Here is a 142,973-nt window from a genome sequence, read left to right on the forward strand (position 1 = left end):
AAAAAAATGAAACTATTCAATGTAACTTCAAATTTGAAAGAATAAACCTTTTTTAAAAATAGTAGAATTTGAACAATTTGCCTACCCGGTTTGATTCCTTCGCCTCCGAGTTTCGCACCGGGAGCAAAGTTTTGAATGCGTGTTTTGGGAGATTTTTTTTGATGCCTGTTCTTGTTGGTGAGAGCAAACATAAACAAAATTCCAAGACTTAATAAATTCTAAATTTGCAAAATAAAAAAATTTAGTAGTTAAAAAAAATATGTTTTTCTGAATGATAGTTTTTTTATCTGTTGAAGTTTTGTTTTATTGATTTGGATTTTTGTTTATTTCTTTAAAGTTTTTTTTTATCCGTTGAATTAGTTTTTTTTGTGTTTTAAATTATTTGAAGTTCATTTTATTATTTTTTTAATGACAGTTTTAGAAAAAATAGGATAAAAAAAACTAAAAAACAACATAAACTTTGAAACATATTTGCAACAGCCTAAAATTTGTTTATTTTTTGTTATTTTAGCTTTAAACTTTAAGAGGTATTAGACTATGGCAAACAAACAAACAAACTCGCACTTTTTTGCGTCAGCTTGTTTGCGAGTTCGGCAAACTGTCAAACGCAAAAAAGTGCGAGTATCTGCAAACAAATGTTGGCGAACAAACAACGCAGACAAACTACAAAACTGTCAAAATGTGCGAGTTTGTTTGTTTGTTTACCGTAGTCCAAGGCTGTATATCATAGGTACTCGCGATCTTGCTTTGCATTAGTGTGAGTGCATGACTCCGTGCCACTAAAACCAAAACAATAACAAACGAACAATGGACCGTGCCAGGAAAACCAAAACATAAACAATGTCAGTGTCAGTGGAGTGAGAGAGTCAGAGATAACGATTTTGACAACCGCACTACTACACACTCAATCGCGAGTACCTTAGGTAGAAAGCCATGACCGTAGTCTAATATCTCCTTAAGGGTGCACAGCAACCAAGGAAGTTGTTGTCTTCTTATTCCAAATTTGTCAAACTTACGGATCCAATCCTGCAAGAATCTGATTGTAAAAATAGTCAACCTTTGTTGTGAATAACTTTGAAGGCAGCAATTTAGGGGATGAATAAAAAATCATATCGATAGTTCCCGTAGTTTTGAAGATACTAAAATGTCTATAACAAAAATCTGGGTGCAAAAGCTTTGGTTGATGTGTACCGTTAATTGAACAAAATTTAAAAATTAAAACGATTTTTTTTTCAAAAATCTATGCTAGTAAATGTTGGCCCCGGTCTAACCTAAAAAGGTTAGGTCGTTAGCTCAGTCCAGGAGTAGGGGTCGTCTCCCTGGGCCCTGTCTCGGTTGAGTCTCTGGTAGGCAGTTGGACCAACAATCCAAAGGTCGTCAGTTCGAATCCCGGGGTGGATGGAAGCTAAGGTGTAAAAAGAGGTTTGCAATTGCCTCAACAATCAAGCCTTCGGACACCTAGTTTCGAGTAGGAATCTCGTAATCGAGAACGCCAAGGCAATGCTGTAGAGCGAATAATTTGATTTTGATGCTATACAAAAATTTATAAAATAATTTAAAAAAATTAAAGCAGATTTTAAATTAAATTTTTATAATATTTGTTTTTTTTTTTCAAGTATAAATTGTTTGTTTATTATTTTTGAGTTTTATTTGAATTTTGTTATAGGTACTTGCAGGCCAAGGATTGATACCTAAGAGCATGCAATGCCACTGATCTTGTTGCGTGCTCTTCGGTTGACGTCTAGGTAAGGAACATCCTGGAAGGAGCGTAACTAACTACATCCGTAGTTCTGTTAGATCATCCGAATTATCTTGATCAGAACAGTATAGCTCTGGTTCCTTGCAAGTGTCCTATTTTCTTACCTCCACGTTGGCTTGGTTTTCATGATGACCCAGCTGGTGGCCTGTGGAAACGGATCGTAAACCTTTGACCACCGCGGGTCAGAGTCGAGACGGCTAAAAGAAAAGGGCGCGACAATGTGGGAAAGGGAAGTAATTTGTGATTGTAGACGGTATTGTTTTGATTCGCAGTATGTTGAGTCAACTGCTGTGGATGTACCTGAAACATCGCACAACGGGGTTTCTCTTCTCTTCATTCTCAGCTACCACCTATCTCCTATTTTTGTTTTGCTCTTCTGATTCCCAATTCTTCACTGATTCTTCTATTTAATATCCAACATTTGATTTTAATGTTAATCGGTCAAGGCCCGTTCTTACACTGAAAATTGCGAATTCGCAATTCGCAATTTTCAGTGTAAGAACGGGCCTTGACCGATTAACATTAAAATCAAATGTTGGATATTAAATAGAAGAATCAGTGAAGAATTGGGGGGGGAATTGCGAATTTTGTTAAAGTTCTTTTTTTTCTTATTGGTAAGAATTAATTTCAAATTTATTTCAGCTGATTACACTTAATTTTACATTAAAATGTGTAAGTTTATCGATATAGGAGGACAATACAAGAAAACATAAAGTTTATTTTTTTTATATTTTGTTATACGTTTGTTAAAAGTTTGTTTTTTTTACATATTTTTTACGGGTTTTCCGTGCATCATTCTTATTAGAAATACGTCTGTATTGTAGTAGGTTAAGACAAGTAATGAAAGTTTATTAATGTTTAAAATCGTGGCTTACTATACTGCCAACATCCCCCCTTAAGCTAGATTTTATGTACTCCCAAACTTCTTCTAGCTTCACTTAGCTTCGGGGCCGGAACCGCCTTTGTTAATACATCCGCCACCTGCTGCTCCGATGACACGTGTAACAGCTTAATGCACTTCATCTCAATCTGCTCACGTACGAAATGATGCCTAATGTCAATGTGCTTACTTCTTGGCGAGTATCCCATCTCCTTCTCGGCTAAACTGATAGCACTCTTGTTGTCACATCTTATCAGCATGGCCAGTTTCTGTCCCCAGAGCTCTCCAATGAAGCCTCTCCACCAGATTGATTCCTGCGTCGTTGCTGCTAAAGCCATGTACTCCGCTTCTGTAGTAGAAAGAGCAACCGTTGGCTGTCGTCGAGAACTCCACGTGATTGCCCCTCCATTCTTGATGAACACGTAACCACTCGTTGAACGCCTAGTATCGAGATCATTACCCCAATCTGCATCAGTGAACGCATCGAGCCGGTTTTCCGATTGCTTTGAGTAAACCAGTTTCAGGTCCTTTGTTCCCTTCAAGTAGCGTAATATCCTCTTCGCCGCCACCCAGTGTGCATCGCCAGGATTCTCACAGAAACTACTCACCACACTCAGCGCGTGACAAATGTCGGGTCGCGTACATTGCGCCAAGAACTGCAGGCTGCCTATCAATTCCCGGAATGGTACTTGCTTCATCCGCTCTCGATCTTCTTCTGTTCTTGGACTCATCTCTCGGCTAAGCTTCTGATTAAGATCCATCGGAGTCAGCACTGGGTTGCATTCCGTCATCTTGAACTTCTCTAATAATTCGTTGATGTACCGTTCTTGATCAACTGCTACCGTTCCGTTTCCTCTTGTAACACGAATTCCCAAAACCTGCTTGGCCATTCCGAGATCTTTCATTCGAAATTTCTTTGTGAGTGCACTCTTGACCGTGCTTACCATCTCGTCATCATTGGAAAATATTAGAAAATCATCCACATAAATAGTGACAATGACCATCTTGCCTTCCGTAATCCGGAAGTAAACACAAGTGTCGTACTTGGATCGCTGTAGTCCCATCCTCCGCAGTTCCTTGTCCAATTTCAGATTCCAAACACGACTCGCCTGTTTCAACCCGTAAAGTGCTTTCTTCAGCAGACACACTCTTTCCGTTCCGTCCTCGAATCCCTCGGGCTGCTGCATGAAGATTTGCTCCTCTCCTAGATCTCCTTGAAGAAACGCCGTGACCGCATCCATTTGATGGATTTCCAGACTCAACTCGGCCGCTTTGGACATCAGATACCGAATCGTTGCATATCGTACCACAGGGGAATACGTCTCGTTATAATCCACTCCTTCAACCTGAGAACATCCCTTGATGACGAGCCTAGCCTTGTACCGCTCGATGGATCCGTCCGACTTGACTTTGATTTTGTAAACCCACTTGTTTTTCAACGCCTTTCGTCCAGCTGGTAGCATTGTCATAGTCCAGGTCTTGTTCTCCATCAACGCTTGATACTCAGAGTCCATCGCTTCAATCCAAAACTCACGATCGGTTCGGTTCATGGCATCTCGAAACGTGCATGGTTCACCTGCGGGCTGTGGGATGATTAGCTGCAGAGATGGTTCGCCGTTCAAATTTGTATCAGGACACTTGCCTTTGATCTGGCGCTCCCAGTCACCAGACTTCGAATCATGTTGCGCTCCAACGGACTCTTTTGTTGGGTGTGACGGGAGCGCTGTGGCACGGCCATCCTGTTGACCTCGTGATCCATGCTGTTGAGAAACGGTTTTCTGAGGGTACATGCTGTACGTGACCTTAAAATCATTGTACTTGCCTGGTAACCGGCGCTCCCTCTCGCTGCGCCTCATCACACTTCCAGACAGTGATTGTTGTAATTGCGGAGGGAGCGCAGACGATGGTCCAGCAACAGGATCTACATCCGCGTCAACTGCATTTGCTTCAGCCAGTTCTTCAATCGCCGGCGTCACTCGATCCTCACCAGGTACTGCATCCGTATCAACCGCACGTGTCTCAACCGTTTCTTCAGCTGCATCCAACGCCGAGTCTCTAACCGTCTCGTCCAAATCCTCAGCAACCGTCTCGTAACCATCGATATCTGTGTCGCTATCACTATCTTCAATCTGCACGACATTTGCTGGTCGATCCTGCACCTGGTGCACGACTCCTTGGGTATAGAACTCCACACGATCTAGATCTGCAACTTCTCGTTCGTTTCCCTCAGTCGGTTGTTGCTTCTCACACAGAAAGATAACATCTCGGCTAATTAGAAACTTCCTTGTCGTCGGATTGTACAACCCATATCCTTTCGCGTTGGTTGCGTAACCGACAAACAGACATGCTTCAGACTTGGGGTCCCATTTTTGTCTCTTCACTTTCGGAACGTGCGCCATCGCTTTGGCGCCAAAAACTCTAAGGTGCGATAGATCAGGACGTTTTCCGGTGAACTGCTCTTCTGGTGTACACGTAAGCCCCTTGGCAGGTGAACGATTCATCAGATATACCGCCGTACCAACTGCTTCCGCCCAAAAACGTTTATCAAGTCCAGCATCAAACAGCAACGCTCGCGCTTTTTCAACAATCGTTCGATTCCTTCTTTCAGCCAATCCATTCTGCTCCGGGTTGTACGGTACTGTGGTTTCGTGAATAATACCACTGGAACGAAGAAAATCCTCGAAATCCCTGCCAACGTACTCCTTTCCGTTGTCACTTCTTAACCGCTTAATCTTTCTACCAGTTTGATTCTCTGCTTGTGCCTTGTAATCCTTGAATGCCTCCAGTACTTCTTTCTTCGATCGCAGGAAATACACAATCGTCCTTCTACTTGCGTCATCGATAAAAGTCAAGAAATACTTGTTACCGCCGATCGAATTACTCTCCATTGGCCCGCACAAATCCGTATGCACAAGCTCTAGCACCTCTTCAGCTCTCGTTCCAGCCCTCTTGAACGGTAACCGCTGATGTTTCCCTTTGATGCAAGGCACACACGGCGAAAGTTCACCGCAATTGATGCTCACCCCTGTAGACATTCTTGAGAGAATCTTCATGCTCTGCGAATTCATGTGACCAAGACGCCGATGCCACAACATCAGCTCATCCTCAGCAGTCGTCATACACGCAATCGCTCGGTTTACTTGCTTCAGCTGGTACAGTCCGTCCGACTCGACTCCAATCGCCACAACTTCTCCGTTCTCACAATTGATGACCTTGCAGATCTTGCTAGTGAACACCACTTCGTGTCCATTCTTACAAATCTGACTCACAGAGAGCAGATTGATTGCCAGGTCTGGGACACAAATCGTACCGCTCAATGTGATACCAGAACACCTGCCTGCCACATCCGCGTCTAGATTCAACGCTCCAGCAGCAACTACTGGCACTGCAGCTCCGTTGGCCACATTTATACTATCCTTGATCCGCTTACTGCCCACAAGTTCGTCCGGGTTTCGACACATGTGTTTTGTGGCTCCTGAATCAAAAATCCACGGCTCCGCCTGTCCAGGTGCCCACGCACCGACACTGCAAGCTGAATGAGCTGTCCTTTCCTTCCGATTCGATGTCAAGCTTTGATCAGGTACCGATGACTGACATTCCTTCGCCGGTCTTCTCTGGCACCTTCCTGCTCCATCGACGTACCCCGTCGTCTTCTTCCAGTCCGCATTCGAACCACCTGAACCGCAAACGCTTGAAGTAGCTATGCCGGAACAGGGCTTAGAACCACTTCCACTTGAAACTTTGGAAGTTGGTTCTTCCAGTTCCATCTTCCCAAAAATTCTTCATAAAACAATCTTCGTTTGAAAAAATAACTTTTTATCGATGGTCGCTATGGTGCCTGTCTGGGCCCATAACCTATTAGAAATACGTCTGTATTGTAGTAGGTTAAGACAAGTAATGAAAGTTTATTAATGTTTAAAATCGTGGCTTACTATACTGCCAACAATTCTATATGACGCGGCAGCAAACCGACAGAAAAGCAAAGTGAAATCCCGTTGAACAGAGGGCAATTTTGCTACCGCGGTGGGCAGGGTAGGCAAATGGCAAAAAACCATCGCGAAGCCCTCGTTTGATTTATTAGCTTCCAGTTACAGAATTCACTATAATGATGTATGAAGCAATTGTAGATTTTGTACAAACGAACAATTTTGTAGAACATTGTTTTGTTCCAAAGTGAATGCTGTTGACACTAGAGCGTAAACAATGTCTAAAAATGCCACCATCGGCGTCCCTCACTCGCGATGGTGAGGGGATTTTTGTTTACGCTCTAATGTCAACAGCATTCAGTTTAGAACAAAACAATGTTCTACAAAGTTGTTCATTAGTAAAATATCTACAAGTGCTCCATACATGATTATAGTAAATTCCTTAACTGGAAGAAAATAAATTTAAAAAGCTTTTTGGAGGCCCATCGGCAAATACCTTCCCTGGCGGTGGGCTTGTCGTAGGCAGAAACGCATCAAGCTCTGTCGTTGGGTTCAAATTTGATTTGCTTTGCTGTTTGCCCCGGCAGTGGAGACATCCTAATGTGTACACTTTGAGCCGTCTTCTAACTTTGAAATTTTATCTTTACAGATTGACGCTCTGGATCTGGACGGCTGCCCAATCGCAGACCTGGGCCTGGACTTTGTGCTGCCCGGCCATCCGAACATTGAGCTGCGCCGGGGTGGCCGCGACACGGCCGTCACCATACACAACCTGCACCAGTACATTGCGCTGGTGACGCACTGGTTCCTGGTCGAGGGCGTTTCGCGCCAGTTTGAGGCACTGCGGGAAGGTAAGTTTTGATTCGATTCGTGGAGTTGCGATCAAGTTGTACTAATTTGTGTGTTGTTTGTTTTTTAGGTTTCGACTCGGTCTTCCCGGTCAACCGGCTGCGCATGTTCTACCCGGAGGAGCTGGAGAACGTGTTCTGCGGGGCGGGTCTCGGCGCGGCCACCCACCAGCGCTGGGACGTCCGCATGCTGGCCGAGTGCTGCCGCACGGACCACGGCTTCACGCAGGACTCGCAGCCCATCCAGTACTTTTACGACATTCTGAACAACTACAATCGCGATGAGCAGCGCCTGTTTCTGCAGTTTGTGACCGGGAGTCCGCGGTTGCCGACGGGCGGGTTCAAGGCGCTCACGCCGCCGCTGACGATCGTGCGTAAAAAGATGGACGGCAACCAGAACCCGGACGACTACCTGCCGTCGGTGATGACCTGCGTCAACTATCTGAAGCTGCCGGAGTACTCGAGCCGGGAGGCGATGCGCCAGAAGCTGAAGGTGGCCGCCAGCGAGGGCAGCATGAGCTTCCATCTGTCCTAAGTTGCGAGAGAGAAAGAATTTCCACACACACCCACAAAATACTAGTCGCAGTTCACACCGTTTTCTTCAGCAGAACGCCACTCCGCGGGTCTTGTTTATTTTTATTGGTTTGAATCGAGCGGGTCGTGCGCAACTCTCAAATGGCCCCCCCACTTTTGTTTTACCAAATAAAACTAGTGAAGTGAAAAAGCGTCGTTTTCCGCGTGTAGAAAACATTTTTCTGTGTAAATAGCTCCTAGCTGAGAATTATTGAATTTGATCAAAAGGTTCAAGTTGCTCTACAAATATAAATATATTTTTTTTTGTTCTATTAGTTAACTGTAGTATGAAAGAGAAGAGAGAAGCTGAAATGAATAATAAATCAACTGGCGTGTGATAGTAACTCTTAGATTGAATTCAGCGCGTTAACACTGTGAAGTTGTGTCCCACCGGTCCTCCCTCCCTTCCCCTCACGCGGCAGAGAGCCTATTTTTTTGATTTAAGTTTTATTCGTTCTACTACTATCTTTGTTTTCTCTGCGTAAGTTTTTTTTATTTAATTAAAATCGCTTATTTCTTTCTGTTAACCAACCGTGTCTAGTTTTGTTTTGTTTAGAGAAAAAGAAACAGTTAATGATTTAGTAGGCAAAAAAAAAGTTCACGAAACTTTAGATAAACTAAGCGAGAAACGATGAAGATGACGACAAAAGCCGCTGTGCAATGTATAGAGCAAATCGCAAAAAAGAAATGGTAACAAATAAATACACTAGATTTAAACACAAACTTATACACTTACACACACACACGCCCCCTCTCCCATCTCTTGAACAACAAAAGTATCTAACGCTGATGATTATACAATTTAAAAAAACACACACACACACACTGCTAAGAAAGTAAAAAAAGAAAAAGTAGTGTGTGCTATTAACCAACCGTGTACAGCTTGACTAAAAAATAAAACAAACAAAAATATAAGTATAAATATTCCAAACTACAACACTCTAATCTCTACCACCCACAACCAGAACAACCAGCATCGGAGAGTGTGTGTGAGAGAGCGTGGAGCGTCTGGTTTTTACGTTTTCTTGTCCGGGGTTCAGTTTTGTTTTGTTCGATTGATTGAATGAACCAAGAATAGGAGCGGCGCGTAGCAAACAGAAGGAAAATGAGTATAACGATAGGCGAGCAAGTGTGTGTTTAACAGCAACAAAAACAAGTGGAATAAAGAAAACAAAATAACGATGAAATAAGTTTTTTGGTAGTGTTTTTGTGAGAGTGTACGTGCTCGCGTGAAAAAGGATTGCGTGAGAGAAGAAAGTAGAGTGTTAGAGCGAGAGGTATAATATTGGCTCTGGTTGAGAATTAATTTTGTGATTGTGAGATGTGTAATAGGTATAATATTGATAAACGATAACAATAAAAATATTCAACATAAACATTTTGAGACTATAGTTTTACTATCGGTTTTGAAAGAAAGCCCTTGAAAGCAGCCCGCTTCATTAAGCTCTTGATTGAGCCACTCCTAATCGGTTGCGCAAAAAAAAAAACTTTACTAAAGTGAAAAGGCATACCAAATTTAGCTTCGTTTGCTTCCCATATTGCGAATTATGGAAATTTTAGAATTTCGAAAAAATACATTATTTTGTTGATTTTTTTGAGTACCTATTTATATACTTTGAAACTTAGTCCAGCCTCGATTATCCCAAGGTTTGTATGAGACTTCGGATAATCTAATGATGAACAAAACATTTTTTTTCGTTTATTTTCACACTTAAAATTTGATTTTGGCAACCTCATTGTAGGTTAAATTTGAATAGTAGATTGTTGATTAAATAACGAAATGCATTTTTTCAATATTTAATCACCGCCATTTTCGCCGCCAGTGATAGCGTATAACTATAGTTTAGGGGTCATAACTCAACAATCAAAAATATAACAGCGATTTTTTTTTTTATTCGGTTATCCGAAGAGACATTTTTTGCAGGCATTTTTTATTATGCCCTTTTTAAATGTTAGTCTTGATTTAAAAAAAAAATATTGTTTTCAAAAAATTTCACGACTGTTTCATATTTTAAAATTGTAAATCGGACCATTAGTTGCTGAGATATCGACATTAAAAAATGGTGGGTTGTTTGGGTGAGATTTAGAAAACATCAAATTTTCCTGTTTTTAGATCTTTGCATGGCAATATCTCAGCAACTAAAGGTCGTATCAACAAAGTTCAAAAAAAGCAAAATATAGAGAATTTTCTCAGCTCTTCAAAAATATTTTTTTCAGGATTGGGCAAACATGGGCACTAATTTAAAAAAATGAAAAACTGCTACTATTTTAAAAAAGTTACCCAAAAATGGCTATAACTTGAAAACAGTGCACTTTATAAAAATTTCACTAAAATACTTTTTGATTGCAAATTTGATTTTACATCGAAAAATTAAGTTGAAATTTTTTTGCGACCAATAATTCGTTTTTTTTTTTTTAATCAGTATTTATTCAAACATGCATAAGCCGCGTGGTCTCGTTTGGTTGGTTGCACACACACACACACACACACACACACACACACACACACACACACACACACACACACACACACACAGTATTGATTCAAAAATGCATAACTCGGTCAAAAATTTTTTGCACAACCTGGAAATTTCTGAAAAGTTGGCATTAAATGTTCCCTAAAAATAAAAAAAAAATAAAAAAAATAGTGAAATTAAAAATCACCAAAAATTTTTTTTACCGTGTATCATTTTTTTTCAGTGTAGTCCTTAGCCATACCTACAACTTTGCCGAAGACACCAAATCGATAAAAAAATTCCTTCCAAAGCTACAGATTTTCATAAATCATATTTGTATGGACAGCTGCCAAATTTGTATGGAAAATTATATAGACAAACTAATGATGCAAAATGGCTTCTTTGGGCATACCGAAGGCACCAAAAAAGTTTCAGCCGGATTAAAAAATACAAAAAATCGAATGACCGAAATCTCAGAGAATTTCTCATGTTTTTAATAAAACTCGAAATGTTAAACAACAATTGTTGGCTCCCACAGCTATCTTTAAACACAGCGAGTTTTGTTAAATAGTTGCAAACAGCTGTTTGCAAAATAGTTCAAGCTGTCAAAATGCTTTTTCAAATGTTGCCCCAGAGATTATCGTTATTTTACCGACTCATATTTTGGCAATCCTGATAAATCTAATGAATTGAGAATTCTGTTAGACAATCCATGTCTTAGTTCGGATTTGTGGCTTTTCCAGGCCAACATCGACCTGCCTGCGTTTATCCTGGACTTACGGGCCAATCCTTGAATCATTTCTTAGAGGTGTTGCGATCCGGATAGAATTCGTTACAAACGTTGGGCAACCCTCATGTCAAGAATTCTTTTGGTGTTGGATATTTCGTTTCAACCGCGTCAGCGCGACGACCGTGTCAAAGCATTATCTGCTGACCATCGTATCGTCCAAATATCGTCTTCGTTTTTTTTTTTCACTTAAATTACATGCAAAATCTAATTTTGCCCTACACTAAAACTTAATTAAGGTTACTTACCTTAAGTCTCGGTAATCCTCCGAGACGACTCGACTGCGCCAGTTATGAGGGGGTCCCGGGAAGCGGGCCATGTTGGCTGCTTCCCGGCCCGTGGGGAGGTTCGGATGATTGACTTCAGCACTGCACACTGGTTGAAGGATGAAACTTGACTTATTCAGGGTTGTTACGGGAGAGTCGAAAAAAAAATCCGCGCCGTCCTAAAACCCAAAACCGCGCGAAATCCGCGCCATATAAAAAATATCGCGACCAACATTTAAGAAATTTTATTTTTAAAGAAAAACTAATTCAGAAAGTCTGGAGCAACATTTGCTCTTAGGCGTGTAATGAAAGCCTTTAAATGGGACGAAAGGCCGTAAGAGCTATGTCGAACCGCCCCTTTCAAATGTTGCTCAAGAAGTATTTGAAAAAAAAACAAACTCGTTTTATGTTTAAAGGCTCCAAAAGAATGAAAGCATAAATCCCTTAAGAAAACATCAAGAGACGATCAAGGCAAGGGTCATGAAAAAAATCTACAAAATAAAAAACACAATATTTAAAACCTTAAAAATTTAACTTCAAAAATATAAGCTCAAAAATAAATCAAAATCTAATTTGATAAAATTTTAAATTTCGAAAGTCTAAAAATTCAAAAACTAAGATTTTTTAAGCAGTTTGTATTCCAAAATCCTCGCTAAAATTTCACTCCGAATGAAATTTTATTTCCGATATTTAAAATAATTTCTTCTCATAATTTCAAAATCTCTAACATAAAATATGACTTCAAAAATTGTGGCAATCAAGAATTTAAGAATTAAAGAATTAATGAATTAAAGAATTTAAGAATTGAAGAATTTTAAATTATTTGAGATTTGAGAAATATTTTTTTTGTTTTCTAAATTGTTTTGAATTAAATATTTTTTAGTTTTCTTAATTTGATTTTTTAAATTTTGATTTTTTTAATCTTTAAATTTTTGATTTCCCAAATTCAGATTTCTAGTATGTTGAATTAAGAAATTTCAGATTACAATTTTAGAAAAAAAAAAATTAATATAAATTTTGATTTTTTTGGTTAAAAAAACCATTTTTTTTATTTTCCCCAAGAATGTTTAAATTTAGAAAAAAATATTTCTATGGATTAAATCCCATCTGAAATTCGAAAGTGGAGGCCAGCTTCTGTTACGTCCAGTCAAGCTCATATTTGGCGCCCACCAGAACAAGCTCCAATAATCGTTTTTGTTGCACATTCCAATGTCTATATCTTCGGGAAAAGTTTGTAATATTTGATTTACAAAATTAAAAATTGAATAAATCCAGTATAAAATTAAAAACAAATAAGGTTAAAAATTATTACTCAAAACTCAGAGCCGGAGATGTTAAGAAATGACAAGAAACATATAAAAAATAATTTCTACATAATCTTCATCTTCATTTTTCGATTTTTCGCACTAATAAAATACAAACAAACATTTTCAGAAGAAAATTCAATTAATAAATATGAAATTCTTGCACTCAAAGGAAAAAAACAAATTATCCTGATTATATTTTTACAATAACTTGAAAGTAATTCTATCTCGCTCAATTAATTTATTTATCAAAATTGCCATCCGCGCGAAATCCGCGCCTGAGCAAAATTAGCCAGCAAATCCGCGCCAGATCCGCGCGATCCGCGCCGTCCGTAACAACACTGCATTTATTATTGCTTACATACAGAGGGAAATTTGATGTCTTTTGTCACTCTAAAACACATGCTGGTTTTTTGCTATTGTTCTTTATTGAATTCTCTTCAAATGATGTCTTAGCACTATTTGGGTAATGACTACGTAGCAAACAATAAATACCCTCACATCAAGTTATAGATTGATTACAGGATACGAGAATGCATCGAATGTATTTGGCGATGGTGTCGCCCGCAGCTGTCCAAATTGTACGCGGTTCGAGATTTCACGTAGCGTTGTCCTTTACTTCTTCTGCTTGCTGCCACCATCCCCACCTTAATCTCTAAATCTAATAACCTAAAGCACACACTTATGCTATCTCTCCCTAAGATTCTTCTAATACCGTCCATTGTCAAACCGGCCGGAACCTACGGGGGCACCGTATCGGTCCTGCGGCCGCCCGCCACTTCCGCCCAAAAATCCGCTCGGTCGGACCGGATCCAAAAACGGAGCGGCACTCATTTGCGGGGCCTTTCGCTCGTTGTAGGTGCGATCGTACCGATCCTGACCGTTATCCATCCGCCAGGTATCGCCTCCACCGCTCAACGAGCTGCCCAAATTCAGCGACGGCCCTGTGCTGCTGTGCCACACTCCGCCACTTCCAATCGTTCCCCCGGCGCTGCTACGCTCCGGATAGCTGCTGTCCAGGTAGCGCGACTTGGCCAGTCCTCCACCGCCGTTTCGGTCACGATCACCCCCACGGTAATCGCCACTTCCCAAGCCACCGGAAGCTCCGCCAGCTGAGCGACTGTCCGAGTAGCGATCCGCGATCGTGGTCAGGGTGCGCTTGTTGTAATCGTCCATGACGCCACCGTTGCGCTTGAAACTGTCCCCGCGCCCTCCGACACCCGACGAGCGGTAATCGTCTACGGCGCTCGTGCGCGACTTGTAGTCATCACGGCTCGAGGATTTGTAGTCGTCCCGCTTGGAGGCGTAGTCGTCCCGTTTCGAGGAGCTGTACGGCTTGTCTACGGCGGAGTATGCGCCGCGGCTGAAAGGGGGGAGAAAGCCGTGTTAAGAAGTTGGTTTGAGAGAAGAGGGAAGCATGGTGATTATTGCACTCGATCGTAATATTTCGATTGTGATTTATCGATCCACGTTCGCGATTTCTCGATAGTAAGATTTCGATTTACCATCGATTAATTCTCGATTACTTTTTCAAAAGGAGCAGTTCTCTAGGATTTCGGTCATTCGATTTTTTTTGTATTTTTTAATCCGACTGAAACTTTTTTGGTGCCTTCGGTATGCCCAAAGAAGCCATTTTGCATCATTAGTTTGTCCATATAATTTTCCATACAAATTTGGCAGCTGTCCATACAAAAATGATGTATGAAAATTCAAAAATCTGTATCTTTTGAAGGAATTTTTTGATCGATTTGGTGTCTTCGGCAAAATTGTAGGTATGGATACGGACTACACTGGAAAAAAATGATACACGGTAAAAAAAATTTGGTGATTTTTTTATTTAACTTTTTATCACTAAAACTTGATTTACAAAAAAACACTATTTTTAATTTTTTTAATTTTTTGATATGTTTTAGAGGACATAAAATGCCAACTTTTCAGAAATTTCCAGGTTGTGCAAAAAATCATTGACCGAGTTATGAATTTTTTAATCAATACTGATTTTTTAAAAAAATCGAAATTTTGGTCGTAAAAATTTTTCAACTTCATTTTTTGATGTAAAATCAAATTTGCAATCAAAAAGTACTTTAGTGAAATTTTGATAAAGTGCACCGTTTTCAAGTAATAGCCATATTTAAGTGACTTTTTTGAAAATAGTCGCAGTTTTTCATTTTTTTAAATTAGTGCACATGTTTGCCCAGTTTTGAAAAAAATATTTTTGAAAAGCTGAGAAAATTCTCTATATTTTGCTTCTTCGGACTTTGTTGATACGACCTGTAGTTGCTGAGATATTGCAATGCAAAGGTCTAAAAACAGGAAAATTTATGTTTTCTAAGTCTCACCCAAACAACCCACCATTTTCTATCGTCAATATCTCAGCAACTAATGATCCGATTTTCAATGTTTAAAATATGAAACATTTGTGAAATTTTCCGATCTTTTCGAAAAAAAATATTTTCAAAATTTTCAAATCAAGACTAACATTTCAAAAAGGCCAAACATTCAATATTACGCCCTTTTAAAATGTTAGTCTTGATTTAAAAATTTTGAAAATATTTTTTTCGAAAAGATCGGAAAATTTCACAAATGTTTCATATTTTAACATTGAAAATCGGACCATTAGTTGCTGAGATATTGACGATAGAAAATGGTGGGTTGTTTGGGTGAGACTTAGAAAACATAAATTTTCCTGTTTTTAGACCTTTGCATTGCAATATCTCAGCAACTAAAGGTCGTATCAACAAAGTCCGAAGAAGCAAAATATAGAGAATTTTCTCAGCTTTTCAAAAATATTTTTTTCAAAACTGGGCAAACATGTGCACTAATTTAAAAAAATGAAAAACTGCGACTATTTTCAAAAAAGTCACTTAAATATGGCTATTACTTGAAAACGGTGCACTTTATCAAAATTTCACTAAAGTACTTTTTGATTGCAAATTTGATTTTACATCGAAAAATGAAGTTAAAAAATTTTTACGACCAAAATTTCGATTTTTTGAAAAAATCAGTATTGATTAAAAAATTCATAACTCGGTCAATGATTTTTTGCACAACCTGGAAATTTCTGAAAAGTTGGCATTTTATGTCCTCTAAAACATATCAAAAAATTAAAAAAATTAAAAATAGTGTTTTTTTGTAAATCAAGTTTTAGTGATAAAAAGTTAAATAAAAAAATCACCAATTTTTTTTACCGTGTATTTTTTTTTCCAGTGTAGTCCATATCCATACCTACAACTTTGCCGAAGACACCAAAGCGATCAAAAAATTCCTTCAAAAGATACAGATTTTTGAATTTTCATACATCATTTTTGTATGGACAGCTGCCAAATTTGTATGGAAAATTATATGGACAAACTAATGATGCAAAATGGCTTCTTTGGGCATACCGAAGGCACCAAAAAAGTTTCAGTCGGATTAAAAAATACAAAAATTAAAATTGAAGAAAAAAGACCGATTTCGTAGAGAATTGCTCAAAGGTCCTTTGTACATAGGAAACCCATGGCGCATTGGTGGTTTAGAAAAAGTAACCTAGAATTACGATCGAAATTTTACTATCGAGTAATCTCGAACGTTGATCGATAAATTACAATCGAAATTTGTAATACAGTCCAAACTCAATTATCCGAAGTTTTGATTAGGCGAAGTTCGATTATCCGAAGGTTTGTATGGTAATCGAATAATTGAAGCATGAACAAAAAAAAAATCGTATTTTTATTACCGTCATCAGGCCACCGCCACCGCCATTGTCACCCCTGATGACGGTACTATTAACATTAAATTCGAGTTCTGCGACCTCATTCCCAAATCCCGAAAATCTCTGGACGTAGTATATGTTTAAAGTAGCCATCAGCCATGCATGAAGCCATCAAAAGCTTCAACATTTCAAAAAAATAAATAAAAAAAGAAAAGCGCGATTGTACAGGCTCTAGCATAGCATAGCTTTAATACTATCCCTTAGATACCCGTAGATGCTACTTCGTTATTGATCAGGACCCCTTAAAAATTGCTCCGTGGACCACAGATGAAAAGTAGGAACCAATCATCACCACTTCGCAATTTTCAAAGGTCCCTCCTTTCATGCTGATCAATACCGACGCCGGCCACGACCAGTGGTAAGGCACGGGGAAGTGAATGGGAATTGTAGCCGATACTTGAGTGATGGAGACCGCTAAATCGGCTGCGTCTCCGACAAAGTATCACATGAGTTTTGAGTGGTTAGTAAGATGGGTATGAGGTCAGGATTCACTGTGGTAGGTGTTGCGACCATAAGCATTTTGTTTATCCACAGAGTAACCCAGAGTGACCAGTCAGAAGAAATGTCATTTCATTTTTTGGCTCCATAAGGTTTGCTGGTAGCAGGCGTGCGATGTACCTGCGATGTACCACCAAGTTGAACCAAAAATCTAGAGGCAGTGGGAACTCTGTCTTACTCTGTGGTTTATCGGTTGACATTTTAAAAATGTTAGGCAGCCGGCTGCGGAAAGATACATAATTGATTATTTCTCGGGTGAGTTTTCAAAAAGCCGTAAGAACCACCGTGACCTCCGACACTAATATTCATTTTTCTCCAATTTGTAACAATATTTCATTTATTTTTAATTTGGGGCACTTGAAAGACGTGTAGATGAACAATCTCAAGCATTTTTGAAATTGGTTTTTCGTAATTAGGTCGAATACCGATGCAAAAAAGGCTTTGTTTACCATTGGCTCTTACGTCTTTTTGAAAACTAATCCGAGATTTGAAAAGTTTTTTTTATCGAAAGCGTGCCAACCGAGCAGTAGTGCTATGGGCTGGACTTTTCAGTATATTTTTCTGTTTGTACGATAACGCGAGCAAATTTCAAAAATAGTAAATAAAAGACGCTTTACTCATCATAAAATGGATAGTTTGATGAGTTACTACTTAAACTGCCAGTTGGAATAAATTACTACGATCACCGAATTTGAACGAAAAGAAAGCAGGACACCGCGTAAAAAATTGTGATGAAATTAAACAATAACTTAAACGAACTAAACCGGCGTGCCTACCGATCAACGATGATAAAAGAAGAACTTTTGAAAAATAAAATATCAAATAAAAGGCTCCGAGAAACACGATGCAGACTAACCGCGAGGTCCCGCTACTCACAATCGATTCTTAACAGCGATGCAACGAAAGAAGAGATGGAAATGCAAAAACGAGCGTGTTTTTCGATAAACGATTCTAACAGAAAATACTTTTTTACCGTGAACATTTAACACATTATTTGAAAAATTTATGCACAATTTACCCGACGCCGTGCCTTCTGATCATTGATGATATAGGAAGGGCTTTAAAAATCGCAAAACAATTGATGTACTCTTAAAGCACACAAAAAACACCAATCACTGAAAAAAATGACGCCCGAAACACGAATGATCCTGTAAGGCGTGGCGCTGCTGCACCGTCCAAAATCGACTCAAAAGCGCGATTGTACATGTACTCTATTAAAAAAAAGACTAGAGATGGAGGGACTGTTTAAGATTTCGAAAAAAAAGTTTCTGCGTGGTTTTGGTCAGTATTTCTTTAAATTCCTTAAAATTCCTTAAAATTAAAATTTTGTTTTTTTTTTAAAATAGACTTAAAAAAATATATGCAACGGCCATTTTGAAATTAAAAAAAAAAAATTTAAAGTTTTCCGAAAACTAAAAAAAATCAGAAAATTAAAAATTTAACGTGCAGGTGGTTATGTTACACATGACCAACATGAAAAAGAACTTTGGTCTCATTCGATCCGTCTCATAAGTCACTATCTATATAAATCAAATATGTGCAATCGATTCCCCAGGAAATGACACTTTTGTGAAAAACTTTTGACGAATTTTTGTTCAGCTTCCTTTTGCGTGTCTGGTCAAATTCGCGATTCGTATTCTTTTTCGCCCACTTTACAGTGATCTAACAAGGTCTTAAATAGAAGCTAGAAATGGTTTGACACCCTGTTGATGTGCCAACCATGTCAAAATTTCTTGAAATAAGCAGCTTAACAGCTTTTCCTAAGACACCAACGCTTTTAAAAGTCACCAGTAGCAGTTAGGGCTTGGTTGACACCATGTATCTTTTTTCAGAAGCAAGTTAGGACCATACTTTCTTCGGGAAAGTTTCAGAGGACATTCAGAGTTATACTTCTACGGTATTAGTGTTTAAATTTAGTGAATAATGGAAACTATAAAAATTAAAATATAAAGAGGGTTTTCCCATACAAATTTGATTCGCTTTGCGGAAAGCCGAGTCAAAACTAATCGCTTCCAAATTTTGGGAGGTTGTTTGGGGGCTCAAATGGAACCGGAAAATTACTGTTCTGAAAAATCGATTTTGTCGAGCCACCCTAGTAGACAGTGCCCATAGGACAACATTCTTTGTCAAAAATTGAAATTGTAGACTTTTTTAAAACAAGCTTCGAATGCATATCGAGATTGACACATTACGATCGAATACGAGTAATCACCACGTGAAGGGAAGTAATACTCACGTGGACGAAGAAATGGACGGTGGCGGTGGTGCCTCGAAGCGACGTTCCGTGCCTGCGCTGCGCTTCCGGTCGTCGTCGTAGTGCGACGAGTGGTCGCCGGGCCGCTTCAGGTTCCGCTTCGCCTCCTCAATCCTGGCGGTGTTCGAGTGATGGTAATTCGAACGGTTATGGGGGAGAGAGAGAAAGAGCAAGAGTCCGAGAAGAATGGACAAACGATTAGTTTCGGTGGCAGAGGGTGACACAAGACGAGCGCGTTTTTCGCACTACTTTACGCGATATCCGGACCTTTCGGGCGAAACTGTTGAACGCGGTTTCTCAAGGTTATGCTTTTTAGAGCGAGCGCGAACGTGACAAAATATTTCCCTCCGTGATCTCAATTTCGGCAACTTTTGATGAGGTGTAGTGTTCTGTAGTGTTTCATTGGGTATCTTTCTATTTTTTGTAGTAAATTCATTCAAGCTGCTTCGGTGATGTCGCTGGTTGGCGGTTGGACTCACAATCCAAAGGTCTTCGGTTCGAATCCCGGGGTAGATGGGATTCCTAGGTGTGAAAAGAGGTGTGCTCTTCCGATTGGAATTGGCAAATATTTTTTCTTCATTCGAGCATTCGTTTTGCAGTCTCCTCTGAACACAAATTGTTGTCCAAGCAAGAATCTACGATGCACTGGATCTGTCTCGTTGAATCTGGTACGATACTGGTTGCACTGATGGTCTCTTACACTTACTGTCCTTAGGAGATCTACGCTGCAGGAGTGAGATGGTACTTGCTACTGTTGAGTCAAGGACTTTCATTGAAGTACTTCGTCTTAGGGCTCTATACAGGGTAGCAATCCAAAATTTCTTGAAACGCCTGAAGATGAAACACCCTTTTCCAACTCGGGAACGTGCTATTCAAGTATCTAAAGTTCTTCGTTGTGATGGTGTTATCCTTGTAGCACTTTTTTACTACAAACAGCGATTTTCTGAACTCTGGCTCACAGGGAGATATTTTGTCACGCTTTTTTTTTACGGACGCGAAACACAAGACAACCCACACGCACACACACACACACGACCTGCCCCCTTGTGTGTGTGGCCCCCCGCGTTTGTGAAAAATATATAGAGAAACAGAAACATGGATTAATCTTAAAAGAGAGCATAAATTTGCAACCGTACTTCCTTTGCTGACGCTTCAGCTCCAGCCGCTCGAGTTCGATCTTCTCGCGTTCCAGCTTCTGGCGTTCGCGTTCGATGCGCAGCAGTTCCGCCTTTTCCTTCTCGATGCGGGCCCGTTCGATGGCGAGCTTTTCGCGCTCCCGACGTAGCATTTGCTCTTCCTCGCGCTGACGCTGGCGAATCTCCCGGCGACGGCGGTCCTCTTCGCGCAGCTGGCGTTCCTTCTCCCGAAGCCGTTGACGGTCGCGCTCTTCGCGAATCTTCTGCAGCGACAGCACCTCCCGCTCGCGGTCCCGCCGGTCCTTGTTCTTCTGCGGTTGGTCCTTGCCGATGGAGGTGGAGCTGGTGCTGGCGGTCTTGGAGTCCTTGGCGTCGGCGTCCTTGTCCCTAACCTTGCTGTCATCTTTCTTCTTGTCGGTTGACCGCGACCGGTCGTCCCTCGGCGCGATCGACTTGGCGCGATGGTTGGATCTGCTGCGGTTCGGTGAAGATTCCCGCGCCTGGGAACGTCCTCGGGCGACGGACTTGGAGCGGTCGCTGCGGTGCTGGGATCTGCCACGCTCGTGCCGCCGGTCGCTGTCCCGTCGGTCGTGGCTCCTGTCCTTGCTGTCCTTCCGGTCGGATGGCTGCACCGATGTTGATGACGACGACGACGCCACCTTGGAGGAGGATGATTCCGATGGCTTGGAGTTGGAGTTGCTGGTGCTGTTGCTGCTGCTGCCGCCAGTACCGCTGCCACCCGCCGCCTTCGCCGGGCCCAGATCGGACTTTGCGCGCTCTACCGAAATCATCCGGCCGTGCAGCTCGGTCCGGTGCAGGTGCGTGATGCACTCGGTGGCGTCCTTTGCGGAGGCCATCGTCACGTAGCCGTAGCAGCGCGTGCCCGGCGTGCGCGTGTTCGTCACCACCTTCGCCCCAATCACTTTACCGTACTTGGAGAAGATCAGCTTGAGGTCGGTCGCCCGGGTCAGCGTCGACAGGCCGGACACCCACAGGTTCCGGGACACGGTCGACTTCTCACCGCCCGGGGACGACTTGGACTTGCTGGTGGCGTCACCAGACTGTTTCGATGCCGACGACGACGACGACGATGACTTTCCGGCGTCTGCAAACACACAAATTCCGCATCCGCAAACGAACGAGAAATAAGGACAAACATTAAGGTTATTTTCATGGCTAGGTGGCGAAAGGGGTGTTGTTGTTGCTGGTGTTGCTTCGCTGCCGTTGCCTCGTGTCGTCGCTTCCGGGTCTGCTGGTCGCCGCGGCATTGGAAAACCACAAAAAACAATGTCCCTCTTTTGCTCACTTGTGCTCACGAAATTCACCGCAGCCTGATTTCAGCAAAAAATCTTCTGCTTAACACAAAAATCGAACACTGCCGTAACTTATTGTAAGATCTTAGCCTAATTCTAACAATTTTAAAAGGGGGGAAAGAGTCCTGAAAACAGATTGTGAAGAGATGTCGTTACGGTTGGAAATTACCTTTTTCTTCCTTCAGAGTCGCCGGTTTCTCACTAAAAAGAAATTTTAAACTTAGAATTGTGTTTGCAGAGGAAATTTTACAGGATGGCCAGTCAAATCCCATTTTCAAATTCCCCACTTTTTCACGACATTTCCAGAACCTCATATAATAGGCATTTCTTACCAGAAAAAAAAAACTCTTCGGACAAAAATTCAATAACAAAAAACTGTTGACAGTTCTCATCACTCATCACTCATCAATTCCTAAAAACTTTACTTTAATAATAGAAGCATAATTTTGATTCAGAGTGAAAAATTATGAACCAGTCTTTGAAAAATTACCGATAACTTAAAAATATCTTTATTTTAAAAGCTTATTTCCAGAGTTTTTTTAACGTGAAGACTTCCATCATTGTCATGATTTTTCGTTCAAAGATATAAATTTTGCGTCGCTTTCAATATTTTGACAAAATTCCTTCAACAAGTTGTTTAGAATAGTGCCCTACACATGCTGATTCCTTTTGGTAACGATTATACCATTTCCTTTTAAAGTTATGGAAATCGTCATTAATCAATGATTGCCAACTAGGACGTCAATGACTGTGCCACAAAATTATATAAATTTTGAAGCACATTTGATTTAGATCAAAAATTCTTTCAGTGGCTTCAAGAAGGCAACAACCAATACATGCTGATTCCTTTTGGTGCTGAAATTCGCTTCACCTTAAAGGTTCACGTAAAGATTATTGCATTCGATCGTAATTTCTCGGCTCACGATTGAGATTTCTCGATCGTAATTTTTCGATGATAAGTCGTAATTTGTCGATGGTAGATTGAGATCATTCGATCGTAATTTCTCGACCTACCATCGACAAATTACGACTGACGATCGAGAAAATCTCGATACGTGTTTAAAAAATCAAGTATTAAAAAATTAAAAAAAATTTTTAAAAAATTCCAGAAATTTTAAAAACTGAAAAAAAAAACAAATTTTCTGAGAATTTAAAAAGTTAAAACAATTCAAAAAATTTGAAAATTTCAAAAGGGTAAAAAAATGAAAAATCTCAAAAATTTTAAAAAAAAAATTAAGAATTAAAAAAAAATCCTAAATTTTATTGTTTTTAGTCCATCCAAAAACTATTAAAAATTAAAAAAAAGTATCAATGGTAGCTGCAACAAAACCATAAGAGTGGTGTATGTTTGTATTTTTTTTAGTTCGATTTTTTTCTGTTTTTAAAAAAAAATGTTCTTGAGTTTATAGAGTTACTAACTTTATATTGAATTTTATTTAGATTTTCTTTGAAATTAAAAAAAATTATAGATTGTTTTAAATTTCAAGGTTAAAAAATATTGTTTGATGATTTTATTTATGTAATTCCTAAACAAATTAAATTTGTATTTTTTTTTAATTTGTATTTTTTTTAATTTTAAAATTCGCTTTAAAAATAAAAATTTTGATTTTTTTTTGATATTTAAAATTTTAAAAGTTTTTAAAAGTTCTTAAATTTTTGAGATTTTTGAAATTTCTGTTTTTCTAATTTTAGATATTTAAAAAAATCGATCGTCGGTCGTAATTTGTCGATGGTAGATTGAGAAATTACCATCGTAATATTACGATCGAGAAATCTCGATCGTGAGTCGAGAAATTACGATCGAATGCAATAATCACCACGTCAATAAGGCTTTCTAGGCCCAGTGAAAAAAAATATAATTTAATCCAAAAATGACGAACTTCTTGCCACAGTGTCCTGATGCAAAAAATGATCGAGCTCGAGCTGTCACAGCCCGGCGGAGTATGTTGGCTGACATATCGGGCGGCCAGTCAAAAAAACCAGCTAGAAGTCGCCTGACAAAAAACTTTTGCTAGAAAGAGATAGGAAACCTGATGCAAACAAACGTCCAGCTGTAATGTAAACATACTTTAAATGTGTTGGTAAATTTTTGACTAGAAAGCTTTATAAACTTTTTTTTTGATTTTTGCTTTTTTGGTGTTTTTGAAAACGCCTTGATTCAGGATTATTCAAATACAGTCCAGACTCGAATATTCGAAGGCCTTGACATTTTTCGATTTAATTGGCAGTCAACCATTCAAATTTGTCTAAAATGGGGTTGCAAAGCTCATATTTGATGTTAAAAGTTATTCGCATTCGCATGGAGATGGTGATCTTAGCGGGTTGCAGACTGGATTTCGTCATGTATATGTGATGATTGTCCAGCCCAGGTTGCTTAGAAATTGATTAAAAGGAATTAAAACCAATTCTACCAGAACAGGACAGACAGCACCATGAAAGCCTTCCATTGCCGGCCGCTCCCATCTCCACCATACACCGGGAGAGGAAAAAGGATGCGGAGCACGGGAAATGTTGATGCTTGACTTACTTAGAAAAAGGGCTCATATTTGATGTTAAAAGTTATAAATAAAAAAGGCGATTTTTTTCCTGATTTCATTATCCAAAGTTTTACACAACTTTAAAAAACTTTTTTTTCGCTGACTATGAAAAAAGTGATGACAAAAATTTAAAGATAAAAAAAAGGATAAAAAAAAAGAACGCTTTACACATGATTACAGTTGTTTTTACGGTTTTTACCAAGTATCATTTAAATTTTGTATTTTTTTTTTTATTTGCAATGTCGATTTATTGTTTTCAGTATTAAGGGTCCTGATTTTCAGTTCAAAAATTAGAAATCACTCACTTATCACCGAACGAATCTTTGCCGACCGGTGCGCGCAACTATTCGCGAGCGAACACGACAAGCTGGCGGCCAGCGGCTTGCTCAATCGCTTCGTTCAGTGAAACAAATACTTCGTGAATTTCTTTTCCTACTCCGTCCGTCAACCCGAGTCACACACGCATATGGTCAGAGAGGAGAGAGCCAAACAAAAACTGGCGCGGTGCTCAGTAACATTATTGATTTTAAGCAATTTCTTGAATGATCAAAGCAAAGCCGATCGCAAACTATGTTTTAGTCAGCTTTGAGAAACTTAACGAAATCGGTATTTCTGAATCATTCGCTGTACTACCCGATTGGAGTGAGAGCGAGAGCAAAGAGAGAGTGTTCAGTAGCGATTGGTGTGGAAGTGACAATAACGATAGGAATACATCAGAGCAGTTTTTCGTCGCTCGACGCGATTTGTGCTCGCGAGTGACTGAGTCTTTTTGGAGCAATCAGCACCCTTGGTCAGTATTTATTAAATGATTTAATTTTTAATGCTTTTTTTTATTTTTATTTTTTTTCAATGAAAATTCCAGTTTGATAACATTTTTACCACTTATTTTTAACGAATCTCTCTAGAAAAAAAATCTTTAAACATATTTGTAATAACTCAAATTGATTTTTTTTTTAATTTATTCAAGTCAATGCATTTTTTTCAATTTGTCCCGTCATTTCAAATATTTTAGTAAATTCATTAATTACTTTAATTTGTTTAATTTAATTATTTCAATTAAAGTCAAATAAACGTTTAAATTTTGTCCGATATTTAAGTTTTCCAATAACTGAAAATCAAAATTCATAAAAGTTTTTAAAAAAATGGATCAAATGTATGTCAAATCACGGAAAATTTATTAGGATTTTTATTGTCTCATGTCCTAAATATCCTTTTCATTCTCAAAGAAATGGTGAAAAGAACCTTAAATTTTAAGTTAAATGCAAAAGACAAGTGAAGTGAAATTAATTAGAAATTGCACAAAATATTTCAAAATATGTCAAGAGTTTAAAAATATTTTCAAGCAAGCATGCTCGGATTTCCCGACTTTTCAACAAACATTTACAAATTCCCGACTTTTCGCGGATTTTGGCGAATTCCCAACTTTCCTGATTTCCCGACTTGAGTGGCCACCCTTATTTTAGTAGTAATTACCTTGTTGAATCGCCCTTTTCGGCCGATTTGCCATCATCCGTGGACTTGGCATCCGACGTCTTCTCCGAGGCCTTTTCGCCAGCTGAAACAGACAAATCGTGCTGTTACTAAATTCTTTAAAATAGTAATAATGGTGATTACGATGCTGATCGTCAGAATGGACCAAAAACAAACAAAAAATCACCAAACGAATTTTCAACAAGCTGTGAAAGGTGTCATCACGTATAGATCTACGTGTGCGATAAGCGCAGATTCTCGAGACACTTACTGGCATCATGCAGCAGCTTTTCGTCCTCCTCGCCAATTTCCAGGTTGAGCGAGTCTTCATTCTCGGCTTCCTTCTCACCGGCGGCAGCGGCTGTTTTGTCTCCGCCATCGGTTGCTTCCGCCGGAGCCGTAACCGACTCCGCCGCAGGAGCCTGCGACTCCTTTGCTTCAGCGGCCTGAAAATCGAAACTCATTAATCTCCCTTCATTTCCCAAGAATCCGCTCTAACGCACCTTCTGCTGCGCAATCTCGTCGTCGTCCAGCTTTTCCTGCTTGATGACCAGCGAAATGTTCTGGATCAACGTTTCCGTTTGCCCGTTGGCAGTTCCGGAGGTCGTCGTCGTCGCAGCTTCTCCCTCACCCTCCTTCTGCGATTCGTCGGTGCACTCGTCCCGAACCTGCATGTCCGACAGACTGGGCTCGCTGGTCACCGAGCCGTTGCTCACCGACGTGGCCAAACCGGATTCCTCCTCCGCTTTGCCGGCCGCAGCAGCGGCCTTCTTCTTGGCCGGTGTCTTGCCCACCGAACCGATCTCGAACTCGAACGTTTCCGGATCCTTGTTTTCCTCCTTCAGAGCCTGTTTTCGAGAAAGAAACAACAACACAATCAATTTACCCACGACCTAGCGCTACGCCCTCTTCACAAGAAAAAAAAAGTGCAGAGAAAAATCAATATGGCGTCCATCAGCCATCTTTGGTTTACCTGCGTGAGCCGCTCGATGAGCACATTTTTCACCCCGTTTCCGTCCTTGCCACGCTTTTCCAGCTCCTGCTTCAGGTCGACGACGCGCAGCTCGCTCAGTTTGCGTTTTTCCACCGCGTCCGACATGATTTTCACGGGATTTTTAGCAAAGGTGATTGACGATTTTCTGCGGCTTCACTTTTTTTTTTCCTTTTTCTCAAAACTCGTGCGCGGAGCCGATGTGTGCGCGGTAGTGCGTCCGACTTCGACGAGATTTGCAGTGAAAATGAGAAGGGATGATGAAAAGTTGGGACAGTGTTACCACATGCTCGTCTGTATCAGAGGGTCCAAAAATCTGTCTTATCTGCACCAAGCATGGCGAATATCTGTACCATTATCTGTACGGTATATTTTTTGTAAATAACATTTTTTATTATGCATTTTGAACAATCTTATGACAACATTATGCAGCTCGGAAGGAACGCAAAACTGCATATAAAAAACACACAAGAAACGGCCAAGGAAAGACGTTTCTTCGCGTGACGTTCCTTCGCGCGATGTTTGTTTGCAAAAGTTCTAGTGAAAAAACTTAAATATTCAGAATTTGTTTATTTTATTGCAACTGAAAGTCATAAATGTATCAATAATTTTGTAATCGATATTATAATATTGAAAATTCCGAATTGCCTTTTGATGCCGAATCTCAAAAAGCAGAATCTTGAAATTAAAAGGAAGGATTTTGTATTTTGCTTGAAAAGAAGTTAACCAACACAGCAAAAAATCCGATGGTAAAATCGCATGCAAAAGCATGCACATCACCTTCGTCAAAATAAACACTTAATATTACACACTGCATGTACAATTTTTCTACTCACAAAAAAAAAGTTGCAGCCAACGGGATTCAAACCCAGCACCAACAGTAAGGGCTGGCGCCTTAGCCCGCTCGGCCATCAGACCGATGAAGAATTGAAAGGATAAACGCATATATGAGCTTGACATTTCGGTCAAGTAGGTTTTCCATACTGATGGGCTACATATTTCAGGGTGTAATATTACATAGAATTTCATAAAATAATTCAACATTTATTTTACACCCAGGCCTTTTACACGCAGCTAGATTACTACTTTATTTGCTGTGAATCTAATCTAATCTAATCTAATCTAATCTAACACAAACGCAGCCAGTCCGATGAAAGCATGCTGGAAAGTCTTGCGATTAGATTACGCCCCAAGCACTTTTCTTGTCATTATTAATAATTGCAGTACATCCGAGAACACCCGAAAATGAATTGCAAAAATTAAAGCGGCCAGCCCTACTGCGTTGTGTTTACCGCAGAGAAGATTCTGTGAACGGATCACATTTCACAGAATCTACAGGGGAGGAAGGATGCGTGGACATACCGTACCAAACGCTCCGAATCAGTTGTGGTTGGGTGTGTAAGTGTAAATTTGGCAAATAATGGGGTTCGTGGAAATGGAGAAATGGGGATTGGGAAAATGGAAGATGGAGAAGGGGTAGGAAAGATATTTCATTTAATCAATAGAATATAATTTATATTGGTATGGCATGGAAAAAAAACATTGCAAAAAATTATGGAAAGATCTCACCAAAACCTGGATATCTTCAATAAGCAGCTTCAATCTTCATTTTCCTGCAACCGGAATTGGACACAGCCTGACGTCACCTTCTCTGGGTTCTTGATAGTTTTCAGTCGACGAACCGAATCAAATAGAATCTGCTTCCATTTAGGGGCTGTATAAGTGAAGGAACAGGCTCCGCAGGTTGCAAATAGCTTCTGGCTTTGCCGGAAAGGCTGGAACCATCAGGAAATCTTCACCGTTCCGCCATACTAAAAGGTTCACGGAGAGCTTCACTTTTGCCTTCAGCCACAGAAAGATTCTCTTACAGAATAAAGTCAACCGAAGAACAAATCCGAAACCGTCGTGGAATTTTCTAAAAATTGGCCAAAAGATGCCAACGAGAAATAACTTGAAAAAAAAAACCCCGAAGAAAACATCAAATTTACGGCAGCGAAAAAAAATTACGTCCAAACACGCCCATGGCTACTTCGATCCTCTCTTTTGCTTCAAAAGAAGTTAACCAAAGAGAAAATCTATAAACACAAATACAAATATTAAAACTAAAAAAAATCTAAGATTTAAAAAATAAAAAGAAATATATATACAAAACAAAATTTAAAAATAAAAAATTCAAAGCTTTAAAATTCTAATAATTAAAAATTAATAAAATTAAAATAATATAATTTAATAAATCATATATTCAAAATCCTTCAAATTCAAAATAATAATCCAAAAAATTTCAAATTCTAAATAAAAATCTAGAATTTCAAATCATACCCAGATTTAAAATTTAAAAAATATCAAAGAATTTAAGAATTTAAGAATTTAAGAATTTAAGAATTTAAGAATTTAAGAATTTAAGAATTTAAGAATTTAAGAATTTAAGAATTTAAGAATTTAAGAATTTAAGAATTTAAGAATTTAAGAATTTAAGAATTTAAGAATTTAAGAATTTAAGAATTTAAGAATTTAAGAATTTAAGAATTTAAGAATTTAAGAATTTAAGAATTTAAGAATTTAAGAATTTAAGAATTTAAGAATTTAAGAATTTAAGAATTTAAGAATTTAAGAATTTAAGAATTTAAGAATTTAAGAATTTAAGAATTTAAGAATTTAAGAATTTAAGAATTTAAGAATTTAAGAATTTAAGAATTTAAGAATTTAAGAATTTAAGAATTTAAGAATTTAAGAATTTAAGAATTTAAGAATTTAAGAATTTAAGAATTTAAGAATTTAAGAATTTAAGAATTTAAGAATTTAAGAATTTAAGAATTTAAGAATTTAAGAATTTAAGAATTTAAGAATTTAAGAATTTAAGAATTTAAGAATTTAAGAATTTAAGAATTTAAGAATTTAAGAATTTAAGAATTTAAGAATTTAAGAATTTAAGAATTTAAGAATTTAAGAATTTAAGAATTTAAGAATTTAAGAATTTAAGAATTTAAGAATTTAAGAATTTAAGAATTTAAGAATTTAAGAATTTAAGAATTTAAGAATTTAAGAATTTAAGAATTTAAGAATTTAAGAATTTAAGAATTTAAGAATTTAAGAATTTAAGAATTTAAGAATTTAAGAATTTAAGAATTTAAGAATTTAAGAATTTAAGAATTTAAGAATTTAAGAATTTAAGAATTTAAGAATTTAAGAATTTAAGAATTTAAGAATTTAAGAATTTAAGAATTTAAGAATTTAAGAATTTAAGAATTTAAGAATTTAAGAATTTAAGAATTTAAGAATTTAAGAATTTAAGAATTTAAGAATTTAAGAATTTAAGAATTTAAGAATTTAAGAATTTAAGAATTTAAGAATTTAAGAATTTAAGAATTTAAGAATTTAAGAATTTAAGAATTTAAGAATTTAAGAATTTAAGAATTTAGGAATTTAGGAATTCAGGAATTTAAGAATTCAGGAATTCAAGAATTAAATAATTTAAGTTAGACTGTAATCCATATTCATACAGACTGCAGTCCTGATTGACCCAGTTGACGGTACAAAACATGATTTATCGAAAACTTTCAATAAAATATACTTTGACCAGATTCCACTTATTAAAAAGTTTAATGTGACATAATGGCGTTACCTTTCAAGAAAAAAAAATAATATTTTGAAAAACGAGGAATAATTTTTTTAATATTCAGGCAACTACAAGGCGGTTGTAAATATTTTTTATATTTAGGGCATGTAATGTATGGAATGCTAAAAAGATATTTTTTATTATCAAACTTTTTTTTGCAAAAAATGCTTTAAATGCAATAAGCAAGATTATGAATATAAAAAAATCATGTTGTTTTCATATAATTTAAAAATATACTCAAATTAATAAAAAAAATACAATAAACTTTATGACTCATTATTTTCTGTATGATTCAGTACAACTTTTATTAAATTTTTGAAGTAGGGGAACAGCATCTAATTCCAGCGTGCCTCTAATGTTGGCAGGTCAGAACTTTGACATTCAATTAAAGCTAATTAAAAGCGTTTTCAACTGAAATCGAGTGATAGATAGCTCAATAAGAAGTGAGCAAGCAAGTTTCTATCAAAAGTTTTGCAAAATTAGTTGTTTAAATAGTGAAAATCAGTAAATTGGATGGAGTTAGGAGCGAGTGCTTAACCTGCCAAACATACGAGAATTTCCCCTATTTAAGATTTTATTTTACCTGTGTTCTCCTTAATTTCAAAATCATTTTGGGGAAATGCTGGAAATTATGTTATAACTTTATTAGAACGAAATGCTATAAATTATTTTTATTAGGTCCTTGTCGGTACTGAAACCTGGTTAGCAATGAGTCTGCTATTGTAAATGCAGTTTTCTTAAACCTAAGAAAAACCTAAAACTACAGAGGATCTTGTGTGTAAATGTTAGTGGGAGGGAGCCAATTACCCGCGGCGTACTGGGGGTTAGTATTAAGAGAGACTCCTAGTTCAAAATATTCTAGCATAAATGGATCTAAGATCGTTCAAAAATATAAGCTTGATCCTAGGCTTGATCCATTTCTAAATGTTTCAAAAGTTAAACTAGATTTAATCAATGAAAAGTTCTTAAATGTTGAGATAATTGCAATAACTTAACTATTCAATAATATCATTTTGAGTAAGAATCTGTTTTATCTGAAAATCTGTACAAATCAGTACGGTGACCCAAATATCTGTCATCTGTACGTACAGATTCTGTACTCAGATCTTTGCTGAAAATCTGTACCATGACAGATAAATCTGTACATGTGGCAACGCTGAGTTGGGATGACGTTTCACACATTAGGAAAAATGTGATGTTTGTGACGTTCAAACACGACCATTCGAGAATGAGTGATTTCTGGGTTATTTTTACACATTGTGCGTATAACTCTACAAAACTCACAGTTTCTGTTTATTTTTTTCCAACGCTGATGTACGACCTCGGTCCCGACAGTCCCTTTTACCGAGTGATTTAACCTTTTCATGCCTGAATTTTCAAAAAAAAAAAAATAGTTAATGGTGGTCATACGAAAATTATAGGCTAGTTTTGGGAATTTTGATTTTTGGGTCATGATCCTTGCACTGAAACTTGGATTTGGCCCGCACTTTTCTCTCGCACATTTGACAACAAGAATTTGAAAAATTAGGCAACCAGTTGTTGTTTATTTACATTTCCAGTCGCATTTTCCACCAAACTGGACTTCCGCACTTCAAAATTGCGATTGACAGCTGTAAAAGCGAGTAACCTCGGCTCGCTTTGATCATTTTCAAGAAAATTTTTAATTTTCCAAGCCAGTTTGACAAGTCACAATAGTGCGATTGATAGCAATAAATTAGTGCGAAGTCCAAGTAAGTGAGAATTGCGCAATATGACCCAAAAATCAAAATTCCCAAAACTAGTTTAAACAGCTATCATTTCCAAAAAATACCTAGTTTTATTTCAACCTTCTTTTGACTTAATGTCAGGCTAAATTTTAGCAAACTCCCATCTGATTACTTGTCGTCATAGTGAAACTGTGCGATTTATTTATGGGGAAATTTTGCACACTTTGCACCAAATTCTCCCCTTGTGCAAATCATAACTGCACACCAAATATTTGCACACTTGAAATCCTACCCCTTCTCCCCCCCCCGCTCGCCTATAGTGGTGCGTGTCTCGACTGAGCTTTGTTGCTTTCGACCACTTTAGAACAGTTTCAAACTAGGGTGTGAATCTTAGATAGTTTTTTTCTGCTGTAGTTTGAGGTGTGCACTTTGTTGGAGAGATTTTTACAACTTGCACGATTGTTGCAAAATCTCTGAAATCCGCAATATCTTGGGAAATATATAGGTTTAAATCACTAAAACAAAAAAAAACTGAGTGGAAGCCAAACCACCATCCTGCTTTGAGTGTGCGAGTAATATTTTTGCTAGAAAGCCTTTTTAGTGTAAATTGATAATTTGTGTACACAAAACGATAAAGTTTGTGTTCTACGCACAATGTTGAATGTTATAATTGAATGAATTCTATAATTTTACAATTTAAATTTTTTTACAGTTTTTATTTAATTTTAGAGAGTTTTATTTGAAAAGGTTTTATAAATATAAGAAATCCCATAGCTTACAGGACCTCTAAAAAAAACTCTGGAATTTTACAATTGTATAATTTTAAAGTTTCAATATTTTACTATTATTTAATTATTTAAAATTTTCAATTTTCTTATTACTGCACACAAAAAAATATTACGGTAATGACAAAAGTAACTTACTCTTGAAATAAAAGGTGGTCAAAATTTGCTACATTAAAAGTTTTTTTCTTGTTTTGAAAATGAAAACTTTTACTGCTACAGTTTTTGAAAATCTCATTGCTCACTGATTTAAAAGTTTTCACTTTTAATTCGACTGTAAAATTTCTTTCATTTTGTCGTTCTCGTGTAACCGTGTTCGCCTAAGTTTAAAATGTAAACAAACGTTTTGGTGATTCCGGTGAGTGGAGGTCCACAACGACTATCAAAACCGAACGCGGCCGCTGCCAGGACTTGGACGCGGAAACCTTCGAAAGAGGATGGTGCGGGCTCGGGTGCGGGTGCGGAACAAGGTTGGGAGATTAGGGGAAAGTTGGTTTTCAAAAGGATAAGGCCATGGCTGCAGCTTCCTGCAGGACCTGCAGCTGTTTCACGACCAAAATGGGTAAGAATGAAGCTTGGGTGTTTGGTGGCGTTTGAGATTATTTTGTCTGTTTTTTGTAGGACGCCGTTTATGTGGTTGCCGAAGATCGGAGGTCGGGATGTGGATTTGCACCGGTTGTATTCGGTGGTGGTGGCCCGGGGTGGGTAGACGAGATTGACGTTGAAGCAGATTTACATCCGCTTTTTGAACAAGTACGAAAAAGTTAATTTTCACGGTGAGGAGAAGGATCCGACGGAAGAGGGAAACGACGAGTAGCGGCATAATCGGAGGTGGTCAGCGCGGATGTTGCACTCAGTGCCGGCGGTCTACGACCATCAGCAGCATTATGTGCCAGAAGTGATGACGGGACAGTGTGGGATGTCCCGAGGGTCCGCAGTCCATTTCTCGTTGCGGGACGAGTATTACCTAAACATCCGGAAGAACAGTTTGCACTAGCCGCAGGTCCTGGAGCTGTCGTACTCAGATTACTTCCAGAGGTTGGAGCGAGATCCGACGAACCTGATCAAAAACATTTACCTGGAATACCGAAGAAGTTACAGGTGAGTATTGAGAATGTGTTCAGTGTCTAGCCAATTTCATTTACTTTAAAACTCTTTCAGCAACTCCCGCCCGCAAACGCTCATCTCGCAACGGCGCAGCTTCGGCCGGATGAACTTTGACGGCGAGTTGGCAATATCTGTATCATTCTCGAAGGAGGACGAAGTGATCGTGAACTATCCGTTCATGCGCTTCACTTCCTAGCCGGAAAACGTCGACTTCCCTTCCCGAATCAACAACCAATGGCCAATTCCTCCAAGCCTGCCCTGATGATGGCCGGCAACGAGACCACCCTGTTATCTACAACGCTGTCGCGCTCCAAAATGAAGGCCGCGATGTTGCTGCCCAACGAAACGTCCATCCGTAACCTGCTCAGCAAGGGGCCTTCGGACGTGACCGGTGGCGTACCGTAAGAATCGGTTCAGCTTGGACGCGGAAGTTAGCCTACCATAAGCAGATGCGTTGAATACAAAAAAACGGAAGCAACCTCGGAAGCAACTGTTTTAATATTAAAATATTGAAATAAAATCCATCACATGTTTCGAAAATCATCACTGTAATGTTAAGTGTTATTTATTCTTGCCATAAAAAGTTTTTTCTTATATTAAAAGTAAAAAACTTTTACCTATACAACGATTTTGTTCCTGAAATGCATGGTAGTATCAACAACTTTTGAACTTTTAAATTAAAAAGTTTGAACTTTCTACGAATATTCACAAACGCGAGCTTTTAATCCAACGAACGATCTTTTTAAATTTAGAGTATTTTTTCTTTGTGTGTGGTTTTTTTAAGGTGCAATCGAGGGTGCAATAAATATTTTTTTAACTCTAAATTCTGGAAAATTTTAATTTGAGTATATTTTTGCATCTCAGAATTGCCAAATATATCCAGGTTTTTAAGCGAAGATGGCGTTACGAATGGTGCACGCCCGAAATGTCAAAATCACGCAGTGGTACCAACATTACAAAAAAAAGTGTGCCATGGCATGACAGCCACACTTTTTTTCTAATGTTGGTACCACTGCGCGATTTTGACATTTCGGGCGTGCACCATTCGTAACGCCATCTTCGCTTAAAAACCTGGATATATATATAATTTTAGCATTTTTAAAGTATGTATTTAAGAAATCAACCAGAGCTTTTGCACCAAGATTTTTGTCACAGACATTTTAGTATCTTCAAAACTACGGGAACTATGATTTTTTTATTCTTCCCCTCATGTATTGCTTATTGCGAGATAAAATCACGTTTCTCCATCGCTGTGAGTGACAGAAGATTATTGCCGCCTAACTACCGCAGTGTAAAAATCAGCAAGTTGAACTGAAATTCTGCGTTGATTTGGCTGTCAGCTTGGTTTGTTTTGAATATTTTCCAAAAAGTCAGCTGAAAACTCAAGGCAACCTTTGACAACAGCCAAAAATTTGTTCTGCGGTTGTCATGCGGCTGTCATGCGACCATTATCTTGCGGTCGTATCACCGCGCGTGAACTCTAATTATTAACGCCCGCAATAATACTGTCTTCTACTTTTTGATACAATCAGGTTGTTGCAGGGTTGGGTCCGTATGTTTGACAATTTTGGAACAAGAAGACAACAACTTCCGCACAGAACTCTAATTATAAACAGTAATAATTTTATAATTTTATAATTTTATAATTTTATAATTTTATAATTTTATAATTTTATAATTTTATAATTTTATAATTTTATAATTTTATAATTTTATAATTTTATAATTTTATAATTTTATAATTTTATAATTTTATAATTTTATAATTTTATAATTTTATAATTTTATAATTTTATAATTTTATAATTTTATAATTTTATAATTTTATAATTTTATAATTTTATAATTTTATAATTTTATAATTTTATAATTTTATAATTTTATAATTTTATAATTTTATAATTTTATAATTTTATAATTTTATAATTTTATAATTTTATAATTTTATAATTTTATAATTTTATAATTTTATAATTTTATAATTTTATAATTTTATAATTTTATAATTTTATAATTTTATAATTTTATAATTTTATAATTTTATAATTTTATAATTTTATAATTTTATAATTTTATAATTTTATAATTTTATAATTTTATAATTTTATAATTTTATAATTTTATAATTTTATAATTTTATAATTTTATAATTTTATAATTTTATAATTTTATAATTTTATAATTTTATAATTTTATAATTTTATAATTTTATAATTTTATAATTTTATAATTTTATAATTTTATAATTTTAAAATTTTAAATTTTTATAATTTTATAATTTTATAATTTTATAATTTTATAATTTTATAATTTTATAATTTTATAATTTTATAATTTTATAATTTTATAATTTTATAATTTTATAATTTTATAATTTTATAATTTTATAATTTTATAATTTTATAATTTTATAATTTTATAATTTTATAATTTTATAATTTTATAATTTTATAATTTTATAATTTTATAATTTTATAATTTTATAATTTTATAATTTTATAATTTTATAATTTTATAATTTTATAATTTTATAATTTTATAATTTTATAATTTTATAATTTTATAATTTTATAATTTTATAATTTTATAATTTTATAATTTTATAATTTTATAATTTTATAATTTTATAATTTTATAATTTTATAGTTTTATAATTTTATAATTTTATAATTTTATAATTTTATAATTTTATAATTTTATAATTTTATAATTTTATAATTTTATAATTTTATAATTTTATAATTTTATAATTTTATAATTTTATAATTTTATAATTTTATAATTTTATAATTTTATAATTTTATAATTTTATAATTTTATAATTTTATAATTTTATAATTTTATAATTTTATAATTTTATAATTTTATAATTTTATAATTTTATAATTTTATAATTTTATAATTTTATAATTTTATAATTTTATAATTTTATAATTTTATAATTTTATAATTTTATAATTTTATAATTTTATAATTTTATAATTTTATAATTTTATAATTTTATAATTTTATAATTTTATAATTTTATAATTTTATAATTTTATAATTTTATAATTTTATAATTTTATAATTTTATAATTTTATAATTTTATAATTTTATAATTTTATAATTTTATAATTTTATAATTTTATAATTTTATAATTTTATAATTTTATAATTTTATAATTTTATAATTTTATAATTTTATAATTTTATAATTTTATAATTTTATAATTTTATAATTTTAAATTTTTATAATTTTATAATTTTATAATTTTATAATTTTATAATTTTATAATTTTATAATTTTATAATTTTATAATTTTATAATTTTAAAATTTTAAATTTTTATAATTTTATAATTTTATAATTTTATAATTTTATAATTTTATAATTTTATAATTTTATAATTTTATAATTTTATAATTTTATAATTTTATAATTTTATAATTTTATAATTTTATAATTTTATAATTTTATAATTTTATAATTTTATAATTTTATAATTTTATAATTTTATAGTTTTATAATTTTATAATTTTATAATTTTATAATTTTATAATTTTATAATTTTATAATTTTATAATTTTATAATTTTATAATTTTATAATTTTATAATTTTATAATTTTATAATTTTATAGTTTTATAATTTTATAATTTTATAATTTTATAATTTTATAATTTTATAATTTTATAATTTTATAATTTTATAATTTTATAATTTTATAATTTTATAATTTTATAATTTTATAATTTTATAATTTTATAATTTTATAATTTTATAATTTTATAATTTTATAATTTTATAATTTTATAATTTTATAATTTTATAATTTTATAATTTTATAATTTTATAATTTTATAATTTTATAATTTTATAATTTTATAATTTTATAATTTTATAATTTTATAATTTTATAATTTTATAATTTTATAATTTTATAATTTTATAATTTTATAATTTTATAATTTTATAATTTTATAATTTTATAATTTAATAATTTAATAATTTAATAATTTAATAATTTAATAATTTTATAATTTTATAATTTAGTGAAGAAGATTTTTAAACCTCGTCAAAATTTTCCTTTCAGATAGTGGAATCTTCGGATAATCGAATCTTATTTTTTGTTGTTGTTTTTTATCCAGGTTTTTAAGCGAAGATGGCGTTCGAATGTTGAACGTCCGAAATGTCAAAATCGCGCAGTAGCACCAACATTAGAAAAAAAATGTGGCTGTCATGCCATGGAACACTTTTTTCGTAATGTTGGTACCACTGCGTGATTTTGACATTTCGGGCGTTCACCATTCGAACGCCATTTTCGTTTAAAAACCTGGATAAATGTTGTTATCTGACCTAAAATTTGACTCAAAAAAAAAAAATAGTTAAATTTAAATGTACTCAAGATTACCCAACTTTGCCTAACATTTCGTCATTCTTTTTTTCCGTCCTTCTGATGTGACGTTCGATTCAAATGAAAACTTTTTAACCCTCAACTGCCCGCGTGCGAGCCAAGAACGATTTTGACAGATCTGACGCCCGAAAGCACCAATGCAATGTTTGTGTACGTTGTTCACTTCGGCGTTGGACTTTTTCTCGTTGGAGCTAATCAGCAGAAAATTTCTGTTTGCGTTATCACTAAAGTAAATTTTAGTTTTGCTCAGGTACGGAAATCTAGTCGGTGGATAAATTAAGGTGTTCGGATTGTAACATTTTGATCGCGGTGACAAACAGAAGGTAAAAGTTTGAAAACGGATTTGAACCGGTGATTCATTATCACTTTGAAGCTTTTTTTTTTCGTTCTCCCTTTGTGTTTGTGCCTACTTGGATGTGTCTGATAAGTTTTTTTTCTAATGACGTGTAGGAGCTGAAACCTGTTTGCCTCGCTGGAAGTAAACAAGAACCGGCCCCCCACTCAGTCGATTCACGGGACTTGCGCTGCCAGCAGTGAGCATTCAAATTCGAAGCCGATAAGAGCATCTTCGCGCGGGATACGTGTCAGTTTTTGGACAGCATCATCATCAGCAGTTGCATCATCTGGAAGTGTGGAGATGGGAGCTGTCGGAAAGATGCGGGCGTTGATTCTGGTCGGCGGTTACGGGACCCGGTTGCGGCCACTGACGCTGAGCACGCCCAAGCCGCTGGTGGAGTTTGCAAATAAACCGATTTTGCTGCACCAGATTGAGGCGCTGGTTGAGGCAGGTGTTGGTCAGGTGATTTTGGCCGTGTCGTACCGGGCGGAACAGATGGAGGCCGAGCTGCGGCAGAAGGTTGAGCGACTCGGGGTCAAGTTGATCTTTTCGCACGAAACGGAACCGCTGGGGACGGCTGGTCCGCTTGCGTTGGCCAAAGAGATTCTGGCCGAGAGTACGGAACCGTTTTTCGTGCTGAATTCGGACGTGATTTGCGACTTTCCATTTAAGGAGCTGGAGCAGTTTCACCGGAAGCACGGTCGGGAGGGCACCATTGTGGTGACCAAAGTCGAGGAACCGTCCAAGTACGGTGTGGTGTTGTACCACGACGATGGCCGCATCAAGAGTTTTATCGAGAAACCTCAGGAGTTTGTAAGCAATAAGATCAACGCCGGAATGTACATCCTGAACCCGTCCGTGCTGTCCCGGATCCAGCTGAAGCCCACCTCGATCGAGAAGGAAGTGTTCCCCATCATGTCCGGCGAGCAGGAGCTGTACGCGTTCGAGCTGAACGGCTTCTGGATGGACATTGGCCAGCCGCGGGATTTCCTGACCGGAATGTGCCTGTACCTGAATTCGCTGCGACAGCGTCAACCAGAGCTGCTGTACGCGGGCCCCGCCGGCCACGTCGGCAACGTGCTGATCGATCCAACCGCGAAAATCGGCGCCGGCTGTCGGATAGGACCGAACGTAACCATCGGTCCGGACGTGGTCATCGAGGACGGGGTGTGCATCAAGCGGTGTACGATCCTGCGGGGCGCCGTCATCAAGTCGCACTCGTGGCTCGACAGCTGCATCATCGGGTGGCGCTGCATGGTTGGCCGCTGGGTGAGATTGGAGGGAACGACCGTACTCGGCGAGGACGTCATCGTGCAGGACGAGATCTACATCAACGGCGGCCAGGTGCTGCCCCACAAGAGTATAGCGCTGAGCGTGCCCGAGCCGCAGATCATCATGTAGGAAGGCCTTCACCTTTTTGATTTGGATTGCGCGCGCGGAAAAGGTCACGCTGATTGATGGCGATCATCGAGAGCGCGCTAATGAACCCCCCAAGAACCGCGTAATCCTTCTTATTGAAATTGGTAAGATATATGTGTAGACAAGTGTATTTTAGACAATGATGCAGATAGAGAGAGAAAGAGTAGGAGGTCAATCATTGCCACGAGAAATGCATTTTTAAAGAAGTAGTTCTTTTGAAGAGAATATTCAGATGTTTTTAATTGGATGATTTTATTATTTTCTAAAAATTTATTATATTGTTTGCATTCCAAACCTACGAATAAACAATGCCAATGAAGTCTGTTTCGAGTTTTAAATCGTACTGAATGGTATCACACGTCCTTTTATTACCCAATTGGATCCCTGAAGCCTCAATTCGATGCCTCTGTACTCTCTTGTACTAAGCTTGCTGGTTTTCCCATCTAGTTTAAAGAGCACAGAAGCAACGAATTGCTGAATTTCCCAAGATAATGACCCATTTATGACCAAAAAAGGGTTAAAATTGATTTTGAAAAATATATATAAATTTTTGAAGGAATTGAATTTTGACAAATTTACTTTGCGACCTTTCTCAACAGAAAGTATCTTACTCCCAGTCAACTCCATCCGAACTCTGAAACGGAATTCAATTCAAATTGTATACGACAGCTCGTTTCAATGTTATCTTGTAATTTTTTTTGTTTGCATCTTAAAAAAAATAAAAATTCAAATAATATAAAATTAAAAAAAAAGAGATCTTAAAATCAAAAATTTTAACCAAAAATTATAAAAATTTTAATTTCCTAAATTCTTCAAGTTCTATAATTTAGGACGAGGACTTTGACAAATCGAGTACGAACAGCGTTTAAATTTGTTAAATCACTTGATTTCCAAATTTTGTTTTTTTTTTAAATTGCTGAATTAATTTTTATTTTATTTTGAATAGTCTCGTTTTAAAATATCCCTGGGCCTTGTAAAGTCAAGGGGCATGATTTGATCCTAGTGCATTAGTTGAAATTTGGGTATACATTATTTTTTATAAGCACTATGGACACCACTTCATGCTACGAGAACTCGCTTTGTCGCAGCCCCAGGGCTTAAGCGTTGACCGATAAGCTGTCTTCGTGAACTAGGTAGTTCTCCGATAGTGAAAATATCACAATTGCACAAGACACCGCTGCTTCTGTGACTTTTTCACTATCACAATGTGGGATTTAGGTGGGACTTCAGGAAAGTACAATTGATTTGTTGCTTAGCACTAGCATTTAAAATAAATCTGTATCTTTTCTAAATCTATTTGATGATAAATTTAGTTGCAATTGTTAAGTTAGAGTAATGCTGTCAATAAACTTTGATAGATGTAGAATACTAGGCATTCTTTTATGTCAAATTGTCCATAGAGTCTCGATCAATCAATAATGTAATGATATCGGACAAAATTCGTTGATCTGTTGAACTAACGGTTTTCGGATTATGGTTGTATCGACCATTGTTGCGAATCGAGGAACTACGGATCTTTTGACGTAAATGGTCATTTCTTTTTCAAATCGCGATTTCTATCCTATTTGTATATCAGTTCATAAATTTTTATTGTTTTTGATAGAAGTAGTACTACAACAGTTAAAGGAACGTTTACTTTTGAACATTAAGTTTAGAGGTTTTTAGATTAAAGTTTAGATTTTCAATCCAAAGTAGTAAGCAAATGAATATTTGGACTTAAATGAATAATTGAACATTTTGGACTTATGAATAACACTCAACTGTGCATTTATTCTAGAGTCAGATCCATACAGCGTCAGTGTTTATTTGGTCGAAGTGTACTAATTCATTGGCAGATCTGATTCTAGTTGTAATGTACGACAAGACTACTGACGGACGTGACAGGACGAGGGCCCAGTTTAGAGGTTTCAACATCAACGATGTGCGGCTGGACCACCCTCCCAAAAAAAAAAAAAAAAAAAATAGTCTCGTTTTAAAATATGGGATGTTTCGAAATTTTTTAATTTTATATTTTCTAAATTTAAGAAATTTTAATGTTCAGGTTTACGAATTTTAGAATTTTTAACTATAATTTGGAAATTTCTAAATGATTAACTTTTTTTTTTCGAAAAATGTATTTTCGAATTTTTTATTCTCTGAATGTTCAAATTTTTAAATTCTTTGCTTTGAATATTGTACAACTTAAAAATAAATAGTTTTTGGAATTTTCAGAATTATTTGAAAATTTTAACATTCTATTTTTAAATTTGTATGTTTAAAATTTCTTGTTTTTTTGTAAAAAAAAATATTGATAATTATTATGGCTTTTCTATTTGTTTTTTTATTTTTTTAAAATATTAGGTACATATTTTGAATAAAAAACAGAATCACCATTTCGTGGTGATCGAGTTTTCTCGATAATAACATTTCAATCTACCATCGACGGTTCTCGATCTACCATCGACAAAATACAAAATTTAAAAACTTAAAAAAAATAAGGGATTTTAAAATATTAAAAATCAATTTGTATATTGAAATTTAAAAAAAAATTAAGGATTAAAATAATTTTTCCTAATTTGATGATTTTCAAAAAAAATTGAATAATTGATGTCTTATTCAAAAGAATAAAAAAAATGAGGCCGTTGCAAATCTGGAGCAACATTTGAAAAGGGCGCATAAGCATTTTGACAGGCAGAAATATTATGCTAATTTCGAGCCAACAGGTAACTTTTTAACAAAATCCGCAGTGTTAGCAGTTAGCCGGAAAGGCCAGCTATATTTTACATTTCGAATTTTGTGGAAAAGTTACTTGTTGGCACGGAATTTGCATAATATTTCTGCCTGTCAAGTTACTTATGCGCCCCTTTCTCGTGTTGATGAAAATAAAAGTTAAATCAACAGCAAACAATCTAAAATGCTTTTTTTTTGCGTTGACAATCATATTTAGCATGTTTGGGCTGGATTAAAAATATAGTTTGATTTTTTTCCAATGCAAAAAATAAAATTTTCATCAATACTTAGATATTTTGGAAACTAATGATTGAAACTGGACAGGTGTATAATGCATTTTAAAACACTTTTTCATTTTATATTGAAACCATGGCTTGTAAATTTAATTTTTGAGACTTAATAAATATCAAAATAACAAATATGTTTAAAAAACATAAAATTTCAACTTTTTTAAAAATGTAGTAATTTCAGCAAAGATTTAAAATATTTCCAAAAATTAATAAAATATATATAAAAAATCAAGAAAATCACAAAGTTAAATAAAATTCCAAAAATAAACAATTCAATAAATAAAGCAATTTTTTTAAATATAAATAAAATCTTATAAAAAGCAAAATCAAATCAAAAAATCAATATTTCAAAAATAAACAAATAAATAATTATAAATAAATTCATAAGTCTCACAAATCAACTTGTAGGTGTAGGAGTCGTCTCCCTGGGTCCTGCCTCGGTGGAGTCACTGGTAGGCAGTTGGACTCACAATCCAAACGGCGTCAGTTCGAATCCCGGGGTGGATGGAAGCTAAGGTGTAAACAGAGGTTTGCAATTGCCTCAACAATCGAGCCTTCGGACACCTAGTTTCGAGTAGGAATCTCGCAATCGAGAACGCCAAGGCAATGCTGTAGAGCGAATAATTTAGATTTAGATATTTAAAAAAAACTTAAAAATAATAATAAACAAAAAAAATATTTATTAAATTGAAAAAATAAACAATTCAAAAACTAGAATAATGCATTTAGCCATTTACAATAATTTCAAAATTTATAAATAAAAAAAATAAAAATTTAAAGATCTTATTTTTTTATTAATTTAGAAAATTATAAAAGTGTAAAAAATCTTATTTTTTTAAATTTGTCAAAATATTGTCTTTAGTTTTTATCACTTTCCAATGTTTCTTTCGATAAGGCGTGTGTTGCTCTAATCACAGAGATCTCTGTGCACTAATTTTGAATTTTGCAATTTGTTAATTTTATTTTTGTTCGATTTTTCAATTTCATTAATATAAAATAAAAAAAATAAACAATAATAGAAAAAAAATATCTTAGACTTTTATTTTTTTAGGTTTTAACATTTTAATTTTAAAATTTCCTTACTCTGATATACTAATACAGTGTTAACCAAAATTATTTAAACGTTGGTAATTATCAGTCACATTCAAAAATGCAAATCCAAATCATTTGGTTTTTTTCTCATCAAAATATATTGCAAACAAGCATCGCGCGAATTAACATCTAAAATGTTTCAAAATCGCCTGCAAGTAGGCAACCGCACAAATCAGATGCCTCAGTAGATTATGAGCATCCAGCGAAGCTTTCTTGTGAGCAATTCTCTACGAAATCGGTCTTTTTTCTTCAATTTTAATTTTTGTATTTTTTAATCCGACTGAAACTTTTTTGGTGCCTTCGGTATGCCCAAAGAAGCCATTTTGCATCATTAGTTTGTCCATATAATTTTCCATACAAATTTGGCAGATGTCCATACAAAAATGATGTATGAAAATTCAAAAATCTGTATCTTTTGAAGGAATTTTTTGATCGATTTGGTGTCTTGGGCAAAGTTGTAGGTATGGATATGGACTACACTGGAAAAAAATAATACACGGTAAAAAAAATTTGGTGATTTTTTTATTTAACTTTTTATCACTAAAACTTGATTTACAAAAAAACACTATTTTTAATTTTTTTTATTTTTTGATATGTTTTAGAGGACATAAAATGCCAACTTTTCAGAAATTTCCAGGTTGTGCAAAAAATCATTGACCGAGTTATGAATTTTTTAAACAATACTGATTTTTTAAAAAAATCGAAATTTTGGTCGTAAAAATTTTTCAACTTCATTTTTCGATGTAAAATCAAATTTGCAATCAAAAAGTACTTTAGTGAAATTTTGATAAAGTGCACCGTTTTCAAGTTATAGCCATATATAAGTGACTTTTTTGAAAATAGTCGCAGTTTTTCATTTTTTTAAATTAGTGCACATGTTTGCCCAGTTTTGAAAAAAATATTTTTGAAAAGCTGAGAAAATTCTCTATATTTTGCTTCTTCGGACTTTGTTGATACGACCCTTAGTTGCTGAGAAATTGCCATGCAAAGGTTTAAAAACAGGAAAATTGATGTTTTCTAAGTCTCACCCAAACAACCCACCATTTTCTATCGTCAATATCTCAGCAACTAATGGTCCGATTATCAATGTTAATATATGAAACATTTGTGAAATTTTTCGATCTTTTCGAAAAAAATATTTTCAAAATTTTCAAATCAAGACTAACATTTCAAAAGGACCAAACATTCAATATTACGCCCTTTTGATATGTTAGTCTTGATTTAAAATTTTTGAAAATATGTTTTTCGAAAAGATCGGAAAATTTCACGAATGTTTCATATTTTAACATTGTAAATCGGACCATTAGTTGCTGAGATATCGACATTAGAAAATGGTGGGTTGTTTGGGTGAGACTTAGAAAACATCAATTTTCCTGTTTTCAAACCTTTGCATTGCAATATCTCAGCAACTAAAGGTCGTTTCAACAAAGTCCGAAGAAGCAAAATATAGAGAATTTTCTCAGCTTTTCAAAAATATTTTTTTCAAAAGTGGGCAAACATGTGCACTAATTTTAAAAAATGAAAAACTGCGACTATTTTCAAAAAAGTCACTTATATATGGCTATAACTTGAAAACGGTGCACTTTATCAAAATTTCACTTAAGTACTTTTTGATTGCAAATTTGATTTTACATCGAAAAATGAAGTTGAAAAATTTTTACGACCAAAATTTCGATTTTTTGAAAAAATCAGTATTGATTAAAAAATTCATAACTCGGTCAATTATTTTTTGCACAACCTGGAAATTTCTGAAAAGTTGGCATTTTATGTCCTCTAAAACATATCAAAAAATAAAAAAAAATAAAAATAGTGTTTTTTTGTAAATCAAGTTTAAGCTATAAAAAGTTAAATAAAAAAATCACCAATTTTTTTTACCGTGTATTATTTTTTTCCAGTGTAGTCCATATCCATACCTACAACTTTGCCGAAGACACCAAATCGATCAAAAAAATCCTTCAAAAGATACAGATTTTTGAATTTTCATACATCATTTTTGTATGGACATCTGCCAAATTTGTATGGAAAATTATATGGACAAACTAATGATGCAAAATGGCTTCTTTGGGCATACCGAAGGCACCAAAAAAGTTTCAGTCGGATTAAAAAATACAAAAAAAATCGAATGACCGAAATCCTAGAGAACTGCTCTTGTAGCCTAGACAGGAACCTCGTGCTTCGCACTGTCTCAGTGAAAAGGCCTTTTTGTGACGGCTGTCATTGACAAATGAAAATTCGTTGTTTACTTGGCCAAACGCAGTTATCACGAACAGATTTCTAAAAGTGTATACCGGTATACCGAAATCGCGATTTTGAATTTGATTTGAATAAGTCGATAGTCGACAAGATGGCACAGAGACCTCCCCACAATTTCACCGTTCTTCTACTGCGGAAGAAGGTACACACGAAAAGGGTGCCGATAGCAAAAAGTATTGAGGAGTTTTGCCGGTAAGAATATATCGTGTTGCAAATTTAAAATAAAGCTCTTCCTTAATTTGTCTACAGCAATAATCCGGACAAAACTCCGCTGATTCTCGTCGATCTGATGCACATTGATCAGATTCAATTTGGAGATCGCAATGAAACCCGCTACCGGGACGTTTGCGGGCCCAATTTGGGCCAGGTGGAGTCTTTCGAATCCGTGTTCCGATTCCTACAAAGCCGGCAGTGCCGGTTGGTGTTTTTCGTAGACGGTCCCGACAACCGTGACTTGCACGAGGCACAGTTTAGCGCGTATTGGACTTGCCGCAAGGATGAGCGTTACGGGCGGGACATGGCGCTGATCGATGCACTGTTGGAACGGGATGGAGATTATAGAGAGGGTTTGAAAGGCTTTCGACACATTCCAACGGACCGGATCCTGTTCGATTCGATTGTTTCGACGGCCAAGCAGTATGGGGATGTTGTTCACGGTTTGGAGAATTCGCGTTTGATGGAAATGGCGCGATACGTCGTTGACCATCCGGAAACGCTGGCCGTGCTGGGCAAATCCAGTTCGGTTCTGTTGACGGCAGACTCTCGAGAGCTTAAACTGTGGTACTTGCCGGAGTTTAATGCCGAAACAATGATGGTGACCGAGCTGGACTCGGGTAAAGTCTGGGACGAGATGGGCCTGCAGTCCAAGGAGAAGCGTCTGCTCATGGTGGCCTTGCTTCCGGGGTCCTACGTTGGCAGCCATGCAGCGAGCGAAGATGTTCATAAAACACATGCAGTTGTCAAGAAACTTCCGGAAGTCGTTCGAGAGGAGCAGTACAAAGATGTCGTCAGAAAACTGTTTGCGCGAACTGGTACAACGTGGGAACAGCTTAAGCTGGCCTGTGAATTGTACGATGTGGTGAGCGAATCCGGATCTAGCAATTTAGCTAAAAAATTAACCCCTAAAATTCATTCCAGAATCAAATCACACCTTCGGAACAAACGGACGAACGCCTAACGAGCTTCGCGTACGACATCACCCACAACCGGACGTCGATCATCACGGTCATGCTGAACGATTACCGTTACTGGACGGAGCGCAGCGTGGACTTTTACCAGCTGTTTGTCCGTTTCTACGGTCGGTTGGCCGGAGTTGTGCTGAAGCGAAGCGGTGCTCCTACGGAAGAAGCGGTGCAGCGAAGGATTTTCATCAAACGATCGCACGAGGACAAGTTTAAGCACGAGATGATCGACGTTGAGTTTCCCGACTTTGATTTCGAAAGGGAGGGCAAAGACGATTCCGTTACGGAGACAACCTTGGCCTGCTTGAAGTTTATTCTGGATTTCGAGGACATGACGGCGATTAGAGCGTTTGCCGACGAGGACAAAAACCGCTGGAAGTTGCTGGACTACGTGACCGTTCAGTTCATGATCAAGGTTACAAAATTCGCGCGATGTCGTCATCTTTGCTAAACAACTTTCCTTTTTCCAGGAGCAAATGATCTCGGAGACATTGGCCGCCACGATCATGACAGCGGTGGATACCTCCTCCAGCGAGACGCCGGCACTCGTCTCCCGACTCGATCTGGACGCGTTCCACGCCACCTTCATGTACGTCCGCTGGCGGCAGTACGTCCGCGAGGCGCTCGTCAACGCTGGCTTTCCGGATGCGTACGTTGTAAGTCTTGTTTCGCAACATAAGTTTGCATCAGGGTTAATCGTGGTGATTGCGTTCGATCGTAATTTTTCGACTCACGATCGAAATATCTCGATAGTAAGATTTACCATCGATAAATCTCGATCTACCATCGAAAAATTACGATCGTAATTTGTAATACATTTTTTTTTATATATTTATTATTTAAATCTAAATCAATTTCTTTTCAACTTCAAACAGTTTCAAACGCAATTTTTTTTCAAATTTAAAAAAATTTCAAAAATTAAAAAAAAACCAAAAAAATAAAAGAAAATCTCAAAAATCTTATTTTTTCAAACAATTTTTTTTTTGGGAATTGGGTACTAAAGCCCTATGTAAATTTTTATGTACAACGGTAAAAAACACGATTAAAAACCATTTGTGATCACTTTTTTTCATTTTAATGCAAAAAAAAATATTGACAAGACAACATTTTTTCGATGGATCAACTATGCAGGGCTGTGGAGTCGGAGTCGGAGCCGGAGCCGGAGTCGGTGGAGTCGGGTCTTTTTGGGGACCTGGAGTCGGAGTCGGAGTCGGAGTCGTCAAAACTCGAACAGCTGGAGTCGGAGTCGGAGCCGGAGTCGGCTAAATTTTAAGAGCTGGAGTCGGAGTCGGAGTCGGAGCCGAAGATTTCTGATAACCCGGAGTCGGAGTCGGAGTCGGAGTTATCTTAAATTCAACAAAAAATATGTTTTTTTTTTATTGTTCAGTATTTACTATATAACAGCATAATTAACAAAACTTCTTATGTTTTTAATTGTTTTTTACGTCGTATATTTTTTTTCTGATAAATCGATGCCATTATGTTTTTGAAACTTTTTATTGTGATTGGAAAGCTCTAATTGTGTTATTTCACTATAATCACTAAATGATAACCTCTTACCCAAATATGTAGTATCATAATTTAAAAAAATATAAAAAATATTGGTTATGTAGTCAGACATATCTAATTGTTTCAAATATGACCAAATTTCATCCAGTTCTTTCTGAAAAAAGAACACACACAGTCATCTTTTACCCCGATAGAGAATGTCTTGGAGGATTTAAATTAAATCATTTTTTAGGAAAAAAATTACGAGGTACTTAAAAAGATTGAAAATAGTAGGGGAGAGTGGGGAGACTTGATCCCCTTTTTTTGTATCGCACATAACTCTGTCAATGTCTCACAAAACTATAAACTTTTTGCATGAATTGAAAGCTTAAACATTCATCTATGTTTGGCTAATAAGGGTATTTCCTCAGATGAACTCTTCGAATCATGCCAAGCGTTTTAAAAAATATTTTAAACCGGCATTTTAAAAATGTTAGGGGTAACTTGATCCCCCTTTCAACATTTTGAAGAAATCTTAAGCAAAATGTTTCTTATTCATCCAAACTTTTAATTTTCTATAAGTTACAGCAATTTCACATAAAACCTGTACGTTTGTGTTCAAAATATAACAAGTTTAGTATGTAAAATATTTAAAAACTTAAAATATTATTTTTTAGACCAAAATTAAACATGTTTACAAAAGCTGGAAATTTTGGTTTACAAAACTTTTGAAAAAAAGTTCAAACTGCAGTAAGTTATGTACAACTATACTAAAGGAAACTATGTATGAAAACCCAGCCCAATTAATTAATCTTGAGGCTGATTCCAGTGACTGTAAAAATGCAGGGATCATGTCTCCTTAAACGCACTTTTTTAAACAATTGATTGTAAAAATAGTATGACGATAAATTCAACATCAAATGGTAAGGGTTTTGGAGTTGATAAGTTTATCAAACAATTCATGTATAAAATTTTTTTTGGGAATAATTTTTGAGTGTTTTCTATACATATCAAAACAAAGAAAAAAAGATCTCTTGGAAGTTTTTTGCAGCTCGTTTTACAAAAATGTGTGTAACTCAATCTAAACATTGTTTAATTTTTTTCTTCGTTTTCTACAGAGAGTTTTAGTTAATTTCGCGCAACTTTCTAGAACAAAGCTAATTGTTTTACCCACATGCTGACGAGATACAGGCTTGGGATCAAGTGTCCCCGGGGATCAAGTCTCCCCACTCTCCCCTAATTACTGTTTTTGGAAATCGAAAAAGAGTCACTGACTAACTTTTGTAACAAATAAAATAATTAAAACTAACAAAAAATATCAAAAGAAGTTGCAACTAATTTGAAATAATCATTGAATGTTGATGTTGATTTTAGGTAAACTATTTTGATATCGTTGCAAATCATCGTTGAACAAATCTCAAGACTTCAGTACAAAAATGAACTAATAAAAAAATGTATAGAAGAAAATGTAGGATTTTAATTTATTTTTCAAATATTATTAAAAAAAAAACGAAATCAAAATATTATCAACCCGTAAGAATTTTCTCATACTGTATGTCCCACGCCAATATGACGGAAGGTGATTATCAATGCAAATCAATGTACCTTAAAAAAATGAAATACTTGTGACCTAGAAAATATTTTACTTGTGGATATTTGTTTTTTATTATATTTTAAGTTTTTTCATATATTTTGATGGAGGCGCAAGATCATTCATAAAGCTTCGTTTTAGGTGAAGATTCACGAAGTATCGTGCGACTCCTTTTTAATGTATATTAATTTTTAAAATTAAAATAAATTAAAAAATTCCAGGGTAAAATATTTTCCTTGTCACAGATATTTGAAAAGGAAACGTCCTTTCCACGAGGAAATTGTTCAGATACATTGATTTGCAATAATAATCTCCTTCTGCCATGGCGTGATGTCCATGTACGTCTTAAAAAACAAAAACAAAAAAAATGTTTCGTTAAAAATTGTCATTTAAAAAACAAGGTGCCTGTCACTGTGCTTCTTATAAATGTCAGCTTGAAAAAGAGCAAATTGAATTTTAATATTCAATAGATCATTAAGGCCAGGTTTCTTTTAATTATTCATTCAAAAATAACAATTTAATATTTAAATTTATTAGCTTTGAATACATTATTTGCAAATTTTAGGTTAAGCAAATAAATCCAAATTTACTTACAAAACTGTTCTTCTCAAAATGCCTCTAAAACTGAAGATATTTTTTGATATCTGTTTCCATAACGTATAAAACTTTTAACCTAGAAACTTTTTTTTCGTTTTGTGATTCGAACTTATTTTTCTTGAGAAAAACATGGCGCTTAGAGAGTATTTAATCTTATTTATCAATGTTTTAAAAATAATTAACTGATAATAGTTGACTAACTTTTGAAACATTTAAAAATATGTGGAGTCGGAGTCGGAGTCGGAGCCAACCATTTGTTGAAAGCTGGAGTCGGAGTCGGAGTCGGAGTCGGCTAGAGTTGGTAGGCCGGAGTCGGAGTCGGAGTCGGAGCCAACCATTTGTTGAAAGCCGGAGCCGGAGTCGGAGTCGGAGTCGGCTATTCTGAGAAAGCCGGAGTCGGAGTCGGAGTCGGAGTCGTTTGAAATATGACCCGACTCCGCAGCCCTGCATGGTCCCCTTGGAACGAGCTGTCAAGTAGGAGCTTTTCTGTCAAGAAGGACCGCGAGGTTAATTTTTCAAAATTGATTTTAAAATCCATTTTAAACTCTTTGTGGTCGTACAAAGGGTCATTGTACTCAGAAAAATAAGCTTTATTTTAGGTCCCAATTACGATCGTAATTTACTGTTGAGAAATCTCGATCGTGGATCGAGAAATTACGATCGTAATTTGTAATACATTTTTTTTCAATATTTATTATTTAAACGGAATATAACAAAATAGTTCATTTTTTTACTGTTAAAAAATATTACAAAATTAACAAAAAATCTAAATCAATTTCTTTTTAATTTCAAACAGTTTAAGCAGGCCAAGGATTGATACCTAAGAGCATGCAATGGCACTGACCTTGTTGCGTGCTCTTCGGTTGACGTCCACGTAAGGAACATCCTGGAAGGAGCGTAACTAACTACATCCGTAGTTCTGTTAGATCATCCGAATTATCTTGATCAGAACAGTATAGCTCTGGTTCCTTGCGAGTGTCCTATTTTCTTACCTCCACGTTGGCTTGGTTTTCATGATGACCTAGCTGGTGGCCTGTGGAAACGGATCGTAAACCTTTGACCACTGCGGGTCAGAGTCGAGACGGCTAAAAGAAAGGGGCGCGACAATGTGGGAAAGGGAAGTAATTTGTGATTGTAGACGGTATTGTTTTGATTCGCAGTATGTTGAGTCAACTGCTGTGGATGTACCTGAAACATCGCACAACGGGGTTTCTCTTCTCATCTTTCTCAGCTACCATCTATCTCCTATTTTTATTTTGCTCTACTGATTCGCACTTCACCACTAATTCTTCTGTATACCATTTGGTTTTGATTTTATTAACTCTTGATTCTCTGCAGGCCAAGGGTGAAATGATACCTTTTCGGTTGACACCCGGTGAGGAACATCCTGGAAGGAGCGGAACTACATCCGTAGTGCTGTTAGTTGATCTTGGTCAAAACAGCTGCTCTGGTTCCTTGCAAGTTACCCATTTTCTTACCTTCACGTTGGCTTGGTTTCGTCATCATGATGACAACACGTGACCTTGCTGGTGGCATGTGGAAACGGCTCGTAAACCTTTGACCAGCGAGGGTCAGAGTCGAGACGGCCAAAAGAAAGGGATGCGCAATGTGGGAAGGGAAGATTGTAGACGGTATTGTTTTGATTCACAGCATGTTGATTTAACTGTTGTGGATGTACCTGATACATCGCAATACGGGGTTTCTCTTCTTTCCACTTTCAGCTACAATCTATCTTCTATTTCTGATTTTCTAATTCGACTGATTTTCTAATTCGGCTTCTGTTTACTATCCACCATTTTATTTTGATTGCATGATCCTTTGTTTCTCTTATTTTCATTTACTAATGCATCTTTTTGTTTTGTGTTTGTTTTTGTTTGTTTCCATTTTCATGTCGTGTCTGGGCCTACGGTTGGAGAACGATTGCACCACGACAACCACTTCGGAGTGATATTATCACACTGGAGACAACAGCAACAACATTAGAAACCCTGATGTCACTCAGGTTCCCGAAAGTAACTGTATCGTTATTTTATAGTGTTTATATTTTACTAACATCTCTTTCTTTGCAGAGCATGGACTACATAATAAAGCGGCATTGTTCAGTTCCTCTCAGATTCCAAAATATCTATTTAGTTTTCTTCCAGTTAGTTTCCCTTCAGTTAGTTTTCCTCTAGTTAGTATAACTCGCCTTCACACAAAGCCGTCGTTTCTGGTTGCACCGGAAGCAAAGCAAGATCGCCCCAGCAGCTGGACACCGAGTTGCGGCTGAGGACAAAACGCAAAGGCCAGCAGAGCCAACCAAGACCCCTACACAATCCCCCTTCCCTTCCCACGCCTTGTCTTTAACATCAATCCCTTCCCTACTAACCCCGAGTAGGCCGCGGGTAATCGGCTCCCCTCCCACTAACATTTACACACAAGATCCTCTGTAATTATTAAGTCAAATGTAATTACAAAAGCCGACTCGGTCCTAACCAGGTCCCAGTACCGAAAAGGACCTAATAAAAATAATTTTATGAAAAAAAAAAAAAAAGCGGCAATGTGGGAAAGGGAAGTAATTTGTGATTGTAGAAGGTATTGTTTTGATTCACAGCATGTTGAACGAACTGTTGTGGATGTACCTAGAACATCGCAACTCGGAGTATCTCTTCTTCTTATCTCCAACTACTTTAGTCCTGTTTCACTTATCTGTCAAGTCTCCTCTACTCTATTTGCCAGTTTTAACTGCTATGTGTTTTCCCTAACATCCCCAATCGGCTCCTAAAGTTGTCATTAATGCTATCTAAGCTTATATGATATTATTTATCTTTTATCACATAGCTTCTATCATAAATTATTTCCTATATTTTTAATCTACTTCATACAGCTTTTACTCTTCTTTCCTTCAACATACAATTATTTCTTCAGTATCGAACTTTATGTAGTATGCTTTCCTTTATTGTCTATTGTTTTAATCTACGTCCTTTTCTTCAAACAAGTAAGGTTTAAGTCCTTACTCAATATATTGAATGATCAATGTCGCACACATAACATTATTGTACTTTTGGTAAACTTTTGAATAACATGCTTAGGTTCAAAACATTGTAACAAAACACCGCGACAGAAGAAATAGCAACAGATAAACACGACTCAACAATAGGGAAGATTTAAGGAGAAAACAATAAAAAAAAGGAGAAAACAATACACAGTAAAATAACAACTAGTTTTTGAATTCAAACTAAAAATAAAACAGTTTTTGCTTTAATGAACGTTGATAGGCACACTATAAATGGTTAGGCGCTTATACTTACATCAAACCCTACGTAATGTACCACCCCCGGCCGAGTTAAAATGCGTAACCGGAAAAGAAGGTGTGCATGCCTGGCACGAACACTCAAAGCGTGTTCTAGCGTGCTGCTCGTACTGACTCAGAGTAAGGGTGAGATGTAGGTGTAAGGGCAGTGCGTGTTCGTCGGGAACCTGGTGCATAAGATCGGTCAAGGCCCGTTCTTACACTGAAAATTGCGAATTGCAAATTTCAAACAGTTTAAAACGCGTAAAATTTTTTAAAAATTCAAAAAAATTCAAAAATTACAAAAATTTAAAAAAATTCTAAAAAAATCTTAATTTTAATTTGTTTTTTGGGAATTGAATAAAAAGTCAAGAACAGATTAACAAAAATATTTTATTATAAATATTTTGAAAATATAAAAAATATGTAAATTGGTTAAAAATGATACAGGACGAATATTATTAGTTTTGTGTTTCTTTTGAACGAAGTTGACTTTATAGCTGTCGGCCACCATTAGGTTTTACGCCGACTCGATTTTTAGGTTAGAAATTTGACAGTTCGGCTGCACTGTTTACATTTTTTGCACGTGTGTCTAAGTAAAAATGTGTGTGCGTGTGCGCTCGTGACGTCACGCTGTAAAACCTAATTGCTAGTATCAACCACAAGTGTCTTCCTTTTCATCTACAAGGACTTCGCTGCCCTGGGCTCCTAAGTGTATGAAAGTATGGCACGGAGCGACGGCGCCAAATACCCATATTTACACAAAGAATTTTAGAGCGCCCGCCGCGGGATTCGAACCGGCAACCTCTGGATTGTGAGTCCAGTGCGCGGTCCGATTGAGCCACACGGGCGGGACGACCTGATAACCCTGCTCTAAATATAGCAGATCTTCTTTCGTCATTGATACATACTTTTTTCGAAATATAAAAAATATGCATTATATATTTGAATTTTTTAAAATTTTCAAACTTCTTGAAATTTTTTAAAACTTTTAGAACTTTTTTTAATTTTTTTAAATTCAAATTTTTTTTAAAAAATTAAAAATTGTAATTTTTTTTAAATTCAAATTTTTAAAAAATCTTAAAAAATTTAAATTTTTTTGAATTTTATTTTTTTATAGATTTAAAAAAATTTAAAATCTTCAATATTTTTTAAAAATTTCAAGAATTTATTTTTTTATTAATTTCTAAAATTTAAAAAATTTCAAAATTTTTAAAAATTTCAAAATCTTCAAAAATTTTAAAAATTTCAAATTCTTCAAAAATTTTAGAAAATTTCAAAAAAATTAAAAAACCTAAAAAAAAATTAAAATCTTAAAAATTCAAAAATTGCATTTTTGATCTTATTGAAATTTTCAAAAGTTAATTTTTTTAGTTTTTAAAGTTTTTGAATTTATTGATTACTTTTTCAATTTTTGAATTTTTTAAAACACATTAAGATTTTCTCTATTGTCAGTCGTTATTTGTCAATGGTACCTATGTAGATCTAGAGATTACTATCTCAGTCTACTATCGACAAATTACGATCGCAAGTCGAGAAATTACGATCGAATGCAATAATCACCACAAAAGAATTTCGAACTCTTTTTCAGGACGACATGTGCCGCCTGGACGGTTCTCGGTTGCAACTGTTGGTCCAGCAAGGCGGTTCGGATGCAGGGCAGAACGCGCCATCGTAACGATCTACAATCTACGAGGTTTATTTTCATCCAATAAAATCAAATCGAATTTGACGCGCTTTTCTAGTTGGACTAGAACATCACTGGAAAACAACTAAAGATAAAATAAAAAGCAGATTCTCGCTCCCTGGTCAGTAGTTGACGTGTTTTTGGGTCTGCGCGGCGGTCGGCGGCGTCGCCATTGGGCCAACCTTCCCTCCCAGTTCCTTCTCCCGCATGTCCAGGAAGCGGTTCACGTTGTAGTTGTAGAAAAAGTTCTTGCCGTACTCGAACGACGCGATCATGATGGCGCAGGCGGGCGCGACCTTGGCCAGCCGAGGCGTGAGTCCCGCAAACAGTCCCTTGATGCCGCGGCGCACGTAGATGTTGCGTATGGTCTCGAACGTGCCGGCACTCTTGGTGGGTGGCGCCTTCCGGTCACCGTTCTCCGCGTACATGAACTTTTCCCCGAACTCAATCTGCTGGTGCGTTTTGACGACGTCGAACGGAACCGTCACGAACGCGGCCACGCTCCCGCTGATGGCGCCGGCCGCAAAGCTGAACCCGAACGTCGGTTGCGTCACGTTGCTGCGCTTCTTGAGCGTCTCGTACGTGGTCCAGTAGATGGCACTGAACGGAACGTCGCGCAGGATCGTCGGGAAGAAGCCGTTCCACAGCCCGAGCACGCCCTGCATCTTGAGCATGCTCTTGAAGCCCCGCCCGACCTCGGTGTAGCTCAGCTTCTCCGACTGCATTTTGGTGCGGATCAGCTCCAGGGGATTCACGATCGTGACGGCCATCACGCGGGCCGATCCGCCGGCCACCAGCGGAATCCAGAGGGGAAGTTCCTGCTGTTGACTGGTTTTGTTGGTTCGCTTCTGGTAAAACTCCTTCAACCACAGCCGGAACTGCTCGTACGCCACAAAGTAGATGACCGTGGTGGGCAGGGCCAGCACCAGCGTCGGCCCGAGGCCGGACCACAGCGACCGGACGCCCTCGTAGTGGCTGATCTTCATGAACGCGTCGATGGTGCCGTTAAAGTGCAACTTGGGCTTGGCGAAGGCTCCGTTGGGCCCGCACGGACACAGGTGATCCATCAGACCGTTGCAGTACAGGTAGCACTTGTTCGAAAGCATCAGCTTTTGCTGCGTCTGGAGGCGCGTCTTCACCACATCCAGCGGGGTCACTGAAAGACGAAAAAGATTTCACAACCCGATCTCATCCAGCTGATCGCAGCAACCCTTTTAACTTACTGAACAACGACGTGACCAGCGCTCCGCTGCACGACGACAGAATCTGCTGGTACGGCCGGATGCGGAACCGGCTGTCGTCCATGTCCAGACCGGGTGCCACCGGAACGGCGCGAGCCTCGGCCATCGTCTTGCACCTTTCACTTCAAAACAAGAACAACCCGGAAGCAAAACGTTCTACTCACGAGGGTCACCACACACTTGTTGTCAAAAGTCGCCAGTCATCGCGGTGTAAACATGCAGACTGCTGGAACCGTTCCGATATCAGATTCCTCGCGGACACAGGTGATAACTGCGGCCTGGCAACTGGGACTGATAGTGCGCGAGAAAGCAGGTGCACCAAAAGATCGGAGCAAAACAGAAAGGGGGTGATAATCGATTGCATCGAAAGAAAGTGTGACGCTTGTGACGTTAACTTTTGACGTTTGGCCTACTTCGTGAAAACAGATCAACTACCGCACCCACAGCGGACAATCTGTCAGGTGAAAGTTGTTTTTTGTTTACGGTTGAGGGAAAAGTTTGCAATTTTTTCGGAAAATTACGAAATAAGTCACATAAAAATAAGATAAACAATTTGAATTGCATTTAAAGCGCTTTTAACACACGAAATGGGTGTACATGACGCGATGAACTACGTTCTCTTCAATAATCCCATTGCCAACAGCGTGTGGGGATTCGTGTCGTCCGGCAATGTAAGTTTGATGTACGGTCAAATTTTTAAACTACGAAGAGGGAAGTTAGGAATGCCATCAAGAAGCTGAAGAACAACAAAGCAACTGGGAGGGATGGTATCGGAGCGGAACTCATCAAAATAGGACAGGCCAAGTTGGCAATCTGTTTACACCGGCTGATAGTCAAGATCTGGGACACAAAACAGCTACCGGAGGAGTCGAAAGAGGGAGTTGAAAGCCCGATCTACAAAAAGGGGGACAAGTTGGAATGTGAGAACATAACTATTCTCAACGCGGCCCTACAAATTGCTGTCTCAGATCATATTCTGTCGTCTGTCGAAGATGATCTTCTCGAATAAGTACGACTCGATCGATCGCAATGAGCTATGGAAGGTCATGTACGAAAATGGGTTTCTCGGGAAGCTGATCGGCTGATCGAATCGCGCACGGGACTGCGGCAAGGCGACGGTATCTCCGGCCTCTGTTTCAACATTGAGCTTCAAAGGTGTTACGAAGCGGGCGGGCTTCCACATGCAGGCACGATTATCAACCGATCCAGCCAGTTCATCTGCTATGCCGACGACATGGACATTGTCGGCAGAACGTTCGAGGAGGTGGCTAGGAAGTACACTGAATTGAAGTGGGAAGCGGATAAGGTTTGATTGAAGGTGAATGTGGCGAAGACGAAGTTTCTGAATCGATTCCCTTAAGGCATGGTGTCGATTTCTGGAAAAGTCAGGGAAAACCTGGAATTGTCAGGGAATTTTATTTGACCTGGAAGAGTCAGGGAAAGTCAGGGAATTTTAAGCTGGGTCAGGGAATTTCGATGATCTTAAAAATATTACTACAAAATTTCATTTCTTTTTGAAAATTCGCCCTTGATGATGTATTTGAATGTCTTCCAGGCCAAACTTTGCAACATTGATAATATTTTTTTTTTATATTGGTCAGTCCGGAAGGAACGCAAAACTCCATATAAAAAATGCTTAAAAAAAGGGTCACGAAGAAAAGGAACAGCAACGAAAAGTTGCATTTGGCATTTCTTCGCGCGTTTCTTGTTTGCAATATGTTTATTAAAATCAAATAATTTGGTTTTGCTTTGGATTTGTGTTCAACTGAAAATTACAAAATACTAGCTCACACAGTTGCCCCACCATCCTCAGAGATTTGTTCTAAAATTGGTCGTTTGCTCTGCATAACGATAGAGAAAATCATACATTTTGTCAGAAAAATTGAATGATTAAAAAATTCCAAATTTAAAAAATTCGAGCATTTGAAAAAAATATCTATAATTCTAAAGCTCAAAGATTCTAAATTTTGAAAATTATGAAATTCTGATATTTTGGAATTGATGATTTCTTATTTTTTTTAATTTTATTCTAAAATTAAAAAAAATGTAGGGTTAGAAAATTTTCCAAAATTTCCTTTTAGTATTCGTTATCTAAATTTTTATTTTTCTCAAAATTAAACTGAACTATGTTTTAAAAATTATCCAAAGTAATCTAATTTGGTGTAATCTAAAATGTAAGCAAAATAGTGATGGTGAAATGGAATTAAAAATTAAATAATTAAATTAAAAATTTAAAGAAATAAAACAAAAATTTATGGAATAAACAGGGTCGTTACGGACGGCGCGGATTTCACGCTTTAGCAATTTTGATTTAAAAAAAAATATTGAGAGAGATAAAATTACTTGCAACTTATAAAGAATAATATTATCAAGAATCAGGATATTTTTTTTTCGTTGAGTGCAAATACTTCGATTTCTTATTAATTGAATTTTCTTCCGAAAATTTTTGTTTGTATTTTCTCAATAAGTAACGTCGAAAGATGAAGATGAAGCTTATCAAGAGATTTTTTTTTATGTTTTGTTGAGGATTTCCTAAATGAATGTATTACTACACTCAACTAATTTTTAAACATACTGACTCTGAATATTTAATTTCTTTTATGTTTTGAGTTATTTTTTTACCCTTATTAAGTGTTCTTTAATACTGGATACATTAAATTTAATCTTGTGAATCTTAGTCATACTTTAAACTTTTCCTGAAGATACAGATATTAGGTTGTAACAAAAATTATTATTGGGGCATGTTCCATTGGGTGTACTGTGCTTATATTCCAAATATGAGCTTGATTGGACGTAATAGATGCTGGCCTTTGAATTTTAGATGGGATTAAACCAGTAGAAATATTTTTTTTTTAAATTTAAACATTCCTGAAGAAAAAAAAATCTAAACATTAAAAAATCTGAGCTCCAACATTAAAAATTGAATTATTCAGAAATTAGGAAATAAAACTAGGAAAAATAGTATTAAAAAACAAAACAAAAATCAAAACATCAATATTCAAAAATAAAAAATTGAAAAAAAGCAATCAAGGGAACAACAAATTTATTTTCTTAAATTCTTATTTTCTTAAATTCTTAAATTATTAAATTATTAAATTCTTAAATTATTAAATTATTAAATTATTAAATTATTAAATTATTAAATTATTAAATTATTAAATTATTAAATTATTAAAATATTAAAATATTAAAATATTAAATTATTAAATTATTAAATTATTAAATTCTTAGATTCTTAAATTCTTAAATTCTTAAATTTTTAAATTCTTAAATTCTTAAATTCTTAAATTCTGAAATTCTGAAATTCTGAAATTCTTAAATTCTTAAATTCTTAAATTCTTAAATTCTTAAATTCTTAAATTCTTAAATTCTTAAATTCTTAAATTCTTAAATTCTTAAATTCTTAAATTCTTAAATTCTTAAATTCTTAAATTCTTAAATTCTTAAATTCTTAAATTCTTAAATTCTTAAATTCTTAAATTCTTAAATTCTTAAATTCTTAAATTCTTAAATTCTTAAATTCTTAAATTCTTAAATTCTTAAATTCTTAAATTCTTAAATTCTTAAATTCTTAAATTCTTAAATTCTTAAATTCTTAAATTCTTAAATTCTTAAATTCTTAAATTCTTAAATTCTTAAATTCTTCAATTCTTAAATTCTTAAATTCTTAAATTCTTAAATTCTTAAATTCTTAAATTCTTAAATTCTTCAATTCTTCAATTCTTAAATTCTTAAATTCTTAAATTCTTAAATTCTTAAATTCTTAAATTCTTAAATTCTTAAATTCTTAAATTCTTAAATTCTTAAATTCTTAAATTCTTAAATTATTAAATTCTTAAATTCTTAAATTCTTAAATTCTTAAATTCTTAAATTCTTAAATTCTTAAATTCTTAAATTCTTAAATTCTTAAATTCTTAAATTCTTAAATTCTTAAATTCTTAAATTCTTAAATTCTTAAATTCTTAAATTCTTAAATTCTTAAATTCTTAAATTCTTAAATTCTTAAATTCTTAAATTCTTAAATTCTTAAATTCTTAAATTCTTAAATTCTTAAATTCTTAAATTCTTAAATTCTTAAATTCTTAAATTCTTAAATTCTTAAATTCTTAAATTCTTAAATTCTTAAATTCTTAAATTCTTAAATTCTTAAATTCTTAAATTCTTAAATTCTTAAATTCTTAAATTCTTAAATTCTTAAATTCTTAAATTCTTAAATTCTTAAATTCTTAAATTCTTAAATTCTTAAATTCTTAAATTCTTAAATTCTTAAATTCTTAAATTCTTAAATCTTAAATTCTTAAATTCTTAAATTCTTAAATTTTTAAATTCTTAAATTCTTAAATTCTTAAATTCTTAAATTCTTAAATTCTTAAATTCTTAAATTCTTAAATTCTTGAATTCTTAAATTCTTAAATTCTTAAATTCTTAAATTCTTAAATTCTTAAATTCTTAAATTCTTAAATTCTTAAATTCTTAAATTCTTAAATTCTTAAATTCTTAAATTCTTAAATTCTTAAATTCTTAAATTCTTAAATTCTTAAATTCTTAAATTCTTAAATTCTTAAATTCTTAAATTCTTAAATTCTTAAATTCTTAAATTCTTAAATTCTTAAATTCTTAAATTCTTAAATTCTTAAATTCTTAAATTCTTAAATTCTTAAATTCTTAAATTCTTAAATTCTTAAATTCTTAAATTCTTAAATTCTTAAATTCTTAAATTCTTAAATTCTTAAATTCTTAAATTCTTAAATTCTTAAATTCTTAAATTCTTAAATTCTTAAATTCTTAAATTCTTAAATTCTTAAATTCTTAAATTCTTAAATTCTTAAATTCTTAAATTCTTAAATTCTTAAATTCTTCAATTCTTAAATTCCTAAATTCTTAAATTCTTAAATTCTTAAATTCTTAAATTCTTAAATTCTTAAATTCTTAAATTCTTAAATTCTTCAATTCTTCAATTCTTAAATTCTTAAATTCTTAAATTCTTAAATTCTTAAATTCTTAAATTCTTAAATTCTTAAATTCTTAAATTCTTAAATTCTTAAATTCTTAAATTCTTAAATTCTTAAATTCTTAAATTCTTAAATTCTTAAATTCTTAAATTCTTAAATTCTTAAATTCTTAAATTCTTAAATTCTTAAATTCTTAAATTCTTAAATTCTTAAATTCTTAAATTCTTAAATTCTTAAATTCTTAAATTCTTAAATTCTTAAATTCTTAAATTCTTAAATTCTTAAATTCCTCAATTCTTAAATTCTTAAATTCTTAAATTCTTAAATTCTTAAATTCTTAAATTCTTAAATTCTTAAATTCTTAAATTCTTAAATTCTTAAATTCTTAAATTCTTAAATTCTTAAATTCTTAAATTCTTAAATTATTAAATTATTAAATTCTTAAATTATTAAATTATTAAATTATTAAATTATTAAATTATTAAATTATTAAATTATTAAATTATTAAATTATTAAATTATTAAATTATTAAATTATTAAAATATTAAAATATTAAATTATTAAATTATTAAATTCTTAGATTCTTAAATTCTTAAATTTTTAAATTCTTAAATTCTTAAATTCTTAAATTCTGAAATTCTGAAATTCTGAAATTCTTAAATTCTTAAATTCTTAAATTCTTAAATTCTTAAATTCTTAAATTCTTAAATTCTTAAATTCTTAAATTCTTAAATTCTTAAATTCTTAAATTCTTAAATTCTTAAATTCTTAAATTCTTAAATTCTTAAATTCTTAAATTCTTAAATTCTTAAATTCTTAAATTCTTAAATTCTTAAATTCTTAAATTCTTAAATTCTTAAATTCTTAAATTCTTAAATTCTTAAATTCTTAAATTCTTAAATTCTTCAATTCTTAAATTCCTAAATTCTTAAATTCTTAAATTCTTAAATTCTTAAATTCTTAAATTCTTCAATTCTTAAATTCTTAAATTCTTAAATTCTTAAATTCTTAAATTCTTAAATTCTTAAATTCTTAAATTCTTAAATTCTTAAATTCTTAAATTCTTAAATTCTTAAATTCTTAAATTCTTAAATTCTTAAATTCTTAAATTCTTAAATTCTTAAATTCTTAAATTCTTAAATTCTTAAATTCTTAAATTCTTAAATTCTTAAATTCTTAAATTCTTAAATTCTTAAATTCTTAAATTCTTAAATTCTTAAATTCTTAAATTCTTAAATTCTTAAATTCTTAAATTCTTAAATTCTTAAATTCTTAAATTCTTAAATTCTTAAATTCTTAAATTCTTAAATTCTTAAATTCTTAAATTCTTAAATTCTTAAATTCTTAAATTCTTAAATTCTTAAATTCTTAAATTCTTAAATTCTTAAATTCTTAAATTCTTAAATTCTTAAATTCTTAAATTCTTAAATTCTTAAATTCTTAAATTCTTAAATTCTTAAATTCTTAAATTCTTAAATTCTTAAATTCTTAAATTCTTAAATTCTTAAATTCTTAAATTCTTAAATTCTTAAATTCTTAAATTCTTAAATTCTTAAATTCTTAAATTCTTAAATTCTTAAATTCTTAAATTCTTAAATTCTTAAATTCTTAAATTCTTAAATTCTTAAATCTTAAATTCTTAAATTTTTAAATTCTTAAATTCTTAAATTTTTAAATTTTTAAATTCTTAAATTCTTAAATTCTTAAATTCTTAAATTCTTAAATTCTTAAATTCTTAAATTCTTAAATTCTTAAATTCTTAAATTCTTAAATTCTTAAATTCTTAAATTCTTAAATTCTTAAATTCTTAAATTCTTAAATTCTTAAATTCTTAAATTCTTAAATTCTTAAATTCTTAAATTCTTAAATTCTTAAATTCTTAAATTCTTAAATTCTTAAATTCTTAAATTCTTAAATTCTTAAATTCTTAAATTCTTAAATTCTTAAATTCTTAAATTCTTAAATTCTTAAATTCTTAAATTCTTAAATTCTTAAATTCTTAAATTCTTAAATTCTTAAATTCTTAAATTCTTAAATTCTTAAATTCTTAAATTCTTAAATTCTTAAATTCTTAAATTCTTAAATTCTTAAATTCTTAAATTCTTAAATTCTTAAATTCTTAAATTCTTAAATTCTTAAATTCTTAAAGTCTTAAATTCTTAAATTCTTAAATTCTTAAATTCTTAAATTCTTAAATTCTTAAATTCTTAAATTCTTAAATTATTAAATTCTTAAATTCTTAAATTCTTAAATTCTTAAATTCTTAAATTCTTAAATTCTTAAATTCTTAAATTCTTAAATTCTTAAATTCTTAAATTCTTAAATTCTTAAATTCTTAAATTCTTAAATTCTTACATTCTTAAATTCTTAAATTCTTAAATTCTTAAATTCTTAAATTCTTAAATTCTTAAATTCTTAAATTATTAAATTCTTAAATTCTTAAATTCTTAAATTCTTAAATTCTTAAATTCTTAAATTCTTAAATTCTTAAATTCTTAAATTCTTAAATTCTTAAATTCTTAAATTCTTAAATTCTTAAATTCTTAAATTCTTAAATTCTTAAATTCTTAAATTCTTAAATTCTTAAATTCTTAAATTCTTAAATTCTTAAATTCTTAAATTCTTAAATTCTTAAATTCTTAAATTCTTAAATTCTTAAATTCTTAAATTCTTAAATTCTTAAATTCTTAAATTCTTATATTCTTAAATTCTTAAATTCTTAAATTCTTAAATTCTTAAATTCTTAAATTCTTAAATTCTTAAATTCTTAAATTCTTAAATTCTTAAATTCTTAAATTCTTAAATTCTTAAATTCTTAAATTCTTAAGTATTTTTGGAGTTATTTTTTTCGGTTAGAGAAATTTTTAGAAGAAGGTGTAGGAAAATTTGCTTCTATTTTTCTAAGTGACACTTTAGTAAGATCATCGAGTATGAACTTGATCTTTAATTAAAAATCTCAAGATCGAGGATTTATTACAATTTTTTATTTTATTATTTTTCTTTTTTTAGTTTTAATTCAGTTTTTAGATCTTAATTTCTAAATGTTGACATTTTCTATTTTTTTATTTTTTGCCAAAATGTTTGTTTTGGCTTTTCCCTCTAGTTTACCTAATCCAAGCAAAAATACATTTTCAGCGTTTCAAGATTATGCGTTCTGAGATTTAAAAATTGAATTTATTATGAAACATATAAAATGTTTGTCGCAAAATTATTTGTCTTTAAATCACGCGGATTTTGCGCGGATTGGGTTTTGGGATGGCGCGATTTTTTTTCGATTTCTCCGTAACAACCCTGAATAAAGAAATCTGAGAGTTCAAGAATTTATAAAATATAGTCTCTTCGGTAATGTTTTATCAACTTTAATTAATAGTCTGTACCCGGTGCCTGCGATTCCCTTTACAGTTTATATGGAATTCCAATAAGAATGTAACAGAAAAATCAGGCATCAGTCCAGACTGTTAGGATCCATCGTCCGAGATTTCATAGGGATTGTACAAATACATTTTACACATTTTTCCCAAGCAACATTGGTGGTCAGATAGAGCTTAAATTTGGAATCTATTCCAAAACACCCAAATATCTATTTTTGATAAATACTATCTTCTTGAATAGCTCGAGCAGGTTGTATTTTGTTTTTATTTTTATAAAATGTATTGATCGTGTGAATGATTGCCTGTAGGCTCTGGTCAAGGTAGAAAACATTTTTTTTTTTAAATTTTATAGCAAACATATTTTTTGTAAAATTATTTAAGAAGATGTTTTCTTCAAATATCCAGAAAACCGTTTTCTTTAAATCCAATCTTTGTTGAAAAAGACCTAGATCTTATTTAAAACCGTAAACATGTACTTGAAAAATACACATTTAATTGTATATTTTTCTTAGATTTTCAGTTTTTTTAATCTTTCAAGTTTTTGTCTCCAAAACCTCTAGTTTTTTTTTATAAAAACATAATCAAAAATGGCATCGGCCTAATTCGTTTGAAAATTCGGCAAAAGGCAACAATTTTTAAAATTAAACATGACTTCTTACTTTAATTCAAATTTTCAATTGTTTTTTTGGAAAACTTTTAACTTTAAATTTTCTTAAGGAAATGAAGTGAAATTAGTTAGTCGCAATTTAAAATTAGCAACAATTTTAATTATTAATTATTTCTAGAGTTTTTTTAAAAGGTCCTATAAGCATTTATGTTCCACCAATTCAAAAAAATTCTAGAATTTTTGGAAAAGGGCAACATTTAAAATGACATCACCAGAAAAAAAAACATAGGACATTTTTATGGTTGCTTATTTTGGATGTTCGATAAGAAAAAAATGATTGACAAAATAATTTTTTTTATTAAGTATTTGCAGAATCCATCGTTAAAAAAAGTCATTGAAGTTTTTCAATATCTTAAATTCACAATATTCAAAAAAGGAAAATGCATGAAACCATAAAAACGCTCAAAACAATAGGTTAGTAAAAAAAAATAATAAAAAATGGTGGTCTGGAGAGGTCAGGGAAAAGTCAGGGAATTTTATTTTGGGATTTGGATCGACACCATGCTTAAGGTCTCGCATAGAACCAAGCGTGACGATAGACGGAGACGAGTTCCAGGTCGTTGAGGAGTTTGTGTACTTTGGATCGTTGGTAAAAAAGGACAACTACTGTAGCAGACATACTAATCGCCGATATTCATGCCTACTATGGACTCCACAAGATCTTAACGTCTGGTAACCTTTCCCAGCGTACTGAATTTTGGCTTGCTGAGGGATCCCTCAGTTATCGTAAATACTACACTTTAGTGTTCGGTATAAAACAATCTTTTCTCCACCAGGGTCTCAAATCCAAAAATGCCGCCATCGCCCAACAAGCGGCCGCCGCTAGCACGCAAGCGGTGGCCGCCGTCACCCCACCCCTGTGGAAGCTACTCGGCTCCAGCCGACACATCCTCCGGCTGGCGGGGCTCAGTGGCGCAGCGGCCGTAATGCTCGGTGCGTACGGTGCCCACCATCACTTCAACATCGTGGACGAGAAGGAGCGCGATCCGAAGAGCATCTTCGAGATGACCAACCGGTACCACTTTCTGCACTCGTTGGCCCTGCTCGCGGCCCCGCTAGCTCGGAAGCCGTACTTGGTAACCTGTTTTGTTTGATCTTTTCTTAGCTGCTGTTTCCTAATCAAATGACTTTGCAGACAACCATTTTGATGACTTCGGGGATGGCCCTGTTTTGCGGCACCTGTTACTACATTTCCTTCACCAACGATCGTCGCGTCAGCAAGTTTACCCCGGTCGGCGGATTCCTGCTGATCTTCGGATGGCTTTCTTTTGTGCTCTAAACAGATCGCATCATGTTGTGCAGAGAAGCTTGTTTTATTACTTGATAACAAAAGGAAACATAATATTTAAACACAGTAAATGGAATAGTAGCATCGATCAAAAATAAAAAGATCTCTGTGTCGTGAAAACATAATCATGAGTGTTGGTCTTTTTTGGTGCCGTTTTCCACCCTTCGTCTACCTACAGAACGATCGTCTTCGGTTGGACCTTGCACCGGTCAATGACGTACTGCGGCATGCAAAAGGTCGGGTTCACCTTCCGGAGGCGATCGTCCCCGAGCAGCGACAGCGCCCCCAACCCGAACAGGGTGTGGAAAATGTCCGGCATGTTTCCGGTGCGGTCCGAGAAGCCTCCCGTCTCGCCGTCCTGGCAGGACAGGATAAAACGCTCCAGCTTTTCGGCGCTGATCCAGTGAAGGCGGCCCATGATGGTGAGCGAGGCCAGCACCCACCACGAGTAGCAAACGTCGGGCAGCTTCTCCGGCCGGCCGTTGAGACCTCCGCTGGGCAGCTGCCGTTCGCAGAGCCACCAGGCTAGCTTCTCGCAATCGAGGCGGTGCAGTTGATCCGTGATGGACAGGAAACCGACGCAGCAGTAGATCAGGCCGGCGTGGCTTTCGGCGTTGGGTTTCGAGCCGAAGCCGCCGTCCGAGTTGCAGCACGACATCACAAAGTCGACCGCCTTGTCCAGGTTGATGACGGACATTTTGTTCTGCGAGGTGGACGACATTCACATTTTTAATTATTGCAAGCGATCGTAATTTCTCGACTCACGTTTGAGATTTCTCGAAAGTAATTTTTCAACGATAAGTCGTAATTTGTCGATGGTAAATTGCGATCATGTGATCTACCATTGGCAAATTACTACTGACGATCGAGAAAATCTCGATAAGTGTATAAAGCTTGTTTTCAAAAAAAAAACTTCAATATTCAAACGCGCCGAAAAATTAAAAATTTCAAAAATAAAAAAAATAAGTTCAATAATTGAAAATTTAAAGAATCTTAACTTCAAAAATAATAAAAGTTTCAAATTTAAATATTGAAAAAAAAATCTCAAAAATTGAAAAAAAATATTTTACCTGTTTAATTTCAAAATAACTAAATTGTATTTGTTTAAAATAGTTGGAAATGTTAATGTTTTAAAATTTCAAAATTTTATTAGATTTCTTGGATTTTTTTTAATTTGGGGATTTTTGGAGACACTTTTAAAAGTGTTAAACTTTTATTTCTTTTTATTTTAAGTTTTAGAAATTTAAAACATTTTTTTTGAAAAACTATTTTTTGTTCGCTTTTCTTGTTTTTAAAATTTTTAAAAAACCTTAATTTTGTTAAAACAATATTTTTTTTAATTCAAAATTATCAAATAAAACAAGATATTTTTTATATCCTGATTATTTTTAATTTTTTTTATTTTTGTTTTTTTTTTATTTTTGAAGTTTCAGATATTTTTGAAATTGCTATAACAAATTTCGATCGACTATCGTTAGAATAAATAAAACGACGATCCAATTCTCTTTGAAATCGGTCAATTTCAAAGCATTTCTTTATTTAACTCAAACTTTGTGGGGGCTTTCTCTATGATGACCAAATAAGCCACTTTGTGTCGTTCAATCAATATCCAATGATCTGATATTTTTATTTTTGAATTTTAAGGCCTTGATTTTTTTTAAGGATCGGAGAATTTAAAAAAATTTCATAGTAATAGCCTAATTATACATTTAATTTTTTTTTTTGCAAGACTGATTCCAATTTTTACTTAAAATATGCTTGAAATGGTTAAAACATGAAAATGATTGCAAATTTGAATTTATTTAAAATCTGAAGTAATTTTGGGTAAGATTTATAGAGAAAACAAACACATTTGAAAAAAAATATCATAAATAAAAAAAATATAAAATCAGGTTTATCTAAGTGTCTTCCAATTGGACTTCATTTCTAAATGTTTTAATGTTAAAAACCTAACAATTGTATTTTTCGTAACTTTAAAGTCTTGATAATGTTTTAAAAATCCCTGAAAATTGATTTTTCGATTCGTATTTGTTTGGGAAGGATTTCTATTTTTTCAAAAACATTTTTTTTCTAAAAATCTTAACTTGGCGTCAAACTTTTTGTCCGTTTTTCTCTATTGCTCTATGTAGTAGTTTTTGTCCCCTAAACATATAAAAATACGGATTTGGAAATTTTATTATTTCTGGAGCAACATTTGAAAAGGGCGCATAAGCATTTTGACAGCTGGAATCATTTTGCAAATTCCGAGACAACAGATCACTATTTAACAACACCTGCACTGTTGGAAGGTAGCAGGAGAGGCCAACTTTTGTTTAAAACTATTAGTATTATGAAAAAGTTAAAACTAGGTTGAGTATGAAGAAGCTATTACACTACGGCAAACAAACAAACAAACAAACTCGCACTTCTTGACAGTTTGCCTGCTTTGTTTGTTTGCCTGGATTTGTTTGAACAAACGTCAGCCTGCATACATTTTGCCTTGTTTGAGAGTTTGCCGCAAACAAGTTTGCGAGTTTGGCCAACTGTCAAACGCGAAAAAGTGCTAGTTTGTTTGCTTGTATGCGGTAGTGTAATGGCTCCTTTAGCAAAACAGTTCAAACTTTCAAAATGCTTATCCGTCCTTTTCTCGTGTTGCTCCAGATTTGTGATCTAATCTGATCTAACATAGACGCAGCCAGTCCGATGAAAGCAAGCAGGTAAGTCTTAAGATTCGATTACGTCTATGCACTTTTCTTGTCAATGAGGTATTAGACTATAACAAACAAACAAAAAAAACTCGCACTTTTTCGTGTTTGACAAAAAAAAAACTATTTTGAGATTATTTTAAGGGAAATTCCTATATGTTTGGCAGGGTAAGGATTCGGTCCTATTTACATCGAATGCTGATCATCACATTTTTTTGAATTTGATATTTTTTAAATATTTGATATTTTAAAAGATTTGATTATTTTAAAATATTTTATACTTTTTAGAAATTTTAAATTTTCTAATATTTGATTAAAAAAAATATATCTAGAGTTTTATTTTTAAATGTCCTATAAGCTATTGTGTTTAATATGTTTAAAGGACCTTAGATAGGACCTAATAAAATAAAGTCTAGATATTTTCTAAATATTTAATTTTTTAAAATATTTATCTTATATTTTTTAAATATTAAATATTTTTTAATTTTTTTTATTTTTTGTGTTTTTTTTTATATTTTACAATATTTACAAAAAAAAACTGTATTATTATTTAACATGCCAACGCCCAAGGCTCGAAAAAAGTTGGAACGGCAACTTCAACTCGCTAATTCTCAGGCATAACTCAACCAATCAAGATGATTCTTCTTTCCAGTTAGGATCTCTTGATGATTCTAGAACTTTGCAGAACTTAATTTGATCAAATCTGTAATTTTTGCGATCAAAAACATCGTTCAAACCACGGTTCAAACTTTTTTTCGCGTGTAAAAAAAAATCGCCAAAAATTCCGCGGAGGCAGTCATTTTAAAAAAAGGTGGAAGGTTTTCGGTCGCAGAAATTACAGCTTTTGTTCAAATCAAGTTCTGCAAAATTTTAGGATCATCTAGACATTCTTACAAATCACTGGAAACAAGAATCGTCCCGATTGGTTGAGTAATGCCCGAGAACCAGCGAGTTGTATTTACCGTTCCACCTTTTTTGGGAGGCTTGGGCGTCCGTGTAAGTTGGACAAGCGTTGGGCGTTCCAGTGTTAATGGAAATTGTTATCAAATTCCAATTTTAAGTTTATTTTTAATAAATACACTAAACCACCGGTGGTTGGTCACTATTTCGTTTGACACTTTTGTAGTAGGTTGGTTTGACAAAGGCAAGCTAAAAAGTGACGAACTGTCACTTTTTACACGGGACTCACATTTACTATCGAGCCAAACGTATGGTAGTAAGTGTGAGCTCTGTGTAAAGAGGGTGTCAAACTTAAAAGTGACCCCGTTCGTTTGACAACAGTTGGTGTCAAACCATCGGGGTTTATGTATAATATTTTTTTTAATGATGATTAGTTTGGGCGTTTTGATTTTTTTTCAATTACTTGTTCAAATTGTTTAAATGTTTAGATTTTTTGAATTTTTTAAAGTTTTAAAATTTTGTTATATTTAACTATTGAAATTTTAAAATCAATGCAAAAAATATAAAGAAAATTCAAATCACAACAAATAGATCGTTCCTAACCTCTGTATTTAAATATCAAAGATTGGAGAGTTATAGTTTTTTTAGTTATAATTTTGTAATACTCTTATATTTTGCTTTGTTTTTAATATTTTATAATACGATCGTTAGCTAAAGATCGCTGATCTACATGAAAACGATCGCTGATCTACATGAAAACGATCGCTGACAACTTGCAACGCTCAGGTTGCTACAATTAAAACAAATAGAAAAATATACTCACAATCAAGCTCAAAATCGCGACCGCACAGAACGAGAAGCGCGTGTCCACCTCGCCCCACTTGTCCCCGAAGAAGCTTCCGTCGAGCTGCTGCAGCGAGCCCACGTACCGCGCAATCGCGCCCGTATCCACCTCGTCCAGCGCATCGTAAATGCACAGAATCTGCACCGCACTCAGCGTGTACAGAATGTGCGGATCGTGGCCCTCGCAGGCCGCCACTCCGCCACTCACCGGGCAGTGGCACTTGCGGATAAAGTCCACGATTTCGTCCCGGTTGAGGCGACCGAGCTGGCCCATCAGGTCCAGCCCTGTTACGCCCCAGTAGATGCCGGACATCCGCAGGAACTCCGTCATGCAGTACTCGTAGTCGTTTTTGTCGTTACCGTGGTTGGCGATGTACTCGACGTGCCTGTCGAAGAGTAGCTCGCGCGGTTCCGAGTCGCCGATGGACACGTCGTTCGTGGCGAAGGCCTGGAATGGGGATTTGGGGGGAGGGAGAAAGAAATTGGACTGTTGTGAAGCGTGCGATGATGATTAAGTTGGTGAATTTACCATAATGTTGGTCAATAATAGTTGCACAAATCTAAGAAGATCGCTTTTCTCGAGTTTTTGAATCGCGATTCAATGTTAATCATCAAATTTTATTAAAATGACCGTCATAACAAAGACTAATGTCAAACTCATCAAAACAAGGCGCACGACAATCGCAAAGGGCCCATCGCGCCGCGTACCGTTTGTGACGTTCGCTGCCTGCGAGTTCGACCCTGCCAAAATCGATCGCAACTGTCAAAAGCGTGAATTTTCTTCAAAGGTGTGAAAAGTGGAAGCCGCAAGCTGCTGGTAAAGTTCCGAGAATATCCAGGATCAACCCACCGGAAACGGACCGCACTACATCGCATCGCAATGGGTACGTACCGGGGGAGCGGAGGGAAGTGGAGTAGACGTAAGAACTCGTTCGTATTTTTCGCTAGACACGTCCGAGGAGGTGCTGTGCTTTGAGGAGTCAGCTTCGTCGATTAGCAATGGCGGCGGCGGCGGCGGTGGTGGCGTCGGAGATAATGAGGAAGCCAACGATGCCGAAGCGGCTGCGCACGGGGAGGAAGGAGCGGACGAGCAGCTGGGGACGACGGAGAAAGAGGGTGAGGAAAATGGCTTACAGGAATCGTCGGTGAGTGTTAAGGGGCAGGATCCGGCGGATGACGAGGACGTGATTGTGCTGGACTCGGACGACGAGGACCAGAAGCCGGTGCTGGCGGAGCTGGAGGCCAAGCTGAAGAAGGTTGAGGTGGTGAAGAAGACGGCGGAGGTGGCGGAACCGGATGATGCCGTGCCGGAAGATATGGCCGATATGACGGTGGTGGACGAGGCCGACTGTTCGGACGCGGACAGCGATCTGGACGAGAATGGCGAGTCGCGCCAGTGGGACTGTCCGCTGGCGAAGAAGGCGCCGAGGACGTACCGCGAGAAGGACTTCCGGCCGACGGAGAAGGATCCGCGCTGCAAAGACGATTGGACGCTGGCCTCGTTTTGGCCCGTGTACGTGAGCAACTTCCGGCTGTTTAACAAGTTCGACACGGATACGAGCTGCATCCACGCGGTTCACAAGTATTTTGCGGCCAAGGGATTGCCGTCGTTTATGGTGTTCCGTTGGAAGGATAGCTTCTTCAACGACTACCAGAAGCGGGTTGGGGTGTACGACTTTTTGGTGTATTTCTGCACCGAGAAGGACGCGAACCGGGCCATCCAGTGGTGCAACCGTGAGTCGTACTACGGCCACAAGCTGAACGTCTACAGCGGCCGTACGCCGGATCTGTTTTCGAAGCAAAAGTCGTGGCGCCTGAAGCACCTGAAGGCCGAGGACAAGCTCGAAACCGAGTCGAACCTGGAGCAGTATCTGCGTCGGTACGGCGAAGTCCGTTGCGTTTCCAAGCAGGACCTGGACGGAGTGCTGGTCGAGTTTGACAAGACTTTTGAAGACTTTGAGAGTTTGTTTGCCGAAGATCGTCGTATTGAGGCGTCCCCCATTGAGGGACCGGTCTCGCGGCAGCGATTCGTCGAGCAGGACGTCGAGGAGGAAATTTTAAAGTGGATCGAAGGCAAGCCAAAGGTCGTGAAAACTCGACCACGGAACTTCCTGCTTCGGTCGCTGAAACATGGCGTCATCCCGGAAATGTGGAATCTGTGGCTCAAGACCGAAGCGGAAGCCCTGGCCGAGTTTAAAAACAAGCGTCGCGAAGGCCCACCTGGCCGCGCTGCTGACCGAAAGCAGCAAGTCAGCCGCCGGGGCAATCCAGTTCCGAATCGCGCCGGACAAGGTGGCGCCAAACAAGCGCCCCGATCGCAAAACTATCGCTCGAATCAGGCTGGCGGCGGCGGCGGCGCAGGTGCCAAAAATCTCCGGGAACCTCTGCCGCCCAGACCGCCGCGCCGCGACAGATCCCCGTACCGTGGGTCGTCCCCGCCGAGGCGTCGCCCGGAGCGGTCCCGGTCCGGCCATCGAAGTGGTCCGACCCGGCCGCTCGATGACATCGACAAGATCATTAAGCTGAAGCAGGAGCTGGCCAATCTGTACGCGCGCCAGCTGGATGGCGTCAGCTCGCCCGGTCCTCGGCACGGACCGAGAGACGGCGCAGGTGGCAGTGGCAACATCAGGGTAAGTTCCGCACCATGTGCGATGCCATCTTTCTTTTACTTCTGGTGTGGCGACTCCTGGATCTTCAGGTCGATCCAACATACCGCGGATGATCCATAGAATTCCTTTTGGAGGTGTGTATTGGCTGCTAGAATCTTTATTTGCGGCTTCCAGGTGTCTTTCCTAGAAGACCTTAAACCGCTGCTGCCGGACCGACTTCAATTCAGTCATTTATTTCCTGTTTCAACCTTTACCAAAGAGCACATTTCATACCAAAAGTCGTAGTTTTTCGTACTGTTGTAGAATCGAAGGATTTTTGCCGAGAAATCAAACTCCAAATCAAAAAAATTCTCTGCAGAAATTCTACCCCCAAAACAACAGCTTCTCACTAACCATCTCAACCCTTTCCTCCCCCTCTAAAAAATCCCCCAAAACAGAACCGCCCCCAGCCGTACCACTGGAACAAGCAGCGCGACGATCTACTCCTAGAGGTCGGCGGACGCCGAGATGACAGCAGCTTTAGGCGTAACCCGGTTGGAGGCCCACCTCCAAACAGACCACCGTACAACAACAACAACACCGGCAACAACAGCAACAATCGCAACCCGGGGCCGGGAGCAGGAGCGGGGCCAAATGGGAACGGGCAAGCCTTCCCCAAGCGGAATCGCATCCGCGGCAGGAAGAAGCCACGTGGAGCGGGTGCCGTTGGAGGAGCGGCTGCTCCGCGGGCGAATCCGTAAAGGAATTATTTTAACAAATAAGTTGGAGAGAAACTTAACACAAACATTGCATAACAACATTTAAACAAACAAACTTACGATTAAGATTGACTTTCAATTCGCTTCACAGCTAGCACAGCTGTGTTGTGTGTGTATTAATAAATGATTCAGTGAAACGGAAGAGGCGGAATGGTGTTGTGAGTTACGAAAGAAAGGCCCTAATTTTCACACCTCTTCCCTTGCTGGCGTGAAAACGCCACGAAACGGGTAATTGTGGAATTTCCGGACGCATGGAAAAATACCCTGGTAATTCCAAAATCCAAGAAACCTGAAGACCCCACAGACCTATCAACATGCTGCCGCTTATTCTAGAAGGTATAATGGCAGGGTTGTTACGAACGGCGCGGATCGCGCGGATCTGGAGCGGATTTGCTGGCTAATTTTGCTCAGGCGCGGATTTCGCGCGGATAGCAATTTTGATAAACAAATTAATTGAGAACGATAGAATTTCTTTCAAATTACAAAGGATATTATTATTAGCAATTAAATAAATTCAATCTTTTTCGTTGAGTGCGAAAACATCAATTTCTAAGAAGTTGTTAATGAAGAAAATTTTCTTCTAAAAATTATTGATTGTTTTTTTTTCTTAATACGAAACTTTGAAATAATCTTCAAGGAGCGATTTTTTTAATGTATTGAGATTTGTTATATAAATTTAACATAACATTACAACATTACAACAACGAATTGCGAACATTACAACTATTATTATTAAAACATCTGCTTAACAATTCAAAAAAATATCAATTTTATTATAATCAAAATAAAAAAAATCGAAAAATCTCATGATTTAAAAAAATTGAAGCTATGAAACTTTTTAGATTTTCTATGTTTTTTCAATATAAAAATTTAAATTTTAAAATTTTTGGTTTATTGAAAAAAATAAAAATTCTATTGCCACTCTGATTCAGGTAGAATTGATTCTAATCCCAATCATCACAACATTACGAAATCCACTTAGAAATCTGCTAAAGTCTCCGTCTAAAAGCGAAATGTAATGTTAAAATTAAAAAAAAAAAAGAAATCTGGAATTCAACAATTTGAAATTTCAGAATTTACATATTCAAAAAAAAAAATAAAAAAAATAGAATTCATAATTTGAAGTTGTCAAAACTTACAGACTCAATAAACGTAAAAAAGTACGAATTATTAAATTTAAAAATTAAGAAAATATTACAATTGATTTTTTTTAATTTTTAATTTTTTAAGAAAGTTCTTAAGAGGCAGTATTTGTAGATTCTGCTCGGTTTGTTCTAGAGGTCGTATCGAGGTGCTCCGATTTGGATGAAACTTTCAGGGTTTGTTTGTTTATACATGAGATGAACTCATGCCAAATATGAGCCCTCTACGACAAAGAGAAGTGGGTTAAAACGGGCATTGAAGTTTGAGGTCCAAAAAAAATGAAAAATCTTATAATTGCTCGCATTTCCGTAAAACTTCATCGATTCTAGTTCTTTTAGATGCATTCGAAAGGTCTTTTGAAGCCCTTCAAAATGTGCTATAGACATGCAGGATTGGTTTGACTTTTTCTCATAGCTTTTGCAAATTACTATTAAAAATGGATTTTTTTAAAACCTTAACAACTTTTTGCAACAGCCTCCAACACCCATACTCCCATAGATCAAAAGTTAGGGAATTTCATGGACTATAAGCCTACAGTACTAACTTTTTGGCCAATCGCAGTTTTTCTCATAGTTTTACGATTTTTCTAGAACAAACATTTTACAACGGTAATTTTTGCCCTGTAGGCTTCCATAGCGGCACTTTTTGGTCTCAATTTTGTCATATTCGGAATCCTCGGACAATTTCACGTAAGTTAGAAGTGTTGAAGTTATAATTTTGATTTAAAAAATAAATAAATAAATCATTTTTGAAGAAAGAAATAGATCTTATTTACCCTATGATCAATACGTCAAATGCTGTATCAAGTAGGCGAAAACTTGTTTGACCCCTAATCCGACAAAATGCTAAATAATATTTTAATTAATTCTAAATGGCATTTTTTTTCAATCAAATAAAAAATTCAAACACCTCAATCTAATGTAAAATTTTCTGAGGATTCCGAATATGTCAAAATTGAGACCAAAAAGTGCCGCTATGGAGGCCTACAGGACAAAAACTAACGTTGTAAAATGTTTGTTCTAGAAAAATTGTGAAACTATGAGAAAAACTGCGATTGGCCAAAAAGTTAATATTGTAGGCTTATAGTCCATGAAATTCCCTAACTTTTGACCTATGGGAGTATGGGTGTCGGAGGCTGTTGTAAAAAGTTATTAAGGTTTTAAAAAAATCCATTTTTAACAGTAATTTGCAAAAGCTATGAGAAAAAGTCAAACCAATCCTGCATGTCTATTGCACATTTTGAAGGGCTTCAAAAGACCTTTCGAATGCATCTAAAAGAACTAGAATCGATGAAGTTTTACGAAAATGCGAGCAATTTTAAGATTTTGCATGTTTCTTGGACCTCAAACTTCAGTGCCCGTTTTAACACACTTCTCTTTGTCGTAGAGGGCTCATATTTGGCATGAGTTCATCTCATGTATAGACAAACAAACGCTGAAAGTTTCATCCAAATCGGAGCACCTCGATACGACCTGTTTCACATCGGTGAAAAACTCGCTCTTAAGTTATCAAATTATTAAATTTTTGAATTATTTTATTATATAATTATTAAATTATTAAATTATTAAATTATGAAATTATAAAATTATTTAATTATGAAATTATTAAATTATTAAATGATTTAATTATTAAATTATTGAATGATTTAATTATTAAATTTTTAAATTATTATTTTTTGCCATTTTCTTAGTTGGGATCATTTTCGGAGTCATATTTTAGTATAGAGAAATTTAGTTAAGAAAATAATAGAAATTTCGTGTTTCGATTTTCCCGAGTAAAGTTTTGGCGAGAATTATCAAGTACTAAATCCCTTGATTTTATAATTTGGTGATTTATTTTATAGTTTTTAGTTTTTATATTTTCGAATTTAAATTTTTTTCCTGAATTTCTTTTTAAAGCAACTATATTTAAAGTGTTGCAAAAATGCTAATATTGCTTCAGAAATGGCAAAAAGGTTCCATTTGGTACAGGTGGAATATGAATCCACAACTGATCAACGGTACTGATCCAAATGCCTTCTGTATTATTCTTTTTTCGTTTAAAATTTCATTAGTTTTTTACTCTCTTCTATGTTTGTCGATTGTGCGATTTTTTTTATATGGCGCGGATTTCGCGCGGATTGGGTTTTGGGGTCGGCGCGGATCTGGATAGGATTTTTTCTCGACTTTTCCGTAACAACCCTGTAATGGAAACGATCGTCGGCACTGAATCTCCAGTTGCTGAAGTGGAAGCAGTGTATCGATAAAGGAAGGACCCCCTACCCGGCCACGGAAATTTCTAGCAGAGTTGGTTTTGCTAGAATACTGCTAGAATGGTTCTAACAGGCCTGCCAGAATTCTGTAAGAATTTTGCCAGAATTTTCTGACAGAGCAAAATTTGCGAAAGCTGTCGAAAATGACGTCAATTTCGCCAAACCGCAATGTGACCGCCATCTTATAATGAAAGTTGCAATCTTTCAATGATTTTAAAGAAATTTGGCACCGGTTCCGTTCCGTTAGTCACCTGGCCATTCGGAGTTTGGTAAGCATAATGTTGATAGTTCGATTACACTGAAGTTTTTAAAAAAAATCCTTAATTTTACCTCCACTGTTGCATCTTCCGGAAGGCTTGTTGAAATTTACGAAAGTCAGAAACAACCACATGTGCTCACGGCGGAACTTCCCCGCAGGAACCTGGATTCCGGCAGCAGCCCAACGGACATAATCTCAACCGGCTTCTGGAACAGACGGATGGCACCGCTTCAACTAGTTCGTCCTGTTAAACCCGTTCAACCACATGGAAATGCTGGCTTAGTGTATGCTGCTCCGAAAAATTATCCGGAATCACGGCGTTCTAGCAGGATTCTAGCAGAGTTCTAACAGAGGTGTATATTCTAACAGCATTCTAGCAGAAACGTTCCATGGTTCTAGCAGGATTCTGACAGAACCGGCTCTGCTAGAATATTTCGCGACTGGGTATTAGAGCCGAAGCACATTTTTCACAAATTTTCATAACCCTTTGTACAAAACAATGAAAACTGAAGTCTTTTGAACAATTTTGACTATTTGTTTCATCAGTTTATTTGTTTTTGAGCAGAAAAATAGCCATTTGAAAAAAAAGGTGCAGGTGGTTATGTTACACATGACCAGTATGACAAAGAACTTTGCAAGATGGTTGTTGAAATATTCGATTACATTGTGCGGTCCAAATTTCCCCAAGATTCTCTGATAATTACGCAAGATTAGTGATCAATTTCATGGTCCTGAAACAGGCTGTTTGATTTGCAGAGTTTTAAAAAATAATATCAACGTCCTATCGAACTAAGGGGACGGAAATTGCTAGTGAAATAGAAATTAAGGTGAAATCAATCGACTTTCCTTCACCACTCGAAAGTTTCCAAGATGCAGAAATGTTTTTGCAAGGCTGTTGCAAACAATCGGCGGCAGCAAAGTAAATTAACAGCAAACATTAAAACAGCCCTTATCAGGGCTCTAATTGACTACGAAATAGTTTCTAAATTTCCAGAAATAGATTTTCGCAGCGGAATAAAGCAATCTGCAACGCAGTAATCGATTTTTTAATTCCTGCCTGAAGTAAGCAATTTATTTCAACTGCTTAACTTCTGATAATGACCAAATGCTTTTCATGTCTAGTATCAAAAACCATAAATTGTGATACCCATATTGCCCCAACACTTATGGTTCGGCAAATGTCCCCCCCATCGAAACATCCCCGGGGACTCCGAACACTCCAGGTGGTGACCAATTCCAATCATCGACTCCTTCTAATACCGGCTGGCATGTGTTGGCTGGTCCATGCCATCTGCTCCAAAGCCACCAGGCCATCTGCTCCTGATGCTGACTCGTCGACGTCCAGCAACAGAATGATTTTTCGGGATCAACCTTTTTTTTTGCCTCGTCGACGATCCAAAAATTATGAGGTGGAGTGGGGGTAAATTTAGATACATCAATCTCACGTCTCTCGATTGACTGATTGGGAAACGTTTGTTCGACCAACCAGCGTGACAGACAAACAGACGAGACTCTCCATACAAATATTTTTTGAAATCCATCGTCCTATATCAAACCACCAAATCACGGCGACGCCAGCGCTGCCTGGTGAGCTGATGCCGAAACGTAGCTCAAACATACCAATACAAACGCATTACTGTCATGTGTCATGTCAGTGTATGCGTGAGACAATCAAGCCTTAAGTACGGTATGCTGATCGGAAGAAACGCGGTCAAGAAATGTTGCGTGTTCTTTTCGTGACCCCCCCAAGAAAAGTTGACAGTTCGGTATGAGCACGTTTGACGGTGTGCGCGCTTGAGGTTCTTTCGAGGAAAAAATAAAAAGATTGAAAATATTTAAAAGTTAAAATGAAATAGATTAAAAAAAATATTCAAAAACTTTAAACAACAATTTTAAACAAAATTAAGAAATCAATAATTGAAAATTTCTTTAAAAAAAAAACAGAAAATTATAAATTCTTAAAGTCTAAAACTAGAAAAATTAAATTTAAAACATTATGTAATTATATTTGTAACTTAAGTTACTCCAAAGGACATAACCCTCGACATAACCCCACCACAGGATCCAGCTTTCTCCGCAGTAGCGGGTGCCTCAGCAGCAACATCGACATCAGCAGGCCTACCTGGTTAATAGTGTGCTATTTCCTTGCTAGTCAGCCGTTCATCTGGCCCGAAACTGTCCCAATCTTGTCCCGCAAAGCCTAGACTGTTGATCATCAGTAGAATTCCTGAAATCTTTTATGTTTTATTATGTTTTCATTTGTCTCGTATCGACGCCATCGTGCTAACTTGTCGTACGTGCATTTTGGGCCAAATTGAGTTAAGAACGCCATTTTGTGCAGCTCACAATGCCTCACCTTTTGACCTTCACAGATCCCCAAAATTCGATTTCAATCCTGAGATATCCAACAAAAAGCGAAAAAACTCCGTGCATTTTTGTCACTTTACATATGGAAGTAGTTTCAATCTTGTCGTGCTATCTTGTCACTCCATGAAAATTGATGTAAGTGCGACAAAAGGCCAAAGGGATTTCAGGCCAGGAAAGTCAGGATGCGTTTGTCGCACGTACAAGCTAGACTACCGTAAACATATGTAATTATAACTCGGGACTCCAGCAACGAACTTCAACCAAACTTTGGGACAATGCACAGAATGGTGAGCCAAGCAAAACGTGTTTGTTATTGTTTACATTGCGTGCTTTTGTTTTTGAATATTCAAGGTGAAACATTAAAACGCGTTTTTCTCGGAACGTCAAAATGGCGGGTGCGACAAGATAGCATGACGACGTCGGTATGTGCTCACGCTCAATTTTACAACAACAAAAACACATCACACACACTGAGAAAAGACGGGCGAGCTGTCACGACAGCAGCGCCGGGTGAGTGGATGCCGAAACAAAATTGCATTTGAAATAACCGCTTTCGAAGGGCGATGGTTCGGCCTTCGAGTGTCCCGTCCGTTTGTCTGTGACGTTATCGTCCAGTGCACCGTGACGTGACGCAATGTTCAACTGCTTGCAGTTTGGACATGGTGGAAGGAACTGTTCCATCAAGAGTCGTTGTGCAACCTGCGGAGGTGAGCACAAAACTTAAGCTTGCAACACAATCAACGAGAACATCGAAGCCGAATGCTTCAACTGTGGTGGCGACCATTCGACGAAGAATCGGAGCTGCCCAAAACGACCTGAGTTTGTGCAAATTCGACAGCAAGCGACGACGACACACTAACCAAATCGTCGTGGATTTTCCCGCCTGGTCGTCACCAGGGAGAAGCGTTAACAAGTCGACTAACTCGCCTAACAACAGCACAAGCTATTGTACGCCGACGACCTCAACATATTCCGCGGGAGACAGATTGTAGAGGTGGAGCAAAGAGTCTGCTTTTTATTTAATATTCAGCTGTTATGAAGATCGCGTTCGATAGGTGAATGAACACCTATTAGTAAACCGTAGTTTGTAAAGGGATCGCTAAACCACTGCTGCAGGGGCATTCTTCTGAGCATCCAAACCACCGCGACTTCGTCGCCGCCGCTGAACCAACATTTGCAGCCGCGATCCGTCCAGGCGGCACATGTCGTCCTGAAAAAGAGTTCAAAAATCTTTAACCCCATTGCAAATTTGTCGTTGCGAAGAGCCAAACTCACAACGTACGCATCCGGAAAGCCAGCGTTGACGAGCGCCTCGCGGACGTAGTATCGCCAGCGGACGTACATGAAGGTGGCGTGGAACGCGTCCAGGTTGAGCTTGGTGGCGAGTTTCGGCGTCTCGCCGGAAGAGGTCTCCACCGCTGTCATGATCGTGGCGGCCAATGCCTCGGAGATCATTTGCTCCTGAAATAGGGGAAAGTTGGTTAAGAAAAGATGACGACATCGCGCGATTTTCTAACCTTGATCATGAACCGAACGGTCACGTAGTCCAGCAACTTCCAGCGGTTGATGTCCGCTTCGGCAAACGCTCTAATCGCCGTCATGTCCTCGAAATCCAGAATAAACTTCAAGCAGGCAAAGTTTGTCTCCGTGACAGAATCGCCTTCGCCACCGCCTTCAAAATCAAAGTCGGGAAACTCAACGTCGATCAGCACGTGCTCAAACCCGTCCTCGTGCGATCGTTTGATGAAAATTCGTCGCTGCACTGCTTCTTCGGTGGGAGCACCGCTTCGCTTCAGCACAACTCCGGCCAGTCGACGGTAGAAACGGGTAGATAGCTGGTAAAAGTTCACGCTGCGCTCCGTCCAGTAACGGTAGTCGTTCAGCATGACCGTGATGATCGACGTCCGGTTGTGGGTGATGTCGTACGCGAAGCTCGTTAGGCGTTCGTCCGTTTGTTCCGAAGGTGTGATTTGGTTCTGAAATGAATTTCAGGGGTTAAATTTAAGCTAAATTGCTAGATCTATAACCGCTCACCACATCGTACATCTCACAAAAGTGTTTCAAGCCCTCCCACGTGACATCAGACCTATCTGGTTCAAACAGCTCTTCGACAATACTTCTGTACTGATCCTCGCCGAGTTCCGGCGGAAGTGCAGCGACGAGTTTGTGAGTGGCACTCACCTTGTTGCTGGTTTTGTGGTAACCGACGAACGCTCTCGGGAGCAAACCTACCATCAGCAAGCGCTTCTCTTTGGACTCGAGATTCATCTGGTCCCAAACTGAGCGCGCGTTCAGCTCGGTCACCGTCATCGTTTTCAGGTTCAGATTCGGAATGTACCAAAGCTTAAGCTGTGGGACACCTGTGAATACGGAGATTTCGGTCAACAATTGTCACATGGTTCCAAGATCGTCGCACACTAACCCGCGGTCAACAGAATCGTGCTGAATTTGCCCAGCACGGCCAGCGTGTCCGGATGATCAACGACGTATCGGGCCATCTCCAGCGAGCGCACGTTGGTCAACGCGTGTACGATGCTGCCGTACCTCTTGGCCACTTTGACGATCGAATCGAACAGAATCCGATCCGTCGGGATGTGCCCAAAGCGGTCCACCGCCTCTCGGTAGTTCACATGCGGCGCAGAAAGCGCATCGATCAGCTCAATGTCCCGATCGTAGCGCATGTCTTTCGGGCACGTCCTGAACTCGTTCAGATGTTCGTCCTGCTGCAGGTCACGGTTGTCGGGACCGGCCACAAAGAACACCAGCCGGCACTGCTGGCGGTGCAGAAACTGCAGCACCGACTCGATCCGTGCCAGCTGGGCCAGATTGGGACCGCAAGCGTTCCGGTAGCGGTTCTGCTTGGGCTGTCCGTGCTGGAGCTTGTCGATGTGCATCAGGTCGACGAGAATCAACGGAGTTTTGTCCGGGTGATCGCTTGCAAAAAAAGGTGCAGGTGGTTATGTTACACATGACCAGTATGACAAAGAACTTTGCAAGATGATTGTTGAAATTTTCGATTAGAATGTCCGGTCCAAATTCCCCCCTTATAATAACCGTCCTATCGAACTAAGGGGACGGAAATTGCAAGTGGAGCTGAAATAGAAATCGAAGTGAAATCAATTTACTTTCCTTCACCACTCGAAAGTTACTAAGATGCGGGAATGTTTTTGCAAGGCTGTTGCAAGCAATCGGCGGCAGTAAAGGAAATTTGAACAGCAGACATTAAAAACTACCCTTTACAGGGCTCTTAATGATTACGAGATAGTTATTCTAAATTTCCAGAAACAGATTTTCACAGTGGCACAAAAAAATGTGCATTGCAGTAGTCTATTTATTACTTCCTGCCTAATAAGCAATATATTTTAACTGCTTAGCATTAGCATATTTTAACTGCTTAATTTCAGATAATGGCCAAATGCAACTTTTTATGTCCAGTATCAAAAATCATTAAGTTTGATACCCATATTGCCCCAACTCTTACGGACCGGCAAATGTCCCCTCATCGGAACATCCCCGGGGCCTCCGGCCACTTCGGATTGTGGCCACTACTGCCAAAATGTCAAATTTCATGTCCGGTATCAAAAACCATAAAGTTTGATACCCATATTGCCCCAACTCTTATGGTTCCGCAAATGTCCCCTTATCGGAACATCCCCGGGGCCTCCGGCCACTCCGGATTGTGGTCACTACTGCCGAAATGTCAAATTTCATGTCCGGTATCAAAAACCATAAAGTTTGATACCCATATTGCCCAACTCTTACGGTCCGGCAAATGTCCCCCCATCGGAACATCCCCGGGGCCTCCGGACACTCCAGGTGGTGGCCACTACTGCCAAAATGTCAAATTTCATGTCCAGTATCAAAAACCATAAAGTTTGATACCCATATTGCCCCAACTCTTATGGTTCCGCAAATGTCCCCTTATCGGAACATCCCCGGGGCCTCCGGCCACTCCGGATTGTGGTCACTACTGCCGAAATGTCAAATTTCATGTCCGGTATCAAAAACCATAAAGTTTGATACCCATATTGCCCCAACTCTTACGGTCCGGCAAATGTCCCCCCATCGGAACATCCGCGGGGCCTCCGGCCACTCCGGATTGTGGCCACTACTGCCGAAATGTCAAATTTCATGTCCGGTATCAAAAACCATAAAGTTTGATACCCATATTGCCCAACTCTTACGGTCCGGCAAATGTCCCCCCATCGGAACATCCGCGGGGCCTCCGGCCACTCCGGATTGTGGTCACTACTGCCGAAATGTCAAATTTCATGTCCGGTATCAAAAACCATAAAGTTTGATACCCATATTGCCCAACTCTTACGGTCCGGCAAATGTCCCCCCATCGGAACATCCCCGGGGCCTCCGGACACTCCAGGTGGTGGCCACTACTGCCAAAATGTCAAATTTCATGTCCAGTATCAAAAACCATAAAGTTTGATACCCATATTGCCCCAACTCTTATGGTTCCGCAAATGTCCCCTTATCGGAACATCCCCGGGGCCTCCGGCCACTCCGGATTGTGGTCACTACTGCCGAAATGTCAAATTTCATGTCCGGTATCAAAAACCATAAAGTTTGATACCCATATTGCCCCAACTCTTACGGTCCGGCAAATGTCCCCCCATCGGAACATCCGCGGGGCCTCCGGCCACTCCGGATTGTGGCCACTACTGCCGAAATGTCAAATTTCATGTCCGGTATCAAAAACCATAAAGTTTGATACCCATATTGCCCAACTCTTACGGTCCGGCAAATGTCCCCCCATCGGAACATCCGCGGGGCCTCCGGCCACTCCGGATTGTGGTCACTACTGCCGAAATGTCAAATTTCATGTCCGGTATCAAAAACCATAAAGTTTGATACCCATATTGCCCAACTCTTACGGTCCGGCAAATGTCCCCCCATCGGAACATCCCCGGGGCCTCCGGACACTCCAGGTGGTGGCCACTACTGCCAAAATGTCAAATTTCATGTCCAGTATCAAAATCCCTAAAGTTTGATACCCATATTGCCCCAACTCTTATGGTTCCGCAAATGTCCCCTTATCGGAACATCCCCGGGGCCTCCGGCCACTCCGGATTGTGGTCACTACTGCCGAAATGTCAAATTTCATGTCCGGTATCAAAAACCATTAAGTTTGATACCCATATTGCCCCAACTATTACGGTCCGGCAAAGTTCCCCCAATCGGAACATCCCCGGGGCCTCCGGACACTCCAGGTGGTGGCCACTACTGCCAAAATGTGAAATTTGATGTCCAGTATCAAAAACCATAAAGTTTGATACCCATATTGCCCCAACTCTTACGGTCCGGCAAATGTCCCCCCATCGGAACATCCGCGGGGCCTCCGGCCACTTCGGATTGTGGCCACTACTGCCAAAATGTCAAATTTTGAAAAAATTGCAGCGTCGGCTCGTAATCTTCTTGCAAAGTGACTGGTAATTTTAGAAAGCACGAACAAACTGATGATCAGCGCTGAAAGTCTGATTAGCTGTCAAAAAAGCTTAAAAGCCATTTGTCAATCTGGGCTCGCACTACGAGGTTCGTGTCTGTGCTACAAAAAGCTGATTTTAAACAAAATCAACTGTGGCATTCAACGGTTCAATGCACGCGGTTGACTACTTGCAGGCACTTTTTTAAATTTGTATTTGAGCGTTTTTTTCAGGAAATTCTTTCAAACTTCTCTAAAAAGAGAGAAAAACACCATAAATTGCGTAGAACCATAAACTTTATTAGTCAAAAAATCGTCTCCGTCCAGATTACAATTCACAATGATCGCACCTCCCCAATTCCGCTCACTCGCTCTCGCTGCCGGATTTGGCCGACTTTTCAGCCCCGCTGCCGGAACGACTTCCCGAGCGGCTGCGCGACCGGCTTCCCCCGCCGGATGCCGGCGAGCCCGACCGGCTTCGGCCCGACCCGGACCGACTGCCCGACCTGCTGCGGGCCGACCCCGATCCGGACCCGGAGCGGCGCGACCGCGCCGAACCGCTGCGACTGCGGCTTCGGCTCTTGCGACTTCCGGCCGGCGAACCGGACCCGGAGCGGGAGCGCGACCGCGAGCGAGACCGGGACTTTGAGCGACTTCCCGAGCGGCTGCGACGCTGTTGGGCGATATCAAGAAGGGTGTTGAAGGGTTGTTGTGTTGTTTTGAAATTTTGTGGGTGGGGACTTACCGAGCTGGCACGACTGCCGGAGCGGCTGCGACTTCCGGAGCCAGACCGGGAGCGCGAGCGGGACGAGCGACTTCCGGAGCGGCTTCGGCCGCGATCTTCGCCGTTGTCGTCGCCCTCGCGCTTGTCTTCCCCTTCGGGTTCCTGGCTTTCCGGGAGTTGTTCTTGCTCCTCCTCTTCGGACTCTTCCGGTTCCTCGTCCTCGATGTCCTCTTCGTCTTCCTCGCCGGGTGGTTCCAGCTGGCGTTCGCGGTAGCGTTGCATCCGATGTTCCGGGGCGTTCAGCGGACGATGTTTGACCACCAGCTTGGTGTTGTTGGGCGGTTGGCCGACCTTCTGGCGACGTTTGCTCAGCCGGACGCGCGTTTCCAGCTCGTTGTAGTACATGCCGTCCTGGCGCAGAACCAGATAGTAGTTCTCCTCGTAGCCCTTCGAGGCCTTGCTCTTGACGTTCCAGTTGTACTCGCGGGCCATCTTGTACTCGTACTCCTCCTCATCCTCGTACAGCGTTTCGTTGACGAGATCGCGACGTCGCTTCTCGAGCGTCTCTTCCGTGGGCAGGAAGTACGCCACGAACTGTTCGCCACTTTCGTCCATCACGCCCCGGATCATAGCCTGGGACATTTCCTCGATTTGGGCGGGCACGTTCTTGCCGATCGGAGCCGGATCGAAGTCGAAAATGACCTGCGCGCACGGATACTTCCAGTTGGCAAAGTCGGGGAACACCGGAAGCACCTCCACCGGAACAACACCCGGCTTGCTGTAATGCGCCGTAATTTCCTTCTTGTTGTCCTCGAACGTCTTATCGATGGCCTTCACCTGCGCCTCCCGGTCCATGTACAGCGTCTCCTCCCTCAAGCTCTGCTTCACGTTAAAACCGACCTTCGCCTCCACCTTCTCCATCGTCTGCGGCTGGAACCGGGTCTGTTCCGTCGAAATGTACTCCGACTTCCGCAGCCAGGAAACCGACTTGGCATGGCGACTGCTCCGCATCGAATCCTGCGGCGTATGAATATCTTCCTCCAGCAGCTTCTCATCCGCCGGATCCAGCACCGCCAAATGGTCAATCTGGTACAGATCCCGGTTAATCAAATCGATCGTCACCCCCAGATCATGCTCCGTCAGCACCTCGTACCGATAATTCCGCTCCAACGACGTCGGCTTGTACTGAATAAACCGGTCATTCTCGAACGGGTACGTAATAAACTTCAAATCGAACGGAATGTCCGGCAGGGTGTTGCAGTATTTAACCCGCGTAATCAGTTCCGACCTGCAACAAAAAACACTTTCATAAACAAACCTCCCCCTCAAAACCTCAACAATACTCACCGTTTCTCCTGGGGGCGGGCCACGGCCCGCTTGTCGGCCGCGTTCGAGCCGTTCTGGATTGTGGGGGCCATCGCGGGGGGGCCGGAACTCACGAAAATCTGGATGAGCGTTGCTTTTTTTTCCTTCCTCCTCCGCGGATTTGCACTTTCAATTCGACGACGCGCGGCGGCCACAAACAGCTTGAGCGTAATTTGACAGCGGCGCTGTCAAAGTGTGACGTAACAGTAGAGGCGAGCGCAAGAGGGACGCCTAGCTTTTTAGAGAACCTTGATTTTTCGGGGTGAAAACCCAGTCAGAGCAAATAATACTATGAAACTGAAACGAACCCCATGTTAATTTTTATGTACAACGGTAAAAAACACGATTAAAAACCATTTATGATCACTTTTTTCCATTTTAATGCATTTTTTTGACAAGACATCATTTTTTCGATTGATCAACTATGGTCCCCTTGGAACGAGCTGTCAAGTAGGAACTTTTCTGTCAAGAAGGACCACGTGGTTAATTTTTCCAAATTGATTTAAAAATCCATTTTAAACTCTTTGTAATCGTACAAAGGGCCATTCCCAAGTAACCAGAAGCACTAAATCAAAACTCTAAATCCACTCTAAATAAACTTTCACGATGCTATGACACTTTAAATTTGATTAGTTGCTGAGATATCGACGTTAGAAAATTGTGTGTTGTTTGGGTGGTACTTAGAAAACATCAATTTTCTTGTTTTTAAACCTTTGCATGGCAATATCTCAGCAACTAAAGGTCGTATCAACAAAGTTCAAAAGTGCAAAATATAGAGAATTTTCTCAGCTCAGCTCAAAAATATTTTTTTCACAAGTGGGCAAACATATGCACTAATTTAAAAAAATGAAAAACTTCGACTATTTTCAAAAAAGTCACCTAAAAATGGATTTAACTTGAAAACGGTGCACTTTATCAAAATTTCACTGAAGTACTTTTTGATTGCAAATTCAATCTTACATCAAAAAATGAAGTTGAAAAATTTTTGCGACCAATTTTTCGATTTTTTGAAAAAGTTAGTATTGATTCAAAAATTCATAACTCGCTCAAAGATTTTTGCACAACCTGGAAATTTCTGAAAAGTTGGCATTTTATGTCCCCTAAAACATATGAAAAAATGAAAAAAAATTAAAAATAGTGTTTTTTTTTGCAAATCAAGTTTTAATGACAAAAAAATAAATAAAAAATCACCTACAACTTTGCCCAAGACACTAAATCGATCAAAAAATTCCTTCAAAAGATACAGATTTTTGAATTTTCATCATTACATCATTTTCGATCAATACATCATTTTTGTATGGCCAGCTGCCAAATTTGTATGGAAAATTATATGGACAAACTAATGATGCAAAATGGCTTCTTTGGGCATACCAAAGGCACCAAAAACATAGACTAATAAAAGACTATACAGTGGGATCTGAACCATGACTCAACCTTTTTATGACCCCTCGGCACGGCCGGTTCACTGTCAAAAATGACAGCTCAAAATGTCAAGAACTGGCTCCACTGACGATTTTCTGACGTTTCTTTTTTTTTGTTTTGATTTGTGAATCTAAACAAACACACACATTCGATTTATTTGAGGATGCATTTGCCATCCCAATAATATCGGAGAACCGGAACAACCGACAGGTTTTTCAGGCTGATCGCCATAATTTTTTAATTTAATTTTAATTTTGCCTTCTATTTCCGTCGATTTCGTAATAAGTCGCCGATGGAACAAATGGCCATTCGGCATCGGTTCCGGGTTGATCAGCAGGTGCTGCATGCGGTCATGTAACATCCCTTGGTACTTCCGATTACCGGTTTCACAAGAAATTAAGCACGCGAGAGCAACGATTGCAAAAGGCTTGTGAGCTTGCCGGAATGAACACGATGGTGGTCGGTGTGAAAGCTTCCGGTTCCGGTACACGGAACCCCGGGGAAAGTCATAGAATCGAACGTATTTGAACCGATCGGAACCAGGATACGCTGAAGCTTTTCTTAGACGCAAGCCCTCCTGATTAGCATGCTGTCCAACTCCACCTTACAGGACATTTCCAACCAAGGTTCCAACTGATATAGCTCTAAGTTGTTTAGTATCAATTAAATCTTCAATCGAAAAGTTCATTCAAACTAAAAAAAGATGTCTAGAGTGTTGATTAGATCAATCATCATTTACAATCAAATTTACAATGAAAAAGACTTGTAACAATATGATTGTATTTTGCTAAGTCACGGTCATCAAAAGACATTTCTGTGGCTAAGGAATTTAAAACCAGGTTCTAACATAACAGCTCGGGAAACGGCATATTTGATTAAAACATCGACAAAAAGCTGTAAATTTTATATATTTTCAATTCAAACTTAACCACAAATTTACATCAGTAACATACACACAAATACACCCACACATAAGTCGACGACTTGGCTGCGGTAGCCCCAGGTTGGGCCTTCCCCTCGCGGATGCGGTTCTTCTTGGTCGCAGGGTCTACGTTGGTAGGGAAGCCTTCTTCTTGCACACGTCCTTGAGGAACGGTAACGGCACTCTTCAGCCTGGTCATTTCACGCCTTCACTCGAGCATTTCTTCTCCGCCAGTTCTTGCTTTTCCAACTGAAGTTCCTTCAACTTGTTTTGGTGGTAGTGGGCACCGAATGACCCCGCTCCATTTATCTGGGAGGCCGGTGCACGGGCGTGGTCAAGGACATGACAGCGAATTCCCTGGAAAGAGACAAATGATTTCTCGCTTAAGATAGGAAAATCCGGTTAATATGTTCAAATCCTCATATCGCAAGAAGAGTTTGAACTACTCAACTGATCTTGTGCTATTTAAAAACACTTAAATCTTACCATTTTGTTTGAATAATAATCGAAGGAGTTCTGCAACAAAAACAAAAATTCCGCCGTCCAGCTGATGCGAAAACAAAAACAAACACGATCGCGCCTCGATGCGATACGCGCGCAAAACAGCACAAAGCAAAATTGAAAAAGGCAGTGCGGCCAAGGAAATCTGTCATACGGGGGGTAAGCCGATGCGGTTCAACGTGGTTCACGCGGTTCACAGCATATGAGTCATATTTTTTTTGAAAAAAAATGTTCGGAGTGTTTAGTCTTTAATTAGTCTATGCCAAAAAAGTGTCAGTCCCATTAAAAAATACAAAAAAAAAAAAAAACCAATGACCGAAATCTCAGAGAATAATTGCTCTATAATCATTTCTGGAGTTTGTTTTTGAAATGGTCCAATAAACCAAATTATCAGTTTTTTTTGCTTTTTGGGTGTTTTCTAATACCCCTGACTGAAGACGGTTGCAAAAACACCCAAAAAGCAAAAAAAATGGTAATTGGGTACTAAAGTCCAATGTCAATTTTTATGTACAACGGTAAAAAACACGATTAAAAACCATTTCTGATCACTTTTTTTTATTTTAATGCAATTTTTTTTTGACAAGACAACATTTTTTCGATCGATCAACTATGGTCCCCTTGGAACAAGCTGTCAAGTAGGAGCTTTTCTGTCAAGAAGGACCGCGAGGTTAATTTTTCAAAATTGATTTAAAAATCCATTTCAAACTTTTTGTGCTCGTACAAAGGATCATTGTTCTCAGAAAAATAAGCTTTATCGCTGTAAACAATAATATCAGCAATCTAAGAGTCATTTTAGGACCCAATTTGGTTTATTGGACCTTTCAAAAAACTTCAGAGTTTTCGTTTTTTGGGTGTGAACTCCGTGTAAAAGGGGTGTCAAACTAAAAAGTGACTCCGTTCGTTTGACAACAGTTGGTGTCAAACCATCGGGGTTTGAGTATAAGAAAAGAGTATCCAGGTTCAAGGCTGTATATCATAGGTACTCGCGATCTTGCTTTGCATTAGTGTGAGTGCATGACTCCGTGCCACTAAAACCAAAACAATAACAAACGAACAATGGACCGTGCCAGGAAAACCAAAACATAAACAATGTCAGTGTCAGTGGAGTGAGAGAGTCAGAGATAACGACACACTCAATCGCGAGTACCTTAGGTGGAAAGCCATGATCCAGGTTTTTAAGCGAAGATGGCATTCGAATGGCGAATATCCCAATTGTCAAAATCGCGCAGTAGCACCAACATTAGGAAACAAATGTGACTGTCATGCCATGGCACACTTTTTTTCGGAATATTGGTACCACTGCGTGATTTTGACATTTCGGACGTGCACCATTCAAACGCCATCTTCGTTTAAAAACCTGGGTAAGAAAAGAGTTTTTCTCTCAAACAAAAATCTCACGCAAAGGTACGTTCCCCGAAGCTTTTATTGCTGCATGTATTATTTACCTAGTTTTAATTACTTTCCATTTGATTAATTAGATGAGATTTGGCTCCGGCACTTACCTGTCATGTTTTTGCCCAATTCACCCAAGACTCGCCGGGTTCTTCCGGCGCCCACTCGCAAAACTTTGCAAATGTTGGTGTGAAGATTTTATCACCGTTTTTTTGATGAAGGTCGATGGCCGGATCCCTGGGCAGATCAGTATCTGTTATTTAAAGGAGTTTTTGAACAAAATGCAGCCGGTTGAACTAAAGTGTCAATCTTTAACTTTTTATTAAAAAATATAGAAGAGATATATACCTACACAGAAAAAAGTGAATCACATGTAAACTCAGTTAATGTAAATTTGAGATTCGACGTAAACACGTAAAATCATGTCTTTTTTACGTATAATTTGTTGCAAATTTACATCAAATTGCATTTAAATTTAAATGTTTAATGACGTGCAAAAGTGTTACATCATAAATGATGTAACATTAGGAAATATTTTTGTGTGTGTAGTGCGTAGGCGTACGCTTAGAAATGAGCAGTGGTGAGTTTAAAAAATGCCGTGGTGAATTTTTATTAATTCAATTTGACCGTTAATTTTGCGACAACAGTAATCCTCAGGAGTTTTTCATAATCTTAACTGTGACAAAGTCAAAAATAAAAACCAGATTTATATTCATTTTTCTTTGTCACCGTAGCAACCACCTGCGTTTGTACATGTGTGATAACCTTTTTCTATTGTCATCCTGGTGCTATTGTGATTGTTCGCTCGCCGCCCAGGTCTCAGTTGGCTGTGATGGTCGTGACTGCTGGATGCACTGGTTTGCAAGCAATAGAGCTATCCAAGCCCGATCTCACACACACTAGCACACCATTTGTTTTGCTGGCTGGTACAAAATTTAACCTCACTTTTTTTCGTGTACGTACACGCAATACATGCGCACGTAGATAACTCTATTCTAACCCTATTTTGCAGTGCGGCCCAGAGAGGCCGGAAATGGAATCATCGGGGATGCATAAATTTATTGCGCCTAACAATGGGCCCGACATCAGCGCTACCGTACACACATACAAACCAGGGCGAGATCAATGGACGTGTAACAGCAAGTCACACGTACACACTTACAACAAAAACGTTATTGTTTGATTTTGTCGCAAATGGGAGGTTAGGTTAAGGGGAACGGTTTGCAGTTCAATTTCGCTTCAGTACCGTGTGTGTTTACCTATTGTTTACAAACTTTGATCGGCCTCAATCTAATTTAGTGGTAGTTCATTATGAGTTGCAGCAGAAGCCGCTACCGCCGGAAAGGTTTATATTCGGATAATTGAGTTGTTTTGCAATATGTGTAACAAGATCAAAGTGTTGTTAGCTTTTGAATTGCAAAGTTAGAGAAGAAAAATGAGATTCTTTCTTTAACCAATGCTTGTTATTATAAGGTGTGCTGTTTTTGACAGTTTTTTTTGACTTAACATTACCTCTACGTTGAATGACATTTAGCTGAAGACAAATCCAAGGTCAATCAACGTTGAGGTAACATTCAATTCCACTAGTCAAAATTAACCAAGTGAAGTATCCCGAGGCAAAGCCCCACATTAGACACGGCTCCATTCCTGTGCGTTTCGCCGTAGTAGGCTCTGGGCCACAGCAGATCCCACACAATAGCCGAAATTATTTGCCAGCCTCCGCGTACCCATAAGCTCATGAATATTAATTAGTGGCACACGACTCTGTGCAGCATGGCCGCCAGGGGGCCCGAACCGATGCTGCTTCGACGAGCTGACATTCCGGGCTCAGCTTCCGGTGCCTAAACCATTCAAATACCACTGGTCGTCTCCATAGCTACCGACAGTGTGCAGGTCGTTCTCGGAGAATTGAAACCGCACCATGGACAGCACTGGTATCAATCCGGTGCATAGTTGAACCGGAAGTTGGTACTGTTTCCGCCTCTCTTTCTCTCTCTCTCTCTGTAGGGCAAACTACCACCACGAATGTTTACCGAAATGTTGGGTCCAGGTCGCGCCTACCTTTGGGAGTCTGCCGTCGTTACATCTGGGCACAAAACAAAGAGTTATGGCGTGCAATGCAACTCCCAGCCAGCAGAAGCCTAGTAGGCTTTGGGGGTGGTTGTTTTTCGACAACATAACCTCGCCTTTTGTCGCTCCGGTGTTCATGCAAGGATGGGCTAATGGCGTAGCCTGCTACCTACTACAGGAATAGATGACACGATATTCTAGCCAATTAATAAAGTTTAGGGAACCATAATAGAGGCGTTCGTCGTCGTTTGGAAAATTGGGAGCAGTTTTCAATGGGTTTCGATTTATTGATTTTACAGTTGTTGTTTTGAATCATGTCAAGTGCATTCTAGTGTTATTTTTTTTTACAGATTTTTAGTTCTGCAACCATAATCGCCATAAAATCCATTTTCAACCCTTTTTTTTGTTCAAAAAGGAAGGAAAAGAAAAACTCGTATCTTTTAAAGAAAAATTTGGTTTGGTTCTCGAAAAAATGCTGCTTCATTTCTGGATAATATCTTTAGCACCTCATCAAGAAAAAAGTGAATATCTCGACTTTGTTCTGGGTAGGAAGGGTTAAAAATCCTGAACATAAATCTTCAAATTTGTTTTTTTACAAAACTTTGGTTGCTTAGATCGGGCGGATGGCAACCCTATTCCGACCAAAGCAAACTGACAGCAGTCGACATTAGAACTATTGTAAAATGAGAGCCTAAAGAATAGCACTAGCTGTTAAATGGTAGCCCATAACAAATCAAAAAACAAAAAACCAAACCCAACCAACAACCCCCACCACCCACCACCCCACCAAAACCAAACCAACAAACACCACAACCCAAACAACCCACCCCACCCCCCCCCCCCCCACCCCCCCCAACCCACCACCCCCACCCCCACACCCCCCCCCCCCAACACCACCCCCCCCCCCCCCCCCCCCCCCCCCCCCCCCCCCCCCACCCCACCCCCCCCCACCCCCACCCCCCCCCCCCCCACCACCCACCCCCCCCCCCCCCCCCCACACCCACCCCCCCCCCCCCACCCCCCCCCAACCCACACCCCCCCCCAACCCCCCCCCCCCCCCCCCCCCCCACCCCCCCCCACCCCCCCCCCCCCCCACCACCCCCCCCCCCCCCCCCCCCCCCCACCCCCCCCCCCCCCCCCCCCCCCCCCCCCCCCCCCCCCCCCCCCCCCCCCCACACCCCACCCCCCCCCCCCCCCCCCCCCCCCCCCCCCCCCCCCCCCCCCCCCCCCCCCCCCCCCCCCCCCACCCCCACCCCCCCCCACCCCCCCCACCCCCCCCCCCCCCCCCCCCCCCCCCCCCCCCCACCCCCCCAACCCCCACCCCCCCCCACCCCCACACACCCACCCCCCCCCCCCCACCCCCACACCCCCAAAACACCCACCAAACCCCCCCCCACCCCAACCCCACAACCCACCCACCACCACCCACCACCACCCCACCCCACACACCCACCAACCCCCCCAACCACCACCCCCACAACCCCCAACACCCCCACCCCCCCCCAGCACAACCCAAAAACACTCAATGATGCCATTTTGTAGCATAAAATTTAAAAAAACAAGCAAAATGTAAAGATAGGAGGTGGTAGAATTGGCCAAATATGTACTACCTAAACAAAAATAAACTAAATAAGATGAATTCAAATTACAAAACTAAAAATGAAACAAGAAAAACATAAAACAAGAGAAGTAAAGTTTTTCGTAGAACAAAAGTTGTTCAAAATGAACTTCTGAATACTGAAAAAATAATCTTGGAAAAAAAAATTGGGCAGTAGAGGGCGAACAAAATATTACTTCGTACTGCCAATTTTCATTTTACGTGCTATCGTGATCGGGGATTTTCTTTTATAATAAAAACACAGATTCCACACAAAATAAGCACAAAACTGATTTGCCAAACTTCATGCGCTTTTTCGCCGGCCGCGCGCATCTCGCTGTTTTCTCGCTCGAATCTCGCAGCTCGCTAGCACGCTCTCGCTCTCAATGCGCAATCTGTCAGCTAACAAGGCAGTAATCATGAAGGTGCGCACTTTTTGTTGCGCTCTAACTCTTATGAATTATATCAATCTTATTATAAATACTCATTACCCATACTCCCTACATTAATATTTTTTTCGAACAAAAATAACGGCAATTCCAACTATGCTTTGGTTACCTGCAGTTTAGTAATTTTGGATTAGTAGATTTGCTTTGGTGGGAGATTGTTCTGAGTTGATGGAAATTACATCTAATTAATAAAAAATTTATGGAAATAACATCAACCCTTTATTACAAATTATAAGTGAGATATTTGCAAGTTGCAAGACCAACTGCAAATCTGGGAGCACTGCCAAAATATATTGATGAAAAGTAGAGCCAAATCGACTCAACACCTTGTTACGTTGTCTCAAGCTCGAGTCAAGTTGTCTCAATCTTTCTCTTCTTTGTGTATTTCAGCTATTTAACAACAAAATTACAATTTAGTGAATTTGGTTTTCAAACGAAAAGGTTTTTTTTTTATGGAAAATTGCACAAAGATTGCATCCCCGGACCAGGTCATCAGATAAATTTCACACAAGTCCTTCGACGCACGGACACTGTCATCCGTTCCAGTTTCCCCCTGCGGTCCAGAGTCGTAACTCGTTTTTTTTTGCCTCCGTCACTCTTCTGTGTTACTTTTTTCCCAGAATACACACACTATTCAGCAACGCAACAAAAAGGCAGGCAAACAGAAAAAAAAGAGATTCATTCTTCAGTTCCGTTGGCACAGCAACAGGACCGGCCAGGTCATCAATGGTCGCACTCTCGCTGGACACAGGACACAGGGCACACTGGAGTAGATTCTGTTGAAACACGGAATTTTTTTTATATACTTTTAATTTGAAGTAGAATGTTGGACCAGTGCTGCCAGATCATATCATTTCAGGGTGAAAAAAAATATATTTGTAAAATAAATTTGTTTAACAAATTTAATTGATTTCCCAGAGATTTAATCACTATTTATTGCGAAGTTAGAACTTGTCGTGGCTCCGTCCTGAAACCATATTGTGGCCATCTAGGACAAACTGACGCCGACTTCCTGACGGTTTGACTCGGTGCGTCGAGGTGATTGTGATAAATCGTTGAGCAGCTTTGGTCACCGCCTCTTGGACAATCTTTCTTCGCGCGTTTGTTTTTTTTACAACGTGTATCACACGCGATTGTAACAAGATTAAAGCGCGTTTGTACAACTTGTTCAGATTGGACGAACAAGTTCTCGAAAGTGGCCGTTTCAACTGTCCCAATTTGTAATATCCTTGATGACCTAACCCTTCCGGCGCGACGTTCCCCTTTTTTAACGGTCCACGTGCGGAACCATAAAAAAAGCTTTGTTGTCATCCCAGGAAGTGATCCCACAACCCCACAACCCTGCTGCGAAGGTCGCCGACAGGGATTGGAATTTTCATTATACTCTGCTCCGCTTTTCCCCGGACTTTCCGCCGGCTGGACACACAGAGTTAAGGGATGATTGACTTCGAAGCATTTGTCACTGGGGGTGGCGTCTTTGACGATTAGCACGAATTAGGGACCGGAATTTTGCAATTTGAATTCCTTCCGTCGAGAGAGCCGCTGGACGGCTTTGGGCGGGCCAAACATGGGGCTGGGAAAAGTTATTATTGACCGCAGTGGAAGAAACTGACCTCGGATGCCAATCAGGCAAAGGGGCGTATGAAATTGGAAGCTAGTGTTTCCAAGTGGAAAGCGAATGATGCAACAATTTGCAGCAAAGTATTTAGTCATTAACGTTGCCGGCCTTGTTTGGTTACAGAACGGAAGGGTTTCCCGAAGATCAAAGTAAACTATGCTCAACGTGCAAACCTTTATTTAAACTATTGTGTGTGCTGTCAAATTCACCAAGATACATCAATGAAAGGTAGTGTGTTTAACCAAGGTGCCTTAATCCTTCTGCACCTGTACCAGAAAGCTGAAAATGGTGTAGCACGTTTTGACGGTCACCGAAAACGTGTCCATGGACATCTTGAATAGACCTCCGCAGTGGAAGTTCAGCGACTGCTGCGATCTCATAATAACCACGAGCAAGATCTTCCGTACATTCTTATACTCCCTGGCACAGCTCGAGTCGTACTTCATCAGCGTGGGCCACTCGAGTCCATAAACAACGTGTCCGGTGGCCTGATGGGCCTCTTCCAATTCCTCCACCAAAGAGCTGTTGTAGTAACTCTCCACCAGCAGGATACAGGAGATTCCGACCAACACAAGACTTTCCGATCCAAGCAACATCAGCAAAAAGATGGCGATCGAGGTAATCGACACACTGGCAAACACTTCCGCCAAAAACGGAACGCTCGCCAGCCGTCTGATGCGAAACACGTTGTCCAGCAGGGCCGAATGCACGCCTACTACGCTCGACAGCTCGTGCTGCAAGCAGCTCCAAAACCGCTTCGCCGCCTGCTTCGATGGCTGGTCCGAGCATCCCTCGAAAAACCTTGCGCCGGTCGCCGCTTTCCGAAACACTTCCCCATAAGCCCGGTTCACCACCAGCATCTCGGCTCGAAGTGCCCGCAAACCAACCCGGATCGTGATGAACGGAATCCAGAAGTACGTAGCCAGCGACAGCAGATAGAATCCGTACAGCGTTTCAAACACTTCCCGAATCGCCGGATTCAAGAAAGTCAAGTCGAACGGAAAGGCGTACTGGTCCGTCATCCGGTAGTCGGTCATGTTCCAGATCGAGATGGCACCGGCTCCAGCCGCCATCATGGCAACGGTAAACTTCTGGTTGTTCTCGTAATGCTCGCGCCGAATGCGCACCGCTTCGGGATCGTCCCGCAACAGGCTCGAACTCTTCAGCAGATGCGTTTTCAACGCGAGAAAATCCCCGTAAAAATGGCTAAACCCAGCCATCCGCGCCCCTCCTGATGCATAGCCTCCGACAACCATCAGGGCGCACACGAGGTACGTGAAGCCAAGGTCCTGCGCAATCGCCAGGTACACGCGGTACGCAAAGCAGAAGCACTGACAACACATCAAAGCAACCGTCGCTCGCCAGATCTTGACGACCATGGGGTTGACCTGGTTGAAACCTGGCAAAGAAAAAAACTTCGTCAGCATCGAAGCAACCCCCTCCGAACATCAAACTCACCGATTACTTGATGAAGCACGGTCAGATGACGGAACTGGTCAGCCGTTGGGTCGAATCGAAGATAGCGCTGGAGCGCTTCCTTGAGGGTGTCCATTGCAACGCCTGCTGCTGCTTTACGGAATCAAGTTGCCGTGAGAGCTGCACGGAAGCTTCTTTTATTGCAAAACCTCAAGTGCGCCATTGACACGTGGTGTGTGCTATGCCCCGCTGATTAAAGAGGTCGTGTGGCACTTTGATTGACGCGTAAATTAAAGGACTTTTTCATTGACCTTGGAGAAAAGCTTCTACGTGTGACGCCTCTCGACGCCACGTGTCAATTGCAAACGAATTAATTATGTGGTGCTTTAAGATTTGAAAAATTGCTGATGAGAGGGGAGCAAACTGTTTCATGACGCATAAAAAGAAAAAAGATGATTGGCGTGAAAGATAAAATATGAAAAGTTCAATCATAGACGTACAGTAATCCCTCATATTCGGAACCGTTTACAGATCTGCCAATGTTCAACAAATCATGGAAAATCGATAATTGAACATAATTCCTTCATGTGACAGCTGTACATTTTTACGTTTTATATCAAGTTTTCAAAGAAAAACATTGACCTTTGAAATCCACAAATTCGGAACACTTTTTTCTTACGGATTAAACAAACTTTTTTTTTCTCTCCAGGAGTACATATTTTTTACAAAAAAAAAAATGACTTCACACTCTAAAACCAATAAAACTCAAGGTTAGTGATGTTTTAAACATGGTCTGATAACTTTTTTTGTGAAAATATCAAATAAATTCGGGTGTTCCACAATTGTGGTAGGCACAATAACATTCCACAATTATAGAACATGCAATTTAGATGCAGTGTTTTGCTGCTCTGGATTAAATAGTCTTGAAATTAGGTTTTTTGTTCAAAAAGTACTATTTTTACCAGTGAAATAGCAAGAGAATGTCTGAATAAAGATCCTAAAAGTAGCAGGGACGACAGAAAAGTTGCAATTTGCATCCTATTGACAAATTACCACAAAAGTGTTCCGAATTTGTGGGTGTTCCGAATATGTGGGATGACTGTAATACAATTTTCCTACAATACATTCAATGTCAAATTTCTGAAACATGTTTTTAGATGGTTCCATGTTTTGAGACCAATCTTTAAAAAAACAAAATAAATCATTTTACGAATGCATGGACAGAACTTGCTTGCTCATTTCCTTCTAAGTTATTAATCACCTGATTCAATATGAAAACGCTTTTTGGGAGCTATATCCGAATGTTAAAATGTTGATATGCTTACATTAGATTTTCGATTGAATTACATAGAATTTTTTTAAAGGAACTTTCTCGAAAAAAAAAATTAAATCAACTGAAATCAGTTTTAAATACATTTTTTTTTGGGTTTAAAAACAAATTTTGCATGTCTGGGTTCGTTTTTTAGATTATTTGTGAAATTCGGCATTTTTTCGGCGAAAAATAAAATTCGTCAATATTTTAGATATTGTGAAAACTAAGGATTTCAAAACAATCTTGCAGGTGTAAAATGCATTTAAAACACTTTTTTTTTCATTCAAATATTCAGATTTTAAAGCGAAGATGACCTTATGGTGCACGCCCGAAATGTTAAAATCAGCAGTGGTACCAACATTACAAAAAATGGTACTCTTTTGACATGACAGCTACACTTTTGACATTTCGGGCGTGCACTCAGCGAAAAATGACAGTTAATGTGCCGAAGTTCGACATTTTTCGGCCGAAAAAAATCAGCTGTTCTGTTATCGGCAGAATTCTGTGTACAATGGAAAAGTAATCAAACTACACTCAACCCCCGGTGGTTGGTCACTTTTTCGTTTGACACTTTTTTTTAGTTTGTATCCCGTTGGTTGGTCAAAGTCAAACTAAAAAGTGACGAACTGTCACTTTCTACACGGCGCTCACGCACACTATAAAAAACACGTTTGGTAGGGTGTGTGAACTCCGTGTAAAAGGGGTGTCAAACTAAAAAGTGACCCCGTTCGTTTGACAACAGTTGGTGTCAAACCATCGGGGTTTGAGTGTACCAAAATTTCCATACAAAGTTGTAACAAGGCCTTCGATCCCCCTCCCCCCAACTGCGTTCTGCAATAAATGATCACTCCCGAAGTTGACGTTTACATCGACGCCAACATCTCAAAATGCATCATGTACAAACCGTGCGTTTTGAGAAAAACGAATTTGAATGTTGAGCATCATTTTTGAATTCCCATTTTAATATAAAAGCAAAAGAAGTTGTTCTAATGATAACAAATGATGAAAAACGTTGTTTTTGTTGATACTTGATCATCAATCATCAATAAAACATTCCGTCATAATATTTAAGAAAAACATAACTTCTTTTGGAATCGCAAACGTCTAAATCACCCTGCTGTAATTGGAGGGGGAGCTTTGTTATGATTCGATTTTTTTCGCCGAATGTACATGGCGCCTTTTGCAAGTGGAGGGGAATTTTTGTTATGATTCGCTTTTCGTCGGCAAATGTACATGGCGTGTTTTACAAGATGCTTTTTATTCGTCACGGGGTTCATGTAGTCTTTTATTTGACAGGTTGACAGGGCTACAGACACTGCTGATGTCAGAGATTTCGTTAATGTTGCTTTATTTAAAATCATTATTAAACAGACTTTACTGAAGTAAATTTTGCTCATTTTTGGTGGAGAGGTAGCTTATTAGTAGTGCTTACAGGATATGCAATAACCCAGAATGTGTCAAAATGTACATGATGCCTTTTGAAATGTTGCCGTCGATATATCAGCCCAGCAAGATTTCCAAGTTGATTGTAGGTGACGGCCCTAAGTTGCGTACTTTCCTAAGTAGCTTATCCATTTTACTTTACTTAACTGTTCTAAGCTTAGTGATTGTAGATAGGCCATCAGCCGAAACTAACTTTTTTGAACAAGCACTTTGGCTCAAGAATTGTCACTTTTGTTCTACTAAAATATTCAAACAAAAAAAAAGAAAATGGTTAAAAAGTCGAATATTATTTTTTTTTAGAACTCCTTGTCATAACCTACAAATAAGCCTAAGATACTTAATCGATCAGAAAATTGATCCTAATGATAAGGGTTCATAGCACAATAATGCAAAATGGCATAAGGAGCAATAAAAAAAATTGAAAATCAGGAATTTTTAAGTAAGATATTCGACAATGAATGTGGTGAAAATAGATGATCTCTATCATTATGTCTTACGAATGCAACAAAGTTGTAATGTAAACCAAATCCCTGGTAAATTTAGGTTGCCGATAACATTTTCGGTATGACCTAAATTTGCTATCAAACAATGCCTAGGCACGTTCAACTTTAATCAAGACCCCACAATTCCTGTCTCCCTCTAGGAAAAAAAAAATCCAACAAAGCCTACTTTGTCCAATCTAGTTTGCTCTTTGTAACCGAAAATTCTCCTCTGAAATTCCCATCACTTTTCGATGCGTTTGTTTGTGCTGTGGTAAATCTTCCAAAGCCTTTGCCACTATTGACACAGCACAAGGTCCCTGGAATTTGCCCTGGAAAAGCCTCTCTCTCCTTAACCCGTGAACTGCAAGGGCATGCAGTGACTGACCGAAAATTTATGACTTTAATTTAGGCGAAAGGCGCCATTTCGTTCATTTCATCCTGCTCGTTTGCTTCTCTATTGTTTTTTTGTCGGTGGGGGCACCAGGATCGGATCTTTTGCATCTTGGACGACCATCCGTCGAGAAGGAGGGGGGTCGGCCACTATCACATTGCAGACCGAGACCAACCGACGCAGAAAAGTTGGCTTGACTTTCGAAGCGTCAAAGGATGGATGCATCCTGCTGGACAGGGCACATGCACTTTGAGGCAGAACAGCCCGGAGATCCATTCCGAGCGATAAGATGAAACGCATTTCAACAAACCACAGATTGATGGACGTGTAATGTAGTGATTTTGAAAATGTGAGATTTTTTTTAACACGTATAAATTTTGTTAGAGAATAATCTAAGAAGAAAAAAATACAACACAAAAAAAATCTTTCAAATTGTCTTGTTGCCCGAAATGAAACAAAGGCAAATCCCAATCTGGCAACACTGCTGATAAAAAAAGAGAAAAGATTTTCATCGTACAATTTTTGGCGGTTCGGTGGCGCTTCCGGACGGAATTTTCGGACAAAATTGCTAGCAAAAAAAAAAAAAACTTCCTCCAAAAATGAAAAAAAAGAAAGAGTGAGCAAGCAAACTGGACAATAAGAGCGCGCGCACTGGCGAATTGGCGATCCGCGGCGGCGGAGCCCGCAGGCCAGATTAAAGAAACGGAAATTATAACAGGAAACGGACGGTCCGGGGAGAACCCGCGGACGGGCTGCTAGACGCTGCTGGTTGGGGGAAAAAACGTTTCTTGAAATTAAAATACGCACAATACGGGCGCACGAATCGAAAAGTGCAAACAGTATAGGGTAGATGTACCTATTTTGGGTATCCTATGTTGTAGCTGTCATCACAATAAAAAGTGAATAATTTTGGATGTAGTTTTGCCCGCAATTATTACAAAATCGCCTTTCGCGTTGCTAATTTTTAATTTATCTTTTTTATATTTTTTCTCACTAGGTTTTTCGGCCAAATTTTCCCTAGTTTCTTTTTAATTGCATTTGAAGAACCTTCTGTTGCCAAGCGGTGATTGAAAAGGAAATAGTTGCAAGGAACACCAAATCTCTATGCACAAGTTGTAAAATTGTTATTTCGGTAAATAAAATGAATTGAATTGATTTTTTTTTTAATATTTAGGTCCATAAATTCCGTATGAGTAATTCTTTAAAATTTCTCAAATTTTCTCCATGTTTAATTTTTAATTTTATATTTTTAAAAAGGCAACAGTCTGGTTTCGACTTCGAATTCCATATTAAAAGTTCAATAGGGCGAATCTGCGATTTTTTTTTGATTTGATTTTGATATTTTCTGTTAAATGTTAACATAAATATCTTGAAATTTTAAAATGTAAAATTAATCCTTACTGTTTTTGAGTTTTACACTTATCTATGCCGTAAAGACATTCAAGGGAGGAAACAAATGTTTCTCTGAACAAAAATCAAAATCCATTTAAAAAAGTTTTTTTTTCTGGAATTTCCTATTTCTTCTTCTTTTAGTGGCTGTATCTTGTTTTTGAAAGAATGATGAGAATATTTCTAAACCTAGAAATATAGTTTTTGTCATGGGAAACCAATAGAACTGTTGAAAATCGATAAATTGAATAAATCTTTGGAAGTTTTTTTTTCGAAAATTATGCACTTTATTCAATTTATGCAAGGTATTTTCGATAGTATTTTTGCGATCACTTTTTCAATGCTTCCTGAAAAACATTTTTTTAAATAAATTGACATTACTGCTAAACAATTTTCGCCCTTGCTTTGCCATATCTTGTAAGCGGTATTTTTTATCCTTCATGTCTTACGCAAATTTACATTTTTTAAAAAAGCAATTCTCTACGAAGTCGGTCTTTTTCTTCAATTTTATTTTTTGTATTTTTTAATCCGGCTGAAACTTTTTTGGTGCCTTCGTTATGCCCAAAGAAGCCATTTTGCATCACTAGTTTGTCCATATAATTTTCCATACAAATTTGGCAGCTGTCCATACAAAAATGATGTATGAAAATAAAAAAATCTGTATCTTTTGAAGGAATTTTTTGATCGATTTGGTGTCTTGGGCAAAGTTGTAGGTATGGATATGGACTGCACTGAAAAAAATGATACACGGTAAAAATTTTTTTTTGGTGATTTTTAATTCAATTTTTTGTCACTAAAACTTGATTTGCAAAAAAAAACTATTTTTATTTTTTTTATTTTTTGATATGTTTTAGCGGACATCAAATGCCAACTTTTCAGAAATTTCCAGGTTGTGCAAAAAATCTTTGAGCGAGTTATGAATTTTTGAATCAATACTGATTTTTTCAAAAGACTAAATATTGATCGTAAAAATTTTTCAACTTCAGTTTTCGATGTAAAATCAAATTTGCAATCAAAAAGTACTTGAGTGATTATTTGATTAAGTGCACAGTTTTTTTTTAGAAAATAGTCGCAGTTTTTTTTTTTTAAATTAATGACCATGTTTGGCCACATTTGAAAATTGTTTTTTGAAAAGCTGAGAAAATTTTCAATATTTTGCTTTTTTGAACTTTGTTGATACGACCCTTAGTTCCTGAGATATTGCCATGCAGGTGATTGAAAACAGATATCTCAGTAACTAATGGTCCGATTTTCAATGTTAAAATATGAAACATTCGTAAAATGTTCCGATTTTATCAAAAACTATATTTTATTTTTTTTAAATCAAGACTATCATTTCAAAAGGGCGCAATATTCAATGTTTGACCTTTTTAAAATGTTAGTCTTGATTAAAAAAATGAAAATATTGTTATCGAAAAGATCGGAAAATTTTATGAATGTTTCATATTTTAACATTGAAAATTGGACCATTTAATTTAATTAATTTAGTTGCTGAGATATCCACATTAAAAAACGGCGGGTTGTTAGTGTGAGACCAAGAAAACATACATTTTCCTGTTTTTAAACACTTGCATGGCAATAACTCAGCAACTAAGGGTCGTATCAACAAAGTTCATAAAAGCAAAATATAGAGAATTTTCTCAGCTTTTCAAAAATATTTTTTCAAAAGTGGGCAAATATGGGCACTATTTTTAAAAAATCAATAACTGTTACTATTTTGAAAAAAGTTACATAAAGATGACTATAACTTGATAACGGTGCACTTTATCAAAATTTCACTAAAATACTTTTTGATTGCAAATTTGATTTTACATCGAAAAATGAAGTTGAAAAATTTTTGCGACCAATATTTAGATTTTTTGAGAAAAACTGTATGGATTAAAAATTCATAACTCGGTCAAAGATTTTTTGCACAACCTGGAAATTTCTGATAAGTTGGCATTTGATGTCTTCTAAAACATATCAAAAAATAAAAAAAAATAAAAATAGTGTTTTTTTTGCAAATCAAGTTTTGGTGACCGTTATTTACCGTGTATCATTTTTTCCCAGTGTAGTCCGTATCCATACCTACAACTTTGCCGAATACATCAAATCGATGGAAAAATTCCTTCAAAAGATACAGATTTTTAAATTTTTACACATCGTTTTTGTATGGACAGCTGCCAAATTTGTATGGGAAATTATATGGACAAACTAATGATGCAAAATGGCTTCTTTGAGCATACCGAAGGCACCAAAAAAGTTTCAGCCGGATTAAAAAACACAAAAAAAAATTGAATGACCGATATTTGAGAGAACTGCTTAGCTGTATCTCGGCAAATGTCTTCAAATTTTTTCGTCCTAAAAACGAATTTTAAAAAAGTTTAAGTTTGTGCTCAAACCAACCTCTGACTTTTTTATTGCCGATTTACATGTATTTCACCCCTTAAATCCAAATAGAGCAAAAGTGATGTTTTTTTATTACTTTTTAGCCATGTTATGGTCCTTTAGAAAAAATCTTACCTTTGGGGTGATATATCAGTTAATTCATTAGGTAACAACAAAATCGAATTTTATTTAAAAAAATTTCAAATGTTAAGCCAAGTTTTCGAATTTTGAAACAGAAAAAAACATCTCTCTGTTTAATTTTACTGAAGAAAAGGCAAAATTTCTATGAATTCATGTTAATATATTTTGTCTACAGTTACACGTCTTGACCAATCTATGATCTTTAAAATCAAAATTTGTTGAATGTGTAGAACTGCCTAACTTTATTCTAAATCTTTTTTTTTGACATAGAAAATGTACCCATTCCCAGATGTAATATCACCATGATTTTTTTCCTGTGTTCCGCTTGGGTTGAAAATGAATGCAACCCCCGTTATAGGGATATTTACCCTTTGAGGTTTGATTTGGTAACGAGCTGTTAAATCAATGACTCTTTATATACAGTCCAGACTCGATTATCCGAAGTTTCGATTATCCTAAGTTCGATTATTACACATTTCACAGTGACGTTGGTCTGTTCAACAAATTTGTAAAGCATAAAATTTTCTATGAGAATCTCGCTTTTAAGAATATTTAAATGGACAAAAGCGCTACCTGCTGATAACATCGTAGAAAATATCCATATATTTACGATTTTTCCCATACAAACATCACCCTCGAGCATCACTGGGCAAATGTTGACAAATTTTGCTCATATTTGAATCAGAGGCTTAAAATAGGTACCCCAAGGAACAATATTCAGCCTGTGGAGCAGGGTTTTGAAAAAATGTCAAATATTCTGGGCTTCCTAATGCACTCAAACCCCGATGGTTTGACACCAACTGTTGTCAAACGAACGGGGTCACTTTTTAGTTTGACATCCCTTTTACACGGAGTTCATACACAATATGAAACGTTTGTTTTGATAGTGTGCGTGAGCGCCGTGTAAAAAGTGACAGTTCGTCAAACGAAAAAGTGACCAACCACCCCCGGAGTGTAATTTATTTGAAGGTACTTTTATTGGCTTCATTATAATCTGTCTGTTCGTCTTGTTTTAGCCTTGAATATAATTCACAGCAATTGCCTCCGAGTGCTCATCCCGTTGTCGAAAAATTGATTTTTCGTCAATGTGTGTCTATATTTTTATGCATTCTATGAATTCTGCATACCGTTCGGATCGGGACTACAAACGCGACTCTGCATCGCCGCACGTGTGCAGCACTCCAAACAAACTCAATCAGCTGTTCCTAATTCTGTTGCTCTACCAGCTCCTAAGCTCGTTCGTTCGTTCTCGCTCGTCGCATTCAAGTTTCGTCTGGCGAATGGTGTCGACTAAAAATCCCCAACATCTGGATGAAAGAAACAAAAAAAAAAAAAAAAATCATCCCCGAAATCTGCTAACAAAGTGGCAATGATCTAGTCGTCCTGGCAGAGTGCAGTTATCGTCAACGCCTGCTGCTGCTGGCAGCACGGTATCCAGGGTTACCAGCCTTTTGGCAAGCTTTCAATGTTTTTGTAGAATCTGTGACAATCTCTCGGGTTCTGCGATTCAACGTTCCCCGTCGCAGTTTGAGGACGAAGCACACAAATCTCGTCAATCATTGAAAATGGCTACCAAAAACTATCACCCCGGGGGTTGTCCCTACTGTTGTTTTTGTTGTTGCTGTCAAACGTGTTGCCTCGCTCTCCGGCCAATGTTTAGCTGTCACCCGAGTTGTTCGGACGGTTGGCACTACAATCTGATGAATCTAATTCAATTCGCCCTGGTTCGAGCTATGTGTGTGTTTGTTGATGTTTTTTTTTTTCTCGGGTGTGCTTTTTGCTCGGTTTCACCCAATTCTGTGCGATAAACTATACGTCGGACAAGCTGTCATCGCAGCTATTCACTTTGGTCGGTTGATCGTTTGGGTTTGGCCCGAAAAAGTTTTTCTGGCATCACTGCCATGCACAATGCTGGAAAATTCAAAACTGTCAATCTACCGGGGTCGAACTGTAGCAAACAAACTCGCGTGATTTAAAAGCAGCAATTTTGCCGAAGCAAATCGGGCAAGGCAGATTGAATTCGGGGCCAACGTTGCACCGACAGAGCCGTTTGACTTTTTTTTGTTGAATACTTGGTGAAATAAAGTTTCGATTGCATTGAAAACTTGGACATTCGTCTGGTACCCTGCGAGGGCGATTTTAACTGAGAAGCTTAGGTTGTCAATTGAACTTTTTGGAGTTAACTCGTAAACTTTAGATTTTTTGTTTTTTTTTGAATAATGCTAAATTTAAAAATTCGATCTTTTTTTTCTCTACGATTTTGCAAATCAACTTTTTGATTATGGTTTCAATGAAACTTTGGCCATGCATTTCCTATGCCCGATCAGTCGGAAATAACTTGGGAATAACATTTTTTGATATTTACAAATACTGGCCAAATAACATTTTGTGTTATTTATAACAAGATTTGTTATTCGACGTTATGATTTTGTTTTGTTATTGGATTGTTATTGTAGTAACAGACTAATAACATTTTTAGTTGTGTTTCGAACAAATCTTTGTTTTTTTTTGTTATTTTAACAACTAATCCGAGCATCCCAAAAACAGTTGGAGTTATTATTCAATAACAAAAAATATTATTCTCAAGTTGTTTTGGCTTTCAACCAATATCAGACCAATAACAAATTGTGTTATGATAACATAAACTGTTATTAAACCCTTATGCAAAAATGGATTTTTTTAAAGAAGATTCCATTACACTTTCTGTTATTTTAACAGTATTCGTTATTGAAATGGCATGAATTTTGTTATAACCGTCTGCCCGGGTGTCAAAAAGGTAATTTTGCAACATTAGTTTTTCTATACAATTTCGAGGGCTGGTAATACAGGATGGGAATGTAAATGCATGAAACAAATTTTTATATTCTTTTAAACTTCTTATGATTTTAAATTGAATTCCAAAAAAATATCGATTTTTCAACATTTTAGCGCAATAAAAACGCAAAATTAAATGAAAAACAATATGATTATAAAAAAATATATTTTTTTTTATAAAAAAAAAGTGTTTTGTAAAAATTTGAGTATTTTACATCAAAAACTCAATTTGAAACATCTTTTAGCAAATTGGGTACCCGAGCAGACGGAAAAAAATTGGGAATATTTTTTTTGAAATTTGAAAATACTAAGCCAATAACATTTTATGTTATTTATAACAAGATTTGTTATTCGTCGTTATGATTTTTTTGTTATTTAATTGTTATTGTAATAACATACTAACAACATTTTCAGTTATTCTTCGAACAAATCTTTGTCATTATTTTTTGTTATTTTAACAACTAATCCGATCATCCCTAAACAAAAAATGTTATTCCCAAGTTGTTTTGGCTTTCACCTAATATCAGACCAATAACAATTTGTGTTATGATAACATAAACTGTTATTAAATGCTTATGAAAAAATGGATTTTTCAAGAAGATTCAGTAACACTTTCTGTTATTTTAACAGTATTTGTCATTGAAATGGCGTGAATTTTGCCCGAGCAGACGGAAATAACTTGGGAATAACAATATTTGATATTTGAAAATACTAGGGCAATAACATTTTATGTTATTTATAACAAGATTTGTTATTCGTCGTTATGAGTTTTTTGTTATTAAATTGTTATTTTAATAACAGACTAACAACATTTTCAGTTATTCTTCGAACAAATCTTTGTTATTCTTTATTGTTATTTTAACAACTAATCCGATCATCCGAATAACAGTTGGAGGTTTTCTTCCATAACAAAAAATGATATTCCCAAGTTGTTTTGTCTTTCACCCAATATTAGATCAATAACAATTTGTGTTATGATAACATAAACTGTTATTAAATCCTTATGTAAAAATTGATTTTTCAAGAAGATTCAGTAACACTTTCTGTTATTTTAACAGTATTTGTTATTGAAATGGCATGAATTTTGTTATTACCGCCTGCTCGGGTACTTAAATTAAGCTTTATTGTTGATATTATTGTTCACAATGATAAAGCCAAATTTTTCAGAGTGACCGATCGTTCGATCGAAAAGGATTTAAAATAGTTTTTTAAATAATTTTTTTTAATTCAATTTTTTGACAGACGAGGTCCTACTTGACAGTTTGTTCCAAGGGGATCAATCGAAACAAATGTTGTCTAGTCAATTTATTTTTGTTTGTATTAAAAAAATAAGTGATCAAAAATGGGTTTTAATCGTGTTTTCTACCGTTGTACATAAAAATTAACATAGGGCTTTAGGACCCTATTTTGGAAAATTTTGAATAAAACAAAAAAAAAAACTTTTTTAAAACATTCAAACTAAACGTAACTTCATACCAAATTTCTTGTACCACGGTAAAAATTAAACCGGTTGTAATGATAACTTTTTTTCATTTTAATGCTAAAGATAAATTGACAGGACAACATTTTTTCGATGGATCAACTATGGTTCCGTTGGAACGAGCTGTCAAGTAGGACCTTTTTAGTCAAGAAGGGCCATGAAGTTAATTTTTGGAAATTGAATTAACAATCCATCTTAAATCCTTTGCGGTCGTACAAAGGGTCATTGTACTGTTTTTTATACTTTTTATCACTGAGAGTCATTCCCTAAATACATACTTTTTTTTAATTAGGTTTTTAATCGCGATTAAAAAAAAAAATGATTTTTGGAAGAACTGATCACATGAAAATTTGCAATTTTAAAAATAAATTTATAGATGCTAATTTCCAATCTGAATTACTTTGTTTTTTTTTTTATAAAGAGCTTCGTTTTCAAGTTATCATAATTTTTTTTCGAAACATTTCCTTGAAATGAAAATGTTATCAAATTATTTTCTAGTTTTACTTGGAGAATTGAAATTTATTGCTACAGCAAATTGTTTCTTCAAACTCTGAACAGTAAAAGTTTACTTGCTCACTATTCAACCCAGCACTTTTTCCGATTCACGTGCAATCATGCATGTGAAACTCAATTTCGTTCGATTCCGATGAGCCCTTTTCCTCTCCGTAACGAAATCTTCTTTTTCCGTAAAAGCTTTTTTTTTCTCTTGCTACAAAATTTAGAAGAGATTTTTTTCCAGCAACACTTCCGCATCGTGCAGTGCATGTAACGCAGGGTCTCACTCGGTATAGTGCTCTGGCACGTGTAAAAGTTGTTCTTACACATGCACCTCCTCTCCATAAGGGGAGCTTAATGTGCAAAGCTACTTGAGCATAGCAAAGGAAGTGCGTACAGTCAGTTGCCTTTTTTAATTTTCTTGAAAAAAATCAGATTATATAAGCTTGAGTTGAGTTGAGTTGAGTTGAGTTGAGTTGAGTTGAGTTGAGTTGAGTTGAGTTGAGTTGAGTTGAGTTGAGTTGAGTTGAGTTGAGTTGAGTTGAGTTGAGTTGAGTTGAGTTGAGTTGAGTTGAGTTGAGTTGAGTTGAGTTGAGTTGAGTTGAGTTGAGTTGAGTTGAGTTGAGTTGAGTTGAGTTGAGTTGAGTTGAGTTGAGTTGAGTTGAGTTGAGTTGAGTTGAGTTTTCAAATTTTAGTTTTTAGTAAACAAATTCGACAGAGTGTAGTGAAGATCGGGTATTCTGGACGAGAGAGCTTTTCCTTCCTGGAACGCGCGATTCTCTGCTGCAGGGAGATGCCATTATTATTATGCAGCGCCCGTTAAAGGTGACGAGGGTGGGAAGAAAGTGGGAAATTCTGGAGCGTAATTCTTTTCGCCCCCACGTGACGGAGCGCACGTGCCATCGCGAAGGAGCCGCACCACATTGTGTTCCGGGAAAGGAGCAAGTTTTGATTCAACCCTGGAAGTCTGAGGGTCATGTGTGCCAGAGGGCAGGGGTGAGATGAATTTCGTTCACGAGAAGTTTTGGTTGATGGATGTGTGTAACAAGCGCGCTGTGGGGAAAATTTTCCCACGATCGGGACGATGTGTGATCGAGGGGGTGTGCAGAAATTACGTCATGGAATTATTTATTTAGTTTATTTATTTTTATTTCTTGTTTCTTGTTTCTTGTTTCTTGTTTCTTGTTTCTTGTTTCTTGTTTCTTGTTTCTTGTTTCTTGTTTCTTGTTTCTTGTTTCTTGTTTCTTGTTTCTTGTTTCTTGTTTCTTGTTTCTTGTTTCTTGTTTCTTGTTTCTTGTTTCTTGTTTCTTGTTTCTTGTTTCTTGTTTCTTGTTTCTTGTTTCTTGTTTCTTGTTTCTTGTTTCTTGTTTCTTGTTTCTTGTTTTTAGTTTTTAGTTTTTAGTTTTTAGTTTTTAGTTTTTAGTTTTTAGTTTTTAGTTTTTAGTTTTTAGTTTTTAGTTTTTAGTTTTTAGTTTTTAGTTTTTAGTTTTTAGTTTTTAGTTTTTAGTTTTTAGTTTTTAGTTTTTAGTTTTTAGTTTTTAGTTTTTAGTTTTTAGTTTTTAGTTTTTAGTTTTTAGTTTTTAGTTTTTAGTTTTTAGTTTTTAGTTTTTAGTTTTTAGTTTTTAGTTTTTAGTTTTTAGTTTTTAGTTTTTAGTTTTTAGTTTTTAGTTTTTAGTTTTTAGTTTTTAGTTTTTAGTTTTTAGTTTTTAGTTTTTAGTTTTTAGTTTTTAGTTTTTAGTTTTTAGTTTTTAGGTTTAAGTTTTAGTTTTTAGTTTTTAGTTTTTAGTTTTTTGTTTTTAGTTTTTAGTTTTTAGTTTTTAGTTTTTAGTTTTTAGTTTTTAGTTTTTAGTTTTTAGTTTTTAGTTTTTAGTTTTTAGTTTTTAGTTTTTAGTTTTTAGTTTTTAGTTTTTAGTTTTTAGTTTTTAGTTTTTAGTTTTTAGTTTTTAGTTTTTAGTTTTTAGTTTTTAGTTTTTAGTTTTTAGTTTTTAGTTTTTAGTTTTTAGTTTTTAGTTTTTAGTTTTTAGTTTTTAGTTTTTAGTTTTTAGTTTAGTTTTTTTAAATTAAATGTATTTATTAAGTAAAGAAAATAATGATCTAAAATATAAAAAAAATCTCGTCATTTATGGACCGACGCCCGAGGGACGCCAGCTTGACGAGCATTTGAACCCTCCCATTGCTCATTTTCGGCTCGAAAAAGAGAAAATTGGGATGAAGAGTTTTCAATTGTGATATTATCGATGAAAAATGTGGCAAATTTATAAGGGCAAAGTTTCATCCTTTCGAAAAATGGCAGCTGCCGCTCTGGAACGAAGAAAAAAGCCGGAAAAGTTTGCAATTTTACTTCCATCCAAGCAGGCCAACCAGGCAGGTGTCTCTGCATAGTTTTCCACGGCGAAAATTTCGGCCATAACTTTTATGCACTGATTCGAAATCACACGGTGATTCGAAGCGCATGAATCTATAAAACTAAACTAAAGAAAAAATTACGACAAATCAGAAAAAAAACTCCCATACCAGCTTTATTTCCACAGCAATGAAACTTTTCCCATTCGTGTCAGTTTTTTTTGTGCAGTTTTGCTTGTCGCGAGACGATTTGTCCCCTCCCCCCACCAAGGTCTCCAAGTGGCCAAATTTGTGCCTGAGTGAGTTTCCAAGGTGCGAAAAAGGCCCCGGAAACCAATCAATCGTGCGGCCAACGGGGGAAAATTGGAGAAATCCGAAAGTAAAATTAAATTTAGAATAAAAAAAAAGAGAAGTCTGGTGGATGAGGAAAAACTTTTCTTATCAAATCGTTTCGGGAGAGGAAGGTTATAACAGAGTTACGACAAATTTATGACAACGAAATCGACCAACAATTGGAGTATTCCGGTGCGGCCTTTTTTGACGACCTGGTGGTGATTTCAACAATCGGGAAAGGTTTCCAGGAAAGGACACCAGGGGCAGGGAAAGTTGACAGGTCCTTTTCTGGAATCGTTTTATGCACGAGCAAATTTTACGGATCACCGAAAGTGGTGAGGAAATTTCGAAGTTTTTTTTCTGTGAATTTTGACTGGAGTAGAATTTCGTCATATTTTCTAATTTGCTGCAAAGATTCCACAAATTGTAATAGTTTTATTTTTTTATTTTAAAGAATACAAAGAGTTTACCTGAGGTTTTTTCTAACTGGAGTTTGCAACTCGTTGGTTTTTAATGAGCTATTCCTTGGTGACAAACGAAATTGCCCAAAATCGGCATTCTTATTTCATGAATTGTCGACAAAAATGGCCGCAGCCCCATTTCATGGCATTATGACAACCTGAGCAGTTTTATAGAGTTATGAAATGGACATTCCAAGCTGTTTCCCAACTTGAAACGTTCGTGTTTTATGGGCAAAATTCGCTTCCAAAATGAGTGCGGCAATATCGTTGAATGTTGATCGAATTTGAATTTCATTGGTGTGACAATAACAGCGACCCTTTCTCCCTCGGTCGCCATATTGAAAATGACGACACGTACTATCGAAGAAGGCCACTGGAGCTATAAAAGCGGCCTCCCGCGAACGTGATTATTGGGATCGAAGGACCACACCAACGGGCCTGCTGCGATTAGGTATGCATTCGGCTTCGAATGTCAAACACGGTGTTGTGTCAATTCGTGCACAAACGGATTTCATTTAGGTGACAAGTGTGGGGGAGGGTGGTACGGAACGAACCACGGACCTGGCATGCAAAATCGACGCACCCCCTCGATTTGCCATTATGCTGAGCACTATCGGCAGCGTTGAATGCTTGCGAGCATAGATGAGAATTGCGAACTAACAAAGCTAAAAAAAGAAAAAAACTTTATTTTTTAAATTAAAATAATTGTTACAATCCTACAACAAATACAGCAAACACCAGGCCAGCAAAAATAAAATGTAAATATAAGATTTTAAGATTTTTCATTTACAAAAAAACTATTTTAAACATCATAATCCCGGGAGGAGAATCGTACTCACTACCTCAGGATTCGAAATCCAGTCGAACCCCATCACCTACCGGTCAGTTTACCCAGTGAGCAGTTTTACCGACGGTTTTACTCTTTTATGGAATCAAACCCGTCACCTTCCGCGTACTAGGCGAAACCCGTCACGGTAGCTCGGCTAGAGGATAATTGAAAAATGATCAGCAGTCCAAATTTAATTTAAGGACCCAGTTGTAAAACTAGCAAAGGGTTAATAATTTTCACAACTTAAACTAAAAATCAACGATGGACATGTATTCCAGAAATTGACAAGAAAATTTCTTAGAGCTATTGAGCATGAGCATGAGCATGAGCATGGTTGACTGCCAATAAGCTGCTACTCCGTTATTGACAGATCAGCTGAAGTTAAACAATGAATCAAAAATGATCAGTGGGAGCCAACCATCCGTTCACTGTTTAACCCCTGAAGACCCCGACTTTATTAGTCAATACCGGCGCCCTCCCAAGAAGCCTGCAGTTCAACGAAAGGGAGGAATGTTAGTCCGATAGTTGAAGTTGCAGACTCATCAAGCACATAGTTTTTCGCTATATACTTGTTGATACCGCTTGAGACCGTTGAATCCACAGCATCTCCTTCAAGCATCACGTGATTATTTTTTTTGGGTTAGTAGGATAAGGTATTGGCTTTTCGATGCCTCCCGAGCTACGATGCTATGGGGAGGACTTTCATAACAGACCCGTCGGCGAGCTTTCCGAGCAACGATGCTATGGGAAGGTCTTTCTGGGTAACACACAAAATCACTCACACACAGTTATTTTGCTCCACTATTAACTCAACGAGCCAATTGTCAGTGCGTCTTTCGTTCATTATATAGAATTGGCTTTTTCACCGCAAAAAAAATTAAACCTTATTCGATAAATTTAAACACAATCCACCCGACGCCGTGCCTTCCGATCAACGATGATATAGGAAGGGCTTTGAAAATCACAAAAGAAATCACTTTTCACTCCGCATATTTTTTACGACCACGCGCTCCCTTTGCCAATTATGCACTGATGACGTTGCATTTTCAGAGGGTAATCTTCTCCTCGCAGCACACAATACACGATCAGAAAATTTCTTAGAGCTATTTGGGAAAAAAAGGTAAACATGCTAAATTTTTATTTAAAACTTTAACGCAACAAATCAGTTTCGCTTCGCTTGGAGACGAATATTGTAGTGAATTGCAGTCTGGATTTCACCATGTATACAGGATGATTTTCTAGGAAATGTTTTACCTGTACCAGATTCTCAACTTCATGACAGTCGTCTATTGCCACAGTCAGTCGCTTTAATATAAATCCACATATGGTTAGATTTTTGTAATATACTGCATTTTCTGATTTTTTTCAGAAGTCACAAACCCTCAATGTATTGCACAGTAAAAAAAAAATCAAAAGTATATTACATGTGGGAATTAATACATTTTTATTTAAAAAAAAAACATGTTGTTTTACCTCTAAAAATGTGTAAATTTACCACTTTTTCGTTGTAATGCCTCTTTTCCAGCCTTAATTGAGCTAATATTACGACATTAAAGAGATAAATCAAACCTTCCATTTTTGGTCCTTACAACTTTACTCAATTGTTTGCTGTGTGGTTACCTAAACCTGAAATTTCTGTTTCGAAAAGTTCAGAAAAATACTAAAAATTATGATTTCTGCTAAACGGGTATTAAATGATCGGGATTGTTCATACATTTCGAAAGAAACACATATTTGTGAAAATACTAAAAAAAATCACAAAACTACGTATTTTCTGGAAAATACTCAAAATTTTAGGCTTTTGCAATATGGGTATCATATGATCGGGATTTTTTTCATTCATTTCAACAGTAATAACACAAATGTTTGAAAACACTAAAAATTTTCACAAAATTACACAAAAAGCTAAAAAATTTCAGTTTTTTACTAACAAAAATCCGGTTTTATGATACCGACATAATAAAAACTGAAATTTTAATATTTTTCACACAGCGTGTCAAGCTCTTTGAGGTAGGTGGGGCAATAATATGGAATATTTGAAAATTACGACATTTGTGGACACCCTCTGACCAAATTTAGAACAAACTTCTGAGGATGGTGCACCCTGTGCACGCTAGTGGTTTTTTTTTTTCAAAAGTACGTACTGCCTCTGATCGCATAAATGTCCCATATGCATTTTCATCGTTTTTGAGTTATTGAAGCAGTTTTGTTTAAAATCGTGAGATCTTTCAGAAAAACAAATAACATCCAGTACTTTGTTCTAGAAATCTGGAGGAAATCCAGTTTTTTCGTGAAAACTTAACACGTAGCCTTATGTGTGGGACAAACTTGCCTTGCGTTTTTCTCAGGTTGCCGTTTTTGCATATGGGACATTTATGCGAACATGGGCAGTGTTTTGTGAAATTTTTTGAGTATTTTCAAAAAAAATACTATCGAAATGTGTGAAAAATTTCCAATCATTTTATACCCATTTAGGCCGTTGCAAATATTTTTCTAAGTTTATGTCGCCCCCCTCTCCCTCTTCAAAATCGGCCTAAATAATCAGGGGGCAATTTTTTTTAAACTTCAAAATTGTAATGAAAATTAAAGTTTAATCAACTGAAAACCAGTTAAAATGCATTTTCCGGCGTTTATAATAATATTTAGATTGTTTGAACTTCTTTGATTTTTTTTTAAATTTTCATGAAATACCAAAATACAGTTAGTCGAAAACTTTTTTGTTTTCACGAAAAAAAAAATCCGTCGATCCCTCGATATTTGAAAACTAATGATTAAAAAACAACTGGACACGTGTAAAATGCATTTTACACACTTTTTTCATCAAAATCTTGTAAGTTCAATTTTTATTTTTTTGCAACCCCCCCTCGACTTTGGTCAGAGCCGAGAGACATAAACTTCAAAAAATATTAGCAGCGGCCTTAATAAAAATACAAGCCTTTTTTTTAAAAAACGTAGTTTTGTGAAAAATTTTAGTATTTCACAAAAATACTATTACTATTGAAATTTATCAAAAAAGACCTATCATTTGATACCCATATTGTAAAAAACTGATTTTTTTGTATTTTCCGAAAATACATAGTTTTGTGAATATTTTGAGTATTCCACAAAAAGTATTATTGCTAGCAAAATGTATGAAAAAATCCCGATCATTTGATACTCATATTGTAAAAAACTTATTTTTTTATATTTTTCCGAATATATACGTAGTTTTGTGAATATTTTGAGTATTTTCAAAAAGTATGTTATAACTTTCGAAATGTATGAAAAAAATCCAATCATTTGATACCCATAAAGAAAAATCAATAATTTTGAGCATTTTTTCGAGAAAAATTGCATGTTCACAATGCAAGAAAAATACGTATTTTTGTGAAAATATTCATGTAATTTTATTTGTAAAGGATAAATGACACCATCTTGATTCTTAAACACTATAAAAAAATAATGTTCGGATGATTTTTCATAGGATTATGGTAAATGTCTAAGCTTTGCCTCGGTTTTGCAATGAATTTAAAATGGATAATTTTTATATTTTTTGAATTGGTTCAAACTGTTGGAGGCCTTCCATATGACCAGAGAAGTCATTTAATGTCATTGGTTCAACCATAACAGTCTCCATACAATTTTAGCAGCTGCCTTTCCTTACAAAATGGTACGTCAATATTCGAAAATCTGTAATTTTAAAAATTATTTTCAGTTCAATAGGGAGAGGGGGGAGACTTGATCCCCTTTTTTTGTATCGCACATAACTCTGTCAATTTCTCACAAAACTATATTTACTTTTTGCATGAATTGAAATTTTAAACATTCAACTGTGTTTGGTTGATAAGGGTATTTCATCAGAATAACTCTTTGAATCATGCCAAGCGCTTTAAAAAAAATTAAACCGGCATTTTCAAAATGTTGGGGGTAATTTGATCCCCCTTTCAACATTTTGAAGAAATGTTAAGCAAAATGTTTCTTATCCATCTAAACTTTAGATTTTCTATAAGTTACAGCAATTTCACATTAAACATGTACGTTTGTGTTCAAAATATAACAAGTTTAGCATGCAAAATATTTAAAATTTAAAATTTTCTTTTTTAGACAAAAATTGGGCATGTTTACAAAAGCTGGTTATTTTTGTTTACAAAACTTTTGAAAAATGGTTCAAACTGCAGTAATTTATGTACAACTATACTAAAGGAAACTATGTATGAAAACCCAGCCAAATTTTTTAATCTTGGGGCTGATTCCAGTGACTGTAAAAATGCAGGGATCAAGTCTCCCTTAACGCACTTTTTTAAACAATTGATTTAAAAATAGTATGACGATAAATTTAACGTCAAATGCGTAAGGGTTTTGGAGTCGATATGTTTATCAAACAATTCATGAATAAAACATATTTTTTTGAATATTTTTTGAGTGTTTTCTACACTTATAAAAACAAAGAAAAAAGATCTCTTGGAAGTTTTTTGCAGCACTTTCATGAAAAATGCGTGTAACTCAATCTAAACTTTTTTAATTTTTTTTCTTTCTTTTCTTTAATGAGTTTTACTCAATTTCACACAACTTTCTAGAACAAAGCTAATTGTTTTACCCACATGCTGACTAGATACAGGCTTGGGATCAAGTGTCCCCACTCTCCCCTACATATTGTGAAACTTTTTCAATGAAGTCTAAAATTTCAAAAGGGCGTTTTTTTGAGCGTTTGGCCTTAAAATACCCTATTTATTTTGTTTTGTAGTTTGCTTTTTTTTGTGTTTTTTTTTCAAAATTCTTAAATTTTATTTATAAAACCTATATAAGGACAATTCATAAACCAAGTGGACCTTTTTTTTAAAAATCTCAACCCCAGTTCTTGAGTTTTTAAAGGTCCCATGAACAAAATTTATATTTGTTGCCTTTTGGGCACCCATAAAAAAAAAACTCCGAATTTTCTTCTTATGTTACCACAATCGATCAATCATAGCGAAAATATACCCTTTCTCGGCCCATTTATGTTATCGGCAATTCGACAAAATAAGAATTTGTTAATGTTTTTGGAATGGAATTTATTATAAGCTATATATATTTTTGTTATTAGCTATTGTTTTTTAATCAATTTTTAATTGTTATTCATGATAAACTATTTTTTGAGACAAATACCTTTTAAAAGATTGTTTTTTTTAAATATAAAACATAAATAAAAAGGTTTAGAATTTAATATTACGTAGAAGGTCATCTTGAAATCTAGAGTTTTTGAATCGCAATAGTTTATTGGACCTTTTCAAAAAAAAAAAAAACTCTAGAAATGTATTCTATGCATTCGGCCAACCAGATTGGCCCTGCTAACGGTTATAATCTGAGTGACAATAATATTTTTTGATAACTATGAGTGCGTGATTTTCGGTTTAGTTGGAAGGTAAGCTCATATTAGCATAGCACAGCATAGCAGGCTATCAAAATTACGTCATAATTTATTTATCTTTAAACTTTGAAATTTTCAAGATAAAATATACCTTTTTGAAAAAAAAAAACCACATAAAGAAAATACTAAAACCTTTTTATTTTCATCTCAACCCAACTTGTTCTCAGTGTCCAGGGTGCACACGTGTGTGAGACCCATTCGCCACCCGCGTTGACCCTCGTCGTCGTCGTTGGATTCACCGCCTGCTACGGTGCTCGTGATGATTATCACGCCGCCGTGCAAACCGGTCACTGAATGAGCTTTGAACGGTTCGTGCGCGCACGGATTGCTGCGATAGCGAACTCGAGGACGTTTTATTTTATTGTGCTGTGAATTGTGCGCGGCGAGAGAGGAGGTCCCTTCTTTTTGGCGTTTCGTTTCGTTTAAGGTAAGTGGGGAAAATTGGAAAATGATTTGGTGTAACGAATTTGGGGATGTTGTTGAGAAAGGACACAGTGTTTTGTGGAAACGGATGACATTTTTGGGGTTCTGATGGGAACGCCGTAATTGCTGCGACATTTCGTTCAATTTGAGTTTGGACGTTTTGCTCGGGAAATTTTTGCACCATGTACAAACTTTGAACCGGTAAAAGGGGTGCACGAGGAAAAATATTTACCCAAAAGTTCCGTTCGATTTACTTTGAGAGCAGCGGGCCGAGGGTTCGCTTTGGGATTTATTTACTGATGTCGGAATTCCGGCCAAAATGATTTACGGCTTGTCCCTCAATCCGGGTGGACGGGAACGTTGAACCGAAATCTAGGTTTATTTGATCGGTGAAGCGAGGGCAAATATACCTAGTGCTAGTTTTAGTTTAGTCACACTGTGGGGCGAGGGAAAAAGGTGAAAGTTGTCACATGAAAAAGGTCAAATTTTCATCATATTTACAGTGCCGAGTTTAGTTTTATCAAACTACGCTGGTAGTTTGATCTGTGCACAAACAATGATACATTTGATGGGGATTTTAAAGTCATTCTATCTTTAAATGGAACATTTAGAAACAAAACAACCAATCATAAAAAAAAACAAAACTAACAAATTTAACAATCTACTTGTCTGTGTTTTTTACCAAACCTCATCTCACTACTCACGGTCACCGCAGCCATGTACTGTTGCTGGGAAAAATGGTGAATTTGTGCCACACTTTTCCACACAGCAGCAGTAGCTGTGTGTTTGCTCAGGCCTAAATCAACACCAATTTGAAAAGTGGTGCGCAAATAAATTGATTTGACCATGTGTGTGTGTATGTGTGTGTTTGTGTATGGCTGTGTTAGTACAGGTTCCTGGAAAAGTTTCATGCCAGAGGTCGGACGAGGGTTCAAGCACATGTTGAATTGGCTTGATAAATTTATGAGCAGTTTAATTATATTACTTTACAGTTTGGATGATTGATGGATGCTTCAAAGAGAATTTAACAGCTGTTATGAAGTGGTTTATTTGGCCTAATATTCTACATTGACATCATTTTGAATTGATACGTTATAAAAATTGATTGGAAACATTCCATGAATTGACATTTGAATCATTTTGATAATTGCATTGGTTTGGTCTGAACTTCGACATTCCTGTTCAACTTAATACGTCGCTAAACCAGCAGGATGAAAATTGTTTTATATTTGGTTTGGGTTATTTTGCTCTAATAATTAACTCCAAATAAAAAAAAACTCCAAATGTCAGCCGTAAATAGGTAAAAAATAAAGTTAAATTTTGGATGGATGAAAAATTAATGGTTGAATATCAAGTCTTTTTGATGTAATTTTACCTAATGTTTAGCGCACTAAGTAAAAGCGATTGTCCACTAGGGTGACAATAAAAAATATCAACATCAGGAAAACCCTCAGACTCCACGGGGTTTGTGGATGGTCCCAAACCAAAATTTTCAATAAAAACATATAAAAATACAAAATAAAATTATAAACAAAATCACAAAATTACAAAATACCAGGTAACAAAAAATAAAAAAAACTTCAAGAATAAAAAAGAAATTATCATAAGTCCAAAATTTCACATTTTTTACATATAAAAAATAAAAAAGAAAAATTAAAAATAAACCCGTTGCAAAAATCTTTATAACAAAAAAAATTTCGTAAAAAAACTTATGAACAAAAAAAAAAAGAAAATAAATAAAAAAACGAAATTTTAAAATAACAAAAAAGAAATCACATGTTTTCAAAATAACAAAAATCCAAGTAGAAAATACCTAATTCTAAAAATAAAAAAATCTCGAAAAACTAAAATTAAAAAAATAACTGCTTTTAAAAATCATTTAAAACTAAAAATGTATTTTGCGTTGAATCCAAAATTTGAATTAAAAATGAACAAAAAAAAATACACAAATAAATAACAAAATTTGAAAATTACAAAATTACAGGTAAAAAAATAACTTTTCAGCTGCAGAAAAAAAAATCTAAGAAATTAAAATTTCTAATTCTTTTAAAATTACTAATGAATAAATAAAGTAAGAAATTATAGTTACAAAAAGCTGTTAAACCCCAAAATGTTTTTTTTTTCGTAAAATCTTTTATTTTTAACAAAAATGAATGAAAATTAGACCGTTGCAAATATTTTTAAAAGTTTATGTCGCCCCCCCCTCCCCCCTCAAAATTGGTCTGAAAAATCAGGGGGCAAAAAAACTATTTTTTCCAAAAAACTTCAAAATTTCCATGAAAATAGAAGTGCAATCAACTGAAAACAATCTTGAATGCATTTTTCTGCATTGATAATCATATTTAGCATGTTTGGGCTTGTTTAAAAATGTTTTGCATTTTTTTGAATTTCCAATGTACAGCACCGCAAAAAAAATTCGCAAAAAATTAAATTTTTGTCAATATTTAGTTATTTTGGAAACTAATGGTGGCAAAACAACTGGACAGGCGTATAATGAATTTTAAAGCACTTTTTTTCATTAAAATGTTGAAACCATGGCTTGTAATTTCAATTTTTATACTTTTTTATTTTTTTGCCCCCCCGCCCCTCGACTTTGGTCAGAGTCGAGGGACATAAACTTCAAAAAAAAATTGCAACTACCTTATTACAAAATTACAAGGTTTTTAAATAACAAAAATCCTATGAAAAGAACAGAATTTTAAAAATATCAACTAATAAAAAAATTTAAAATGAATTAAAAATAAAATAACTTACTAGAAATTAACTTAAACTAACTTTATTAACTCGAAAATTGTTAATAAAATTTAATGAACAATTTAAAAATACAATATTTTCAAATTTAAAAATTCCAAGTAACAAAAAACTCCATTTAAAAAATTTTACAATATAAAATAAACTTCAACCTCTTTAAAAAAAAAAATTGTAAGAAAAAAAAATAAACCAGCTTCACAAATCTTTTAAAACCAAAAAAAATCCTTAAATCCAAAATATTCAACAAACCAGAATGAAAATTTAAAAAATATAATATTGAACAAAAAATTTTAATATTAATATTAAAAAAAAATAATAATATTCAAAAATTCTGAATAAAACATCAGAATTTTGGAATGCATTTTTTTTTCAATGTTCATATAATTTTTTTTGTTCAATATTATTTTTTAAATTAAAAAACAGCTTCAAAAAATTTAAAATGCATTCGAAACTGAAATTCTGAGAAACTATTTTATTATAAAACCAAGAATCCAAAATTACTTTTGAAATTTTCGTAATTAAAATACGCAACTTTTGGTTCCCTAACAAGGTCATCGCTGAAATTTTCGCAGTTTTAGTGAAAAAAGTTGATTTTTTGCCGATTTCGTCAATTCCCGTTTTTGCTCGCAGTGCGTCGAAAACCCCGGATTTTATTTAAAAAAAATCATATCTCTGATTCCTGTTAATGAATCTCGCCCAATTTTTATATGATATGTGAAATTGTCCGAGGAATCCGTTAAAAATATGTTCAGATATAGGCTCTTTGGTCCAGACTCCGTCAAAATGGCATTTGATGTTTTCATAAGACTTTTTCAAATGTTAGGCTAGATTTTTGAAACTCCACAATACTTTTTCTTAGAAGTCAAACTAATCATCTTTTATTTGCGCCCAAGACTAAAAAAAAATCGGTTGAAATGGAGCGAAGCTATGATTTTTTGAAAAAAGTGTTTTTTTTGTGAAAATCGACGAAAATGGCAATTTTTCGGACCACCCTAACAAGGCGTAGGCCACCCCTAATGGCCAAACAAAAAATACGGGTCTAATTATTTAGGCCAAGGAACCCCCAGAAAAATTTTGAGCCAAATCAAAGCACTTTTTTTTTTCTTCAGCTGTCATATGGAACTGCTGAAAAAAATAACCTTAAAATCACCAGTACAAACCCGGTAACTGCACTTAAAAAAATCTAATCAAAATGAATTAGGAAATAAAACTAAACCGTAAAATTCCCAAATAATAAAAAGATGCTAAAATTTCAAAATTCCAAAATTCATACATAAAGTATAAATAGCAATAGTTTCATCACTTGAACAAAAAAATATTTTTTTAAATAATGTACAACCATGGAACACATGATTATTCAGTTGAATTTTGAACAATGATTGGACCGGTCTTATTGTAATTTGATTAGAAAACAGTTCTCCATAAAACATAAAAATCAGAAAAGACAGAAAAGACAGAAAAGACAGAAAAGACAGAAAAGACAGAAAAGACAGAAATGACAGAAAGGACTGAAAAGACAGAAAAAAAGTAATTTAAAAAAAAAAAAATAGGAAAACTTTCCACGGAAAGACTTTAAAATTTCGCTTATTCCAAATCGAACCAGTGTTTCTCAGCTTCTGGAAGCTCTCACTTTCCCACTCTTGCCTGTCGGTGTTGCCGGCAATAAAATATCAAATAGAATATTAGATATGATCACGTTTCGACCGCACACTCAGCTAGCATCGATTCGTCTACTTTTTCTCCCCTACTCCTATAGTAGTAGCTTCAGGCAACTTAAGGAGAGCAGCTGTGCGAGGGGGAAAATCCGGAACATTTCCAAGTTGCTTCTTTTTTATTGCCCCACCCTTCAATTGAGGGGGGGATTCGAGGGAACCTTCTGTCCGGGATTGTTACTGCTCGCTGGGATATCTGCTTCCTCGGGTGATAAATCAAAATAGAACGCGGGCAATATTCATACGATTAAATTATTGCCCGAACACGGGCTCAGGGTTGAAGTTAAGATTTTAGTGATTTATTAATTTAAATGCAGTAAAAATATCAATATTTTATTTAAATATTAGAAATGTTATAGTAAATTTTAGAGTAGGTTACGATTATTAAATGAACTTTGATCAAATAAAATTAATTCATTTTTTATAAGTTTTGTTCGGTGTAAACTTTATGACCCAGTTGGTTTCACAATGGACATTACGAAAATTGACTGAAAATGGCCAAAAATGCAGCTGCTGACATTAGACTACATTGCAGCAAAGATTTCTTCAAACTCGTGCAGAAAGTGTCCTGCACCTTGCTCAAACAAGTGATTTGTCTTCCGCATGAAAACTCTCGTGTTTGTGTGTGTGTGAGCTGCAGAGAATTCCCCAAAATTGATGTACTTCCGGAAAATGGACAATGGAGCAGCAGCTCTCCGATGGCGGGCTATTGACTTTTGCCCCCGGAACATCATTATTTAGCTCCGGGAACATTAGTAATCTGCGCTGGCGGAGCTTGGAATTTGGAATATTGAGGAAGTGTTGTGAAAATATTTTTTTTTGCTTTCCAAAATTTAAATTAAGTATTTCTAAGTATTCAAAAGTGCTGAATTTATTGTTTGAAGAACTGTTAAAAACTTACCTTACATTTTTATCTTCAGTTTTTTTTTTTGCTGCAGCAATATGTTTTACAGTCATATGAGATATTTGGATTTTCGTTGACTTCTTTTTGTGTTGAGGGACCATTCACAAACCACGTGGACACTTTTTTGGAAATCCTAACCCCTCCCCCCTTCCCCCCCCCGCGTGGACAATTGTCCATACAAAAAAAAACTTTTTTGTATTGAAGTTTTGTCAACTAAAAGTCGAAAATTAACAATGTTTATAATGTTCCTGGTGAAAAGTGTATGCATAAAATTAGTTTTTTTTTTACTTTTTCAGAGGGATGGCTTTATTTTGGAACATAGCATGTAAGTTTTTAAGATTACAATATCTTTTTTAAAAGTATTTTTCAAATTGAAAATCTATGTACTCGATGGACCATCGCCAAATTACGACTGATGATCGAGTAATATGGATGGAAAAAACAATTCAGGATTTTATTGTATTAAAAAATCCTAAATTTGTAATACCTTAGAAATGAAAAAAAATTCCTGATAATTTTTTTCTGAACAAAAATATTCTAATTTTTTAATTAAAAAAAAGTACAGAAATATAAAATTAAAAAAATCTAGAAACATCGAAATTAAAAAATTTTAAGTTTTCAAAATTCAAAAAAAAATCACAAAATTTACTCAATTTACTACCATTATTTTGATATTTCAATTAAATTTTAAAACAAAGAATGTTAGTTTTAAAGATTAAAATATATTGTTTGTAGTTTTCTTACTGAAAATTATGTATCATATTGCTTAATTTTTAAAATTTTCATGCATATTTATGGAAACACCATCTGGTCTGACCTAGGTATTCAAGTTTTAACAATTTCGGTGTAAAAAATGCCTTAAACATCAAATAAAAAAAAACAGAAAGAGTGTTTTCTGTCTTGAAAGTATGGTCAATTATATAATATTGAAAATATTAGTATTCAAAAGATTGCAAAATTTTCATAATAGTAGTTAATGCAACAAGTTTCAAAAAGAGGATTTTTTCAGCACGAGTCGTACATTTATCCAACGAGGTTCACCGAGTTGGATAAATACGAAGAGTGCTGAAAAAATCAAGTTTTGCTACGAGTTTCATACAACATTTTTTTGCAATTTCAAAAAACACACACTGAGTGAAATTGTATGTCAAATTTTCATGTATTTTGTCAATAAATCGTTTAAACCAAAAAAAATGTTGAAAAGTGTTACTTTTCGAAACAAGTTTTTTTGGGTGCTGAAAAGTTGAACTTTTCAGCATTTATTTTGAAAAGTGTTGCTATTCGATTCTGTTATTTTTGGTGCAGAAAAGTAGGCTTTTTCGTCGTTCAAGAATGACAGGAAAAGTAAGTAGGTTCACGACGGAATTGCAAAAAGATTTTTTTTAACATTGAAAATCAGATCAATAGTTACCGAGTTTGTCGTTCATGAAAAATGCTAAGAATATTTAAACTTTCATAAATTCAATTCTTTACAAGGCTCTATCCCATCAACTGTTTGAACGTTTTCAAAGTATTTTTCAGACATTGTCTTACATGTACACTGCTTAAAAATTTCAAAATTATGCTACTTTCACATGACTGGATTATCCGTAGGTTTTTATAAAACTTCGTTTTTTTTTTGTTGTTTTGTTGCTTTTAACATTAAACTCTAGTTCTGTGATTTTAGTCAAGTTTACATTTTTTATGGGTTTTTATTTTTTTTCAATGTTTCATCACCGCCATTTTGGAATAGTATATGGTTTAATGGAGTCTGGACTGTACTTTGAAAACGGTGCATTTTACCGAGAAAAAGTGGCTGAAAATTTTTGGTTGCTTATTTGAGAAACAAAAATGGCAGCCTACAGAAATGTATAGACAAAAAAATGTCAACAGAGATATATATATTTTTGGGACATTATATAATTATATAATTATATAATGGAATGTACTCTGAACATTGATCAAAAATGCTATTAAAAATATAAATGTAATTTTGGAAGGTTGAATGTTACCTCTTTTATGATGTAATTTTACCTCAATTTAGACTGAAAAAGTGACATTACATCAGAAAAGTGGTAAAATTACTCATTTCCAGAGGTAAAATTACACCTTTTTTCTGACATAAAAGATGTACTCCTTCCCAGATGTAATATTACCATGATTTTTTTCTGTGTATTTTTGCAAAATTATAGAATGTACTCTAATAATTGATGGAAAATGCTATTAAAAATGTTTTTTTTTTTTTTATCAATTTTTATAGTACATTCCATAATTTAGAAAAAAATATACGGTTCAAAAAATAAATATCTCTGTAGAGATTTTTTTGTCTATATTCATTTCTGTAAGCTACCATTTAAGCCCTTTGAACGTGAAATATATGGTTTCTGAGAATACCACTTTAAGTAAAAAAAAAAACAATTTCACAATGGATGATTTTTTTTTAAAATTTCAGCTGTTATTTCCGAATCGTCTCCATGCTCAAGGCACAATTTCATCAGAAAATCAATTTTCGAATATTAATGATTCATATGTGTTTGAACAGCTGCCAAAATTTTATAAATCCGTAAAATTTTTATAAACGAATTAATAATGCAAAGTGACTTCTCAAACATGTTAAAGTTTCAGCCAAATCAAATACAAATTAAATCCATTTCCAGTTTTCGATGAAAATTGCTCTATATTTAAATTATTAGAAGCATTGGTATTTTTTTAGTGTAACTTTTTCCTCAAGTAATCTTAGGCAGAAACAACAACAATAATCACTAAATGCATTTTGGTCCTAGAGTTTCGGATATATTTGTATTTCTAAAAATGAGAACAAACAAAAATGGCCTTTATAAATTTTATAATCTCACCAAAATTAGCAAAATAAAAAAATCCAAACTTCAATCCTCAAAACAATGTGTATCAATGGTCATCTTTATTGTCTAAAAAACTGCCAACACTGCCCAAAACTCAGCATCCTCCGAATGGAGAAGACAATTGAAAAATTACTCCGAAACATCAGGGGAAAAAAATCTTGACATTTCAGAAAAAAAACCCCGGAAGTTGCTCTGCAAGAGACAAAGCGGACAAGCACCGTTCCAGGTGATGCTCACGTGGTGCAGCTTTGCAGTCCAGTGTGCGACGGTATGCGTAAATGTTAAGGTAAACTCCGAGCAGATCATTTGTCAGCGTAATTTATTGACTTTTCTCGGGAAACATAAACGACTTCGCAGTAGCTTTGGAAATATCACATGAAGTTTAGTTGAACAAAAAAACAAAGTAGAACACAGCAAGCGTTGCATCACGTCCTCCGCGTCAGATGGCAGTGTGCCTACTTAGTGGCAGTGTCACCCCCGTATCCGAGCGTGTCGTAAAAGCGAGCAGTTCATGAATGTAAAAGAGCTGTGATTTTCAATTCGCTTGAAAATGGCTAGGGAAGTAGTAAAACACACACACACGAAACATGCAGTTTTAGAAAGGAGAGAACCCCGCAGTATAGGGGTGAAAAAATGGCCATTGGAAATCTCTTTCAATTGGTGCATAGAACTGTTCTGGCAAAATATCCGATTGAGCACAAAGGATTCAGGCGGGAGCAGAAAAAAGAGCATTGCCATTCAAAGAAGTTGGCTGTTTGGCCTCGGAGTCACAGAATGGTTTGGAATTTCAGCTGCACAAAAGGATTCCGAAGGGCCAAACTGGGTAGAGGGTTGTTGGAGTTGAGAAACGGGTTAGATAAATGTTTAGAAAGTAGGTGTATGCTTTTATAAATAACTTCTCCAGAAATATCTATTTTTTTCTGTACAAAAATAGTACGTATCAAAGATACCGTATAAGCGAAATAATAGTGATGGAAAGCGAAAAAATCCCTTTCAAACAAAAACAAGCAACAAAAAAAAAAAAAAAAAGAACTGAGATGAGCAATATATCAGCAAACTAGCATTCTAAACATGTGGCAGCCAAAAGCTTTCAACAAAGGAAGGAAAAGTTCTGCTTCCCATGTAAAGGTTAACCCTGAGCAAATCTTTATGCATTAGGAATGAATTATTTTTCAATATATTTTTCAGTTATTTGTAAATAATGTTATATTTTGTTTTTTTTGTTTACTAATGAAACTTTATTTATTTTCACAAATTAATTATGTTTTCCTATTTTATTTAATCATATTGAAAATTGTATTTTGAGCTCAATTATATTTAATTTACAGACTTTTGAAAATGTGTAATTTCAAAAAAATCCCTTTTATTTAATTTCTTTTTTATTAAGATTAAAAAGCCGTAAGACATTTCCAAAAAATCTTTTTTGACATTGTTTACACAACAAAAAAAATGGGTGTTTAATAAATGGAATTGTTTTATGAAATTTTATGTAATATTACACCCTGAAATACGTAGCCCATCAGTACGGGAAACCTACTTGACTGAAATGTCAAGCTCATCTATGAATTTATCCTTTCCATTCTTCATCGGTCTAATGGCCGAGCGAACTCAGGCGCCAGTCCTTACTGTTGGTGCTGAGTTTGAATCCCGTCGGTTGCAACATGCGATTTTACCATCGGATTTTTTGCTGTGTATAGAACAATACCTTTTTGGCATCCACCATTTTTTTGCAATTAAAACCAATTTCGTTGCACGTTTCAAAAAATTTCCAAATTCACTAAAAAAATTCTACTTCAAATACCCATTTATGAGTAGGTATTGCAAAAGTCAAAAGACATTACGTCCAATGAACAAACGGTCAAATGCCAAAAGGTCGAATGAACAAATGGCCGAAAGTGTTCAAAAGGTCAAATGGACAGAAGGTGGAAAGTTTTTTAATGTGTTTATCATTATTATTTTCGATACAATTTTGAGATGTAATTTAGTTTAAAAGGATGGTAAAGAATCAAAAAGATATTTCAACTATCAAGAACAGTTTGTTGTTAAAGAATGGAAAACCCGAGGGAAAAACTCATCAAATAGTTATTGGAAGTCAGAAATATTTTTTTCAAAGACTGCTTTGGTTTGAAAGAATGGAAAAACTCACAAAAACATTACAACATTGAAGATTTTTTTAGATAGGAAAATAATAGCATGGGATAATAACCACCAAGAAATTCTGATAACAGTAAAAAATTTAGTAAAACCAACAAAATTAAAAGAATTAATTACAAAATTATTTAAAAAAAATGTTTTAGGGAATGGAAAAAAAACTCTTACTTGTAGTTTGCCAGTTATGTTATTTATTTGAAAGATCAGAAAAAACTTTCAGAAAAATACTTATTGTTTCCAATACCATAAATTTTCCAAGAATATTTAGGAAATCTGCTTACTTCTTTACGAGTTTGTATGATAGAAAATTTACAAAAATATTTTTGTATATTGTTTAGTTTTTTACACATTCGACCTATTGTCCTTTGGACGTTTTTCCATTCGACCTTATGCCCTTCGACCTTTTGTCGCTCATCTGAAATCTTGTTGTAACTTTGACTCTATTTTAAACTGTTCTTGGTGTAAAAGTGCCCACTGAATTCGATAAAAATCCTATTTAGCGATACATTCATAATGATAGTTCTAACTAACTAACATTTCAAAATTTGTTGAAATCTTCTTTTTGAGGTACTTTGATAGTTTTTTACCATTTATGGTTTGGGACCATCCATAAACCACGTGAACACTTTTGGGGGGGGAGTTGTCCACGATCCATACAAAAAAGTTTTAAGTTTTCAGATTTTAAGATGTTACTTTTTAAAATGACTTTCTCAGTGTGGAAGACAAAATATAAAATAAAATAAAAAAAAACACAAGATCAGAAGTTAACTGTTCTACAGATACCGTAAAACGGGCTGACTTTGATAGCCGGGGTGACTTTGATAGGTTTGCGATTTTTCCGCAAAATGAAGAGTACAATTAAAATACGTACGGAATTGTTTAGAATCATACTGACCGCGGTAGAGAAGTGTTCATAGTACCTCAAGAAGAAGTTTTCATAAAATTTGGAGAAGTTTAAATAGTTAGTTAACTATAACTTAAAAAATGTTGATGAAAGCCATTATTTTAAACTTCTCAAAGTGTCATGATTTTCTCAATGAACATGATTTCGAATCGGAAAACGGAATGCATTTTCGGATTCTTTGGACAATTTTCCACTAGGAGAAGGTTAAATAAGTTTGTAAATAATAAATAATGTGTGTTTTTGAAACACAATTTAAAAGAAAAATCAAATTTATAGGCAATTTCAGTTGAACAAATTTCATGTAAAATGTGAAAACTTGTGATTCGTGCTTCGAATTCAGTATAAAAAGCAATATAAATCGATAATTTTATAAACAAAACTAGTTTTAACAAATTTCAGGCAAAATTCCGACTTTTTAACAATTTTACCTAAAATTTATATGTATTTTGTTAAAAAGCATATAAACTTAGTTAACTAAATATAAACATTGATTTTTTTTCCTAAAAACTTTATCAACTACTTTAGTGATGATATATTTAACGTACAAATAAAATTTGAACATCTTAAATATGATTTTAACAAGAAAAACTATGACTATCAAAGTCACCCCGGAATTTAAACTAAGAATTTTTAACGTAACTATTTTTCTAAACACTATTGAAAAAACTGTTTTTCCAAAATAGTGCATGGACTTTGTGTGGCCTACCCCAGTACATGTTTTAAAAATAATAATCTTGAGAATAACCTTACCTGTTGGAAAGTATTCCAAAAACAAAATGAAATCCTATCAAAGTCACCCCGGTTTACGGTACTTAAATAATACAAAATAAAAAAAACATCAGACGATGACTGTCTGTTTTACCTAATTTTAAAACTGATAGTTCAGTTAACAGTAAAATCCATTTCACCGAGAATCCGAGTCAGCAAGCATGGTTACTTCAAGGAAAACACTGCTTCGAATGGAAATAACCCCCGGCCAATCGTAGTTGGCTGGGTAGAGTTGAAACCTGAGCTGGCTGCTAGCAACAAAAAGGGTAGTTTGGATTGGAAAAAAATAGTTGTTCTACCGTGGGGATCGATTCCGCAGGAAATAAAGCTGCACTTCCACGGAAGGATTGGCGAGGTTTTGAATCTGTTGAATATTCAAGAATTGATACGACAGAAGGGATATTGATATTGCTACCGATTTAAGTGTGTTTTAAATTTATTTCTGGAACTAAAATATATATTTTTTAAATGGACTTTTGATATTTGATTTAAAAAATACAAGAAAAAAAATCCAGCGCCGCATTCGCAGCTCGAAAATACCATCTTTGCGGTGGAATTCGCTGAGTTGAGAGGAAAATAAGCGAGCTAAAATATGCCTCACACCTTTTTTTCTACGAGCGTTCCGCCTAAACGTATGCAACACGCGCTCGTGTGTCTCACACTGAAGAAGATGACATGGCATAGTAAGCCGGGAGACGTAGCTTTACGGTGATGATGATGATGCTGATGATGGAGTTGGGAAAATATAACAAAATTCAATCCGTTTCCACGGCAAAGGTTACTGCGACGTGGTGAGGATGATCAAGCTGGAAGTTCTTTTTTGAATATTTTTTGAACGTTGGGTAGATTTGCTCTTCAGAGTATAATTTTACAATTCAACAAGTGTCAAAAATTGCATTTTCAATTTCAAACTTGTACACGCCCTTTTCAAAACCTCTACCACGGTAGCAATCTTAGTGGAGTGTTTTGTAGTGAGTGACAAATATGGAAATATTATGCACAATTTAGCACCGAGCACGTGAGAGGAATGTTACATCTCACACTGTGATATCATATTCTGAGAATTTTGGCACGCAGGTACAGAGACATAGTGGGGAGCTTTTCTTGTTCGAAGGAGGTTGAAGGAGCTTCTAATTTGCAACATACCTTACATACAATGTTGATTTATGTTGATTTTGAGCAGAAGGTGGTTGTGCTCTAAATTTAATCAAATTAAAATGATGCCATTGCGGCTCATAGTTTGTTTTAAAATTAAATTTGATTAGTGGCAGCTTGTAGATTTCAAAATTATTTGGTTTGATTTGAGTAGAATACATTCATCAATTTTAAATTTAGTTGAAAAAATTTTAACAGATATTTCGTCTTAAATTTTAATAAACTCTAAATTACGAAGACGTTTTCACCTTCTTCCGACCTCTTCAGCAGTTCATAAATCACCCCAAAAGCTCTAGAGCAGCCTTTGAAGATTTCATCCGGGGTCGCACTAAAACCACACCTACTGTCGGTTCCGGGAACATGTTTTTTGTCGTCGGCGTAGGTGTCTGGTGCATATTGCGAAACTGTCACTAAATTTATCACCCAAAACCGCAGAACCGCCAGACAGGCTCAGCAGCAGCACGTCAGTTCATCGCGTGAATACGTCGTTCCTTAGGCAGGGGATGTGCGCTGCAGTTTCGCGAACCATATGCGAGGGTCTTGTTGAACAGGTTCACAAGTAGGGTTTTCTCCGTATGATGAAGCACAGACAAAGGGACCTTATTTTTCTGCTTCTGCGGATTCTGAAACATATAAGTTTAATTCTACAAAGTTGTAGCTTTTGATAAGACTGTTCAAAACAATAAAGGTCAATTTAAACACTTTTGAAACTTTTTTTTCCCTCTTTTCAAATTTACTAAAAAAATCAGAGGACAAAATCTTCTTATTATTTTTGAAAATGATTTTAAATTCGATTTAAAAAATTTCAATCAAATAATGACACATTTTAACACATAAAATTGTGTGTTATTGCCAGGTGGACAAACAAAATAGTTTGATCATCAGTTTGAGATTTGAGCTTTTAGTTTTTTTTGACTTGTTACGTGAAAATGTATGACAGTTTAAAATTTTTCAAGTTCATTTTTAACGACTTTTAGAAATTCTCTTGCCGCTTTTTAAAAACCTTTTTTTAATGTTCAATCGTGAATTCTTAGATACTTTCTGTTCAGAAAATTTATTGAAACTATAATAAAAAAAATAAAAAAAACCTTATTCAGAGCCGAGCGATAATACCTATAAAAATATTTACCATTAGGGTGTAACTCTCTTAAAAATGGTTTAGTTTGTATCATAAACATAATACTTAACATCGTAATCCAGATGTTAAATATTATGTTTATGATACAAACTAAACAATTTTTAAGAGTGTTACACGCCAACGGAATTTTTTTTAAAGTATTTTTTTGTTTTGATTACGTAAAAGTAAGCATATTACAAAAGTTTTTTTTTTGTTTTTGTCTCACCTCCTCCTACAAAACAATAAAAAATCAGGGAAGCTTGAAATAAATTTTGAATAATAAAATTTATGTTGTCGATTGTAATTAGAAATTTTCCAGCATTTGTGTTTTTTAACAAATAATAACAATAATTTATCAATTTTACATGTTTTACATCCAAGAATAAGCAACTTTTTGGCATTTTTTTTTATTTTATGATTTGGATGAAACATTGTGTATACCTTTTACAGTCAAGCCTCGGTTTAGCACCGCATATGGGGGATGCAAAACCGAGACCTGCATAACCGAGGCATAGAGCTTATGGGATTTTGGCTATATGGGAGACATTGGCAGCTATCCATTGCAATTAAAAGTATATGAAAATTTTCACAAAAATTCGTATTTTTCCAGTATTTTGAAAATGCAATTTTTTCTCTAAAAAAACTCAAAATAATTGTTATTGCAATATGGGTATCAAACGATCGGTGTTTTTTCATAAATTTTGAATGCAAATACATTTTTTTGAAATACTCACAATTTTAACAAAACTACGTATTTTCAAAAAAAAAAAACTCAAAATTTCAGTTTTTCACGGTATGCATATCAAATGGTCGGAATTTTTTATACTTTTCGAATGTAATAACAACATTTTTCGAAAATACTCCATTATTTACAAAACTACATATTTTCGAAAAAATACTCAAAATTTCAGTTTTTCACAACATGAGTTTCAAATGATCAGGATTTTTTCATACATTTCGAATGTAAAGACAATTTTTTTTGAAAATACTCTTTATTTTCACAAAACCACGTTTTGAGTATTTTTGAGTATTTTTTTCGAAAATACGTAGTTTTGTGATAATTTTCAGTATTTTTCAAAAATGATTCCGTCATTGTTTTCCCCCCGATTGTGTGTGTATTTCGACCCGGACGATTTCGCGATGTTTGCCAGTTGCCTTGGAGAATTTGAACGGTGCGGGTCGCGGTCAACACGCCGGATTTTCGTTGCCGATTCCGTCATTGTTTTCCCCCCGATTGTGTGTTTTTCGGTCCGGGCGGTTTCGCGTTTTCGCATTTTATTTGGTTTTGTCTTTCCACAGCCGGCTGTCTAAGATGGAATCATTTATGCTAAACTCAACACCAAATAACCGGGAATAATCTCATCCGCAACCTCCGACTGTTTGCCTTGAGAATGCATAATACATCACATCATTAAACAAAATTTATTGATTTTTGGGTCCCATCATCATCCTCTATGTTGAATCCTGGCCATTACCCTTACCCACTAACAAAATCCCAAGTAGAAGTAGTTTTCCGGCACACGTGGGGGTGTGGATATCGTATAGAACCCACCCTTTGTAGCAACCTGTGCTAACTAACATTCCCGTCCCAATCCCCCCGAGATCTACAAACTGACATGGCGGGCGCCGTTGGTGGCCAATGACTGTTACCTATTTGCTTCAGATCTAGTTTTAATGATCTTGATGTTTTATCTTTTCAACGCATTCATACATGCTGTTGATAAGGGAAACACCATTAGATCGTTTAAGCGTATGGTCAGTTGTATTGTTAGGTGATTACGGTCCTGTTCAGCAACGGAGAAGGACAACCATGGGTGGTCTCTCATGCTCATGCTCATGCTCAATTTTCAGTATTTTTCAAAAATGTTGTTAATACACTCAAACCCCGATGGTTTGACACCAACTGTTGTCAAACGAACGGGGTCACTTTTTAGTTTTACACCCCTTTTACACGGAGTTCACACACACTACCAAACTTTTGTTTTGATAGTGTGCGTAAGCGCCGTGTAAAAAGTGACAGTTCGTCACTTTTTAGTTCGACTTTGACCAACCAACGGGGTAAAAACTAAAAAAGTGACAAACGAAAAAGTGACCAACCACCGGGGGTTGAGTGTACATTCGAAATGTTTGTAAAAATCCCGATCATTTAATACCCATATTGTAAAAAACTGAAAGTTTCTGTTTTTTTCGAAAATACATTTTTTTTTGAAAATTTTGAGTATTAAAAAAAATATAGCTTTCAAAATGCATGAAAAAATATCCCGATCGCTTAATATTCATATTGTAAAAAACTGAAATATTGAGTATTTTTTCGAAAATACGTAGTTTTGTGACAATTTTGAGTATTTTCAGAAATGTTTTCTTTACATTCGAAATGTATAAAAAATCCAGATCATTTTATACCCATTTTGTAAAAAACTGAAATTTTGAGTATTTTTTTCGAAAAAACGTAGTTTTGTGAAAATTTTGAGTACAGTCCAGACTCGATTATCCGAAGCCTCGATTATCCGAAGTTTTGATTATCCGAAGTTCGATTATCCGAAGGTTTGTATGGGACTTCGGATTATCGAATCACGAACAAAAACATTTTTTTTTCGTACTTTTTTATTTTCTTACTTTAAACATCGAACTCAAGCTCTGCGACCCAATTTTAGTCAAATTTGACTGTTTGATTGCATGTGACATTAAAAAGTGCATTTTTTTCAATAATTCATCGTTGTTTTCGATTTATTTTTTCCGTGTATAAAACGGTTGGGTATTTGGGTAGTTTTTCAAAAAAACGAAGTTTTGTGAAAATTTAGAGTATTTTCAAAAATTTATGTCATTTCATTCGAAATGTATGAAAAAAATTCCAATCATTCGATACCCATTTTGCAATAACAATAATTTTGAGTACTTTTTCGAGAAACATGGCATTTTCAAAATACAGGAAAAGCTCTGTGCTTCAGTTAAGCACTGGACCGTGCTTAACCGAGGCAGCTGAACGAATCAAAACCGGGGCAGTGCAAAACTGAGGCGTTTGATCTTCAATTTAAAATCAAAATTTAACTTAAAAGTATTTTACATGAAATTTTATATCGGACACCGTTTTCAAGTTAAGTGATTTTTCTTAAAACATGACTTTTTCTGCCTGTAGAAGTCATTGCCAAGCTTGACCATCCCTGAAAAACTTCTTAAAAATTTGCCTCTAAAACATGCATCATTTGTCATCTAAAACATATCCAAAAACGATATTTTTCAAAAATCTTTATTTTGTGCAAGTTATTTTGTTGTGTGAAAATATAAATACACATTTTTGAATATTATACGAAGTTTCGTCCAAATAAAAAAAATGATTGACTAATCACATTTTGTATGATTGCAATACCGAATAGATAATAGTGTAGAAAAAATAATGATGCAAAATGACTTTTTTTAACATATTTTATGCCAAATCAGGAAAAAAACTGTTGATTGTTAGGTTTTGAAAGAGTCTCACAAAATCACATGACTGTTTGTCTGTGGCCATATATTTAATGTCGAGATCCACATCTTGGTGATAAAGTTTTTATATCTCCTGTGCCAACATGCTCAAGCATGTCAACCAGTTGTTTTTTTTCTGGGATTTCAATGTGGCGATAAACAGCAGTATTCAAGTTTAAACAGAACAACGAAGAAATGTTCAACATTAGATAATGCGTTGAATGCATTAAAACGGTTCAAAATGAATAACTCAACTAGATTATAGAAAAGATTTAATTTTTCAGTGCAATAAAGCATATTATTATGATTTTTAAGTTCTGTTATATAAGGACAATAGCAAACTACAAAAAAAATAAAAAAAAAAATAAAAAAATAACCTCTCAAGTTCACGCCCTTTCATGGTGCAAGAAGCCAGCTGTCAGCTGGGGTTGCTGTCACCGCTTCTTGTAGGTACATCCCTGGTGTGCAGAACACATTCTTCTGTCGACCTGGTACCACCCCACAGAAGCCCTAACCTCAAAATACAAACAAAGTTTGCTCTGCTGATGATGTTGTTTTTAGCTCGCGTCGTATCCAAGCAACCTCTGCGCGAAAGGGGTCGCCATAGGGTTACTGCGGTGATTTTTTTTTGTGATTTTTAATTAGATTTATAGTGAAAAACATGAGATTACAATTCTAAAAGGCGACTTGAAAATACTTTGCTCACCATTTTCTGTTAATCAGTACTGGCAACCCTGATCATCAGGATCAACCACGATAGTTGAGGTTACGTCACACGCTTGATAAATCGCCATACTAATTCTGCACCTCATATGATGATGTGAAAATTTATCGCACCCCCTCAAGGCGGCAAGCTGCATTGACAAGTACAGTTCCAAGGCCCGGGAATAGAACCACCGACCTTTAGCTTGCGAAGCGTAAAACCTTCACCCAGAAAGCAACCGCGCTACACATAGAACGAACGAAAACTACAAAACAAACAACAGGCGAAAACCGAGAAGACGCGTCGTGACATTCGTCTGGGGTAACACATGCTGCGTTGACATGCCAACCGTCAGCGAGTTTCAGTGACATCGTCGTGTTGCTTACTCTAAGCAAGCGTGAGCTTGTTCTGGCTGTCGTTACCATAACGATCATCGAGAGTTCAAACTGCTCTGGGTAGAGGAGTTGACTCTATTTCGGTCAGCTGACGTGATGTTGGAAACACTGAGACATCCCTACTCACAAAAATAGAGCTTTCTACCCTACGTCAGGAAAATTGTTAATGAAAGCATATCGTAGCAGGCTTAGTCGTGAGCATCGTCAGCACAAGTGCATAATCGGCATAGGTTCGTCGATATTTTTATGCTGTTGTTGCTGCTGCTGCTCTAGAGGGCGCGGCGCGATGACGAAACATTATTGTGTTGACATTCGGGGTTCACTTGTGCCAATATTGGTTGTATTGCGACGGCGGTGTCGTTTTCCGGGTTGTTCAGAGTGCCAATATACCTCCTCTAATAGACTCTCTGGGTGGGGTTCATTAGGGTGCTTGATCGTTGGAGTATCATGCGGCTCCATCGAATTGATTTTGTTCAAATGGTTTAGTGGAGACGCATTGTTCTTCGTAATATTAATTGGCGAGCTATTTTTTTTTCCTTTGTAAACAAGAAACAATTTTTTTTAAGGTCCAATGTCGCCAAAATTCTAGAAATCACTTTTAAAATGGCGTTTCCGAAAATTTTTACAGTTTTGGAATTTTAGTCTTTCCGAAAGAGTTGTAAACTGAGTTGCTTGACTTGGCACATCTTTTTTTTTCTAGATGAGTAGATTCTAGATTTTCGTTAATAATTTATTTTCTTATTTGGATGAAATTTTGTTTCCCTAAGGCCGATGCAAATATTTTTCAAAGCTTTTGTCCTTTGGCTCTGGCCGGGTCAAGGCCGGCAAAAAACAAATTAAATTACATGCCTTAGCTTCAACACTGAAATGCAAAACGTGTTTTAAAATACATGTTTCACTTTTTTGCAATCATTAGTTTTCAAAAAATTAAAATATGATGACAAACAAAACAATTTAGCAAAAAATTTTTTTGCTGTACTGTTCATCGAAAATTTAAAAAAATCTAAAGACTTTTTAGTAAATCCAAACATGATAAAATGATTCTAATCGCAGGGGAATGCCTTTCAAATTGATTTCAGCTGATCCAAGTCTCCATATAATTTTGGAATCTGGTCATACAAAATGGATATGTAAACGTATGAAATTCTGGATCTTGAGAATGAATTTTCTGATCGATTTAGTGTTTTAGGCAAAGGAATTATGGAAAAATAGGTACACGGAAAAAAGTTCGATTTTGTTTCATTTAATTTTTTATCATAAAAATTTAAATCTACATTTTTTTTAAAAATAATTTTCGATTTTTTTATGTGTTTTAAGGGACTAAAAAAGACATCTTTTAAGCTGGTGCACAATCTGGTTTCGGAGAAGGGAATTTTTGAAAAAATAGTGTTTTTTGAAAATGTTGTTAAAACGGACAAAATTAAAAAAAAATCATTTAAAAAATTGAATTTAATTTGCAATAGAACAGTACATTATTTGTTTTTTTTTAATATTAAATTACTGTTC

General features: G+C 36.2%; 11 protein-coding genes and 1 long non-coding RNA gene across 14 annotated transcripts in view; 5 read left to right on the forward strand and 7 right to left on the reverse strand.

Moving 5' to 3' along the window:
• Nucleotides 1-7,979, forward strand: part of LOC120423760 (E3 ubiquitin-protein ligase TRIP12) — a 52,397-nt gene extending 44,418 nt beyond the window's left edge. For both annotated transcript variants that reach the window (XM_052711118.1, XM_052711120.1), the window contains exons 8-9: nt 7,215-7,416; nt 7,485-7,979. In XM_052711118.1, the coding sequence (XP_052567078.1) occupies nt 7,215-7,416; nt 7,485-7,948 (666 nt within the window). In that variant the 3' untranslated portion in view covers nt 7,949-7,979. The remainder of the gene's footprint in view (nt 1-7,214; nt 7,417-7,484) is intronic.
• A 5,226-nt stretch (nt 7,980-13,205) lies between these two features.
• On the reverse strand, nt 13,206-26,979 carry LOC120423588 (SAFB-like transcription modulator). The gene is made up of 8 exons (XM_039587453.2): nt 26,732-26,979; nt 26,262-26,606; nt 26,030-26,204; nt 25,762-25,843; nt 21,921-21,952; nt 20,439-21,543; nt 19,285-19,416; nt 13,206-14,162 (listed from the first exon to the last, which is right to left on the reverse strand). The coding sequence occupies exons 1-8, from the start codon at nt 26,855-26,857 to the stop codon at nt 13,508-13,510; spliced, it is 2,652 nt and encodes an 883-aa protein (XP_039443387.1). The 5' UTR covers nt 26,858-26,979; the 3' UTR covers nt 13,206-13,507.
• An 11,510-nt stretch (nt 26,980-38,489) lies between these two features.
• LOC120423923 (mannose-1-phosphate guanyltransferase beta) lies at nt 38,490-40,442 on the forward strand. Of its 2 annotated transcripts, none has more exons than XM_039587908.2 (2): nt 38,490-38,679; nt 38,807-40,442. In XM_039587908.2, exon 2 carries the CDS (start codon nt 38,994-38,996, stop codon nt 40,092-40,094), a length of 1,101 nt encoding a protein of 366 aa, XP_039443842.1. In that variant the 5' UTR covers nt 38,490-38,679; nt 38,807-38,993; the 3' UTR covers nt 40,095-40,442. The 2 variants fall into 2 exon arrangements, with proteins under 2 accessions (XP_039443842.1, XP_039443850.1); XM_039587916.2 differs by having other exon boundaries at nt 38,583-38,606.
• Nucleotides 40,443-46,469: 6,027 nt separating this feature from the next.
• On the forward strand, nt 46,470-56,320 carry LOC120423462 (uncharacterized). Its single transcript, XM_052709332.1, has 5 exons — nt 46,470-46,648; nt 46,706-47,534; nt 47,594-48,052; nt 48,108-48,293; nt 56,176-56,320. The coding sequence occupies exons 1-5, from the start codon at nt 46,548-46,550 to the stop codon at nt 56,260-56,262; spliced, it is 1,662 nt and encodes a 553-aa protein (XP_052565292.1). The 5' UTR covers nt 46,470-46,547; the 3' UTR covers nt 56,263-56,320.
• On the reverse strand, nt 56,260-57,846 carry LOC120423626 (probable mitochondrial glutathione transporter SLC25A40). Its single transcript, XM_039587497.2, has 2 exons — nt 57,495-57,846; nt 56,260-57,427 (listed from the first exon to the last, which is right to left on the reverse strand). Exons 1-2 carry the CDS (start codon nt 57,616-57,618, stop codon nt 56,394-56,396), a joined length of 1,158 nt encoding a protein of 385 aa, XP_039443431.1. The 5' UTR covers nt 57,619-57,846; the 3' UTR covers nt 56,260-56,393.
• A 117-nt stretch (nt 57,847-57,963) lies between these two features.
• On the forward strand, nt 57,964-67,915 carry LOC120423637 (transmembrane protein 256 homolog). Its single transcript, XM_039587509.2, has 3 exons — nt 57,964-58,183; nt 67,281-67,580; nt 67,640-67,915. Exons 1-3 carry the CDS (start codon nt 58,100-58,102, stop codon nt 67,781-67,783), a joined length of 528 nt encoding a protein of 175 aa, XP_039443443.1. The 5' UTR covers nt 57,964-58,099; the 3' UTR covers nt 67,784-67,915.
• On the reverse strand, nt 67,799-72,889 carry LOC120423471 (geranylgeranyl transferase type-2 subunit beta). The gene is made up of 3 exons (XM_052709333.1): nt 72,749-72,889; nt 72,200-72,667; nt 67,799-68,495 (listed from the first exon to the last, which is right to left on the reverse strand). Exons 1-3 carry the CDS (start codon nt 72,749-72,751, stop codon nt 67,965-67,967), a joined length of 1,002 nt encoding a protein of 333 aa, XP_052565293.1. The 5' UTR covers nt 72,752-72,889; the 3' UTR covers nt 67,799-67,964.
• A 68-nt stretch (nt 72,890-72,957) lies between these two features.
• On the forward strand, nt 72,958-75,728 carry LOC120423655 (uncharacterized). Its single transcript, XM_039587539.2, has 3 exons — nt 72,958-73,103; nt 73,168-74,849; nt 75,266-75,728. The coding sequence occupies exons 1-3, from the start codon at nt 73,100-73,102 to the stop codon at nt 75,566-75,568; spliced, it is 1,989 nt and encodes a 662-aa protein (XP_039443473.1). The 5' UTR covers nt 72,958-73,099; the 3' UTR covers nt 75,569-75,728.
• A 6,864-nt stretch (nt 75,729-82,592) lies between these two features.
• Nucleotides 82,593-85,089, reverse strand: LOC120423770 (uncharacterized). Its single transcript, XM_039587690.2, has 5 exons — nt 84,029-85,089; nt 83,641-83,966; nt 83,124-83,582; nt 82,882-83,067; nt 82,593-82,816 (listed from the first exon to the last, which is right to left on the reverse strand). Exons 1-5 carry the CDS (start codon nt 84,498-84,500, stop codon nt 82,706-82,708), a joined length of 1,554 nt encoding a protein of 517 aa, XP_039443624.1. The 5' UTR covers nt 84,501-85,089; the 3' UTR covers nt 82,593-82,705.
• A 2,230-nt stretch (nt 85,090-87,319) lies between these two features.
• LOC120423913 (RNA polymerase II-associated factor 1 homolog) lies at nt 87,320-89,302 on the reverse strand. The gene is made up of 3 exons (XM_039587897.2): nt 89,112-89,302; nt 87,786-89,052; nt 87,320-87,713 (listed from the first exon to the last, which is right to left on the reverse strand). The coding sequence occupies exons 1-3, from the start codon at nt 89,180-89,182 to the stop codon at nt 87,405-87,407; spliced, it is 1,647 nt and encodes a 548-aa protein (XP_039443831.1). The 5' UTR covers nt 89,183-89,302; the 3' UTR covers nt 87,320-87,404.
• A 2,138-nt stretch (nt 89,303-91,440) lies between these two features.
• On the reverse strand, nt 91,441-92,175 carry LOC120423879 (uncharacterized). Its single transcript, XR_005606294.2, has 2 exons — nt 91,960-92,175; nt 91,441-91,830 (listed from the first exon to the last, which is right to left on the reverse strand). It is a non-coding gene; the product is annotated as an uncharacterized LOC120423879 (long non-coding RNA).
• Nucleotides 92,176-99,273: 7,098 nt separating this feature from the next.
• Nucleotides 99,274-101,074, reverse strand: LOC120424069 (uncharacterized). Its single transcript, XM_039588091.2, has 2 exons — nt 100,559-101,074; nt 99,274-100,499 (listed from the first exon to the last, which is right to left on the reverse strand). Exons 1-2 carry the CDS (start codon nt 100,650-100,652, stop codon nt 99,352-99,354), a joined length of 1,242 nt encoding a protein of 413 aa, XP_039444025.1. The 5' UTR covers nt 100,653-101,074; the 3' UTR covers nt 99,274-99,351.
• Between the last annotated feature and the right edge of the window lie 41,899 nt (nt 101,075-142,973).

Source organism: Culex pipiens, chromosome 3 (assembly GCF_016801865.2).
Source record: "Culex pipiens pallens isolate TS chromosome 3, TS_CPP_V2, whole genome shotgun sequence".
NCBI classification, from domain to species: domain Eukaryota; kingdom Metazoa; phylum Arthropoda; class Insecta; order Diptera; family Culicidae; genus Culex; species Culex pipiens.

Coding starts and splice junctions, on each gene's coding strand:
- LOC120423655 (XM_039587539.2), top strand. Junction 74,850..75,265: donor GTGGCAGTGGCAACATCAGG/GTAAGTTCCGCA, acceptor CCCCCAAAACAG/AACCGCCCCCAGCCGTACCA.
- LOC120423770 (XM_039587690.2), bottom strand. CDS start 84,500: ATGCACATCGACAAGCTCCAGCACGGACAGCCCAAGCAGAACCGCTAC. Junction 83,583..83,640: donor TTTGTGAGATGTACGATGTG/GTGAGCGGTTAT, acceptor AATTCATTTCAG/AACCAAATCACACCTTCGGA. Junction 82,817..82,881: donor GCTTTCCGGATGCGTACGTT/GTGAGTTTGGCT, acceptor ACTCTTTTTCAG/GACGACATGTGCCGCCTGGA.
- LOC120423626 (XM_039587497.2), bottom strand. CDS start 57,618: ATGGCCGAGGCTCGCGCCGTTCCGGTGGCACCCGGTCTGGACATGGAC. Junction 57,428..57,494: donor GCTGGTCACGTCGTTGTTCA/GTAAGTTAAAAG, acceptor TTCGTCTTTCAG/TGACCCCGCTGGATGTGGTG.
- LOC120423462 (XM_052709332.1), top strand. CDS start 46,548: ATGGCACAGAGACCTCCCCACAATTTCACCGTTCTTCTACTGCGGAAG. Junction 46,649..46,705: donor AGTATTGAGGAGTTTTGCCG/GTAAGAATATAT, acceptor ATTTGTCTACAG/CAATAATCCGGACAAAACTC. Junction 47,535..47,593: donor CCTGTGAATTGTACGATGTG/GTGAGCGAATCC, acceptor AATTCATTCCAG/AATCAAATCACACCTTCGGA.
- LOC120423471 (XM_052709333.1), bottom strand. Junction 68,496..72,199: donor TCGCGATTTTGAGCTTGATT/GTGAGTATATTT, acceptor TCCACCTCGCAG/AACAAAATGTCCGTCATCAA.
- LOC120423588 (XM_039587453.2), bottom strand. CDS start 26,857: ATGTCGGACGCGGTGGAAAAACGCAAACTGAGCGAGCTGCGCGTCGTC. Junction 21,544..21,920: donor GACTCTGAAGGAAGAAAAAG/GTAATTTCCAAC, acceptor GTGTGTTTGCAG/ACGCCGGAAAGTCATCGTCG. Junction 14,163..19,284: donor CCGTCCATTTCTTCGTCCAC/GTGAGTATTACT, acceptor CCCCCCTTTCAG/CCGCGGCGCATACTCCGCCG.
- LOC120423637 (XM_039587509.2), top strand. CDS start 58,100: ATGGGTGTACATGACGCGATGAACTACGTTCTCTTCAATAATCCCATT. Junction 58,184..67,280: donor GATTCGTGTCGTCCGGCAAT/GTAAGTTTGATG, acceptor TTTCTCCACCAG/GGTCTCAAATCCAAAAATGC. Junction 67,581..67,639: donor TAGCTCGGAAGCCGTACTTG/GTAACCTGTTTT, acceptor ATGACTTTGCAG/ACAACCATTTTGATGACTTC.
- LOC120423913 (XM_039587897.2), bottom strand. CDS start 89,182: ATGGCCCCCACAATCCAGAACGGCTCGAACGCGGCCGACAAGCGGGCC. Junction 89,053..89,111: donor GCCCGCCCCCAGGAGAAACG/GTGAGTATTGTT, acceptor TTTTTGTTGCAG/GTCGGAACTGATTACGCGGG. Junction 87,714..87,785: donor CCGGCAGTCGTGCCAGCTCG/GTAAGTCCCCAC, acceptor ATCGCCCAACAG/CGTCGCAGCCGCTCGGGAAG.
- LOC120424069 (XM_039588091.2), bottom strand. CDS start 100,652: ATGGACACCCTCAAGGAAGCGCTCCAGCGCTATCTTCGATTCGACCCA. Junction 100,500..100,558: donor CGTGCTTCATCAAGTAATCG/GTGAGTTTGATG, acceptor TTTCTTTGCCAG/GTTTCAACCAGGTCAACCCC.
- LOC120423923 (XM_039587908.2), top strand. CDS start 38,994: ATGGGAGCTGTCGGAAAGATGCGGGCGTTGATTCTGGTCGGCGGTTAC.